The following is a 128,762-nucleotide window of genomic DNA, read 5'->3' on the forward strand; positions in this document are numbered from 1 at the left end:
CCTTGCCCTTGGACTTCTCAAGTGATGCCATAAGCAGTTTGGAGACGCGGGTCTCTCACCGCCAGCGAGCAGAAAGGCAAGTGGGTACCCTGTGTCATCTTGACTGTGATACTTCAAAGCAAACTTATTGTTATCTTTACATGTCCCAAGTGTTCGTTACCTCTCTCCCCTTTTCTCGTATTCCACCATGAGTGGTGGTGCTCGTCTGTGCTAGCAAACAGGGGGTGCTGCGTTGGCAGCTGTTGACGGCGTCCGGGACAGACTGGATAAGAAATTGCAGTCCGTCGGCGGACCATCAGCGGGGACCAATGACCTATGGTCCCGAGCAAATTTACCATCATAACTTAAGGGTGAGCCCCCATCTTTTCCCCCTTACCCCCAAACATTATGCAATTTTAACAGCAATAACCATAAACTTATGAAAGTTTCAACGTTACGTGTGGCTTTCAAGACTTTCCGCAGGAGTCCACTTCATCTTCCATTCCTGGGGAGTGTTTTGTCCGCAGCGTATGTTTCCGCCATGTTGCATCCCTCGTGGGAGACATTGCCACGTGTTTTAAATGTGTCTGTAGCCAGTACAATTCCAGCGCTGTTTCTGTTGGTTAATCATGATCGGGGGTGTTGTTGGGGCGTCTAAACTTTCTCGATCCCTTTACCCTCTTGCGCCTTGGGCCCTGGAGCTCCCACTGCGATCCCGGTCGTCCGTTATCGCTACCTTCCTTGCTCCGCGGGTCCGCACTGAGGAGATCTGCAATACAGTCTTTGATTTCGTCCTCAGAGCGTAAGACTATTTTTCTGCTGTCGTGCTCGAATGTAAGCGAGAAGGGGTATCCCCCATCTGTACCTTGTGCCCTGCTCCTTGAGCCATTTCGTGAGGGGGCTGCAGAGGCATCTCAGAGCTAAAGTCAATGAGGATAGATCTTGGAAGATGGTGATTTGAGCGCCTCCCATGGTGAGCGGGCCTCCAGACCTGGCCTTGTCCAGAATTCTCGCTTTGTCTTGATATCGGTGAAACCTGGCCAGGACAGACCGCGGACCGCCGGTTGGTCCACCGGCTCTATGTATGCGTTCGGTTTTGGGCTCATCGATGTCTTCATCGGCGGTCAGTATTCTAATGATGTCGTGGATGGCGTCTTTGAGGTCTTTTTCAGTCTCACCCTCGCGTTCCGGAATACCGAAAAAGCGGAGGTTGTTTCTCCTTTCTCTATTTTCTAAGTCATCCATCTTAAGCCTCACCTCAACTTCTCTTTTTTCGATGTTTCGGATCCGTACGTCCATCTGAACCTCAAGGGTGTCGATCGAGGCCTGGTTATTTTCCACACTCTCCAAGCGTTCTTCGAATCTGTCCATCCTCTGCGTGATTTTGTCGATCTTACCGCCGAGGTTAGCTCCCATATTTTTTATTTCACTCAACAGTGTGGCGATGTCGCCCTTGGTGGCGGCGGCACCCGCTTCTGATGGGTCCGTGGTCATTGCACCTGTAGATCCGCGAGGTGCGACGTACGGTTCGTAGGCAAATCTGGCCAGTTTATGGCGTAGGTCCATGCGACACAACCCTGGATAGAGGAGGCACACGCCCCTGAGGAGGGGGCTCTACCCTCTATGAGGAGGCTCAGATTGTGGGCTCTGTATTGTCTCCGGTCTCCAGGACTTCGTAGGATGTGGGGCAGCTCCGACCCTAACCGGTGGATATGTGTGGTTCTGGGGTGCGCAGTCGGAGGAAGTCCAACCGACCCCTCTCCTTCCTCCGGCGTTGTATGTTGTGTAGGTCGGGTCGGAGGGCCACGCATGTTACGTGGCACCGCCAGGCATGGGCTCTGGTGCCGCGGAGTTTTGCGTAAAAGTCTCTCACTCGCCCCATGCAGTCGCCCGGTGTCCTCGGAGTCTTTGGGCACGTTATCTCACGTGGGTGAGGGATCACCACCACAGATCAGGTCACAGATGCACACCACGGGTAACGCCTATCGCACAGGCCGCACAGGCCGGACTACGCCAGACTTCGGGCCCTCCGTGGCGCAGTGATGAGGCACTTCTGAGACTGCCGAGTTCTCGGTCAAAGCAGGTCCGATTTTCGTCGGGTTTTTTCTCAGTTTCAGGGGGGTCCGTTCAGATCACCGAATTTTGAGCTTTTGCGGGGGGGGTCCATCAGCGGGGGCTCATTCCGCTTTTCGAGACCACAGGGACGGAGCTCACGCAGGAGAGATACTCATCCACGCGCCCCCTGGTGGCCAGTCCCTAAGCTCTTTTTTATAGAACAAATATGCATACAATATCACCTAACCTGTGTTGCTACTCCTTTATCGACCTAAGAAGGATGAAAGGCTGAGATGGCCTTGTTGTGATTCGAACCTGCAGATCACACACACATCGCAGCAGTGAGCGCTCAACCCACTGAGCTCTTATATCGGCTATAGTAAAATGAGCAATTATTCTGTAGTGGATACCATTAAACTGGTAACTGAGATTTAACAGCAGACCAATTTAGTTAATCTGCAGGTCTGGTGCAAAGCTGGGCGCATGTCAAGCCTGCATGCATCTACTTTCAGGCTTCGGAGGTTGGCAAAATAGGGAAAGCTAAGCCTTTTGATCAGTTCGTAATTTGTAAATGTCTCTTGCCTCTATCTTCCTCTTTCAGGTCGTTCTGTTCGGGAGGCGTGAAGATTCGAGGAAGCTGTTCTCAGTAGCTGCGAGTGTTTAAAGATGAAGACTGCAGGTAAGATGCTGCTGCTAATGACGTTCCTTTTGTCTCATTGCAGGTTCTGCTTCTCTGAGGTTCGAGGGAATAGCTGGACACAGTGAGCGTCAGGTTGCAAGCTGCAAAGTAACACGAAGCATGTTCTGCAGTCAGGGTGTGGTTTATATAGCCCAGGTAAAGTAGTACCAGGGAAAGTAGTTCTAGGCCTGCCACACCCAAAACACTAGACTGCATAGCTTAGTTCTTAGGAACCAAGTTATGTGGATGCCTCCATGTTGGCTGACAATATAATAAAGTAGTTCCCAAGTACATTGTTGTTCATGGTGTATGAGCCTGGCGCCATAGGCGCCAGGACTGGCCCCATGAGAGCTTTTGAAGAGGATGCCAGGCTCTAGAGGCCCGAGTCCTGACTCCACCTGGCCAATGGGTTTGCCAGAGGGGGTTTTGGCGAGGGTTGTGACAGGTTGGCCGAGTTAGCGTACAATAATGCCATGCATTCTTCTACCAAGATGACCCCATTTTATGGCACTTACGTCTACAACCCCCGTTTTCAGCCGGTTCCTCACAGAACTATAGACGCTGTACCTGCCGCTCAAACACACAGGGAACACTTAGTAAATGTATGGCACGACATTCTGACAAACTTAGAAAAAGCAAAACTGGCATACAAAACATCTACTGATAAAAAGAGACGACCAAGCCCCAGTATGAAGCTGATGACAAAGGTATGGTTGGCCACACGCAATCTTTTTTTTTTCTTTTTTTTATTGATACAGCTGAAATTAATCAACTTTTCAATTTACTTTTTCATTACAAAATATGTCAATTCAATCATTTTCGATTATCATTAATAAAAAAGAAAAAAATATCTTCAAAGTTTTCTTTCATCTATATACAAATCCAGCATACAAAGGTTACAGAGCAATTATCATAAAACAGACTAAACAGAGAGACACTAAAACAAGGAAAAAACCAGAACTTAGAATAACCATTTTTTCTTCTATACATAATTAGAACAACAACACTCACTTTGGTTCAAGTTTCAAAGATGTCAGAAAATTGATTGTTGCTATCTGTAACATTCTGTAAGAGGAACCTGCAATGCGCGCCTAACATGTTTGCTCTTCCAGCAGTCCCAAATATCTATACAAATTCTTAAAGTGTGTTACTCTCAACGATGTTAATTCAGGACATTTCACAATCAGATGTTCAACAGTTTCTCCTATTCCACCTCTCTGACAGAATCTGCAGATGTTCTCTTGTTTTGTTATGAGTTTGCATTTATAAAGAAAAGCTCTTGCGGGCCATAAATGAAAATGAAACCGAAGGATTGCATGTCTGTAAAACACCGTTGATATTTGTTCAAGACATTTTTAGGGTATACTCATATGTTTCGGTGAAAATATTTCCGAGGAGATAGTATGATAACGCAAACATATCGCATGATTACCAATCCAATCTAGTCTGTAAAGTTGTCTTTTTGCTTTATCTGGGTTAGCTATTAACAACTCAATAGAAATATCTGCATGTATTAGGATCTGATATATTGCTAACAACCACCTTTGTACAAATCAATGAGAACTGGAGACAATATACTCCGACAGTGTTTTCAATATACTCGGCCTAGGTGTCACTATTATACATTTCCGAAATAGTGCACATGATTTCCAGCAGTAGGTTGCATATAACGAAACAAGACCTAATTCATACCGTATCCAGGAGATGGGAATACAGTTTGGTAGTTGCAATATTTGTTGCCAAAAAAGTTTTTCCCATTTGTCACACGTGTTAGATGATATCGGGTTGTCTGTTTCAAGACCATATAAAATGGTTGGTACTACTTTTGCTTTCCAGTACGTTAGGGCTGGGAGCACAGTAAATTTACCAAAACGATTTAACATAATTTTTGTCTGAGACACCGCAGTCAGAATTTTGTGTTCAATTGATCTATGTTGGGCGTTTGCTGTTTCCAATCCCTCAAAACACATTCCAAGTTACATGTAATCAGGTACAATTTCTAGTGGCATATTATTAATAGACCATCTGTTCAGTCTGCCTCTGCTATTTGTTGGTTTATATACAACTATTTGAGTTTTCGTTGTGTTAATACTCAATTCATTATGACTAATATATTGTTCGAAGGCTGCCAATAACCTTTGTAATCCCACTGGCGTCTTTGCTATGAGCACCAAATCGTCTGCATACTTTGCATGCTTTGATCGAATGCCTCTTCATTTTTGGCGAATCAGAGTTTATTGTCTCAAACACGTATTTCACATCCTGTATAAAATAATTAAAGATTGCAGAAGCCAAAATACAGCCCTGATTAAGGCCCTGGGATGTCAGTATTTCTGCTGACAAAAGGCTGTGAAAATTCAACCAAATACGAATGGAAGGGTTGGTATGAAATTCATGTGTCATATCACATAAAGAAGATGGACATTGATCACGTAGTAATTTTGACATTAGCAGAACTCTCGAGACCGATTCAAACGCGGCTCGCAGGTCTACGAATGCAAAAAATACTTGTTGCTTTCTTTGATGACATTGGTATTTTAACGCAATGATGCATAATAAGTTGATACCTGTACCTAGGCCTTTTACAAATTCTGTTTGTTGGGGAGCTGACATGTTAGCGTCCAAGCATTGAAATATCTCAATACACATTTTGTGAAGATTTTTCCCGGTATATCAAGAAGGGCTATAGGCCTATAGTTCGTCGGTTTGGAGTAGTCGCCTTTCTTGAATACCGGGACGATAACAGAAGACTTCCAAGAGCTTGGTAGCGATCTATGCTTAAGGATTTGTTGAAACATAGAGTGTAAAATCTCAGCCCAGATATGGCCATTATCTTTGAGCATTTTATTGTGGAGCCCATCAGGGCCTGCTGCTCTAGAATTGCTTGCCTGCTTAATATAGTCGCAGATGGTGTCTGGGGAGCACTCTAGTTTCCACTGCTTAATCGTTTGCATGTCATAATGAAAGCTATCAAATGCTGGATCAGAGTATAAGTCTCTAAAATATGTAGACCATTGTTGCTCCGAAACACCATTTGCTTGAGCTTCTTTTTGGTACGATCGACTGCACTCATTCAATAGAATCCATGTGGCAGCAGAGTTTTTTGTTGCTAGGTTCTTAAAGAAAACTTCACTATCATGATTAAATAGTCTGGCTTTGTGAGCTCGAATCCAGTTGGAGTATCTACATTGTGCTGCTCTTAGCATCTCTAGCATCAGAGGTGAAGCCGCTTTCAAGATGTTTTTGCATTCTCTCTGATAAGCAGCTTTCCTTTCTCGTACTGCAGGGTTATATCTATGAATGTGTTTCACTCTTTGGTTATTTTTTATTAAGATGGTATCTTTGAACCACTCCAAAATTCACGTGTATGGGTGTAAAGTATGATCATTTGCATGATCCTGTATACAATTATTAAGCGCCTGCAATTTTGGTATTGACCAAATGAATCTTGTTCTCGCATTGTTAATTGCCAGGGATTGTTGCAGATATGTCTGTTGTTCTTTTCCATTTGCTTGATCCCAAATAAATCGAGTTATTAATAAATTATCGTCACTTGCAGGCAACGTTGTCATATTTAGACAGATTATTTTTGAAAAATGCCTGGTGTCAACGAATATGTGATCAGTTGTGCTGAAACTGTTTTTTCTATGCCTTGTCGGTTGAGCTGGGACATCCCCTTTAACTGCACCATTGACCAAAGTGAAGGATCTCTCTGACATAAATGCAACCATCTTTGACCCTCCTTCGGTTGTTGGCCTTTTTTTTTTGCTGTTATAATCTATGTTAGACTGACCTACTATAAAAGTGGAAATTACATTATTCGCTAGTGCAATCGTTTCTAGCATGCTTGATAATTTCAGATAAAATATGTCGTCTGATATACCATACGGGTTCCGATATATGTTTATCAGTCCAATTGTTCCTGCTGGACTAATCAGTTTCACTAGCTGTAAGAAGCTACTGTGATATAGCCAAGGTTCTAAACTAAGGCCAGATGTTAAACAAACCGCAACAAGTAGACCCGAGGATGGTCTGCCCTTAAGTCCTCTGACTGCAGGGACTAAAGAAACAGCATAGTTATCCCATACAGGTGGCACAAGTAACCAAGTTTCTTGAAATGCTAATACTTCAAAACTGATGGCAAAGTTTTTTTATAGAGGATTCAAGATAAGCATGACCTCTAGTATTCCAACATCCCAAAGTAATAGATTGCGACTCCTGCCCATTACTTAGTTATGTTCTAGAAAAAGTTGAGGAGTTGGATTGTAATCTTACTCTGTGTTCCGGCTTGTCTAGAGTTCTGGTGGATGAATATATAGCATTTGTATTTTGATTATGTATTTGCACCGGCTCTTGTGTTAACAAGAAACCCATCTCAAAGAGTTGCATTTTTGCCTTCCATAACACATTAAAAACCAGGCCTGATGGTATCCAAAGTTTTACTACTGTGAGGTTCTTACCCGCAGTAAATTTCATTAATTCAATATCTCTAGATGTAATCGACTCCAACTCTGTAACATCAGCAAAAATATTCAATACACTTTCTCGATTTAAATCAAACATATTATATTGCCCTCCACAGCATTTCATTATTAGGGAGTGACAATTGAAACTGATTTTAGGCTGACTAGACTGTTTGACAAAATGCTGGTGTGGTTGAATTCGGTTATTCATAGATCTTAAGGGATCAGTAGATGTTAACAGAGCTTGCTTATATAGGTATGGTGTAGGTCCAGCATGTGAATAAGCATGGTCCCTACCTTGTTGTTGAGATGGATATTGCATATTCGCAGCCTCCTGTAGACTTTGAGTATGGTGATTAAGCCCCTGTTGAGATGTATTGCTTGTCACCACATCATTTGTTGGTTGTGTTGACCGGGCTCTCTTCGCTACTGCATCTTGTATCTGCGGCACCGTTTGACCTGGTGCCCCATATATGCCTTGAGACCCCTGTCTCACATTATCTAGCATAGGTGGATAAGGTCCATCACTTGACGTTGTTTATCTGTCTCTGTTGGACGTTTTTGCAGCCTTATTCTTCTCTGCTAGATAGGAGTCAATCGTTTTTTTCATCACTTCCATCGAATTGATGGGTGGCGGAATGCCCACGTTCACCGGAGTCTTCCCGAAGCATTCCTTTGTTTAAGGGGGAGTGTTGCATAGGTGCGCAGCTTACTTTTGGAGTTGCATCACTTAAAAGCCCACTACGGGGCAACTGATGGTTCATAGCGCTTGTTTTTTCTTGTGTCAACTCCAAATCTACCCTCCCTACCATATTCGAATCAAGGCACTCTAGTTTTTTATTCCCTTTAGTAGCTACCGTTAGTGTTTTGAAGAATGCCATCATTTTGTTTTTGGGCATTTTCATTGATGGCATATTCTTTGATTTCTTTATCAAAGTCTGTATTAGTGCTTTTTTTGTCATTTGCTGAGATTTAGAGTTTCTTTTTCTTTCGCGGAAGCAAATTGCAATTCGGCTATTTCAGCTTCCTGGTTGTCATGATTGTCAATGCTCACCCACGACAACTCTGCTGTAGCTGTATGGGCAGCAACAACTGGGGTTTCGACGGGGCGAATGATGTCTGGAATCAAGGGTAAGCCTCCTCTATTAGAGGCACTTATCGATGAAGTTTGTGTCTGTTGTTGTGTATGTTGCATTCAAAGATAAATAGTGCTAATTTGATCAGCCTGAGTTGTACGTTTCTGATCTAATTTCTCTATTAGCTGGAATGAAGTTATTATTGTGGTGTTTATTGCAGATAGAGTTACTATTAGCATAACTGATTGTGGCGTACCTGTTTGTGGAGAGCCACCATTGAACACTGGATTCCTGGGACATTGCCTCAGCGTAGGATGAATATCTATTGAGGATTCTCCTAACCCAGGCTCTCTGGAACATGTGAATCTGCCTCAGACGAATAATTACTACATGTGGTAATCAGCGGTTCGCATTGACTAGCATACAGTGATATGTTGCCTGCTTCAAGGCTGTCAATTACTGAGCTAGTCAGATTCTGATGAGTAGAGCTCACAACACTGTCTGACAGACCTGCACATCTGGGTGCCCCAGTCCTATTCGCATCAGGATGTAATATAGTGGTGTCAACAGTGAGTGTGGCATTGGTGCTATAGCTACCACCGCAGGACTCGTAGCACTGCCTCTTCCTGCACCACGGGGTGTAAAGAAGGAGGCAGTTTTGACCACATCATTTATAGTACGCCCCCTCCATTGAAATGGCTTTTGGATTTTACTGGGAACAATTGGTGTTGTTATTTTGGAAGGAGCAGCTGGGGTTAAAGTAATTGCAGTGCGTGACACGCACAACTTTGTTGGCTCCATTGCCATTATGGGATTAGGAAAGTATGCCATATTTATGGGCATATACACGTTGTTAAAGTGTAGGGCTTCTTATACATGAGCCGCTACCAATTTAGTAGTGGCTCACAGAAACGACACTATCTCCTGAAATTCAAACTCAAGACCCGCCCTTTCTACAAGCCACAAGCAGAAAGTGACGCGACCAGACTATGTTCGCCAGATAAGCACACAGCTAGTAGCTGGCAGATTCAAATAAAATACACAAGCAAAACGAAACAACAAAAACAGGAATCAATCATGTAACCTCCTATTTTGGGCAAAGCGGGCTAAGGGGTACTTCAGCAAATAAAGTGTGGCAAAAAAAGTTAGCACAAACTGCTTGCTACGAGGCAAAAAGAAAAGAAAGCTAGATACATTGTCTTGCTTATTGCGTATACAGGTCTCTTGTCAGGTCAGGTTTATTGTCTTGGGCAAGTTCTAACCTGGGAAACAGAGTCCAAACCACGGCAGCCTGCAAAAGCGTTCCAGCGCTTCCAGCGGGACCCAGCAGGCTAAGCAGTACTTCAGCAAGGTACTTCGCTTGCAAGGTGTGCGTGCAATGGTGCGCAAGCAAGCCCAATTTATGGTGGAAAAGGAAGTTCAGCCCCTCCAGGGGCGTGGCAAACAAAGTTAGCACAAACTGCTTTCTGGTAAACAGAGTCTAAAACACGGCAGCCTGCAAAAGCGTTCCAGCGTTTCCAGTGGGACCCAGCAGGCTAAGCGGTACTTCAGCAAGGTACTTCGCTTGCAAGGTGTGCGTGCAATGGTGCGCGAGCAAGCCCAATTTATGGTGGAAAAGGAAGTTCAGCCCCTCCAGGGGCGTGGCAAACAAAGTTAGCACAAACTGCTTTCTGGTAAACAGAGTCTAAAACACGGCAGCCTGCAAAAGCGTTCCAGCGTTTCCAGTGGGACCCAGCGGGCTAAGTGGTACTTCAGCAAGGTACTTCGCTTGCAAGGTGTGCGTGCAATGGTGCGCAAGCAAGCCCAATTTATGGTGGAAAAGGAAGTTCAGCCCCTCCAGGGGCGTGGCAAACAAAGTTAGCACAAACTGCTTTCTGGTAAACAGAGTCTAAAACACGGCAGCCTGCAAAAGCGTTCCAGCGTTTCCAGTGGGACCCAGCAGGCTAAGCGGTACTTCAGCAATCTTTACACGGCCCAAGAAAATTCCAACCACAGTTTGCAGGGCCTTTTTTAGTTGAAAAAATCATAAACCCAGTAGCAGTCTACTTGACATTACCGCCTCAAATGCGAGTGCACCCTGTTTTTCATGTGTCGTTGCTAAAACCAGCCCCAGCATCCATCCACCAAAAGAGAACCCCGCCCATAGTAGTACATGGAGTTCCTGAGTTTGAGGTATGGAGTATTGTAGTATTTAGTAGATTGGTTAGGATACGGACCCGAGGAGCGCTCATGGGAGCCAGCTACAAATGTGCATGCCTCTCACCTAGTACGTATATTTCATGTCAAACATCCCTCTAAACCAGGACCTGTTGGGAGGGGGAGTACTGTCAGGAACTCAAAAGTGGTTGGGGCTAGTGGGAGGTGCCGAGTTGTTTGGGTGGTCAGCGTAAAGGAAAATATAAACATCCTTATTACAGGATTTTACTCTGTGTTGTATGCAGGCAGAAGGCTTGCAACAATCTATTTGGACTTAAAAGCCCTCAGGAGAGTGGAAAGGAACAAGGAACTTCATTTCCCAGCAGGTTTGCGTGCCTGCAAGCCTCTGGGAGTCCTTGGGACAACACCCGGCCACTGTGCATGCGCGCAGAACGCACAAAGATCCCTGCTTGCACTACGGATCATCAGAGAGACAACGTGTGTCAGGGGGCTCCTGCAGGCTGCCAACAGCGGCGCCCCTCCCCGCCTGCGAACGCTGCAGGCCCCGCTAAAGATAACAGATAAGTGCATTTGTGATTTTACCAACAGCATATGCTACTAGAATTGGGAAACTTTGCATGTGGGGTGAAAAACTAACAAAGTCAACACAGGCAATGTCCGGGCTCAGGCAGTGACACAGAGCATTGAGGCTCACCCTAAAGCTAGACTCTGAACCCTGCAGTAATAGAGCCGGGGCGCCGGCACCATTAACCCTCTAACCCTCTACGTTACATGTCGTAGACAGCTGGGACAGTTTTTGTGAAAACAATGTGAAGCTAGTACATTGTGATGCGATCTTCCGTCATAAGCTCATTAGTGTTTTGATTTCCTTGTAGCAGCGTTCCGCCGTTCATACGGCCCTGCTAGAACGTTGATTTGTTCAAGGCAGAACTCACCCCCATCCGATACAAAGCTAAGTGCATTCATTTGTTTCTGTTGCTAATGTTCATTTATGGTTGTGTCTTTTAACAAGAGGTAACGCATGATGTTTGCAAACCAATGGGTAACTTCTAATGCGCGTTCAAGAGAGTGGTCAGCTGAGTGGTGCTGTCTCGCTATATCGTGCTGTTGTGCTCTGGAGAGACGCTGCGTGCTCCGTGAACTGGACTGTTTTTTTGCCGGTCTGCCCGCCCGCCCCTTTTTGGAGTCAGCCCCTCCTTCCACTCTCAACACTTCCTTTATCACTACTACGTGTGCACGTTCAGCACGCACGTTCAGGGGAGTGGTCAGCTGAGTGGTGCTGTCTCGCTGTATCGTGCTGTTGTGCTCTGGAGAGACGCTGCCTGCTCCGTCAACTGGACTGTTTTTTTGCCGGGTAGGTGAGCTTTGTCAACCCGCTAACTCTGCCTGGAGGACTATTGGGACTCTGCCAATTTTGTGACTTGTGTTTGTTTTTCATTTGTTTCAGTCTGCTCGCCCCTTTTTGGAGTCGGCCCCTCCCTCCACTCTCAACACTTCCTTTATCACTACTACGCGTGCGCGTTCAGCGCACACGTTCAGGGGAGTGGTCAGCTGGGTGGCGCTGTCTCACTGTCTAGCTGTCTAGAGAGCAGCGTGGCCCATCAGTCTGACTTTTAGCTCTTTCCCTGCTATACCCTTACATTACAGGCTAACCTAAATTCAATTAAGCCCTCCTTGGAGCCAAACATGCAATCACGGCTCCCCTCTTTGAAAGCAGGAATGCCGGCTAATTTATTACCAGTCGGCAACAAACCTTCACTAAACGCCGCTTCGGCCATTTCCAGGAAGAAATCGTCGCTGGCGCTATGTTAAACGCCGGTAATGGGTAGAGGGTGTAAAGGGTCGAGAGTCGGCAACAAACCTTCACTAAACGCTGCTTCGGCCATTTCCAGGAAAAAATCGTTGCTGGCACTATGTTCAACGCCGGTAATGGGTAGAGGGTGTAAAGGGTCGAGAGTTTGCTTTAAAGGCCCCTCTCTGCCTGACATCCGTCATTTTTATAAAGACACACCCAAATTCAGTGTGGTAAACTCTCCCAAAATCTTGTCTGCCCCCAAAAGTACATTGTCTGTCTGCACAATCCAGTCCACTTGTATACCACCTGAATCTGTGACTGAAAGACTTTTGCCTGTGAATGATGTTATCAGTAATACGATGGAAAATGAAACGACTGCTAATATTGTCAAATGGTCCCACTTTGACTCTAATACCCACGTCTCAGTGTTGGATAGCATAATGCTGCATAATGTGCCTGCTTCGGCTCCTTTAAATGTTGAGATTAGCGCAGAGTCTTGTGCGCTTTCAGACATTGCAATAATTGATTTGAATTGGCGCAAATCAGGTTTTTCACAACATCTACTTCCTGATGGCTTGCCTCAAAATGTTTCTTATTCTCTGACAATGTTTTCTGACATTGATTTAAATTGTTCTGCCATTGAGGTTTTGTATCTTGCTCCAACACCCCAACGTCCTTCCAGCTCCCCTCTTGTACATTTTAACAGAGATGTTGTGGTCACCGGGAAAAACATGGTCAATACAACTTTAACTACTATGAATATAGCGTTGCAAACCCTATATAAACATTTTGAATCTCTAAACGACAAATTCGTAGAGCAATCTAAACAACTGGACAAAATCATAGCTTGGCAATCTGACGCAAGCTCTTTACTGCAGCAGAAAATGCCTGGGTTGTCCTCATTTGTTCCCACTCAAAAGACCCCAGTTTCAACTGTGACTCTTGGCACGCAAACTATCACAGAGAAACCGGTAGCTCAGAACTCTTCTCCTCCACAGCCTTGTCTAAATTTGGCTGTTCCGTTAATTGAAGGCATCATAATAAATGACTTAGTTTCACCTAGTCCTACAGTGCCTAAAAATTCAACTCTTGAACTTCAACCTGAGGTGAACTTGCCTAGAAGTATTCCTTACACAATTTTCACCAAAAATTCTCAGAGGGATAGCACACAGCGCCCTTCTGAGAATTCATGTAAAAAGCAGAAAAATGTACAAGCGCCCAAGAAGGTCAATTCATCAAAAACAAAAAATCTTCTCAGGCACATCAAAACTCTGAAAAAAAGTACCTTAATTGCATCGACTGCTGTGTCTAAAAAATATCATCAAATTGCCAGTTCCCGTGCCTCTTCAAACAACTGTCTTGGCGTGAACTCTGTATTGCCTTATGCACCTCTCGATGCCCTGATTGAAGAAGCTGAGGGAACTGGTGTCCTTCGCCCTCTCACTTCCCCATTACCAAATGTCGCTCGGATTAATAACAAATCTAAAAATGCCTTATCTGAGCGTTCGATCACTGAACTACACCGTCAAGAAATCCGACGGGCAGTTGATTCATACATGGCTGGTCACTGTGTGACCGACAAGAAATCTAGTGATTCCTCTGAGATCGCACCCAACAGGGTTGTGCCTTCTAATGTTCAACAAAGACAGACCCTGCTGGTCCCCCAACTTGTTCCACCGATTGCTGACAAATTAAGCTTAACATCAGATAAACAAAGTAATGAAGTATCACAACATCACCTGAATCAGGAGTCCTCCCGGGAAAAGAATCGTACACTGCTTGCGGAAATTGCCCCGGAATTGCTTGAGCTGTTACAAGCTGCAATGAACAAGGATTCCAAACAAGCACTTCCAATCAAATCAGTGCCCTCTGTTCCTGGGAAAGGTAAAATACCCACACTTCTTAATCAAAAATGCCCAGCCAACTACTCTCCATATCGGCCTTTTCCAAACATACAATATGCATTAAATCGAAGGTCTATTCTGTCTATTTTTTCTGATGTACCTCAATTAGAGGTGATGACCTAGATCTGGTGGAATTCTGCAATAAATCAAACTTTCATCCAGTTAGAATCTGGATGCAATCCAGAGTCATCCAGAACACCTTGTGGTCTGCTACAAAACAGCTTTTTGATCTAGGGTTCGAGTTAACAGTAGATGCTGCCCTCAATGACCTGGATTTGTTGCATCAAAAAACTTCCAAAAAATCATTTACAAAAGTCTCTCCAATGGTCAGAAAGGACCCAGGTTTCCTCGTTCATTCAACAGTAACTAGTCTTATCCTCTGCTCCAAAAGAGTTCGCCTTGATCAGTTGGAATTCCAGGGGTCATACTCACTTGCTAAACAATAATAACAGCTCCCTAGATAGATTCAATCTAATAATACTACGACGTGGTTGACATCTGCCCCAATTTTGGAGGATCATGATGTTCTCATAGTACCCGCCGAAAAAAGCCACCGTGGTAGGCCCTCTGCTGGCCTGTTCATAGCCATCCAAGCTAATGCTAATACCACTATTACACTATGGGCTTCTCCTAATATGTATATCCAAATGGTCCGTTTACAACTGCATGTCACCTTCTATGCCATTGTAAATGTATATTGGAACCCGGTGGGGATCACAGACGAATGCTTCCTAAAAGATCTAGGTGAGGTGCTTAATCTAATCCTACTGGACGCGTCCGTAACAAAATGTTTGATTGCAGGTGATTTGAATCTTGATTGCATATCTGCTAGCTCTAAAAACAACTCAAATAGATTGAACAAATGGAATCAATTTGTGAAACACCATAATCTGCATCGATTAAATGGAGTCTTCAAGTCTGATATCCCCCCTGGTTCGACCTGGCGGAGAGGTATATCCTCGTCCACTATTGACTATGTGTATACCAATGCTAACTTTTTTCAGATTCTGCAGATTTTGAAATTGTTGATTCACCTGCGAGTGATCACAAACAACTAACTGCCAAATGGCTGTATCAAAGTGTTCTTCCTTTGGAGAGAGAAAAACTCTCTCAAGGTCATCTCGTTGTGAACAATGCGGGCAATAGAAAGCTTTGTATAATTTTCACACATGCCTGAATCAGGAAGCCATCAGAATATGTTCTAATAATGGTACTACCAATGTTATATATTCTGATATGATGCACGCCTTTCAAACACCATCGCATGCCACCTCTTCAAAAACTGGTAACAGTACTCCAAAATTGCATGTGTTTGATCCTGAATTAAAAATCTGCAAACAGTGGTATAGATCGCAAAAGCGAGAAGCGATGAATCTCCCTATTAACACCAGGCATACAACCTTAATAAACATTAGAACCAAGTATAAAAATTGGCTTAAGTTCAGGCGTGCCAAGCTCTTTCAATCAGATGGCATGCTTTTACTTAATGCTGTTCAAAACAAGAATGTAGCCAAAATTTGGATTTAACTCAACCAAGTTAAAGTTGGTTCCCAAGTCATCACCCAAGCTAATGAAGTATCAGAATTTGCTTGGATTGAGCATTTCACAAATTTATATAAGGTTCCTGATAGGGCATTTCATTAGAATCCATCAGTCCCCCCTCTAAATTCCATTTACACTTTGACCTGGATGATATTAGGTATTTCATCAAAAAAGCAAGCCAGTCAAGAGCTTGCGGCCCTGATGGACTGTCCAACAAGATGCTGAAAGAACATCCAGACATGTGGGCCGAAATTTTGTTTAATATCTTTTCCATCATTTACAAAACTCAAATTTTTCCACCGACCTGGACACATTCCATCATAGTCCCCATTCATAAAAAAAGGGACAGGAAAAAGCCCTCTAGCTATAGACCTATCGCGTTATTAGACGCGCCAGGAAACATATTTTCTCGCCTAATTTTGAGGGAGTTGAACAAGTGGTCCGCACAAGTACACTATAATGATCCTTTTCAGTCGGGTTTCGTTGCTGGACTAGGCACCATTCCAAACATTATCACTTTGAACATGCTGAATACCTTCAGACTAAATTCCATCCATATGTTCATGGACGTGCCTTGCGATCTGCAAATGCCCTTCTCGTTCCTATTCCGAGGTTTAAATCTAGCCGAATTGATGGACATTCCTTTTTCATCGCAACAGAATCTTTGTGGGACTCTCTTCCACGTATGCAGCGGGCAATCTCCATTCATTGGTCTTTCTGTCAGGCACTGAAAACACATCTTTTCTACACTGTTTTTCCTCTTTCTTCCAAGTAGCACCAAGATGCCTTTGTGGTGAACGTTGCACTCTATAAGTTCTGCTAACATAACATGCGTGGAAAAGATTTAGATGAAACATGCTGAACAACACCTGACACCGCAGGCACACTTTGGAACTCGCTCCGCCCAACCCTGAGAGCTGAACCCTCGTACAGACTGTTCCAGAAACAGCTAAATACTTACCTGTTTAACTAATGCCATTCATCACCTGGCTATGACTCTTCCACCACCTGGGCATTCCCAATCCCTTGCATCCTACACATATTATAAGTATAACCATTCCTGTATATATGTGTGTTTATCCAGTAACTAGTGCCTAGACGCGTCTGTGTAATTAATGTGTGCTCCGATAAATGAATTAATAAATAAACAAACAAAAAAGTGAGGGGTGCAGAAGTTCTGTTAAAGCGATTCCTCTGAATCCTAAAAATGAGTTGTCCCCACGGTCAGAGGCTTCTGTTAGTAAAGGTTGCTTGGATTGTCCTCAAAATGGCAAAACGCCTATTCCTGAGAGGCGAGAGCCAATTTTCTATTTCGGGAAAAGGGATCTGAAGCCTAATCTCGAGAAGAAGATAATGACCACTGCATTCTTACAAACTGAGGGCTTTAACTTAGAAATGCCCTTACATTTGGAGGAATGGACAGAGAACAGAGCAAGTCAATCCACTTCTATGGCGGGGAAATCTGAAATTCCAACTACATTACCAGCACATACTTGGGGTATGTCATTTGGCCAATCAAAATACTAAAGGCCAGCTGGAATAGTTGGCTACGCTGAGTTTTACCTAGGGTATGGCTTGAGCGCGGTTTATAGTGATATTTTCGAATGGCATATTTTCGAATGCCATTATGTCGACGCAATTTTGCCGAACTTTTCTTTTTTTAAAATGTATTTTATGTTTAAAACGGGGGGCGTTCCCTCCCAAACCCCTGTTTTTTTAACACTTTTTTACTTACCAAACAAACAAAAAAACATAAAATAAAAAAATATATATTCGAAAAAAATTATTCGGCAAAATGTTTTCGACATAATGGTGTTTCGAAAATATGTATTCGAAAATATGACCGGATACCCTTGAGCGCATGTTTCATCTCAGGAGCAAATGATGTTCAATAGAAGTGCAATCTTACAATTGATGAAGAAGATTCCTGAGCTTCATCTTCTTTCCACATACAATATTGATTATGTATATTTCCCCCATGAAAATAGCACAAATGTTTTAGAAATTGGTTTCAAATCTTAAATGGGGGCAAATACCCTATTAGAAGTATCTGAGCAGTTTCAGAGACTGAGTTATGAAATCTCTGATTCAACTCCAGATAAAATAGGGGGGTCTCAAATGGAAATAGAAATATGGGGACGGGTGGGATGACCCTTTGGAGGCTCGTTCAGAACCATGGAACACTGATGTAATGGCAAGAGTAAATGTGGAGGAAGGGTCAAAACCAGTGCCTGTTCAGCAAGGTTCTAATAATGATATGTGGCCCTTGCTCCCTGATATCCTGATCCAAGTCTTTAAGAAATTGTGGGAAATCTGACACTTGAACTAAACAGTATGGGCCTCATTATGAGTCACCCGGTATGGAAATAACGGTGGCGGTAAATCCTGCAGGCGGACGTGGAAACACCGGCACCATCATGAGATGGTGCCGGTGTTTCCACTTCCCATTCCCTATGGGACTCAATGGGAATGGGGATTTACCAAATTCCGCCTCCGGAATTCCCAGGTCATCGGGGTCATAATGCCCCGGGCATACCAGGAATCACAGAGGCGGAATGGTAATACGAGTCCGGCGGTAACCTGCCGGAATTTCAGGCACGGTTACCGACGGACTCGTAATGAGGCCCTATTTGTCGTTGATAAATTGGAACACAAGGGGTTTCAGAAGTTTTACGAATAATGTGTCTAGGGCCCATATATTTGGCAATTTTGGCTTAGGTATGTTGCAGGAGACCTGACTGACTGCTGGATTTTCAATACTATAGCAAATGGCCTCTCATGCCATACGGGGGCTTACTTATTGCCACCCAAAATTCAATAATAAAGAAGTTAGAAGTCATACCATCTACCTACCAAGGTATCCTAGCAACTTGACTATTTTTGCAGGTAGATGAGATTGTAAAATTTCCCACACTAGTTAATCCATACTGGAACCCTTCATGTTCTACGACTTACTTGCGAGTTTGTTAGACATAGGGCCTCATTACAAGTTTGGTGGTAGCCTGCGGGTTTTACCGGCAAGGCTACCGAAAAACGTTCAATTTTTACCGGCACCCGTGAATGGGCAATTACCGGGTCATGCCGAGTTCGGCAAACCCAGTAATTGCCCATTTGCGGGTGCCGGTAATAACACACCCCCATCCCCATTCGCCCCCATAGGGCTGAATGGGAATGGGGAGTGCGATGCACCGGCACTATTAATAACAGTGCTGGTGCATCCACAAGTTGTGGTCACGGGTGTCGCTCTGCCCGCCAGGTCCGACCTGGCGGGCAGAGTGAGACCTGCAAGCACAACTCTGAGTATGGCGGTACGGTAGCAACGGTGCCGGTCCTCTACCGGCACCGCTGTTACCATACCGCCATACTCATATTGAGGCCCATAGTGTTGAACGGTATGCCTGTGCTCTAATACCCATAGGTCTATCCACACTAGAGACTGCAGGAAAAGCTTGTCAATATGTCCATTAGGAGGGGAAAGGTCAAGTCCTGAAGGCCTTCTGAAGAGGAAAGGGGTTCTTGATATTTCTGATGGCAAAGGGAAGAGACATCCAAATACGGGAGGGGGGCTCACAGAGTAAGTGATTCCACTCATTCCCTTCCTGGCAAAGCCGGGATTCTGGAGCATAAGGAACGTTCTGGAACATAGAGAGTGGGAGGGAATGTAGTTCTTCAATTTTAAAATTATAAATGTGTGATCCTTTCCAAAAAAACAAAGCGCCTTGAAGATAATCCACTCTCTTACTAGAAGTAAGTAGAGCTGTCTAATTGCAGGGGATATCTGAACCCTTCTGTAGGACTTGAGGCAAGGATAAGGGTCCTCATCAAAAGATTGGCAGTATCCCTGCGATAATACCGCCCGGATACTGCCAACGCAAATAGCGTTACCGCTACTCGGTCCTGTGCTATTAGCGCCGGACCACGTGTAATGGTTGGGCGGTTAAGCCCCATTCCCCATTGGGTCAATTGGACCCAATGGTGGTTTCATGGTGCTATTATCACTGGAACAATTAGCGCTGCTCTAAAAGCACCCAAAACGGGTGGTAAGGGGATATTTCTACCTCCAGCAAAAAGCTGGCCTTAAAACTGCCACTTGCCGCCCAATTTATAATACGGATAGCCCTTAAATGGGGTGTTAATAGTGTTACCACCACATTTAAGGGCTACTGACCACCTCGTGATGAAACCCAAAGACTTTTCAACTTTAAAGTCTAGATTATTTACACAAGAGGTTGGAGAAGGGATTTCCCTGTGGAGATTGGCCAGAAAGACTGGTTCCATTCATCTTCGGGGGCCACCTATGATCCATATCCGTTTTCTCAGAGTTGGGTTTAAGCCATTATTTGCTCATTGCCTGGAAACTCTGGTGCAGTGTCTCAGCCGAGGCCCTGGATAAGGGTCTATATAGAGTAGGACCACCTGCCCACAGCTCCTTATGAGTTTAGCCAGATGCTGTATGTAAATGTTAAATAAAATGGGTGATCAGAGATAAGCCCTGAGGGGCACCACAGTTAAGCACAGTGGGACTAGAGGTGCAAGGGCTCAACATTACCGACTTCTGTTGGTCAGCGAGAAAGATAATCCAAGTCAGTGCTTTGCCACCAATTCCTGCCTCCTGCAGTCAGCAACCCTGGATACCATGGTTGATGTGTCGAAGGCTGCCAAAAGATCTAACAGCAGCACCACAACAACCCATCGTTAATACACCTGGGATCATCCCAGACTGACAGCAGGCATGTTGCGAGTGAAGGAAGTTGGATGAACCTATACAACTTTAAAGGCTGTAGGTATGATGTGATATGATATGGCATTCGTAACGTGCCTATACACAAGTGTTTCAAGGCGTGATGAGGCAAGGAAGGGGGAACAGAAGGTGGACAGAGACAACGATCTAATTAGGCCAAGTGACATTGTGATTGCGCAAGTGCAGGGGAGGGGGAAGGGAAACGTGCCTGGGGAAAGGGGAGGGGGCAGTGCTGTACATGGGATCAAAACAATTACAAGAAGTGTGGCCAGCAGGTGGCAGGTGCAAGAGTAAGTGCAGACAGCAGGTGTCCAAAAGTGCAGGTAGGGGGACTGTAGGGTTACAGATACAGACCTAAGTCCAAGGGTTGCTGTGAGGAAGTGCAGGTGTGCAACTGGGCGGGCAGGGACCTGGGCCCGAAATAAATGAGAGGGTGGCCAAGTAACCAGTGCAGTATCAGACTGGAAATCAGCAGGGGAGAGGAAGAGAGAAGGCAGAAGGCAGAAGCAAAGAGGGAGGTCTTGAGGTGCTTCCGGAACCAGAGATGGTTCTCCTCAAGTTTCAGAGAGGCAGGGAGGTTGTTCCAGAGGGAGGCCCCAGCCGAAGAAAGAGATCAACCACCAACTCATTGCTTGGAGAAGCGACTGACCCTGAGGGAGTTGGAGGTGGAGGAGCGAAGAGCTCGAGTAGGAAGGTATTTGCGATCTCTACTGAGATCACATGGGTAGAAGTGGGACAATGCAGGGTTTGAAACTGCCAGATGCAGGTCGCTATTTAGTTCCTGCTTTTAGCCTAGAGGAGCCTGGTCAGCTGGACAGCAACAGCTACCAGGAGCTACCTTTGCTCCCCTCAACAAGTGCCCTATGTGACATTACCTCTGTGTGTTTGGGGATGTGTCTAAGGGGACTTCGTGAAAAATCTAGAAGAACATTTAACCATACCGGGTGATATTTAATGGTCAAAGGGTTATAGTTTGCTTCTCAAGTGGAAATTAGATTAGTGGTGTGCAATGTATTAACTCCTCGTTCCCCGTATGTAACTCCTGCTTACTCTGTGATGCCGATACCCAGGAGCTGCTTTTTGCTCCTGCTCAACAAATCCTTGTTTTGATCCCTACAATGTAAGGCAAAAGCAGACCTCGAGAAACTGGGATACATGGTATAAACAGATTAGCTTTGGGGCAATTGGAGGTGCATGCTTGAAATTATACAAAATACTCGAAATAATGTTGTACTGTGCTTTTTGCTCTAAATCTCGTAAAAGTGACATGGGTAAATTACATCAAAAATCATGTCTTTATTTTGAAAAGTGATTGAGAAGTTAAAGAACTCCTTTGCTCCAGGCCCGAACGAACGGCAAACATTATCATGAAGATATGCTATGGAATGGGGCAAGAGCCTTGCAATTATGTTCTGTAAGATATGTTCCTTAATTCTGCCTGGACCTGGACTGTATCCTTGCTGGTCATGAATTTCAAAAATGCAAACCAGGCTGATCCAAAACTCTACAAGCTAATAGCTAGAGGCTAGCAGCAACAGGCTAATAGCTACAGGCTAATAGTCACAGGCTAACAGCTACAGGCCAATAGCTACAGGCTAGCAGCTAAAGGCCAATAGCCTTTCTAGATGCAAGATCTTGCATCTCTCATACTAAAGGAGCCAACTAGCTGGGCTAAGAGTAATAACATCATTTCCAAATATCAAGCAGATTTCCAGTAATGGCTGTGGACTAATATTAATGGAAAGCAAAATAAAGGGGTATACCTGCACTATAGTCCCTGATCCTTCAGGTATTATACAGCAAAAAATATATATTGGATCAGTAGAACGGGTTGACTCTGGCAAGATTTAGAACATATCACATTTTATTTCAATTACTTCATTACAAAAATGTATTTAATTTCATAAGTACTCTTAAAATTCAACAATTCATACCCTCATTCATAACCTAATACACTACCCATTCAGACATTTCAATCTAAAAAACACACCATGTTATACGCTACACTCAGTCTTTTGCAGAGCATCCACTATTTTTCATTAACATATTCAACAGTGACCCAGTCCATAATATCAGGTGTCATTATATAACTGGTGTGATGTTCAACCAGATATCTTGTTTGTAGAAAAAACGTCGACACGTGTTTCGGTCAGAGACCTTCTTCAGGACGTCGGGCAAGGAGGCAATGCTCCGCCCTATTCTTAGCATGTATGGGCCAGAATTCAATCTAAAAACAATAGATAAAGCCAGAATGTCAACCCTATTTCTTTCAAAAGGTGACGAGTTATTGTCACATTGTGTCAAAGTTAATAGAGCCTTCATCGAGAAACTGATAGCACATACTAGTGTGACATTACCGGACCTGGCGGCGCCCATTAACGCAATAGTAATAACATGTAAAAATTGGCTCATAATTAGTGGCCAGTGACTGATGTCTATTAAGCAATATCACAGTCAAATTGTGATTCAATTTCAAAGGTAAAGGAGCATCACACTGGTAAGCAGTGTAAGAGATGTTCAATAGCGCCTCTGATGGGAAATATAGATCTTATTCTTTAAACTTTATTTTTGGTTTTAAGTAACAATAAAAGTACAGAATAGAAATATAATGCATTGAAAACAAGATTTTAAAATCCAAACACATACCGATAAAAAGACAGAAGAAAAGTCGTAAGACATGCGCATCATTATGAGTTTGGTGGTATCTTGGTGGTAAATCAAACATATTTACAATAGCCACCACTTGGTCTGGCGGAATTACCGCTGGATTACAAGTGTTGTTATGGCGGTGTTAGTCCCCATTTATGGAGTTCATATGACTCCATGGGGATTTCGGCAGAGTTACCACTGACGCTAATTCCACCGGTGCAAATTCCGCCAACATTTTGCTGGAGGTGTTACCTCCACCGTACCGACAAACTCATAATGAGGACTCATATGGTCCCATGGCTAATAAAGCGGGTAATCACACTGAGTATCATAATTCATAAGTGGCTATAAAGTAAAACGACATCAAATTCTAGTATTCAAAATACATTTAAATAGATGAATAATTAAACCAACAATAACACCCTAGTTGAGGAACTATTTTCCATGTGTAATACACAATCAATCACACCAATTATTATATGCCATTACTAGAAAACTGCAAAATAATATCTGATTGCAGTATTGTCATGCCTCGGGTACCTGTGCGGCGGCAGCGTCTGGACATAACTCACGTCACCTGGAGGTTACCCTGGCGTCTCTGTCAGTGCCACACGATCCGCGGTCCTAATCGGACCACATTTCCCAGCACGCCTCGCCCATAGCACACCTCGCCCATAGCAGTCACATAAGACACGCACGTAATGTGCTTTTCGCGTCCTCACGCGGATTACCTATTTATAGTATTTCAAGCTACGGCCCAGTGCTCCTTAACTGTGTTACGTGCCAGTTTTCGAGTGTGCTTTATCCTGTTTCCTCTTCTGTGTGACTTCAGCCCCCAAGTAGGTTTCTGGCCTTCTCCTTTACTCAGCAGGTAAGAGTGGCAAATTGAGGGTGGTTGTAACCAAGGTTGGTATATTTGGCTGCTGTTCTGAACTGTTGTTATTGTTCTTTTCCCTAGGTCTGTTGTTGCTGCTCCTGCCTTTTGATTGGCCAGTTGATGGTTGATATTTGGACAATCTCTGGACCCTGCCTGGTGCAATGCACCTCAACTGGAAGGACATATTTACACCCCCCGCATGTGGTTAGACAGTCTCAATGTCACAATAGGATTGCATTCTTAGAATTATGTCATTTGGTGGTATCTTTACATGGTTTAGATTTAGAAAAAGATAATTTTGGTTGGTGGGTTTTATCAGAGTTCTCGCATATTGTCCCCAATTGGTGCTCAAGGTGGATCCTCTGATGACTGCTCAAGGCTGAGGGGTCACTAAAGCTTTTCTTGCATTCTGTGCATTGATAGGGCTTCTACCCTGTATGGATCCTCAGATGCTTGATCAGAGCTGATCTCACAGTGAAGCTCTTCTCACACTCTGTACACTGGTAGGGTTGCAATCCAGTATGGATCTTCTGATGCTGCTGCAGTTCTGGGCTCCGAATGAAGCTTGTCTCACACTCTGTACACTGGTATGGTCTCTCCCCAGTATGGATCCTCAGATGCTTGATTAGATCTGATCTCTGAGTGAAGCTTTTCTCACACTCGGTACACTGGTAGGGTCGCACCCCAGTATGGATCTTCTGATGCTGCTGCAGATTTGATCTCACAGTGAAGCTTTTATCACACTCTGTACACTGGTAGGGGCGCACCCCAGTATGGATCTTCTGATGCTGCTGCAGATTTGATCTCACAGTGAAGCTTTTATCACACTCTGTACACTGGTAGGGTCGCTCCCCTGTATGAATCTTCTGATGCTGGTGCAGATGTGAGCCCTGAGTGAAGCTTTTATCACACTCTGAACATTGGTATGGTCGCTCTCCAGTATGGATCCTCTGATGTCTGCTCAAGGATGAGTGGGCACTGAAGCTTTTCTTGCATTCTGTGCATTGATAGGTCTTCTCCCCAGTATGGATCCGCTGATGCTGCTGCAGATGTGAGCTGTTAATGTAGCTTTTCTCACACTCTGAACACTGGTAGGGTCGCACCCCAGTATGAATATTCTGATGCTGCTGCAGATGTGATCTCACAGTGAAGCTTCTCTCACACTCTGTACACTGGTAGGGTCGCACCCCAGTATGGCTCTTCTGATGCTGCTGCAAATTCGAGCTTTGAGTGAAGCTTTTATCACACTCGGTACACTGGTAGGGTCTTACCCCAGTATGGATCTTCTGATGCTGCTGCAGATTCGAGCATTGAGTGAAGCTTTTATCACACTCTGTACACTGGTTTGGTCGCTCCCCAGTATGGATCATATGATGCAGGTGCAGACTTGATTTCTGAGCGAAGCTTTGCAGACACTCCGAGCACTGGTATGGTCGCCCCCCAGTTTGGATCTTCTGATGCAGGTGCAGATTTAAGCCCTTAGTGAAGCTTTTCTCTGACTCCAAGCACTTGAAAGGTCTTTTCTCTGTGTGGGTTCGCTTATGTCTTCTCAGGTGTGATGCCCAATCAAAGTGCATATCACATTTCGTGCACTCGTAGGACTTCTCCCCAGCATGCATCCTTTCATGGCTGCTTATTCTCTGATGAAAGAAGCAGAGGTACACTTTATTACTTTATGTCATCGTACAGCCGAAAAAACAATAGTGCTCGCACAGAGCTGTTAATCCTCATTTTACCCCCGCTCACAAACTCACTGGAGGATTCTGTGAGAAACCACGCTTGTGAGCCTACACCAATCAGGAGAGAGACATGAAAAAAATGTGCTTGTTGGGAGAATCCTACACAGACTTACCGGTACAATATTGAGTACAAATCTAGCCATATTTTCCCCCCATACATGAACAGATGAGACCTCGGCATGAATTTCACTTTCACTGTTTGATGCAATATTTTTTTTAAAGAAGAGATTCACTGGGGAACAATAGAATTATCAATAAGTAACTATCGACTATGGGACTATATTCCATCTAGAGGTTCTGAGTGAAATCTGATAGACAATGAAAGCTGAGCTCGAGTTCATGATGCCATTAGGTACCGGGAGATGGAATATACCCCATGACTGATAGCTGCCCAATCGTAATGTTATGTCATCTATGCAGAGGTGTATTTAGGATTTCAGCTGATCTAGGCCCAACAAAGTGCTTGCGCCCCTGCTTTACTCTGTCCCATTTAACAAACACTGTGCCCCTTCACAACGCTCCTCCCCCTTAAACCCTGATTACCTTAAAAGAAATAGAAGGATGAAGGAAAGTGAAGTGGAAAAGAACATGTTACCCCCTTTGCTTTTTAGGTGTTTCTATTAAGTGGTATATAGCTGGCATTTCAGCCTGGATGCAGCACTTAGAATAAACCACATTCACGTTATTTCCCTGCTCTTTGCAGGAAGGTGCAATTAGTTCTGGATGTTTGACTTTCAATACTTAAAATCAGTGCTCAGAATGTGCACTCACTGAGTGACTGTCACACTACACAAGTCCCGAGGCTTCTGATAATTGACTCTTGGTGAGTTAGCAGTGGTGTACTCTCTGTGTATGTATAGAATTGAGGTGGCAAGTGCATTTTTATAGCTGGCTAGCAGCATGCAACTTGAAATGTTTCCTTCTGCTTAAAATAATCTCAGTTTTGCAGACTTGACTGACTTTCACATGATACATGAGAACAAAAATCACATTATAAACCAAATGGAAATGTTGAATAAGAAATCAATACATAACCATTTGTATCTCATTTTCTCCATAATAAATAGAAGATATCCCCAAATACCAGAATCTAAACTGATGTATGCCTAAAACTTTTCATGTGGGCCACTATTTTACTTTTAAAGTAGTAAGTAGGGCATGATTCATGCATTTTGGTTACACTACAACTTACTACTGACAAGATACTTCCTCAGCCCACATGAGCCACTCTAAATCTCTCCACTACTACTTACTACTGATAAAATTACTTGCTCATCCCAGTGATCCACTCTAAATCTTTCCACTACTACTTAATACTGATAACATACTTGCTCAGCCCACGTGAGCCACTCTAAATCTCTGCACTACTACTTACTGTTGATAACATACTTGCTCTGCCCACGTGAGCCACTCTAAATCTCTGCACTACTAATTACTACTGATAACATACTTGATCTGCCCACTTGAGCCACTCTAAATCTCTCCACTGCTACTTACTACTGATAACATACTTGCTCAACCCAAGTGAGCCACTCTAAATCTCTCCACTGCTACTTACTACTGAAAACATACTTGCTCAACCCACATGAGCCACTCTAAATCTCTCCACTACTACTTACCGCTGATAGCATACTTGCTCTGCCCACATGAGCCACTCTAAATCTATGCACTGTTACTTACTACTGATAACATACTTGATCTGCCCACATGAGCCACTCTAAATCTCTGCACTACTACTAACTACTGATAACATACTTGCTCTGCCCACATGAGCCACTCTAAATCTCTCCACTGCTACTTAGTACTGAAAACATACTTGCTCAACCCACGTGAGCCACTCTAAATCTCTCCACTTCTACTTACTACTGATAACATACTTGCTCAACCCACGTGGGCCACTCTAAATCTCTCCACTACTACTTACTACTGATAACATACTTGCTCAACCCACGTGAGCCACTCTAAATCACTCCACAAACTCAGCAGATTCATTCTGAACCTTGCTTTAAGACATGAGTAAAAATAATTTAAGGACATGATGCAATTTACACTGAACCCCAAACATGGCCTAATGCAGCACTCCCTGCCCTCCTCCTCACCCAAAGCACCATCTGCCTTGTTGGAGGACATTTAAATTAAGGAGTAGAGATGTTGTGTTTGACAGAAATAAATCTACAAAGCATTAAAAAAAACAGCAGCCTTTTTAAAACATGTTTTCTTTAATCAGGCCATTCAGTATCATCATCAATAATTAGGATAACATGTTTCCGTCTACATTTAACAGTGCTATAGCAAGTGCTTTGACCTTCCTTTCTTTCTGAAACACTACTATCCTGCTTGTTGAAACTGATGTTATCCAAACACTATTAAAGAATATGGTTCTTTTAAGAGTTCACAGACACATGACGGCAGCCGTCCACTTGGGAGTGTTAGTCCCGCCGCTACCCAAGCCGAATGCTTGAATCGGTTGTGTGGGGTCGGACTGGCCTATAGAGAAATCATGGGATGTACAAGACTGGTTGGTGCTGAAGAAAGGCAGTCCACTGTGGCTAAATTGTTGCTTCGCCTCGGGAGTCTTTCTCTCCTGGTTGGCCACTTCTTCAGCAACCATTTCATTGTTTGATCCTGGGCACGTCAAGTGTGATGTTGGCCGCAGTGCCCGAGTTCTAATGTTTGTTACCTAGAATTCAAGAGCATATAGATTCCTATAGGGCCTGCTTACGTGCCCCCTGCAGTATGAGGGTTTGCAGGATTTCTGTCCTGCCAGGCAGCAATCATTTCTGAACTGGAGTGCTGTGCATGACAGAAGGAGTGATGGCCTGTGCATAATAGGTGGTGCTGCTCAACAAGACCCATTATGCACTGCCACTGCCTACTACCTGTGCAGATACTGGTCAATGCAAATCAAACATTTCTGCAGCAAATAGCAAGTACATGACCAGTGGATGTCCTGTGACTTTGCAAACGAAACACTTACAGGTGAGGAAACAATCAATGTATTAGGCTAATCCTCTAGGGATATAAGAGCCTTTCTGTCACTTACAATCACGGTATCACACAAGACAGAGTAAAGACCAAAAGAATATATATACATTTGCCAGCATTTCTTGGAACAAGCAGTACTTTGAATGTGTTACCTATTGTGGCCCTGGCTGGAAGGACACCCTAACCCTGCCCCTAGTGTGCTTGTGGTGGACCGCCTATCTTTTATTTGCAATAAAGAGGAGAAAAAACATCAGGGACACATTGGTCCACACTTTCAAAGAACCCAATTTGGAAAATGAAAATACCATATGGGGCACCCCAGCACTCACTGGACACTCTCCATGTGGGGGATGTATTATGTGTGCACAAACTATAAGAAGTAAAAGCCGGGTCTGCCTCTCAAGGATCTGGACGTAGAGCGCTGGGCATATGCGTTCCAGGACCCTCATTTGGTGGTCCGACAGCTGGCCCCGGCGCCCCTTGGCATCCGCTGCCTTCGCGAGGCGCCGAGCCTTGTTGAGGGTCCTTGACCTGAAGTCCTCCCAGCGCTTCTTGACATGATGTAAGTCGCGGACTGCCATCCCCTCCGCGTTGATGGCAGTCACGATGTCCATCCAGATCCTGGTCCGTCCTTCATTGTCGGCGCGCGAACTTTCAAAGAGGGAATCATACTGCCCCAGGACTTGCTCCACCAGGACACCAACTTCCCTGGCACTGAAGCTGGTGGCCCTCTGCCTCTCTGGCTGGGGGTTGCCAGTGCTGCCAGATGGTGTTGTGCTGGACATGACAACCCCAGAGGCAGGAGTGGGTGGACAACTGGGTCCTGGGGCTGGGCTGTGGAGCGATAGCATCCCAGTCGGGAAACTTCGGTTCCAGCAGGGGTGGTCACAGCAACTGCACCCCTGGCTGACGTGCAGGCAGCAAATGGCAGGGCACGTGGGCAGCAGGCAGTCAGGCAGCAGCAGATGGCAGGTGGGAGCGTGCTCGGGGTTCTGGGGGGCAGTAATTCGGCCTTCTGGGCAGGAGCGTGGTCTTCCGTGTGTTTTCGCGTGGCCAGCTTGATACAGAGTGATTTGGCATGTGAAAAAATTGCACATCAGCGTGTAATTCGAGGAAAGGGCCTTAGCGCGTAAGCGCGTCAGCACACATATGCGATTTCATTGGACGAAAGGGCCTTAGCGTGTAAGCGCGTAAGTTACATTACGCGCGCGGGCGTTTCCCTCGTAGCACGTGATGACAGAGCACACGTGGAAAAACTGCACGTCCGAGTGTCATTGCGTGTAATTGGAGGAAAGGGCCCGCGTACACGCGTATGTGACGTGTACGTGTGGGCCGGTTTAAAAGCTACGTGTAGCTACAGCTGATGATTGCTACAAGCGGTGGAATGACCTGAAACGCAGAGCAAAGAAGAAGCTGGCCTCAAATCATGCCGTTACTCTGGTAACTAGCGGTGGGTTTCCACAAGAGGACAACAAACTCACTGAACATGAGTCTGTTGCTGGGACCTTCGTCACAGAGGAACAGATCCAAGGTGTGGGAGAACTACCTGATTACAAAGCATTGTCCGGTGCGTGCCCATGCGTGTGTGTGTAATGCATGTGTATGTTGTTTGGGTGACGGGTTCTGATTGAGTGCCAGGTGAGGGTGTGTACTCAAGAGTGTTATGGGTCACCCATTTCCTTCCTCACATACAATCACGTGCCTTGTATTTGGCTATGACTGTATCCCTTCTGCCCACAGTTGCCTATTAGGGCCACATTAGTGCACTTTACCTTGTACTGTCATCTTGCAACTACATTGGTCAGATTTTGTAAGTGTGCCTTCAGGCTGATTGTTTCCACTCTCCCCTTTTTGCTAGACATTTGTCTGCCCTATTGCGAAATATGTGATATGCTTCGGTCATTGTTTACTGCCCACACTGGGGCACTATTTTTACCGGGTTATGTTGATGATTAGAGCATTCAGGCTGATGGAGTATTGGCCTGCAGAAATGTTTTTATAAGGGCCTGTTTGCATGTGGAACATGACAGATGTTTCCTGTGATGTCAAAGTGACAAAGAATTGATCAGCCCACAATGACTGTATTATTGGACACTGGATGTGTTTCAGTGTGTGGCACATGCATATTTTGCAACACTATTCTGCATTAATCTTCTCATCATGTCGATGTCACATGGATGTGTGACAGTACTCATTCACTGACATATTGCTGTAGTTTTGTACTTTACCGTGCCTATGCTACATGACATGTGTGTGCTGGCATGTGTCATGTATGTGTATTGGACATGCCACTCACAGCCTGATGTGTGATGCCAGTGCTACCCAACATGCTGCAAATGTGTTGCTTTTCCATCTTGCTCTCCCCAGTGTCTGCCTTTTTGACTCCACTTCCAACTCTTTGACAGTGCATGCATGGCAGGGTTATAGTCATGTGGGACATGTGTAAATCATGTACTGGATCTATGGCTTGTCACAGCCTATGTGTGTGCTATGGTGCTCATGCCTGTTCCCATTTGTTGTCTTTCATGTTTTTGCAGGTGATAACGCACTTGATGCTGTTGAGGTGGAGGAGATGGTGCAGACCCAGGAGGAATCTCAGGCACGACCAGGCACCAGTGGGGGACGTGGTGTGGTGGTGGGTGAGAACCCAATGTTACTGCAGACCATACTCTCCAGTAGTGCCTCTGGGTGCACCTCCCCAGACCTCTATTCGGGTGCTGAATCGGATGATGAGACTTATGTGCCGTCGCAGGTAAGTTTTTCTGGCAGGGATTCTGTTCTGTCCAACCCACCTGCACCAGGGGTAGAACCCTCTATGGGGATGTCAGTGTTGGTAGATCCGCCTTTGGCGGTTACGGATGCAGGGTCACACTCCACAGCATCTGATCCTGTTCCTGGGCCAGCAGATCAGAGGGGGAATGCAGTCCTGTAGCCTCAGGCAGTGCCAGCACAGCAAGGTGCAGCTCGCCTTGCCCCAAACAGGTGTGGTGCCCGTCAACGCGGTGGCCGTGCGCCACTAGGCAATACTGTATGGGAAAACTCCATGTACGGTATGGCAACCCAACAGGCAGCATCAGTAGAAATGATGGCTCAGGCAATGGAGAGGGTGGCCACTTCCATTATCCCCCTGAAAGGCAGATGGAGTCACAACAGCAGGCAACAGACTCCATTTGCCAATCACACAGGGAAGACATGTTGGCGTCCAACAGGGACCGACGGGCAGCACTGGAGACTCTGCGCGAATCCATCTCTATAGAGTCCCAGGCCCACAGGGAAGCCCTGAGGGTAGAACTACATAACCTCAGGCAGACTCTGGTTGACCTTGAGGCTTCCAGTAATTCTAGGGCAGAACAGCAGCTGGAGCAGCTCACACGTTCGCTCTCAGCTGAGATGCAGGCAACACGTGAGGAGATCCGGGCATCACGCGAGGCCATGCGTGCAGAAATGCAGGCAACCCGTGAGGTGCTGCATGGGGATCTCTGCACTTTAATCCTCCAGAATCAGACCTTCCAGACCCGCATGCTTGCTGCCATGGAGGACCATACCAGGGATTTGCGTGGGCTGCCTCCCATAGTGCCACCACATCCTGATGCAGCAGCAGAGGTTGAAGAGAGCGACAGCAGTTCTCCCACAATGGCATAGCCGTGCAGGCCATGAGCCCAAGGAGGTATTTTTTTTTCCACAACATCCACACGTGGGTGTTGGTGTGCACCCTGCCCTCGAACCTCCTGGGTGGCCTCCCCCACCCCCACTGGCCCCCACATGGCCATTTCTGATTTTTTGTTTTTTTTTACAGTGTGTTGCCTTGCGTGGCTCCCGTGGGCATCCACTGTATTCCGGCTGGGCACATGCAGGCTTGTCCTGATTTTGGGTTCGATGCTTGGGTTCGTGAGACACACACCCCTCCTGCTTCCCGTTTCCATGGGCTTGAAAAGGGTGTGACCAAGTGACAGTGAATTACACAGTGACGTTGGGCTCCCATGAGCTGTGTGGGCAGTCTGTAGTCAATACTGTGTAGACATTCATAGTGGATATTGTTGTTGTTTTGTACGCTGCATGGTGTATTGATATGTGCTTGTGCTTCCATGTCTTCCTCCAAATTTGCAGGTTCTTTCCTCATGTCTTCACAAGGCGGTCTACTTTGGAGATGGAGTTCATGTTGTATGCAGTACACTGACAAATTTGCAAGGCAGCAACACTGTACAGTAAGAAGAAGGGGTCGATGTGGTGGCATATTCAGGTTGTAAGACTACGACTACTTTAACTTAGTACTGTCATGTTTTTGCTATTTTTGAGGTAGAGCTGCTGCATTGTATTGTTGGTAAGTATTTGGTCATGTGTGTTGTTAGTTCTACATTACTGGGAGCATATTGTGTGTGGGCAGTTTCCATTAGGGACAGTGTACTTTGTGACACTTGTGTCAGGTTTTGTGCATTGGTTTGTTTGCTTTCACATTGCATTACATGCCATGGTGTGTTGGGTGGCAGAGCTGGGGAGGGGTTGGGTGACATGGTGCTGTTCTCATGTTGTATTTTGCAAGGGGGTAATGATTTTAGCAGCATAGATGTATGTCTTTTGATGACACAGCATTGGTGGGGTTTGTGTAGGTAGGGACGCACACAATGTAACACTTCCAGGTCACCAATCTCAGGCTGGTATGGCTGTGACAGTTGACTGTCCCTTATGTCATCATCATTGATTGTCAGCTGGTATGTGCCAGGGCTGTGTGCACTCCACAGGGGTGTGAATTTATGTGAAGTAATTAGCCACCAGCTGCGTACGGGATGCCTCACCCCGTGCCCTTTCCCCTCCATTGCGCAACGGGTGTGCATGTGGTTGGGGATGTGGGGGCACCACCATGTCCACCGGCAGGCCCCGGCGTGTTGCAACGTTGTGCAGGACACATGCTGCCACTATGATCCTGCACACTACTGGGGGAGCGTATAACAGCTGCCCACCAGAGCGGTCAAGGGAGCGAAAGCGTGACTTGAGCACTCCGAATGTGTGCTCCACTATGCCCCGGGTTGCAATATGGGCTGTGTTGTATCTTACCTCAGGTGGCGTGGTGGGGTTCCGAATTGGCGTCATCATGTGGGTGCTCAGAGGGTAGGCACTGTCCCCTGGGGAGGTGGTGATGGGTATCATTAGTGGGGTTGTGACATTACTCAGTATCTGACATGCATGCATGTGCTGTGGCATTTATACTCACCAAGCAGCCATGTATCGCCATGCCGCCCAGCTTCTAGGTACCGGTTTAGGGTTGACATTCTGTAAATGAAACTGTCGTGGGTGGACCCTGGATAGTTGGCATATACTGAGGTGATGATTCCCTTGGCATCACATACTACCTGCACGTTGATGGAATGCCAGTGCTTGCGGTTTCTATAGATGTGCTCTGATGCCCTGAGGGGACGTAGAGCCACATGGGTGCAATCAATGGCACCTAGGACTTTGGGGAATTGTGCCACCCCGTAGAAATCCTGGACGGCAGCCTGCCTTTCTGCAGGTGTTCTGGGCAGGTATATGTGCTTGCGGACTGATGGGCATGCAGTCATGATGGCCAAGACCTGGTGTAGACAGCGTGACTGCGTGGCCTGTGACACCCCCCCCACTATAGCACTTGTTCGCTGAAATGATCCAGTGGCCAAGAAGTGCAGTACATTGAGGACCTTCTCCAGGGGGCTGAGTGCTTGGGAGCACAGGGTGGGTGATGTGAGGTCATCCTCCCACTCACTGACCAGGTCGAGTATTATGTGAGGTGGAAACCTGTACCTCCCATACACCTGGTCATCAGGCATCCCAAAAAGGCTGGTTCTGGGTGTAAAAATTCTGGGCCTGACTATCCTCCTCCTCCTCCTGCGGTATCCCACGACCACTGCTGCTAGGAACGGTATATTCATCCTGGCGTCTGTGCTTGTTTGTTGTTTGCGTGCACTTTTATGCTGCGCGGGTCCACGTACACCTGCTTCCTGCTGGCATACGTGTTTCCGGATTAGCGCGTCTTTTTTGGCACACGCGTTAGCCCTGTTCGATTCCATGAATACGTGTTTTGGACGTGCGTGTGGACGTTGCGCGCATTTGCCTCCTGTACTTCCCCCGTGACGCCCACATTTTCACGCGTTGTTCCCCATTCCGCGTGTCACGCCCCCTGTTCCGCCTACTTTTGTTGTGTGTGCCGCGCTATGTGCAATTTCGCTGTGGGCGTAGCGCACGCTGTTTGTAGACTTGTGCGCCAGCGTGCGCCACACAGAATTTTGGCGCACATCCTGGGATTTACACGCGCACGGACTGCCATGAATCGCTGTGCGCGGCTTTCGCTGCGATTTTCGCACTTGCGCTGCGATTCGCACGCTTTTGCACGCTTGCGCCGAAAATTTCAGCGCACATTAATTCCATGAATCGGCCTGACAGTCTTCAGTAGCTTTGCTACAATTTGCATTAGAGATTCTTCTGAAAATGTGTGGCCAAATATTAGAGAATACAATAAATTTGGCTTTCCTGAAGGCTCTTGAGAATAATAGCAATGAAGAGGTCGAAAATAATCTGTCAGAGGCTATATTATTGGCTACTGAACCAACAGGGTACCCAGAACAAAACCACAACGAGACAAAAAACTCAGGTGTATTCTTCTCTCGTAAACAACAGAGATTAGCCAAGAAGGCGGCAATGAGGAAACAGCCACAGAAAGCTGCATCATCGCCTTCTGAGGCGTCGCCATCGACCAGAAAAACAAGAAACAAAAGGAAGAAAGTGGCCCAGGCCAAAAAGCTAAATTCTGTAAAGGCTGGGCAGCTCACTAGCTGATTGATCCCCGAGAAGGATAAGGAGTTAACAGACGAAGAAGAAGACCTGCCAGAGTTTATCACTTCACAACTTGAGCAGGAAGCAGATAAGGTCTCCTCCACTCCGGACAGCAAAAGGCAAACTCTCTTGCATAGGGAGAACGTAAAACAAGCATTTGTGGAGGAGGTGCAAAAGCCAGTACCAATTAAGAACCATATTTGTATAATAAAGAATCTTTATCAGAATAACGACCATGACTGGCTCACGAGAACTGAATTCCTGATCCGACTCCACTCAATACCACAGTTGAGGTTTTTGAGTTCAGAAGTTTTTTAATATACAGAGCCACTCAATGGTCAAAATACCAACGTATCAGCTAAACACCGCACATTGCTTGCTACCACCCAGATGTTGCGTTTTTACAAAGAGAACCTACTAGAGGCTGACATGGAGACTGATGTGGATCCAGAGAAAGAAGATCATGACTGCCCAAGGAAGCCGGTGGTTGAACCAATGCCTAAGTCTAAAATGCCTAAATGACCTACTGTGAAGGATGTTCCGCTGGCAGACATTCACAACATACTGAAATGGCTAGCTGAGTCCTTGACTGTGGTTCTTCAAAAGGAATGAGGCTGCTCTATCTTAACTTGGAACTGCAGGGGTTTTAGTCATGTACTCTCCCCTGCTGGCTCACTGCCCTTCATAACCAAACAAACTTGTATTTGCCTCCAGGAGGTTTGGCTTACAGCCCCAGTAGTGTTGAACGGTTATACAGTGTATCAATCCTTAGCGAAAAAAGGTTTGCAGGCAGACCATATGGGGGATTAATTGTCTGGGTACGTCATAACTTCAAGTCACGTCATATCGATGCTAGTATGGATGATTCTGTGATTGCGGTTGAGCTGGAAATTCCAATAGATGGTGCATTTCAGAAAATGCTGTTGTTAAGCCTTTATAGCCCCCCTGGAGCGTTGAAGAGTGAAACTATTCAAGAAACGCTCCATGAAATCATGGTAAACTGGTCGTTGAACCAGGAAAACAAATTGGTGGCGATCATGGGGGATTTCAATTGCGATATGACAGGGCGAGTAACCCCCAGTTAAGGACAAAGTGTGTAATGTCACACGCTATCAATGATCCTGAGGGGCTGTACTGGCTTAGCTTTTTCAAAATGTGCGACATGGAAATGATAAATGGAAGAACTAGTAGCAATTACCCAGGTAAGGGAACCTGGAAGAATGATGGTTCCAGTAGTACACTGGATTATATTTTAGTTACCCCCGAACTTGCAGTACGGGTAAAGGATATGGAGGTGACCAGGCAAGTCTGGAGCGATCATGCATCACTTGGGCTAATATTGGCCGCGGATATAACAAGTAATTGCTGAAACCTCTGGGCAATGTTAGGGTTAACCATACCGGTACCCGTATTATATGGTCTGAAAAGAATATCCTAAAAGCTGTCTGACTGAAAAGCACTGACTACCAAATGTGATATGGATATTCCCATATTTCAGGGGATGTCCATTGATAATATCGAAAACTGGACCTGCTCTTTTGCTAATGACCATGCCACTTCTGGAATTGGAATTGCAGTGAGTGACCTCCCCATAGGAAAGCAATATGACAGAGAGATTAGAGACTCAAAAAGATTGCTTAGAGCAGAGATACATAGGGCTAAAAAAACATGCCCCACGATTAGCCCATATATCTCTACCTGTAAATTGCTCAGGGGGATATTTAGAGCTTGGCTAAAACAATAGAAATATCAGAAGAAGCTTAGTCAATGGCAAGAAACGATACATATTTCATGTAAAAGGAATTGCCAAAACATCTGGTCTCTGTTGGGGGAAGTGATGGGTGAGAGGACAACTCCCTTGATTAATCCAATTGGTGCACATACATGTGAGAGGTTCCTTATGGATCGCAATATACCTAACCATGAAATGGGCAACTTGATAGAGACTGGTGTTCCACCTTTACCACCTTTTCAAGTTACAACCGATTTGCTCCTTATTAAGATAAAAAAATTCAAATCATCACGTGCCCCAGGACTGAATGGTCTCGCTAACATTGTATTAAAATCCAAACCGGAATTCTGGGCTCTACTAGGGAGGATTCTCTTTGAAAAAGTTCTCCTTCAAAGAAAAATACCTAATTTGTGGCAGCGGGCAACGTTAATACCAGTACATAAGAAGGACCCTGGCAATTATAGATTATTATCTATGTTAGACTGTACCGGCAAACTTTGTGCCAGCTTGTTATTAGATCAATTTCAGGCGTGGGCTGAGAATAAGGGAGTGTTCAATCGTTTCCCAAGTGGATTTCAGAAGGGTTACTCCACCACACATAATCTGGTCATTCTGGACAACTTGCGTACTAACGGTAGGAAGGCGGGCAATCCTCCCTTATACACGCTATATGTTGACTTTAAGGCAGCACTTGATCTAGTCTGCCGTGAAAAGCTCTGGCTGAAACTTGAGGATTTAGGGAGCCCAGAAGGCCTGTTATATTATCTGAGGCTCCTCCACCAAAAAAATACTGTCGCCCTAAAACTTGGTTCACAGGCGAATATGACTGCTCAAATTGAGCCGAACAGAGTCAAACAAGGCTGCGTGATGATGCCGACTTATAATCTTGTTGTTCACGATCTTGCTATATTGATTGGTCAGGTACATAATTGTCCTCCAATAATTGGCAAAGGTCTTTGTCCCGTTTTAGCATATGCGGATGATTTGGTCATTCTTGACCTCACATTCAGTGTTCTACGTAGATCAGCAGAAGCCTTATGGCATTATGCAAAAAGAAATGGACTAATAATCATCCTGGAGAAAACACAATTGATGGTGTTTTCAAATAAAAAAAATAGCATGCACCAGGCTAATGATACAGGAATCAGCTATTCTTTACACTCCAAGTTATAAATACCTAGGCATTGAAATTGAACCTAAGGAAAATTATGTACAGTGTAAACATGCCAGAACGATTAGAGCCGCCCAAATGACGTCCTTGGTCTACCGTTTCATTATCAGCCATGGAGGATTTATGGTCTGGGCTGCCCGCTTATTATACCAACAAGTCCTAGCCCTGATGATCACTTATGGCCTAGAAGCCTTACAGACGATTGACCTTAAATGATTGCAGGTAGTCGAAGGAAGTATTGGAAAAAGATCTTGGGCCTTCCTACCTGCATACCAGTGGCAATCATTAGGCTTGAACTGGGCCTACAGTCATTAACAGCTATAGTGCTTAAGAAAAGGGCAGACTTGTACCTGAACATGATGGACCCTAAGGATAATCAACTCTTGTTATCCTCGAGACAGGACACCCGGGAGGGATCAGGGTGCATAAAGTTAAAAAATAACATGATTAACTACCTCAACGAGATCGGCTGGAGTTCACGAGGTGGGGGTTTCTCTTTTGCAGCAAAAAATGACCTATCAAAAAAAGATGATCTATGGAATTGGTTGGAAAATTATGCCCTTCTTGAAGGACTGAAGAGTTATCAGTGTGTGTCATATATGTTGTACACTTTTAAAAAACTGCAGCTGTATTTAAACGTATGTCCAGCAGTTAGGTTAAGACACTTCATATTATTAGTTAGACTAAACCGCTTGCCGCTACTAGCAATTACTGGAATAATAAATCAGCTGCCGCTTACTGAACACTTCTGCCGCATATATAAGAATGAAGAATATACCAAGACTGGGAAACATGTATTGAGAAAGTGCTCCAATATGCTAAAAACATACAAGAACCAGTATGGCAGATGCGTACATGAAGTAGAAAATATAGCGGTGGCAGCCTTGTGGTGGCACAATATCAATACTACTAACGTCAATGTCTTTATTGCAATTTACAATGTATGGTTAGTTGTTTAAAGCCTGCTATGGATCGGAATTTGAAGAACTCTAGCTACAGATTTGATATTCGCTGGGGTTAAGTTGGCTAACATTGATCGCTTTTTGACTGTGATGATGTTTTAGATTATTTGTTAATTTTAAGAAATTGTTGATATTATGATTAGAATGTTATTTTCCTTTGAAGGTTTTAATGTGGATAATTCAAATGTAATGGAGAGTATGTGATAAGTAGTATTATTTTATTTCATTTTATATGTTGTTTTTTCTTCTTTTCTGTATTATATGTGTAAAGTTTATTTATAAACTATATCATATTAATAAAAAAGTTACTAATGCTATTCCTTCCAAATACTCCCAACACACAGGGGCCTGCTCCCTGCTTCCACCCACACAGATCAAGGGGTACCAGAAGAGCAGCACCACAGGAAGATGCTGTAATATTATTCCTTCCAAATACACCTAACACACAGGAGCCTGTTCCCTGCTTCCACCCACACAGATCAGGGGTAGTAGGGGAGTCAGGAGCGCCAGCAAAGCATTACCACAGGAAGAGGCTGTAATATTATTCCTTCCAAAAACTCCCAACACAAAGGAGCCTGCTCCCTGCTTCCACCCACACAGACCAGGGGTACCAGCAGAGCAGCACCACAGGAAGATGCTGTAATATTATTCCTTCCAAAAACTCCCAACACAAAGGAGCCTGCTCCCTGCTTCCACCCACACAGGCCAGGGGTACCAGCAGTGCAGCACCACAGGAAGATGCTGTAATATTATTCCACCCAAATACTCCCAACACACAGGAGCCTGCTCCTTGCTTCCACCCACACAGACCAGGGGTACCAGCAGAGCAGCACCACAGGAAGATGCTGTAATATTATTCCTTCCAAATACTCCCAGCACACAGGAGCCTGCTCCCTGCTTCCAGCATCACAGACCAGGGGTACCAGCAGAGCAGCACCACAGGAAGATGCTGTAATATTATTCCTTCCAAATACTCCCAACACACAGGAACCTGCTCCCTGCTTCCACCCACACAGATCAAGGGGTACCAGCAGAGCAGCACCACAGGAAGATGCTGTAATATTATTCCTTCCAAATATACCTAACACACAGGAGCCTGCTCCCTGCTTCCACCCACACAGATCGGGAGTACTAGGGGAGTCAGGAGCACCAGCAAAGCAGTACCACAGGAAGAGGCTGTAATAGTATTCCTTCCTAATACTCTACAACACACAGGAGCCTGTTCCCTGCTTCCACCCACACAGATCACGGGTACCAGCAGAGCAGCACCACAGGAATATGCTGTAATATTATTCCTTCCAACTTGAGCAACACACAGGAGCCTGCTCCCTGCTTCCACCCACACAGATCACGAGTACCAGCAGAGCAGCACCACAGGAATATGCTGTAATATTATTCCTTCCAAATTGAGCAACACACAGGAGCCTGCTCCCTGCTTTCACCCACAAGGATCAGGGGTACCAGCAGAGCAGCACCACAGGAAGATGCTGTAATATTATTCCTTTCAAATACTCCCAACACACAGGGGTCTGCTCCCTGCTTCCACCCACACAGACCAGGGTACCAGCAGAGCAGCACCACAGGAAGATGCTGTAATATTATTCCTTCCAAATATTCTACAACACACAGGAGCCTGTTCCCTGCTTCCACCCACACAGATCACGGGTACCAGCAGAGCAGCACCACAGGAATATGCTGTAATATTATTCCTTCCAAATTGAGCAACACACAGGAGCCTGCTCCCTGCTTCCACCCACACAGATCACGGGTACCAGCAGAGCAGCACCACAGGAATATGCTGTAATATTATTCCTTCCAAATTGAGCAACACACAGGAGCCTGCTCCCTGCTTTCACCCACAAGGATCAGGGGTACCAGCAGAGCAGCACCACAGGAAGATGCTGTAATATTATTCCTTTCAAATACTCCCAACACACAGCGGCCTGCTCCCTGCTTCCACCCACACAGACCAGGGTACCAGCAGAGCAGCACCACAGGAAGATGCTGTAATATGATTCTTCCCAAATACTCCCAACACACAGGAGCCTGCTCCCTGCTTCTGCCCACACAGATCAGGGGTACCAGCAGAGCAGCACCACAGGAAGATGCTGTAATATTATTCCTTCCAAATACTCCCAACACACAGGAGCCTGCTCGCTGCTTCCACCCACACAGACCAGGGGTACCAGCAGAGCAGCACCACAGGAAGATGCTGTGATATTATTCCTTCCAAATATTCCCATCCCACAGGAGCCTGCTCCCTGCTTCCACCCACACAGACCAGGGCTACCAGCAGAGCAACACCCCAGGAAGATGCTGTAATATTATTCCTTCCAAAGACACCGAACACACAGGAGCCTGCTCCCTGCTTCCACCCACACAGACCAGGGGTACCAGCAGAGCAGCACCACAGGACGATGCTGTGATATCATTCCTTCCAAATACTCGCAACACACAGGAAGCTGCTCCCTGGTTCCACCCACACAGACCAGGGGTACCAGCAGAGCAGCACCACAGGAAGATGCTGTAATATTATTCCTTCCAAATACTCCCAACACACAGGAGCCTGCTCCCTACTTCCACCCACACAGATCAAGGGCACCAGTAGAGCAGCACCACAGGAAGATGCTGTAATATTATTCATTCCAAATACTCCCAACACACAGGAGTCTGCTCCCTGCTTCCACCCACACAGACCAGGGGTACCAGCAGAGCAGTACCACAGGAAGATGCTGTAATATTATTCCTTTCAAATATGAAGACAAACATGTATGTAAAAATACATCTTTTATCTTCTGTGAGTTACGAGGTACAATGAAGAAACAATTACAAAACATTATCATTTCTAAGGTTCAAATAAATATGTTCTTGTCTGTAAAAAAATAATCCTTATGAAATGGGAATTCCTATTTTACTCCCAACTTTACAAAAATGACTAAACTACTCCAATTTCAGAATCTTTCCTGTGGCCCTGATCATAGCTTGTCTCCATGTTTGGGTGTGTTTGTCTACAGCCATCTTGATTTCATCTCTTTGCCTGGGATTACTAATAAGACCCACCTCACAGGAGTATGCTGTTTGCGCAGGTCAGAGTTCATCTAAATGTCTCTGATATAATAGGTGGATATGTAGTGAGTTCCAAGGATCTTCTCAGAATGATTTCTGTATCTTTTATTTTTATTGGTTTTTTTTTCTTGTCTGTTCCATTTGCTCTTCCTTGGTCTTGGGAACACATGCTATATAGTTCCTTATCAAAGACCACTGTGTTAAACATGTATTGGTCTTAGTTGTCTTGGTTGTAGTGTGTAGCTGATGGAGAACTATTTGGTGAATAATAATAATGTTAACATGTTCTAGTTATATATAATGCATGAGATTATATACTCTAAGATTCAAACATCAGAGTGAGCCTCCAAGTATTACTGTACTCTTATTATACAAGACTGGCTGATGTATGTTTTATATTTCGATCCTTCATCGGACTAAATATAGTACTTTATTTTTTTTTATTTTTTATTTAGTTGATTTAATCAAATTAATGATTTTTACAAAACATAGTAGAAAGCAAAACGAAGTGAAGAGAAGAAAAAGTGAAGTCTAGAACAGAAGACTATCATGAAGACTTTCTCAAAAACTATCTAAAAAAGGGAAGAGAAACTGAAGAAGAGTGAAATTATGATTTTGGCAGTAGTTTAAGATTTTTCAAAGAGATAAAATGAACTTAAGAGTCTGTGTAGTAGCAATAGTCCAGGTGTTTCTTTCTCCGCTCATCAGTCGTGTCCACCACGTTTCTGCTTCCCTGGTGTATGATGTAGAAAGGAGGGGTAACAGAAATTTCTCACCTACGGCTCTAGTTCCTGGGCAATTTAGCAGTAGATGGCGTATAGTTTCTACATGTGACTCGTTTTTACAAAAGCGGCAAGTTTTTGAATCGCTTTGTCCTCTGATTTTTAAGATCTCATTTGTCGGCAATAAATTCAGACGTGCTTTCAAGAACAAGTTTCTGGCAGCTTTATTCGGGAACTTGCTCAAGTAATTAGCAACAATGTTTCATTTGCTCTGATACGGAGGCAAGTGGCTGACTGATTTTGCTTTCATTGCATTATTCAAAGTTTGAATCCAGTCGAGCTCACTAATTTTCCTTTTTATTTTTGACGAATTGCCGATGAGATCATGCTCTGAAGAGTTGATTTCCAAGAGCTTCGCGTTGCGCGCCATTTCCCAGGATTTTAGCGCAGAGGTGGAAGATGTCAAAATTTCCGTGCGAATGATAGCTAGCACATGTGGACAGTCCGGAAGCAGCAACTTCCTATACAACATCATGGATTTAATTTCCATGGTCCCTTCCAGTGATAACAGACCAAGCTCTCTTCTGATCAGGGGAGCCGATGTTGACTTTGGAAGCCCTAGAACCGTGCGCCAGAAGTAACCCTCCAACTTCAACCACAGGTTTACAGGTGTGTGAGGAAGAGCTTCTGCTGCATAGGTGAGAGATGGTACCACCTTCATCTTATAAAATTTAATCAAGGGTAACATGGAAAAACCACCAAACTTATTGTCCATTGCCCGGCCTTGTGCCGCTAGATTTTTTACTTTGGTCATTAGGCAACTTTGGTGGGTTGCATTTATACTAGAGCAGTCCAAAGCGACTCCCAAGTATTTGATATTAGAGATTTTTTCGAGTGTTGCCCCATCCAGATACCAGGCTAGTTTTTCTTGAGGTCGCTTGTGTTTTTCAATGGTCAAGATCTTAGTTTTGGATGCGTTGGTGGTTAAGTCGTTCACTTGGATATACGCAGCCAGATTGTCCAATTGACGCTAGAGACCGATAAGGGTCATATCCATTCAAATTAAATCGTCCGCATAGAGTAGTCTGGATGTTTTCAACTTCCCCATGATCGGTGGGAAGGAGCGAATAGTTAGTTCCGAAGCTTTGAAATCGCCCAAATAGGCGATGAAAAGTGACGGGGCAAGAGGGCATCCCTGTTTCACTCCTCGATCAACTGGGATTTCTGATGATAACAAGCCGGCTTGAGTTAGTCTCACTCGAACCCTTGTATCTTGATGTAATGCTTGAATCGGTTGGAGGAGTTCAGCAGGGCATTTCCAGAGGCTCAATTTTCTCCACAGGCTCCCTCGGTTTACTTGATCGAAAGCTTGCGCCAGATCTATGAACGCAAGGAAAACTCACGGGCCTCCTCCCTGGACCTTACTTTTGAGTGCGCTAAGGAACATGATGTTTGTAGTCGTACCGCTGTTTTTTGTGAATCCCGTTTGAAACGGGTCAGCGCATTCGGTAATATAGTACTTTAAAAGTTCCAAAGATATGTTGGATATATTTTGAGAGAGACGAGGAAGTTACCTCTATTTGGCAGCAGCGAGTATTGGACGACCGCTGAATGATTTTGGTGAGTTGGGAGAAAAGTTATTCCCCAAGTGATGGTGATAGAGAAGAGGAAAGGGGTGCAAGGGAAATATATAATGCCCCAAACTATCTTCTATAATGCATGCAACACGCACATCCATCAATTGGCAAATGTGGAGCCAAGAGGAGGCTTGCCTGTAGTGTTAGATGAGTTATATTATGTTACCTCAATTTAGCTTATTATAAAGTAATAAATGAGTCTACATCAGTCTGCGACTCCCATCTTCTATGCACTGCACTCACCTCACCTTAGAGACATCCATTCCCCTGTATCCGCCCTCCTCCTAGTCTGCACCGCTGACCCGTTTGTAACACATGAACCAGCACTTGTGTGATATCTACTTGTGGTTTAATTAATGCATCAGGATGCACCCAGTTTAACATCAGTGGTAGCAGAGGGGAGAGAACACGCCTTCAGCACATCATCTGCCCAAGACATAATTATCATAGTGGTGTGTATAAACTCTGAATGCACAATTAATGCTTCACATTTTAAAATCAGATGTTTTAAAACATGATTCGACATGGATTTCGGGCTGCTTACCCGAACGAGAATGCAGCCACGTGACGTCCCATGATGCTTTTGAAACACACCCATCAGGAAGCACCGCCAATCATCACTGTGTCCCCTGCCCCGGACCGAGGTAAGAAGCGGTTATCGCCCCACATATGATGCTAGTACTTAACCCACTGAGCTATCGAACACTGCCTATACTTGTTGACTCTTGCACATGTCCCATAGTGACCGTTTTGCTGCCAACAACGCTCAATCACAGCAGGCCCTCAGGATTTACATGCACGCCAGACACCTCCAAAACCAGTCACCAGACCGGATTTAAGGTCGCCATCCTCTTTCCAGCAACCCCTTAAAATTGAAATGGAATTGCTCTCTATGGGCAGAGCTTAGGGGAATCACGTTTCAGTACCTTGTTCTTGCTGCATCAAGGGAAGTTCCCTGGCACCTGTGTGGCTTGAGAGACCCTCTCTGCTGGCTGCTCAGAGAAGCTTGCTTGAGGGACCCTCACTGCTCTGGAGGTGAGGTGCATGATTTTAAGGGGTCACCGAAGATGCGCAAAGGACCCATTACACTCACTGTGAAATGGCTGCTGGAGAGCTCCGTCTACCCACTGCCAAAGTAATGGTGCTGCCCCTGTGCTCTGCCAGGCAGTGTGGGCCATCAGTGTCTGGCCAGCAAATGGACTGATGCTTAATGCTCAGACTAGAGTGCCGATGTTTGCCAACTTAGGTCGCGTTCTACATGATAAGATTTCAAGCACAAGCTGGCAATAGTGTCCATCAAACATGGACCAAAATAACAACAAACAAAATAACTGCACATACTCTGCTTCTGACTTACCCTTAGCATTGGATTAAATCCCTACAGAGACATTCAGGCAAAGCATGTCCCATGTCCCACATAAACATTGACCTATGATAGATACTGATGCCTGCAACGCTTCCCACACATTCGATCAACAGATTGCGGTGTCGTCTATAAGCATGGGTGGGAGAGTAGGTTTCAATATTAGTATTGTGTTTTTCTGTGAACATGCAAAATAAAATGCATTCCATCCACCTGTGTTGCAAAGGCACAGGACATCCAATGGCCCCGTACATGCTATTTGGAGGGCTGGGGACATGAGGGGCAGGAATCATGACAAAATGTCACTCGTGGTGGACGAGGAAAGACTACAAAGCCATTTTCAGGAACGGCATCTTTACCCTCAGCCGCTCCTGCAGCCGCCTTCAAATCACTCTGAGGCCTTATCATACAAAACATCAGTGGGAGGCAGAAAGAATGGTGAGGCATTAATTCAGATGCTTGGGCACTGGAAACAGTAGCTCAAGGTTACTTCCTTCCCTTCCTAAAAAGGCCTCACATTCATCCACCGGGAGCCAACTTGACCAAAATTCCAGACCCACTCCTTTTGCAGGAAATTTTAACCCTGCTAGAGAAAGGTGCAATAGAACATGTACCTGTGGAGGAGAGGAACAAGGGTTGGTACTCCCCTTATTTTCTCATCCCAAAGAAGGACGGAGGATAGAGCCATCTTGGACTTAAGAAACTTGAACAAGTTCATTAGGAAGGACACGTTCAAGATGGTAACCCTTTCTCAGATCCTTCAGGCTCTCCAACTCCAAGACTGGTTGGTATCATTGGACCTTCAGGATGCTTACTTTCATGTGCCAATCCATCCCAAGCGCAGAAAATACTTGAGGTTCGCAATTGGCGGTTCTCACTATCAGTTTTGAGTTCTGCCATTTGGGCTGACCTCCGCCCCACGGGATTTCACCAAGCTGGTGGCGGTAGTGGCAGCGAGTCTCAGGAGAGGGGGGATTCCCGTCTACCCCTACCTGGACGACTGGTTGATCAGAGCACGTTCTCCCGAACAAGCTCAAGAACATCTGTCGATCACCTGTCACTTCCTTCACAATCTGGGCTTCTCCCTCAATTTCAAGAAGTCCCACATGATACCATCCCAAAAACTCCAGTTTACCGGAGCAGTCTTGGACAGTTCCTCAGGCAAAGCCTCGCCTCCCAAGATAAGAGCTCTCCACATTCTGCAGATGGTAAAATTCCAGAAAGCCCAGCATCTGCTGGCCTTCGATTTTCTGAGGTTGCTCAGCCTCATGGCATCCTGCATTTTTCTGGTGCCAGAGGCCAGATTGAGAATGTGATCCCTTCAATGGGCCCTCCGGACTCAGTGGTCCCAGTTCTCGGGGATTATGTCGGATCTTCTGCAAGTCCTGAGCGCAGTTGCTCAGGATCTACTATGGTGGGCTTGCAACGACAACATCCTCAAAGGGGAATCATTTTGGCAACCATGGCCGGAGATAACAGTAGTAACGGACGCCTCACTCACGGGGTGGGGAGCTCATACCAACGGTCGTTGGTCTCCAGCAGAGTCCAACTACACATCAACCTGTTGGAGCTGAGGGCAATCCGACTAGCGCTGAAGGCCTTCATGCCCTCTGTACACGGAAAGAATGTCCTGATAATGACGGACGACACGGTGGCCATGTACTACCTCAACAAAAGAGGAGGCGTAGGATCACTACCACTGTGCAGAGAAGCAATGGAGCTCTGGTTCTGGGCAAACGGGAAGGAATCTCTCTATCAGTAGTTCACGTAGCCGGAGAGCAGAACACGGCAGCAGACGCTCTGAGCAGGCAGAGCACAGTCTCCCTGCGAGTGGGAGTTAGCTCAGGAAGTCCTTCTGAAGATCTTCGCCGTTTGGGGAACCCCTCAAGTGAAGTTTGCGACCGAGGTAAACCGGAAGTGCGAACAGTATTGCTCAAGGGAATTTCCACCAAGAAGAGCTCTAGGAGACGCGTTCATGGTGGACTGGGATTTCCCCCTACTGTACGCGTTTCCTCCAGTCTCCGGATTGGGCCAGGAGGACGTGGTACCCGGACCTTCAGGACATGTCCATCTGCCCTCCAATACGTCTTCCTCTTGCGAGAGAAGATCCTCTCTTTGCGGAAGGTCGGGTTCTCCATCCAGAGGTCAAGACACTCAACCTTCAAGCATGGTTTCTGAGATTTTGAGATACCGGGATTGGGACCTTCCGGACAATGTAATGGAAATTTTGCTTTCGGCCAGCAACAAAATCCTTGTCTCGGTGCCTTTGGAACAAATTCAGTAACTGGTGAAAAGATAAGGATGTGAACCCTTTTCAATGTGGCACCCCAATGGTGCTTTCCTTCCTATTGCATCTAGCCAATCTGGGGCTCCAGATTGGAACAATTAAAGGATATATTGCTGCGCTGTCCATTTTCAAGCGCTCCTCGGAAGAGGTTTCTTAATTCAAAATTCCATTAATAATTCAGTTCCTGAAAGGACTTACCAATGTATATCCACCAGTACCGTTTCATGTCCCAACTTGGGATTTAAACCTAGTTCTTACATTTCTAACTTGTATACCTTTTGAGCCTCTACACTCATGTCCATTGAGGCTTCTAACACTAAAAACTGTCCTTCTTGTAGCATTAACATCAGCACGCAGGGTTAGTGAACTACAGGCTCTCTCATGTAAACCTCCGTATACCACATTTCACAAGGACAAGGTAGTTTGTAAGGTTAAACCATCTTTTCTTACCGAAAGTAGTTTCTGACTTCCATTTGTTCCAAAAAATCATTTTAGTGGTATGTGTATTTTGTCTTTTCTCAAAGTCATAATTGAGTTTTGTTTTTGTAAAGGTTACTGTGTAATCAAAACAAATTTAACATTCTATCCTCCTCCTCATTTGGGTAAAGAAGAGGAGAGACTGCATAGACTGGACCCCAAAAGGGCCCTCAGTTTTTACATTTCAAGAATGTCAAAATTACGTCAAGATAACCAACTCTTTGTGGGTTATACAGGTCGTAAATTGGGGTTCGCGGTGGCAAAACAAACTATATCCCGCTGGATCATTCGAGCCATATTGGAATGCTACAGATTAGCAGGAAAAGACCCACCGGATGGGCTACGGGCCCATTCCACTAGGGGAATGGCTACTTCTGCGGCTTTGAATAGGGGAGTCCCTGCAATAGATATTTGCTCGGCTGCAACATGGGCATCAATGCATACCTTCATCAAGCATTACTGCTTAGAGGCCTCCTCCTCCAATGTGGGTTTATTTGCCAGGGTGGTACTTCATTCCGTCCATGAAAACAATAACTAGTACTCCCACCTCCAAATTGACCACTGCTATGGGAGTCTATCACAAGATGAGGAATACGTGGGAGGACACAATCCATTCGAAGAAAAAGTTACTTACCAACTGTAACGTTCTTCCGACTGGATGTTCCTCCCACGTATTCCTCATCGACCCTCCCAACCTACCCTGCAGTACAGTTTATGTTTCTTACACTTTCCTCTCACGATGGGCCTATCAGTCACAGGTCACGCCTGGGTGTTCCACGAATATTTCCTCGAAACAACAGAACTGAAGCCAACGGGCGCGGCTCGAGCTATTTATACCAACAGTGATGTTGACGCGGTACGGAGCCCGTCGAGGGACAATCGACGCCACGACCTCGAGCACAGCGCCCTCTGCCGACAAATAAATTCCAAAGCAGCGAAGCTGGCGATAACGAATATCACAAGATGAGGAATACATGGGAGTGGGAGGAACATCCAGTCGAACGAACATTACAGTTGGTAAGTTACTTGTTCTTCTCTTCCCCAGAGGTGTGGTACCGTGGTCCAGCTGTGCAGGACAAATTCAAGGAGCACCACTTCGGATCATTTTGGGTACATATAAATGCACTTTTGGCAGGTAAAGAAAGGGGGTAAAAGGGGATAAAAAGGTTTTTTTGTTCGATTTAAGGGGTTTTGTAAGGGTAGAATTGTAGTGCATGTGTGGAGATTAGACATGGTTAAGGGGATTGAAAGGGTGAATGTTTTGAAGGAGTGAGCGAAATGTTTTATGTTGTAACTCCTTTCTATATATTTTTACCTAGTTTGTTATTTTAGAGGTGTGAGGTGGTATCCCCACCAGCATGACCGTTGTGAGGTTTGTCCTGATAGCCTACAGTTTGGTTGTCTGGTTGGCTATAGCCCTCACCTAGGCGTGAGTTGGCATCTTATGGTAGGTCCACCCGTAGATACCATTATGAAGTATACCCTTGGCACCCTTCATTTTGTATTGACTGAGCAGACAGAGCCCTCCCCACTCTTTCATTGGTTAGTCGAAGTAGTGAAGGGAATCTTCCTGTGGTCAGGGAAAGACGGTATTGTAGTCGAGAATACTGTACTAGTGATGAAGAGAGCGAGAGCAACAGTGTAGTAGTAGAAAACAATGCGCTCCTTCTATGCTCAAGTGAAGGAGATATCTCTGAGATATTGGCCAGTGTGTGTTTTTTTAATAAAGATGTTGTCTTTCATGTAAAAGTGAGAAGTGTAACTAAAGTGAATAGCTAAGCGAGGTGATTGTGGTGAAAGTGAGCAACGTGAGTGATTGTGGGGAAGATTAAGAAAACGGGAAGGGGAAAAAGGGGTACCTTGGGTTGAAATTTTGTGCCTCAGGTTTGGCATCAGTGTTTTAAGTTATATAATTTGAAGTAATATTGTTGAAGGTTGGATTGGGTTTGGAGTATGGAGACTCCATTGAATCATTTATGTCAGGTACTTCCTGGCTATAAGGTAAAGATTTTAAAGTACAATAGAGAATGGCTGTGGGAAACTAAGGCTAAAATGCTAAATTCTTGGCCTAATGAGGGGACCTATGACAAGGGAATATTGGAAAGCCGGTATACTTTCTTTGTCACTAGGCACAAGTGTTAGAAGTTAGAGAATTGATTAAATATCTTAGAGCTATCGAGGATGTATGAGAAAGGCGGAAAGGCCCATAATGTCTCAGAAGAAGGGCAGAGAAAGGAGGGTGCAGGAAATCCTTCCGCTATTCACAGCTCTAATAGGGGATGGTCAGGCAAACTTTGGAGGCGAGTGGGGTATCCAGGAGTTCACTTGGATACAAAGAGCCATGTTGGAGCAGCATTCAATAATTACAGGGCACAGGTATGGAGGGCCCTGCGAATCATGTATCCCAATATGTTGATATATATTGTATTTTGTCCAAGACAAGAAGTTAGATGACAATCCTGCCGCACACATTCAGGTAATTTAGGAGATGTGGATGGCAGAGACCGGAGAAGCGTGGGTTATTTTTTACCATGCTAATAAAGGGACTTCCTAAAGAAGTCCTGCACAATTTAGACAAATACTAGGGATGGAGGCCAAGAGTTGGGCGGAAATTCTGGCACATATTGTGCATTTTTGTAAAATGAGACAGGAGGAGGAAAAGGAGGATATAGAGCAGGCACAAAAGGCAGAGGCCAAGTTTGTTCAGAAAATGCTAGCAAAGATTTGGTTGGAATAAGCAGTGACTACCAATTTCAAGGAGGGACAACGGGGACATTCAGGACAACACGCATATAGTGAATCAGGTATGACACAAAGTTGGATGGACGGGTATGCTCCCAGTCAAAGGCAAATGAGAGGCCCGTGGGTAGGGGGGGATTTTTACGAGGAGGTGGGTCATTTGGTGGGTTCGGAGGAATGGGGCCTGTTTAACGGGCCACAGCTAAATAACTATGGAGGGTTGCATGGGGTTCAGTTTAGGTCGTGTGGAAGGATGGGACACGTGGTACAAGATTGCCGGAGCAGGTCACAGTATTATAACATAGGAGCTCAGTAGATGCAATCCCCGACCATGCCATATGCCTCAGGCTCTGTGCAATCGCAGCAGGCACAGGTTGAACAGAACCCAGCTACTGGGGCTGCACAGACCTATGTGATTCAGCTGAGAATGCATTGGTACAGACATGGGAGAAATATCCTTTGCCCCAAGGAAAGGTCACTCACTACACTGGAGCAAGTGTCTTTGGAGGGACTCCTTTCCAGCTCCCCAGTACGAATTTGTACCAGGATTAGGACAGCCCCCTGGGATATCTGCTGTGTCCAGTCCTGTCCATTACCACCACTCCAGAAGAGAAATGTCAGATAGGTGTACAGGAAGGTGACCGAACATTTTCATTCATGGTCGATATAGGAGCTACAAAATCTTGAATCAAGGAAGGTGATTTCCCCTTGTCAGGCAAAACAATGGACACACAGCGATTCTCTGGGGCTATCCTGTCGGTACCTTATACTGAAGATCTACATATTATGGTAGGTACACAAAATGTATCGGCTCCTCTGTTGCACAGATACCCTGCAAATCTCTTGGGCAGAGATGTTAATGTTAAAGGAGATTTGTACAGCGCACTATCACCACTGAAGTGGTCCCCTGGCGCTCTGGCGGCTCTGAAAAGGGGAGGAAAGGGGGTGGCTTAGTGGGAATAAGCTGGAAAAGTGCAAGAGAGCAGTGATGTGCTGTTGGCCGCCTCAGCCCGGTCGGTCCGTTGGCTGGGCTTGGGGTGTTTTACGGTCCATAGTCGTCGTGTGCTGTTGGGCAAGTCTATGTGTGGTTTGTTTTGTTGTTGCATTGTTGGGAAGTTTGTGCAGATTGCTGTGTTTTAGGCTTGTGGTTGTGTTTGGTTAGAGTTTGAGAGATGTATGCAGAGGGATAGAATTGTTAGTTGGTTGGTTAGTTGGCATTGCTGTCCATTGCAATTATGGGATTCCATCTAGGTGTGGCACATGCCAACAATCACATTTCTATCCAGATGCGACGCAAGCTAAAGTTAAGAATCCTGAGTGTGGCACATGCTAACAATCACATTTCTATCTAGGTGCGACGCAATCTAGGGTTCAGAATTCTAAGTGTGGTGCATGTTAAGATTCACATTTCTATTCAGATGCGGCGCAAGCTAAAGTTAAGAATCCTGAGTGTGGCACATGCTAACAATCACATTTCTATCTAGATGCGACGCAAGCTAGGGTTCAGAATTCTAAGTGTGGTGCATGTTAAGATTCACATTTCTATCCAGATGCGGCGCAAGCTAAAGTTAAGAATCCTGAGTGTGGCACATGCAAACAATCACATTTCTATCTAGATTCGACGCAAGCTAGGGTTCAGAATTCTGAGTGAGGTACATGCTAACAGTCACATTTCTATCTAGATGTGACGCAAGCTAAAGTTAAGAATCCTGAGTGAGGTACATGTTAACAGTCACACTTCCATCTAGATGCGGCGCAAGCTAGGGTTCAGAATTCTAAGTGTGGCACATGCTAACAATCACATTTCTATCTAGATGCGACGCAAGCTAGGGTTCAGAATTCTGAGTGTGGCATATGCTAACATTCACATTTCTATCTGGATGCGATGCAGACTAAAGTTAAGAATTCCATCTAAGTGTGGCGCATGCTAACATTGTTAACCCTGTCTAAAGATGACGCAGGCTAATCTTAACATTTCTGTATAGGTGTGGCACTAGTTAACATTGGCTAGTGTGTTAGTGCGTAATGCAATGCAACATTTATAGTCAGGCCAAGAATGGAATTAGGCTTGTGGTCACAAATCTCTCTATGAATGCATGGCGTAATTCTATGGCAGTCTACCTTATGGAGAGGTGAGGTAGAGCGGCGAGGGCTTTCTGGAGTAGAGTAATTGCTCTACACCCCACCCATGCCACACTTACAGTTATGTTGCTGTCTGTTGGCTGCTGGCTTCCTTTGCTTCCCCTGCGGACACCTGTAGACACGCCTTGGAACTGCTACTGTAGGAGCCGCCCTTTGCCTCGGGGCCTTTAGCCGAGGGGGCTGCCGGGCAGAGGGCTGCCCTGGGAAGGTCTGTTATGACCAGGTGGACGCACCAATCAGAGGAGGTGGACAGGTTGGAGGGGTAGGGTGGAACTGGGAAAAGGCCAGACATAAACAAAGGACTACACCCCACAGACTGCACCCTTTGGATGCAGCCCAGAAACAGAAACAACAGGCTCAGAAGCCAAAAGAAACACTAGACAGGCACCAGATTAGCACACAATGCTCACCAGAAAATAGAGATACATAAATGATTAAATAAAAAAATTATTTTTTAAAAATATATATATTAGAAAAAACACTCACACCACTCCAAAAGAGTGCATAAAGCCCGCCAAAAACGGATTACAATCATTTTGAAACTACTCACTCAGAATCAACCAGCCCCTAAAGGTACTTCCACACTGGTTTCTCCTGCCATATCCTTCCTCATGGCAGTCCTCAAAGCAAATGGAAAATGACTGCTAGAGCCATGCCACAAACACACCTGACTTTTCTAACCAATTGCAAGAGGGGAGGGTGGGACTGGGAAAAGGCCAGACATAAACAAAGGACTACACCCCACAGACTGCACCCTTTGGATGCAGCCCAGAAACAGAAACAACAGGCTCAGAAGCATGCAGTCTTTGCGATCTTGTCAAAATACAAGTCAACTTTGATGACCCAAAGAGTCTTGGGATATGAGATTATTCTATTGAATGCATCTATACATCCCGTATAGTGTCACCTCGTGAATTCTGCAACATTTGTAGCTGAGCCAGTGAAACCTGATGATATTGTCCACAATTGTGTGACAATTGTGTGACTTATGAGGGAGAAGAGGAAGAGAAGACAAATGTTAAGGAGAATGCCTTGGAGGGAGGTGAGGTACTTTTTGTTGATGGGTCCTCGAAAAACAATCAGGACATTGGTGAGAGGCATACGGTTGCAGCCGTTGTGGGTCGTTGTGGGTCTTGTGGATGGGGAATACCAGATCACGATGAAGAAACGGTTGCCTTCACATTACTCCATGCAAGCAGTGGAACTAGTGCCACTTACAGAGGTGCTAGAAATGAGTAAGAGGAAGGCAGTCACTTTTTATTATGACACTGCCTATGTAAACTCCACTATTATGCATTCAGGCTTCAGAGGTAGGGATTGTTAAATGCACTGTGCACACTAACCGTAATCCAATAGTGCTTGGAAATGATGCTGCAGACCGGGCGGTGAAAGTAGCTGAAGGAACAAGTTATTTACCTGTAACTGTTGTTCTCCAGCATGGGTCTGGCATGGATTCACATGCTCAATAATATTCCCCGTCGTCAGGCTGGGAATCCTCGGTAAAGAAATCAGTTTCAGTTTTGTTTCTGAACTGTCTTTCTACTAATAACCAATCACTGGTCTCTGGGTCAAGCTGCCCCAAGCCAATGACTGCCCTCTACCTAAGCCCCTCCTCTGGCAGCCATCTTCAGATGTGGTAGCACGTAAAGTGGCAGTAGGACCAAGAGAAGAGCCGCAGAGCGGTTGGAGGGAGGGTTTGCATGTGAATCCATGCCAGACCCATGCTAGAGAACAACAGTTACAGGTAAGTAACTTGTTCCATCTCCAGCATGGGGTCTGGCATGGATTCACATGCTCATGAATACAAGAATACATAGCAGTACACATATGCACAACCACGGGAGGTGGCAAGGCTCAACATTAAGCATTTCAACAACTCAAAATTAAGCATCTCTTACCTCCTCACCAGGCTCACCTTCAAGCGAACAGGTTGCACAGCACTGCTTGGCCGACTCTGGACTCCTCGCTGGAATCCCGGTCTATGCAGTATAATTTCGTGACCTCCACGTAGCAGCCTGCAGATGGGCACAGGAACGCCGTAGTAGCAGCGATCGCTCTGGTTGAATGGGCTCTCGGATGGCCGGGCAACGGTCGGTTTGCCAACCGGTGACAGTGCATGATGCAGCCGGATAGCCATCTGGCAATGGAAGCCTTGGAGAGGGCCTTCCCTTGGTTCACAGCGCCAAAGTTCACAAACAGCTGTGAAGTCTTCCGAAAACTCTTTGTGCGGTCCACATAGAACTACAGCGCTCTAGCCACATCCAGCGAGTGCAAAGTCCTCTCAGCCAGTGACAAAGGCGACGAGAAGAAAACAGGTAACACCAATGGCTCATTGAGATGGAAGTCCGACAGCACCTTGTGCATGAAGGAGGGGTGCGTCCTCAGCACTACCCTCATCTTGTGGAAAGATATGAATGCTTGCAGGAGAGGGCCTGGATCTCTCCCACTCGTCGTGCGGAGGTGATGGCCACAAGAAACGCTGCCTTCCATGATAGGAACTTCAGTGGCGCCGAATGCAGAGGCTCGAATGGAGGGCCCATGAGCCTGGTCAGCACCACATTGAGCTCCCACGCCGGGGCGGAGCCTTCACCGGTGGGAACGAGCGGAGTAGTCCTTTCAGGAACTCCTTCACCAGGCGGTGAGACCACAGCGACGACCGCCCCGGAGTTCTGGTGTAGCGGGAGATAGCCGCAAGATGAATTTTGATGGAGGCATGTGCCAGGCCTGCCTTGGTCAGCGACAGCAAGTACGGCAGCACTTGAGGGGCCGTAATCCGTAGATGGTTGATCTTCTGTGCACGGCACCAGACAGAGAACCTCTTCCATTTATGTCCATAGCACTTAAGAGTTGAGGAAGCCCTGGCCTTGGCAAGTACCTCCTTGCAGTCTGCCGGGATATCTTAGCCTCCGAACTCTAGTGCTGCAGGAGCCAGGCCTGCAGGTTCAGCGATCCTGGGTTGTGATGCAGGATTGTGCCTCCTTCCCTGGCGAGAAGATCCGCGTCCATCGGTAGTTTGACTGGTGGGGACGCTGACATGTCCAGAAGGTCCGGGAACCATATCTGCCTCGGCCACGCTGGTGCGACGAGGATTATCCTGCCCCGGGACCGTCTGAGTTGACTGAGTCGCAGAAGCAACGGCAACGGAGGGAACGCATAGAGGAACAGGCTGTCCCAGGGGAAGGAGAATGCATCAGCCATGCTCCCCGGCTGGGGAAACCTGCGGCACTTGATGTTCGTCGCCGTTGCGAACAGATCGATCTGGGGATTGCCCCATCATCGGAATAGGAGATCTACTTGATCTTTCCAAAGCTCCCACTCGTGGCAAGAGCGCAGCTCCCTGCTGAGTGAGTCGGCGACGGTGTTCTTTACTCTTGCCAGATGAAAGGGTACCAGGAACATCCCCTGGGTGATGGCCCAGTGCCACAGGTCCTTCGCTTCCTTGGATAGGGCTGGGGATCTGGTGCCCCCCTGCTTCCGGATGTAGAACATTGGGGTGGTGTTGTCGGTGAAGACCCGTACCACTTTGCCCTTGAGGGACGGAAGGAAAGACTTGAGAGCCCAGAACACGTCTCGGAGCTCCAGGACATTGATGTGCAGGGACCTCTCCTCCGGGAGCCAAAGGCTTATTGTGTGGAGATCTCCGGTGTGCGCTCCCCAACCCTCCAGAGAGGCATCCGTCATCACCGTTGCCTGATGCGCTGGGGTCTGGAAGTCCATGTCCGCTGCGAGATGCTCGTTGGTGCCCCACCACCGGATCGCTTGCCAGAAAGTCCCGTTGAGGGGGATCTTCGAAGCTTCCCGCCACTTGCATGTGGACGGTCCTCGCTGTGTGGTCGATGCCAAGTTCTCTTGACTTTGCTCGGATGAGCCAATCGTCCAGATAGGGGTAGACGTGGATCCCCTGAAGGCGCAGCCTCGCCGCCACCAGTGCCAGGCACTTGGTGAAGATGCTTGGCGCCGACTTCAAACTGAAGGGTGTAGGGGAGGATTGGTCCAAAAGACCCCCCTTGCCTACATCCCTTCCCCAGGTGAGGGCCATGGCTCATCGGGCGTCCCCTCATACCACCAGGGCCCAGGCGGTGGGGGGCTCACCTGCTGAAGACATTGCCCACACGTATTGAATTTAGCTAGGCCTCAGAAACCATTTTGTCTAATAAAGATGGTGTGAGCTCAGCGCACTGTAGCGCGGCCCCCACCCTCAGAGAGTTTCAATTATCCCTGTGGCCGCAGCTCCCTGGCAGATCCGCTGTGAGCCCGTTCCCACGAACAAGACGGACATGAGCTAGCGTAAGATACTAACACTGTAACATTTCACCTTCCGCAGTGTATCACTGCTCCCAGCATGACCCGGCCAGCGAGGCCTGGGTGATGGAGAGAACTGTAAAATGGTCATCGGATGAAAGCAGAAAAGTCCCCAAATACTAATGCCAAAACTACTTGTAATACGCGCATTCTCTTCACAAAACTTCTTCTATTAAAGAAACCTGTAAAAATGTGTAATTATGGTAGAACGCATGTTTACATGACACTAGCAATGAAGGACCCACATCCCTGCGGTTGTATGCAAATTCGTTATATGTATCATTGAAAAGCTTACACTCCACGGTCCCGCGCCATAACCGAATTACTGCTGCTAGAGTACAAGGGAAGACAGGTGTAACCATACAGAGGGCTCATGTGAAGGACACGCGAGAATGCACCCGTCATGTGTGTATGTCAAAGCCCTTATGTGCCACTACCGCCACGCACGGTGGTGAGTCACTTTCTTTGTGCTCCACCAACCACACTACTACCTCACTTACTGCAAATTTATATGCATATAACTAAATGTTGTAGTTGTTAAAACATAAGTGTACAAATAATGTGCTCAGACTGGCTATATTTGAGAAACATTTAGCAAAGTTAAAATGTATGTCTACGTATGATTCAAATGAGTATTGTATAGTATTTTGAATGATTATGATGTTTTCACCTAAAATTGGCAACACACGAGGAAGATACCTTTGTGAATATGTGCAAGGCCATTCCCCCTCCCACCCTGCGAAGACTGCCAAACAAGAAAGCAGAGGCCCGCGCCGCGCTGCTCCACCTCCCCCAACTAGGCTGGAGCCGCTTCAAAGATTTGTAGTCCCCTCTGCAGCACCCAAGGCCACGGCCCGCCACCTGCATTATTTACAGCACAGCAGTAAACCTCCGCCTGAATACACAAATCCAAAGGCGCCCCCTCTTAAACCCCACAACCCACCGGATCACCTTAGACTTATGTCCCCTGTACAATTAGGACACCCAATACTGTGGCAACATACAGCAGCACATTCATAACGACTTCTAACAAGACAGAAAGAAATGTACCGCCTGTCCCAATGCCCTGAGACTTAGCCCCTCGACCTATGGTACCGGTCAACAGGACACTGGTAACCATGCACTGATGAATCACCATCAAACCCCTCTCAAGGTGCATTCCTCCTGTGTTGCATTAACCTGTAGAATAACCTATTGAAAGATTTACTAAAGAAGATAATATTGCAATAACTGCATGAATGCGGTGTGCATGGCCTAGGGCAAATAAGTCAGGAAAAGACATTCATCTCTGACACTGGCCACAATGGCACGACAACACCGCCCGGATGAACTCACCTGACCTGCCAGGCCCAGCCCAACCCACGAGGCTGACCAGTGACGTCCTCCAGCCAAGGCCAACCACATCGCAGCAGCGCCTATAGCTAGTCATCGCCACCCAATCCCATTGAACTTGTGCCCCTTATAGTATGTAGGTTCTGATGACGTGTTTTGTAACTATATACGCCTGTCTTTGCTATTGTCAGACAGAGCGCTCTCGGAGTTTGCAGAGTTCTTTGCATGCCCTATTCTGATTGATAAACTCCCATTTACGCTCACCCGCACTCTGTCTTGGCCTTATTCCAATTCTGGGAGAGTCCTTCATTGTATCTCATTGCGGGGAGGATCGTGCTGGTTGGGGACGCTTGCCTTCAGTGGTGACCCCGAAAGCGTGATTACTATTATTTTTTCCCAACCTATCACTACCGTCCCCTTTTGGCATGAAAATCTCCGGTCGAAAAGGGATACGCACAGTGCGCCGGCTCCGGGAGGCTGCCCGCCAACGGCGACCGGTACGCTCAGAAGTGCGCACTCAACAGAGAGAGGGTACGGGATCCCGGTTGAAAAATCCCCTTTGAGTACCGCTCGCCGGAGCCGGGGCTGACTGTTGAGCTGACGGCAGCACTGCCGGGACGGACCCAGTTTCGGAGACTATCGGTTCAAGACGGGCCCATGAGTATTGAGTGCGAGCGATCATAAAGGGAGTAGAGGAGGAAATTTAGGACAGGGAACGAGGCGGGGTAAAAAGGGGGCACGTAGGTCTACTAAGGACCATCTTAAAACTTTCTTTGCTTTTTCTTTGCATATGGCCATTAGGATTAAGAGGTGAATAAGAGATAAAAGTGACGGGAACCTAGCTCCGAGAGGGGGTGGAAGGCGGCTCCGCATAGTGCTATCTTGACTAGTACTGGGAATATATGAAGAAGTGGATAATAAGATAAAAGTGTCTGGCAAAGGGAGACACGGAGAATATATTAGTGACTGCTATTCTTCCTATTTTTTTCTTTAGGGTTGGGGGAAAAATAAAAGTGAGATTAATACAAAACCATAGAGATAAAGTAAGAGACAGAGAGTTCTACTGTAAGAGTGAAGATCAAACCTATATATATATATATATATATCAGAATAAGACGGACAGGGACAGCCGGCCAGGGAGGAAAGGGAGGGCAAATTGAACTGTGGATAGAGTGTTACAGAGAGGTGCGTGCACATTGTATGCGTCAGGAGATAATTTGGTGTGATGGGTGTGTAAAAATGGTCATAAATGTATAGCCATTGAGTGGTCATGGTAAGTGTGGCCAGACAAAGTGTTGCAAAGACAAGAGTAATAAGGGGAAGTGAGTGTGTGCCTTTTTGATTTCTGGGTTAACGTTGTCGAGATCACTGATGGTTTGCTCTTGTATGTGCCCCCCAAAGAGAACAGAATAGAGACTGCGCACAACCATTTTTATGGTGCGCAGGCAGGGGGAGGAACACAAAGGCACCCGCTATTGTATAAGACATAGAATACGAGGACTCACATGGTGATACGCTTACATTGTAATTTTGAGATACATAGAGACACACAAGTACCAGGAGGGCACAAAGTATGGGGGCAGAAACACCCTTATCACATATTTGTAAGAACCTACCGGGGTACGCGGAGCGAATTAAGAAATATCATGACAAATGGATCACAGAGTTGAAGGGAGAGGGGTTGCCCCAGATATGGCCCGAGGGGGGGTCATTTGACAAAAGTGTCCTAGATATGGTAGCCACATGCATTTGTTTGAAATACAAGGGGAAGCAACTGCATAATAGGAGAGAAATATTAGATCTCTGGAGGTTGTTTGAAGAGATACCACCGCCTAAAGCACCAGAATTAAATCCCGACCTACCATCTACTACTGACAATCCACTAATGATACAGAGAGATGCTAAAGAATTGCCAAATGTAGAGCCACCAATAGAGGTAATAAGTTTGTACCCGATACTAAACAAGCCTGTGCCCGCAGAGGGGTACAGTGACCCCACTTATGTGCCTCCCCCGACAACTACTACACCCCAAAGGCCAACGGCACCCCCGCCATATGAGAGTACTAGGGAGCGAGCCCAGGTAAGTACACCAAGGGTGGACATAGAAAAGCTAACAGACGATCTGGAGTCAAGACTCTCAGTAGCCAAAGATGAGCTCTCGAGGATAAAAGGCATATGTGAGCGAACAGCACTTAATGCAGCGAGATCAGAGCACACGTCTAGAGCGCCGAGCGAGAGTAGAACACTTGAAGACGGGTGGAAAAAAGGTGAGATACTGTTCAGAATTCAAGAAGAACCAATACGAATAATTGAACTAGGGACAAGAGAGGGATGTACTGACAATGAAGAAAGGCCTATAGGGGACAGGGAAGAACTACTATGTGATATAAGGGACGATTTGGAGGAAAGCGACAGGTTGAGCATGGCACTGGGAGGGGGAAGAGAAGGGTTGGATGGTGCATGTTCAATGAGAACACTGGATGATGAGTGGACGGGGCGATTGAGAAACAAGGTGGGGAAAATGGCATCATTGGGAACATCAGGAGTGAAGACGGGTGCAGACGCCACAATGAAAGGAAAGTTGCAGCTCCCGCTAATACATAGGGGAGGGGGAGGCCAAATTATATACCCTGGGCTCAGATGGACAAGACTAACTTACTAAAGTTATTGCCCCCGTTATCGGGAGGGGCGAGCAAGTGGATATACGCCTTTGAGAAACACACTGCCGGGGTACCCCTAGCAATAGGGGATGTGAAGAGTTTGCTTGTATCAGCAGTAGGGGATCAAGCTGATAGAGTATGGGCAAAGGCTGGTTTCCCAGGAGTAACATTAGACTGCGACCGCCAAGATGAGGCCTCCTTTAACACAGTGCGTGCGAGGGTGTGGGATGCCTTGCGGGAAACGTTTCCAGACACACCAGACTTACAGTCAGTAATGCAGTGTACAATGAATGACGGGGAAGATGCTATGGATTACATTTTTCGGGTCCAAGAGATGTGGAGAGCAGAAACGGGTACGCCCTGGTATCAATCTACATCTTTATTTTACTTCATTATAAAGAGGGGGTTGCCAAAGGAGGTGCAAAAGGCACTCGACAAGATAGCAGGTATTGAAGCGAAAGGATGGCCTGAGATTCAGAGCATAATAGTGCACCACTGTAAGCGAATAAAAGAGAGGGAGAAGGAGGTGGCGCAGAAAAGATTGGCAGATGAAGCAAAACTAGTGCAGACAAAGTTGGTGAAGGTCGCAGCAGCAGTAGCCGCGCTCCCACACAGCAGGGAGGGAGATGAGGAGGAGGAGGGGCTGGTAGCAATACAAGGAAGGATGGCAACTAATTGGGCAGGAGCAGGACAGCGGCAGTGGAACGAGCAGGAGCAAGGCGGAGGTCCGCAGTGGCAAGAGTGGGCCCCTCGAGGGGGACGAGGTGGGTACAGGGGCCGGAGAGGAGGTGGACCGGGGTACGGGGGAATGGGAGGAAATGGATGGCAGGGTCCTAGAGGAGCACAAGGGAGTTGTTGGAACTGCGGAAGATGGGGACATTACTCTAGGGAGTGCAGAAGCAGCCCCAACAATGGGTTCCAAGAGGCAGAACATTATGGCCATCCCCATCCGGGGAGCCCATATGGTCTCCCAATGGGACAACAACAACAAAGAAACCCAGGCCAGGGGCACAATGAGCAACAACAGGGGCATCAGTATAGAACACAGAACCACCCACAAAACAATGACAATATGCAGTACACGCCAGGCAACCCTTTTGCGACAACAGCAAATGGGGCCCCCGCACCAGCCCCCTATAGTGGCGTGTCAGTGGTTTCAGGGAGCGTCTTCAATCAGGGGGGGGCAATGAGACACCCCGCATAGGACAGCCCACAGAGAACACTTGCGTGTCCAGTTCTATCTACAACCTACGATGCAGCAGAGGAACCATTGGTAGGGGCGCAGATAGGAGACAAGCAGTTCATATTCATGGTGGATTAGGGAGCAGAGAAATCATGTATTAGGGAGGGCCGGTTCCCGTTATCTAACCGGAAGTTAGAGACGCAGGGGTTCTCTGGGGCTGTTATTGAAGTTCCTTACACAGAAGCATTGGATGTAACAGTGGGGGGCAAAACTGTAAAGACACCCTTACTGTATTATGAACACTCACCAATAAATTTATTAGGGAGGGATCTCCTGAGTAAGCTCAACATGACCATATCTTTCACTGAGAGAGGTATAGTGTGTTCAACACCCGGAATATGCCCATTACGTGTAATGTTGGTAGTACAGGCTCGCACAACCACACAAGAAATACGAGGTTTGCCAGAAAACGAGGAAATGTTTATTGAGGGGCTAAAGACATTGGCCATCATAATTCCAGAGCTGAGAAGAATGGATTGGAGGATTCCAGCGGAGTTCCTCTTCCGCCCAATAGTGTGCCCTGACGCAGCACCAGGTTCAGTGGTATCATTAGACTTGCACGCTGTACAGATATCTGCGAAAAGGATTTCTGTGATTGGAATAGATATGGAAGGATGTGAGTGGCGTACAGTACTGTGTACAAATGCCAATATCGCCCTAAGAGACTTAACAGATGAGGATCTCTTCTCAGATGCAGAGGGGGATGGTGAAATAGTAATGGAAATAGCGATGCCCTGTGACATATTGATTCAAGCCAGGGAAATCCCCGTTCAGCTGATGGCAGTGGTATGAGCACCGCCGTCATTCTTCGATGATGATATGAGGCTCGTACCAAATAATTTGTGGACAACAGGCCCCCATGATGTAGGGTTGTTGCATGGAGTACAACCTGTGATAATAAAATTAAAGCAAGGAGCAATTCTACCCCGAGTGAAACAGTACCCACTGTCCCGTGAAGCTGAAGAAGGGATAAAAGAGACAATAAATGCACTACTAGCACAAGGGATCATAGTGCCTTCAAACTCACCATGCACCACATGCATTTACCCAATCAAAAAAGCGAAGGGAGGGTCTTGGAGAATGATACAGGATTCACGCCCCCTAAATGATGTAATTCAGAAAGAGTTCCCTTTGGTCCCGAACCCTGCATCAATACTATGCAGCATCCCAAAAACGGCATCACATTTCACGGTGGTCGACTTGAAAAACGCATTTTTCTCCATCCCCCTGGCTGAAGAGAGTAGATACCTGACAGCATTCACACTAGGGGGAAAGAGATATGAGCATTGCAGATTACCGCAGGGATACTGTGAGAGCCCGAGCATATTCAACCGCATATTACATGAAGACTTGGGAAACCTATCAGTTGAGAGTACAATCATTCAGTACGTAGACGATTTACTCGTCTGCGCACAGGACGAAGAAACATGCAGAAAAGATTCAATAACACTCCTGACTCTATTGGCCAATAAGGGGTACAGAGTAGACAAGGGAAAGCTACAGTACTGTTTGACAGAGGTTCTATACCTAGGACAGCTAATATCAAAAGATGGAAAAAGAATAATCCCTGACAGGGTAGAAGCAATAAGATCAGTAGGAGAACCCACAACAGTGAAAGACATGCAGAAATTCCTGGGAATGTGCAACTATTGCCGAGCATGGATATTAGATTATGCAGCATACACCAGACCCTTACTACAGGCGCTCAAAGAGGCACAACAGGAGAACAAAAAAATAGAATGGTCAGAAGAAATGAGCGCCTCCTTTAAATCATTAAAAGAGTTGATTTCAAGCGCTCCAGTGCTCGCAAATCCTGATTATGGACGCGAGTTTTACCTGTTCTCGCACTGCAAGGGAACACTCATGACAGCTGTACTGACACAGAAGACGTCCCTAGGACACAAACCTTTGGCCTACTATAGTGGCACTTTAGATGCGGTGATGCAAGGGCATTTCGCGTGCGTGCGAGCAATCACTAGCTGCAGCCGCGTTCACGATTGAGAAAAGTGCCACAATAGTAATGGGATGCCCTGTGACATTGTTTGTGGAACATTCATCATTTGCATTTATTACAGAAGCGTGCACACTAGAGGACATGCAGGAACACGATTGTGCAACTTACATAGGAGAAAGAGGGGAGGACACAGTGGTGTGTGAGAATGCTCTGAGCGAGGGGGAAGTGTACTTCGTAGACGGGTCAGCATCAATTGACATGGACACGGGAGAGAAACATGTGGGTATGGCAGTGGTGAGATTAGAAGACGGTGAGTATGAGACACTAGTGCAATACCGCCTCCCATCACATTACTCCACACAAGCAGCAGAACTGATTGCACTCATAGAAGCACTACATGCATCTAAAGGTTGTGCAGTGACAATATACACAGACTCGGTTTACATGACGACAACAGTACTTGGGGGTCTAGCAAGATGGGGGCGGAGGGGGTTTCGACAAGCAGATGGAACTTCAGTGCAGCATGCAGAATTGCTGAAGGAGTTGATTGAGGCCCTACAAGATCCCACAGCGGTAGCAATAGTGAAGTGCCAAGCACATACATCCAACACAGATGTTGTGTCTTTGGGAAACGCGGCAGCGGACGCTGCCCCCAAGGAAGCTTCCTACTTTCAGAAATATGAAGGAGGTGAGTACATGCTGCAGCACAAGATAAACGAAGAGCTCCCAGAAGGCTACAATATGATGCCTATATCACAAATACTAGAATTACAGGAAGGAGCTAGTGCAGATGAAAAATTGATGTGGGCAAAACGAGGGTGCAGCAAATCGGCGACAGACTTACTGTGGCGACAAAATAACTCAGGAAAAGTGGTAATGCCAGTAAAGTTATTGGAAATTGCGTTTCAACAACTACACTTCCCAGCACACAATACAAACAACACATTGCAGCAGAGATACAGGAAGAATGGTTCGTGCCCTGTCTCCAGGAGCACATATCTCGATTAACACTGGAATGCACAACATGTCAGATATACAATTCAGGAATGACATTACGCACGCTCCGGGGAACAATTCCAAAACCAATTGGGCCATTCAGAGAGCTACATATCGACTACGCGGACATGGGAGAAAGGTGTAATGGGGCACGTTACATGGTCGTGGTTGTATGCCCATTCTCAAGGTGGGTAGAAGCAGGCCCATGTGCACGACCTGATGCTAAAAGCGCTGCAAAGTTCCTAGTGAGGGAAGTGTTCCCACGCTGGGGAATTTGTGACGTGATTCGCTCGGACAACGGCACTCACTTTGTAAACGAGCTCTTCAAGGAAGTAACTACATTGTTGGGAATAAAGCATAAATTGTGCTCGATTTATCATCCTCAAAGTAATGGCGTAGTGGAAAAGATGAACGGACTGTTAAAAGGGAGGTTATCAAAACTATGCTTTTCATTAAAAAAGAACTGGATTTACTGTTTGCCCCTTGCGCTATTTGAGCTGAGAAATTAGCCAAGCAAGGACCACCATTTGTCCCCGCACGAGATCGTGACTGGGAGACGAATGCACACAGCACACTCCCCACTGCGCGAACACTCAGATGCACACAGAAGCGCAGCGATATTGGGAGACAAGTTCACAGACTATTTGAAGAAATTGACAAGGGCAGCGCACGCAATATCAAAGCAGCTCTCTCCACCCTTCACTCGAGAGGAAGGAAACACAACAGAGTGTGTTATGGAGCCTGAACAACAGCTACAGCTGATGCCGGGTGAATTCATTTATGTCAGGAGTTTTGTGCGTCGGTGGAATGCACCACGGTTCCATGGCCCATACGAAGTAGTGTTTTGCACGCCCACGGCAGTTAAAGTGAAGGGCCTGAAGTACTGGGTGCATTTGACAGACGTACGAAAAGCATACAATAATGTGCAGGAAGAGGTGGATGAGGAGGCACAGACAACAGCAAACAATTCTAATTAGCAGAATAGCTGAATGTGAACTTGTGTGTGCGACAGTAATACAGATGAATGAAAAAATGGCTTACAAGTATACTTGTATTTTTTTTCTATTACAAAAAAAAAAAACATGTTTTCCACTTGTGAACGTCTATGTAATTAATGATATGATAAAATTATGAAGTGTTTACACCCTTGTCTGTGCATCCCCATCCCTACAACCCTACCCGCTTCCATTCCCTTTCAATATATATTGGCACTGGTAGTGCCAACAAAATGTTTACATTCATGCACTTAATGCACTGTTATATCCCAAACAGGAGCTACCATGGCATTTAACGGGCAGCCTGCAACGGATAGATTTATTAGATTTAGAGAATTGCTAACTGAGAGATGCAGATATTCGTATGAGTGTGGATTATCAGTGTGCATTACATTGTTTTTTACAATAATGTTTGGCCTGGTAACATATTGGTTCATAGCGTTCATCTCTATCGAGATGAACGAGGGGGGAGGGAATAACAGCACTACTGGGACCAATACAACTGCAAGTGTAAATACTAAGGAAGGTGATTTTTTGGTATGGGATGGAAATAAACTTGTATGGGGTTATTATACCACACCATCCAATGCTGTCATCTCAAAAAATGAAGGGCTACAGGGTGAAATGCAAAATAACACAGTGTCTCCGCCGAAAATATCTAATTACAATGCCCGTAGTTTAAACAACCGAAACCCCTCTGCCATATCCTGGTTGTATAACACCCCCACCAGCCAACCTGCCCCCATAGCCATAGACACATTGGGCCTCATTACGACCCTGGCGGTAAGTACCGAACATTACCGCCATGGCGTAATCAACGTTTACGCCGTGGGTCGATGGCGTAAAGTGCGGCATATTCCGACCCATCGGGCACGTGCATTACGCCATGGCGTTAATGTAAAGTATGGCATGGCGTAAATGGGCCAAAAACGGCCCTTACCACCATTGCACGCCGCGCAAGGAGCACTACCGCCACACACACCATAGCGGCGACCGCAATTAGCGGTCACCGTAAATAGGCGGAACCGGAAATAGCGTCATCGCGGCGGAACGGGAAACTGCACGACGGCCATCTTTAAAAACACAATCCATTCCCATCCTCCACAACCATACCTGATCCAACCCTGACACCTATCCACACCCATCACCCACCCAATTAGCCAAGTAAAAATGCCCAAAGTAGTTAAAAAAGCATGTGACCGGCAGCGCCAAGACCGTTTCTCAAAGGAGGAACTAACCATGCTCACAGAGACCCTGCAAGAAAATGCTGCAGCTGTATTCTCCGCGCAGATGACAAGGCCGGCAATAGCGAAAAAGAAGGCCATATGGGCCATAGTGGCACAGCATCTGAGTGCAGTGGGGGCAGTACCCCGCATTGCCCAGCAGTGCAGAAAGCGCTGGGACGACTTGAGGCTCCGTGTCCGAAGCATCCTCTCAGCTAACCGGAACCTAGGCACGTCAACTGGGAGTGGATCCGAATCACCCATAAAGCTGCAAGCATGGGAGGAAATATGTGCATCCACCATCGGGATGGAGAGCATCCAAGGTGTCGGAGGGATGGAGAGAGGAGTGCCGACCTCAGGAGATGCAGGTAGGTGGCCAGAGCAAGCCATGCTAAACTCAACAAAGTCCTATCATGTGAAGTACCATGTAGCCCCATAGTGCATATGCAACACATCGGCAGGTGAATGTCCACAGACACATCCAGACTCCACCCTGTACACATGCAGCATGCACACCCTAACTGCTGGCACACACATACCACCATGCTACCTCCACACAAAAGGCACAAAACCTGTATGCCCCTGCCTGAAATGTGCTGCATGTACCCACTGTATAGATGTCATCCCTCACAATGCACGGCCAATGTCCGCGGACCCATTAATAACACTATCCTTCCTTTGCTCCACCACAGGATCTGAGACAGACCTCCAGGAAGAGGACAACCATGCATCCAGATCAACCAAGAGGGCCAGGCCACAGGCATCCACCTCAGCCGTCCTAAAGGAAACACACCAGCAGCCACAAACCCTGCCTGGGGAAGAGGACAGGCAAGTGCCAGCCCCCACAACAGCAAACACAGACCCAGCAGCAGCACCGCACATGTCACTAGTCGTGCCAACTGAAGGGACAGGCTCTGCTGCAAGCAGCACCCTGGGTGAAATCGCTGCCATAGCGGCAACCTCCGACAGTGAGGCAGGCAGCATCGAGGTTATCGATGAGGAAAGGCCCACTGCCCAGCCACATTCCCCCTGCACATCCCTAAGCCCCCTGCAGGTGGATGCCACAAAGGGCAGTCGGAGGCCGGGGATTGGCCAGCCACCCCATCCCCCCAGCCTGAGGTGAGCAGCCCAATGGACATGCAAATGCCACTGGGCATGGGCCAGCGGAACCAGCAGACACTTGAAGATATAGTTACCCGCCGGCAGCAGCTATCCGCCCTCCTCAACGAACATGTTGCACAGTGTGGGGTGCCAAGGGATGGCATGGAGAGGTTGGCAGACCAAGTCACAGCTGCCATAGAGTCCTCCACAAAGGACATATGCACGGAACTCGCGGCTGTGCACAATGTCCTCACAGAACTTGTTCAGACCATCAGGGACATGCGTCCAGATGTGCAGGCCGGACCGTCCTCATCAACCAGCTTGGCACAGAGCAGCCCCATCCGCAGATCAGGGCGCAATCTACGCACGGGCAGGGGTGCCCTGGGGGCCAGGGGAGGGGATTCACATTAGTGGCTTGACAGTCGAGCAGGACTACTGCACACCCTGCTGCACAGACACTACCGCACCTTCGTAGGGATTCCAGGGTCGAGGGGGGAGGGGGTGTGTTGGGGTGTTCAGGGGGAGGGGGGAGGGGGTGTGTTGGGGTGTGCAGGGGGGAGGAGGGAGGGGGTGTGTCACGACATTTCATAGTTTGAATACACTTTTTTCTTTCCCAAAATGAAATGTGTGGACATTTTCATTGCATATGTGTGCTTTATTGGTGTACAGTCCACAGTGTGCATGTCCCAGAGACACACAGTGCCCCAAGTGCAGTCTCCATGTGATTCACACCAGCCGTGTGTGCTAGAAGCAGTGGTCGATGATACTTTGGCGCATTGCACGCCCCTCCTGTGCGTCGCCTCCTCCATGGGGTGCCGCCCCATCTGCACCCTCCTCATCCTCATCGTCAGGTGGTTGCAGTTCTGCGTCAGGGGGCAGGGGCACATTCCGTCTGACGCACATATTGTGTAGCATGACACATGCCATGACGATCTTTGCCACCTTCTCATGGTGGTACAGGAGTGCCCCACCAGACCTGCTGAGGCTTCGGAACCGTGCCTTCAATAGGCCGAATGTCTGCTCTATTACCACACGAGTACGTGTATGTGCACGGTTGAAGTCCCCCTCGTGCTGGTTCTGCGGGTTCCGGACTGGTGTAAGGAGCCACCTCTTCAGGGGATAGCCTGCATCACCTGTATGTAGGCGAGAATGTATGTGTCAGTCATGTCGTCTGATCAAGAACATGATGTGCCACCATGGCTTGCATCCAACTGTTACTTCGGCTCACTTCTACATGCACTAATTGATTCACACAATGCAACCAGTATATGCTCATGGCTCCCATGGCCTGTTTTGCATGCCATCACCCAATGTATGCAGAGGGGTTGAGTGCATTGTGAGTGCCCATCCTCTGTCTCCGTTCTCTGTGTTGCTCACAGCCAGGTGGAGTATGCATCATCCCCCCCCTTTCAGCCAGGTGGAGTATGCATCATTCCCCCCCCCCTTTCAGCCAGGTGGAGTATGCATCACCCCCCCCCTTTCAGCCAGGTGAAGTATGCATCATCCCCCCCCCTTTCAGCCAGGTGGAGTATGCATCATTCCCCCCCCCCTTTCAGCCAGGTGGAGTATGCATCATTCCCCCCCCCTTTCAGCCAGGTGGAGTATGCATCATTCCCCCCCCCTTTCAGCCAGGTGGAGTATGCATCATTCCCCCCCCTTTCAGCCAGGTGGAGTATGCATCATTCCCCCCCCCCCTTTCAGCCAGGTGGAGTATGCATCACCCCCCCCCTTTCAGCCAGGTGGAGTATGCATCATTCCCCCCCCCTTTCAGCTAGGTGGAGTATGCATCATCCCCCCCCCCTTTCAGCCAGGTGGAGTATGCATCATTCCCCCCCGCAGTCGATGGCACCAATGCAACCGGGTATGCCGGCTAGTGCATGGAAACCCACTTTGGTGTTTGCAATGTCCTGGGCAGTCCGTGGTAATGAGATGTGGTCGTCTGTGTGCTTGAGGAGGGCATCGAGCACTTGGATGAGTGTTCGTGAGAATAATGGTTGTGAAATGCCATGCAAGTGCCCCACTGTGTGCTGGTAGGTGCCTGTGGCCAGGAAGTGGAGTACAGACACTACCTTCAGTAGGGGGGGGATGGCGGTTGGAGTTTCTATCATGCTGACGATGTCGTTGTGTATCATGTCTACGATGGCGGTGATGGTGTCCCGGTCCAAACGGTACAGGGTGTGGATCTGCTCAGCAGTGAGGTTGAATGGATAGGCTCTGATGCGTGGGATTGGGGGCTGCCTGCGTGGTGGCACTGGCTGTGCTGGTGGGGCTTGCTGGGCCTGCCTTGCCCTCCTTCTCCTCCTGCGTCTCCTCTGTGCTGCCTGTTGTTGTTGTTGTTGTAGTAGCACTTGCATTGCTATCAGGTCCTCCAGCCCCAACATTGCTAGTCGTATTGGTATCATTGTCGAGTGTGACTGGGTGTGGGAAGGGGTGGGGTGTGCTCTTTTTGTACTTCCTGAGTCTGTATTGCCTTCACCTGTGCTGTTTCTGTGCACCTGTGGCAGCTGCATTCACTTTACATGGCCCTTTACGGTTGGTTCGCGATGGCGTAATTAGCACCATGGCGGTAAGGTACTTAACGGGTCGGCATTTGCGTACCTTTCCGCCATGGCGCTAAGTACGGTGTGGCCGGTCGCGTGCGCGCAACCTTAGCGCAGTTAGCGGTAGCGTTAACTACGATGCCGCTAATGGCATCGTAGTTAACGGTCACGGGTCATGATCGGACCTGGCGGAAAACGATGGCGGTAACCATTTACCGCCATCGTTTTTCACTTAGCGCCAGGGTCGTAATGAGGCCCAATGTCAGATAACAGAATGGAAGAAAATGAAAGAATGAAAGCAACACATGAAATATTATATGATGATTGGGTAAAGGGGGCGGGAAGGAGAAAGGGGGGCCCACTTTGTCTATCGCCCATGAAGCCGGGAAGTACATTAGGAAAAGAAATAACAGACGAAAAAGGGAAGCAGAGAGGAGGAAGTATGATGAGTATTATGGGTTAGGGCTAGATAAACTGGAAGACCCACGACACCCCCACCAAACAAATAAATGGTATGCGGATATGAGTGTAACAGCTAAACAAACAACAAACGAGAGCTGCTATGTCTGCTCCCTCATTCCCCATGCTTCAGGCACGCCCAAAGTATTGTTACCCAAAGAGTTGCCTATTGTGGATGCCCAATGTCTCCTTCATCTCACACTATGCAGAATTAAGAACACCTTCCAGGCACATGAAGTTACTTTTAGAATGCTGCAGAACGAGAAAACTTGCTATCCAAAGACAGTAGGAGTGATATGTCTACAAGAACCATTTTTTATAATACAAGGGACACTTTTTTTCAGACAACAAGTAGAAGGACGAAGAAGTAATGTATAAAGCTGAAGCGCTGAGGGGTGTGGCACCAGAGAAATTGCAATGGATAGAAGAAACGTGCACACCAGTATGGAAGGAACACATTTCAAAACTAACTTGGGTAACAGCCATTGAAAAACCCTTCAAACTGCAGAACGAAATAGACTATGAGCTATGTTTTAAAGGAGAGGGAAAAACCTCCATGGGGACAAACAAGAACTGTAACAAGGCCCTTACCATCCCAGATCTGAGAAAAGGGACAGCGGCCCTGATGGACACGTATTGGGTATGCGGCAACCAGGCATACCTGCACCTCCCTCAATCATGGAGTGGCAGCTGCTCAATGGCCACTCTGCACTCAGCCCTAATGGTAATTCCAGAAAGCCACATTGACGGGAGCAAAAGGACGCGAGAAAACATCCAGCAGAGCGCAGTCCAACCCACTGCAAAGTCGCAAATGTATGTCCTGTCATCCAGGAGTAAGGAAGAGGTGCTGACCCGAAACAGACAAGCATCAAACTACATATCAAAAGCATCGTCAGAGTTGCTGGCACAGATCCCAGACAGATACCGATTATTCAGCTCGGCAGAAACATTCTTTGCCTCACTCATCCCAAGCATCCAGGCCAGAGCAAACGCAAAATGGCTCCAGATAACACGTTGGGAGCTGATCCAGCTGGCAAATGACACTGAAGAAGGGTTCAACGTAATAAAAGTGGAACTAAGAGCTTTACGGCTGATGACCATGCAAAACAGGTATGTCTTGGACCTGTTGACGGCGATGGATGGAGGTGTTTGCCGAAAAATCGGAAGTGCCTGCTGCACTTTCGTACCTTCTGAAGGCGCAGAAAATGGCTCCCTGTCCCATGTGATCGAAGCAGTACACAACCTAGGAGAAAGGATGAAAATGGAAGGTGGAGCAGAAGAAAGCACATGGTTCGACAATATCTTCTCCTGGGTTCCCTCATGGCTGGGAATGACTGTGAAATTTTTGATGCCAGCTGTGGTGTTCCTCCTCTTTATTTTTTGCCTGTGCCAGGTGGGTCTTCGATGTTGTGCTAACGCAGTACCTAATGGTGCAATGATGATGGTGACAATGGGCAACACCCGTGGTACAATACAAACTATGCAGGAAGTACAGGTACAAACAGGAACTGATGACACACCCAGGTACCAGCTTGTGCCCAGGTATCTTGACAAGGATATCGTAGACAAATTGTGGCATACCACCATCAGAGAGCCCCGTATACTAGAATGGTACCAGGAGGTGTGGGTAGACTTGGAAGGAGAGAGCGGATGTTTATACCTGACCTGTACCCCAGATGAATATGCCAGGAGGGGTGAGAGCTTAAGGGGGGTGTGCAGAGCATGGATGCCCATAAAAGGCACACCAGCATGGGATGACGCAATAATTGTTGAAGAGGAGTGTAGGAGATTGGAAGATTTAAAGAATTTGTTACTTAAGTAACGAAAGGGGGAAATGTAGGGGAGGATTGGTCCAAAAGACCCCCCTTGTCTACATCCCTTCCCCAGGTGAGGGCCATGGCTCATCGGGCATCCCCTCATACCACCAGGGCCCAGGCGGTGGGGGGCTCACCTGCTGAAGACATTGCCCACACATATTGAATTTAGCTAGGCCTCAGAAACCATTTTGTCTAATAAAGATGGTGTGAGCTCAGCGCACTGTAGCGCGGCCCCCACCCTCGGAGAGTTTCAATTATCCCTGTGGCCGCAGCTCCCTGGCAGATCCGCTGTGAGCCCGTTCCCACGAACAAGACGGACATGAGCTAGCATAAGATACTAACACTGTAACATTTCACCTTCCGCAGTGTATCACTGCTCCCAGCATGACCCGGCCAGCGAGGCCTGGGTGATGGAGAGAACTGTAAAATGGTCATCGGATGAAAGCAGAAAAGTCCCCAAATACTAATGCCAAAACTACTTGTAATACGCGCATTCTCTTCACAAAACTTCTTCTATTAAAGAAACCTGTAAAAATGTGTAGTTATGGTAGAACGCATGTTTACATGACACTAGCAATGAAGGACCCACACCCCTGCGGTTGTATGCAAATAATAAAAAGCGTTCCCGGGGACTATTCGTTATATGTATCATTGAAAAGCTTACACTCCACGGTCCCGTGCCATAACCGAATTAATGCTGCTAGAGTACAAGGGAAGACAAGTGTAACCATACAGAGGGCTCATGTGAAGGACACGCGAGAATGCACCCGTCATGTGTGTATGTCAAAGCCCTTACGTGCCACTACTGGCATGCACGGTGGCGAGTCACTTTCTTTGTGCTCCACCAACCACACTACTACCTCACTTACTGCAAATGTATATGCATATAACTAAATGTTGTAGTTGTTAAAACGTAAGTGTACAAATAATGTGCTCAGACTGGCTATATTTGAGAAACATTTAGCAAAGTTAAAATGTATGTCTACGTATGATTCAAATGAGTATTGTATAGTATTTTGAATGATTATGATGTTTTCACCTAAAATTGGCAACACACGAGGAAAATACCTTTGTGAATATGTGCAACACTGGTAACCATGCACTGATGAATCACCATCAAACCCCTCTCAAGGTGCATTCCTCCTGTGTTGCATTAACCTGTAGAATAACCTATTGAAAGATTTACTAAAGAAGATAATATTGCAATAACTGAATGACTGCGGTGTGCATGGCCTAGGGCAAATAAGTCAGGAAAAGACATTCATCTCTGACACTGGCCACAATGGCACGACAACACCGCCCGGATGAACTCAGCTGACCTGCCAGGCCCAGCCCAACCCACGAGGCTGACCAGTGACGTCCTCCAGCCAAGGCCAACCACATCGCAGCAGCGCCTATAGCTAGTCATCGCCACCCAATCCAATTGAACTTGTGCCCCTTATAGTATGTAGGTTCTGATGACGTGTTTTGTAAATATATACGCCTGTCTTTGCTATTGTCAGACAGAGCGCTCTCGGAGTTTGCAGAGTTCTTTGCATGCCCTATTCTGATTGATAAACTCCCATTTACGCTCACCCGCACTCTGTCTTGGCCTTATTCCCATTCTGGGAGAGTCCTTCATTGTCTCTCATTGCGGGGAGGATCGTGCTGGTTGGGGACGCTTGCCTTCAAGGGCAGTGCCTTAAACTGGTAGTGCCGCCCTTGGACCACGAAGCGCAGCAACTTTTCATGTCCTTTGTGTATGGGGCTGTGGAAGTAGGCATCCTCCAAGTCCAGAGACGACAGGAAGTCGCCTTCCTCCAGTTGTTCCAGCATGTGCTGAAGGTTGACCATCCAGAACTTCTGGAATTTTATATATTTATTGAGGCGGCGGATGTCTAGGATGGGCTTCCAGCTGCCGGTTTTCTTTCGGACGAGGAAGTACCGCGAGTATACTCCGGAGCCCCAGAGCATCTTTGGGACGAGTTCTATCGCGCCCTTTTTCAGCATTGCTCGTACCTCCAGAAGCAGTTGCGGAAGGTGGTTTTCTTTCCTGGCCAATGGTGGAAAGTAGGGACACTTCCTTTGGAACTCCAGAGTGTGCCCGTGGGCCAGGGCATCCAGCACCCAACGGTCGGTGGGGATGGACTCCCACACGCCAACGAAGTTCGTCAGCCGGCCTGTTCGGGTGGGGGCCGACGTCACGGCCAGTTCAGTCCTGTTTCGCCGAGGCATTGCCACCTTGGGCTCCTTGGCGACGACGATGATGTCCACCGGCCATGCTGCGGCCTCTGCAGGCTTCCTGCGACGAAGATCGGGCCGCCTGATGGTACGATGAAGAGCTGCTGCCGAATCCTTTGGAGGCACCTTGAGATTTGCCTCCTGAGGTCTGAAAGGACGGCCGTCGCTGATGGTGAGTGCCCAAGGTTCGCCTTGATGGCCTTGATGGCCTGCAGTGACTCGTCCACTGCCTTGCCGAACAGGTTGTTTCCGTCGAAGGGCATGTCCAGTACCCTGGTTTACATGTCCTGACGGAAGTCGGTGGCCCTCAGCCAACCACGCCGGCGAAGGCAAACGCTGATGCCCATCTGGCAAAAACTGGTGTCGGCGATATCCGTGGCCACCGTGATGGCGTGGTCCGAAGCCACCTCGCCTTCTTTGTTAGGGAGAATTCTCATTCAATGGCTAATTTCCCTTGCCTAGTGAGTCCCCCAGCAGCTTTGCTGGATTTCTGGAGTTTATTTTTTTCACTTGGTAAGAGTGTGAGCTTTTCCCCCACTCTTACCCATGTTTTGCCATGTGTATTTCATCTGTTTTTGTGATTGTGGGCTCTGGAGTACACCACTTCAGTAGCCCCCTTATTTTGTGTGTTACACAGCACCTTCAGTGCAGTGACACAGGGTTGTCTTTTAGACTTCGCACCGACTCCATTTCTGGGGCTGACTACTGTCCCCCAGAAAAGGGTAAAGTTGCCATTAACTTTACATAGTCATCTAACCACAGACCCAGTACACCCCATTTTACATAGAGTACTGGAATGGGTTAATTCTTAGCCCTTTTTATCTGTACCTCCTAGAGCCTTGTTTTGCTCTTTTAACATTTAGACTTGGCTGATGGCAGTGGTATCTACCCTAACTTTTCTACTGCGTTTATACTATATAAACGTGGTACAGTTTTAGGCTATTATATTAGCCTCGAACATAAACCCGCTTGACCAAATACTCTTTCTTTTGGCTCTGGTCGGGTTTATTTGCCATTTCTTTTTGTTAAACTCCTTCTTGTGTTTTACTTTGCGTGGCAAACCAGGTTTGCCTTCTTTGTTCACTGTCTTTTGGCGGGCTTCTGCCAATAAGCCCTCCTCTAGGCGCCTGGGTGTCTAGGTGGGCTGAATGTGAGGGAGGGGTGTAGTCACCCCCCTGCACAGGGTATCCTAGGAAACCCATGTCACACTTTGCCATGATTGGCTGAGGTGGTTGTCCGGGCTAGACAAACCCCCTGCTGCGTGATTGACAGCCAGGCTGTGTGAATGGGGGATTTTCGCATAAAAGGCAGGACTCTTGGGCTGGAAGGCAGAGTTGCCACTGGAACTACAAGGAACCGAAGAGAAGCGGAAAAGAAGACGGCTGCTGCAATTACCCCGTCCCAGTGAAGCCCTGCTGCAGTCCTGAGCTATCTACCCTTCGACGACCAGAGAAGATCCAGTCCGGCGTCTTCTTCCCTTGAGCTTGGTGGGGTCAACCAGCTCATCTTCCACAGCCAGAGGATCCTCTTCTTAGTCAAAATCGCTGCACACTGCTGTAGTGGTCCGGATAGCCATCTGAAGAGCCTCTCCTGTTTTAAACGAGCGCACCTTATATTCACCGTCGCTGCTGCTGGCTTCATCCCTGCAGACCCCTCCAGACGTCCACCTTCTTGTCACCACGACCGAAGCACCAGGAACCGTGGTTCTGCAGGAAACTACCAGGAACAACTGCCATGGCACCAGCTTCTTCCTTGACTAAGGTACTGTGTTCTGCTTAGAGGAACTAGGGTGAATCCCTTTTCTCCTCATCCAAGGCTTGCCCTTGTCTTCCCTCCTTCTTATAACTTTTGCTTCCTCTGTTGACAATATCCAAGTACTCCTGGTAACGTTGAATCTTGAACTGTCCGACTGTGTGATCCTCGACAACAGGAACCTGGTTCCACTTGACACTGTGTCCGGCCTATTGACTCTTGTATTTCTGTCAATGAAGTGTTCTCTGATTCTGTCTGCCCTGACAAAAGTATTGCCTATGATTTTTGCCCCCAACTCTCTCTGGTTAACTCAGGTGCTAAGTGTGTTTTTGCCCCGGTAACATTTCTTGCCGCGGATACGCGTATCTTTAGTAAGACCGAACTGTCATTACTGTCAAAAAGTGATCGCATATGTATTCCCGGTAACGTCTTTTGTTTCACAACACCTGTCTGTTAAAACATAGGGTACTTACCTTGAGTTATACTGTACCAAGTGAATTGGTTGTGTGTAGTGTATTTTACGTGTGGTTTTGAATTTATAGAAGTGTTGTGTTTAATAACAGATGGTTGAAAAATAAATGTTCTTATATTTTTTACCTGAAACCTTGAGTCAGTGTTTGCTTGAGTCACAGTAATTGTGGTCCCTTTGTGTAATCTCTGCTACTGCTCATATACTCTTGAGATAAGCCTGGCTGCTCCGCTACTGCTACCGCTTTAACATAGTAGTACAGGCTTGTAACAAAGGTGAACTTGTATTGGCACTTGTAGTCTTAATTGTGAGTAGTGGTCCCTAAGGGCACTGCACAGGATTCTGCCTAACACTCTTGCAGGATGTCAAGGGCTTCCGCCCTCTTGTCGTCTGGGAGAAAGTCCAGTAGAGGAGCAATCTTGAACCACAGCTCCCTATCATAGCGGGCCATGATAGCGAGGGCGTTGGCCGCCTTGATGGTCGTCGATGCCTATGAGATGACCGACGTCCCATGCCATCTAGCTTCTTCCCCTCGCCGTCCGGCAGGGAAGTGGAAGATGATGGCGTTGCCACTGACGCTTTCTTCTTAGCTGCCGCGAGACCACTGAATCCGGGGTCCTATGTGCCTCAGGGCACAACCGAGCGAGTCTGGGACCCGGTACTTCTTCTCGTACCTGTCTCTCTTTGCAGGGGCCATGGACGGATTCTTCAGAAGGGACAGCCATTCATCCCAGATGTCGTCCAACAGCGGGACTGAGAGTACGGTCTTCCTCTTGGCCTCCCGTCGTTGGTAGAGAAATCCCTCTTTCTTCTGCTCCTCGGGGCACAGCTGGAAAAGCTCTGAGGCCCTGGTGATCATGGCGTGAAAGCAGCCAATTTTGTCGGGAGGAGGCGATGGGAGATCAGTTCCGTCATCGCCACTGTCGTCCCTCCCTGTCACCACCGTCTCCGTTGCAGTCTCATCCCTCGGCGGAGGGGATGGAGGTGAAGGATGGAAGGGCGGGGGAGGATGGACTCGCCTCCGCTTGACTGCAGGGCTCCCCAGCGGCCCAGGCGCCGCTGGATCGTCCGCCAGAGGTAAGGGCAACCTTGTCCTTATCTCTGTGCACAGAGTCTGCAACGACAGCAAGATGTCTTCCGACCTGTCCGGCGGCGGTTGCATCGGTTGCAACAGGAGCGTCGGCAGAGGCGTGGTGTCCTCCAGCTCCTCATCGGCCTGCCGTTCTTCATCGGTTCCACCGTCGCTCTCCACGTCAGCCTCGTCGGGATCCTTACCATAGGTCTTGCGCTCCTCGAACCTCTTGTCCAGGACTGACTTGATGACAGACAGCTCGTCCTTGCAGGAGGTATCTGAGTCTGTTAGGACTACCTCGCGCCCCCTACTTCTTGGCCTGGGGCTTCACGGGGGTCTTTTCGATTGGTTGAAAAGACGATTCCCTCCGGGATGGCAGGGAACCTCTCTGCCTGGAAGCCGTCTCCACTGGGGTCGCCTCTGCGGGCTGTGCCATGGATGCCACGACTCCCTCAATCAAGGCCTTAGCTGGGTGAATCTGGGCCTTCACGACCTTAGGCACGTCTGAGGCCTTCACCGTGGGGGGAGTGTCGCCGCCTCGCTCCCCATTGGCTTTCTCCATCGGGATCGACCAGGGCTTCTCCCGAAGCTTACCCGGGTTCTCCAACTTCCTTTTCATCGAGCCAGAGCATTGGCTCGTGGTTGACGGCTTCTGTGAAGCTGCGCCCGGCCTGGCAGCCGAGGAGCCCAAATCAACGTCGCTCCCGGTGTCCGTGGACTCGCAGTGCTTTGCCTTCTGTTGGGCCCCCGTCGCCGGAGCGCCCTCAAAGGTCTTAGAAGACCGCTCGGACTTCTTCTTCTCACCTGCTGCTGGGCTCTTCGCCTCCAGCCAATTAGCGAGTCATGTACAACGGTCCTTCATGGTCCAGGCGGACATGTTCTTGCAGAACGCGCAGACCTCCTCCACGTGTGACTTGTCGGAGTGCAGGCAGTAGAGGCACCGAGAGTGCTCATCCTCCTTGAAAACGTTCTGCAGTCCACATCCTCGGCAGTTCCTAAACAGCTTGGATACAACAGGCGTCGAGTCTCCTTTGTCTTGGACCATGTCCACGCGGGGTATGCCTCAAAGATCTTCTGGAATCCTCCAAGAAGTGAAATTTGATGAAAATTCACCCTTGAGGGATGTAGAAAATTCTGAAATGGGTCCCCGTTAATCGGAAGAAGAAGCGGTGGTGCTTGAGGCTCGAATTGACCGAAAAGATAAGGTTAAACCCTTTGAAAAAATGTAACACGCAGTAAAAGCCAGAGAGCTAAGCACGAGGACTCCCAACACTTGAACGTGCGGTAAATATCTGAAGATGGCTGCCAGAGGAGGGGCTTAGGTAGAGGGCAGTCATTGGCTGGGGGCAGTATGACCCAGAGACCAGTGATTGGTTATTAGTAGAAAGACAGTTCAAAAACAAAAGTGAAACTGATTTTTTCTTTACCGAGGATTCCCAGCCTGTCGACGGGGAATATTCATGAGCAAGTGAATCCATGCCAGACCCCAAGCTGGAGAATATTTGCCATTCCCAGATCCCCATAAAATGGAAACCGCGTCCTGTAGGTACAGCTTCCAGCTCCGTACACTCCAATCCCTTTGCTTCAAATTATAGACATGCAGGAAAAAGCACCTACGGAGGAACATGCGCTCTAGACGAAGAGAGGGTGTGCCCTCTCGCCCACAGATTTGCTGTGGAGACAGCAGCTTACGTGGAAGGTGTTTAAATGCCTGTAGTACTGCTTCTTGTGGCTCTGGAGTAATTACATTATCCAAACGGGCACCCACTTCTTAGGTGGTGGCCTATTTTGGCTTAAGGTGATTAGAGGCCCATCTGCACATTTCTCATATGCAGTGACGAAACCCGCCTGATTGTGTTTCATGAACTAGGTCACATGACTTTAAGACACAATGCTTCTCCTTCATCCAAATCCGCACCAAAAAACTACAACCAATATTAGTGTACATAAAACTATACATGCACCCAACTAACCACCTATTATTAACTAACCAGTTAACATAACATCTCGACCCACCCATGAACTGGCCAATAACAGAACACTAATCCATACATTACATAGTCTTCAAGTCTCTGTGTATTTCCTTGTCTCCCTCATTGGATATTGAGCACCTTCACTAGTCGGGGGGATTCCACAAGGTGTTTGTATGGGCATCCTAACTAAATGGCAGTCTCTGCCCTTAGGTCTATCTCATGACTTGAATCACTATCTTCAGGTCAGTATCCTTCTCAGGATTCAGAGTCTGAAGCGCCTTCTGTTTGTAGATCAGCCCTTTTCTGAACAGCGCATCCTGGATGCTCAATCCTCTTAGAAAACAGGCAATTTGAGTAACCACTTGAGAGATGCGCTTGGCCAATAATATTAGCACTGAACCATTTACTTCAGTTACTCTTCATGGTATCGGCTCAAAAGGTAAACCCAGATTCCCTATAGGTTTCTCATTTTTGATAAGAACAAAAACCTCCTTCCTGGATGTCTCCTGGAGCTGCTTTCCATGGTGTTTACTGTCTGGCGCGTGGCAAGTGGCAAGCCACTTGCTTGTTTTCTATGGAGAGAAATTATCTTGTAGGATGAGAAGAAATTACACTCTTTATAGACCGTCCCATGAAAGCCTCAGTGTGAGCATCTCCACTGGAGACATGCAGTGAGGCGCTGTACACCCTCAGAAAAGGGTAAAATGCAGTTTAAAGGCCTTCACCTTGACCCTGGTGTGGGACAGGCATTATATCAAGAGAGACACAGACTCAAATATGTTAGTTTCAAAACCTGTATTCACTAAAGTTCCTAAGTTGGTGTAATGCCTAACTGGCCATAACACTAAAAGGACGGTTCCCTTAATTGATGTTTCTAATGGCAGTCGAAGTCTGAAAGTCCCCAAAAATATCTGTCTGTGTCTAAACCCATGATTGCCCTCAGTCTTTGAACATATAACAAATTCCACAGAAAGCTATCCCTCTTTTAAACACTGTGGGCATGCACCCCAGGGGTCAGTACAGTGATAGTCTACACATTTTATTCAAAAACAATACATTGTTAAAAACAAAGATTGTTCCAAAAAAAGACATTCAAAATTGACAGATGCATGATTTTAACATAATGTCCAATACAAAAGAAACACACCACTGCTGAAACAAATTGTGGTGTCGTCGATTTCTATTATTCTGGAGAGACTCTCACGCGGGCTACTAACAAAACCAGAAAGTTCTTCGATAGAATGGAGGGTAAAATCTTGAAAAGTGAATTAGGTCTCCCACGGTCAATACCAGTAAGTGTTATTCGTTTAGAATTGGGTCGGTGTTCATGCTGGGCACAAATGATGAAGCGGATGCTATCCCTCTTCTTGAAACTATCTAGAGCAGAGAAACCCTATGTTGACTACTATCTGTACAACATGATGCTAGACGAACAGAACCCATTCATACGTACATTTAAAAACGAATGTGAGTTGTTTATGGATCAGCTTGGCATCAGTGGAATTATTGCTGAAAGCTCATTAAAGGGAAAGATAAAGAGCTAGGATGAGATCGCTGATATGCAGGACCTGTCTACGCTAGATTTGTACAGAGGAAGAGAGATAGAATATATCACAAGCTGTGAAGGAAGATTGTATATAAAAGAATTTCCTTCAGCTAAATACAGAAATTGGTACCTTAAATTCAGACTTAATTGTCTTCCAACATTGGAAGTATTAGGTCCCAAAATAAGGATCACTAAAGAACTAAAAAACTGTAGACTGTGTGGCGAGGAGTTGGAAACTCTAAAACATTTGGTACTGTTCTGTCCTGACATGATGCATGAGATGATTGCCCATTTTTGTATCTTGATAAATTCCCTGTCCTCAGTAATCGCTTCAGAATTTTGGTACAGACTAATGTCAACTGACCTCTTATCACAGATGTTGGCTCTTGTTAAGTTTCTGATGATAACTTTTGTGAAGATTGAAGAGGTAATGTCTGAAGCTCGGCTAGAGGCTGAAAACGATACCTAAGAACTCTATGATGTTGATAACTCCATCGGAGCACTACGCTATCTCATAGATTGATCCTTCTCTCCTTTATTCATTTTTTCTGCGCACTTTGTTAGTGAGAATTCTCAAAATGTGCTAATTTCCCTTACCTTTTGAGACCCCCAGCAACTTTGCTGGATTGCTAGGATTTGATTTTTTACCTGGGAAGAGTGTGAGCCTTTTTCCCACACTTCCATGTATTTTGAGGTGGGTTTTACTTTTGTGTTCTTTGGTTATGGAGTTTTAAAACAACTATATAGGCATCATCTTTTTCTGTGTGTCACACAGCACCTTCAGTGCAGTGGCACAAGGGTGTCTTTCAGACTCCCCAAGGTTTAAATACCTTCTCTGGGACTGACTACCATCTCCCAGAGCATGTAAAGTTAAATTGACTTTACTAGTCTCTTTAAATTTACAGAAACAGCACACACTATCTTCCTATAGAGTGCTGGAGGGGTTGCATAGCTTCCCCTGAGTCAAAATACTCATGTAACAGTGGTTTAGATCAAACTACCATGATTTGTCCAGACCGCTAACAACGGTTGCTAAAAATCAGGTCAGCCATGTTTTCCGATATGGTGGCCAAGACCTATCTGTAAAAACAGATTCTGGTCATCTTTTATCGCCATTTCTTTTAGGAAAAGTCCTTCTTGTGTTTGTCTCTGCGCGCCAAACCAGGTTTGGTCCCTTTGTTCGTTGGCCTTTGGCGGGTTTCAGTGCTGAAGCCCTCCTCTGGTGCCTGAGTGTCTGGGGTGGACAGGATGTGAGCGAGGTGCCCGAAACTGCCTGTGCTTAGTCTCCTAGGAGACCTGAATGCACTCTGGCGTGATTGGCCGGCTGGCTGTCCGGCAAGGACAGCCACCCTGCTGTGTGAGTGACAGCCAGGCTTGAATGAATGGGGGAAAACTGTTTAAAAGCAGGTCTCTGAGACTGGGAAAGCAGAGTCGACCACTTGAACGAAAGAACCGAAGACGACTGAAGGAAGAGGACTACTGCAACTCCTGGACGACCGGTGAAGCCCTGATGCAGGTCCGAATTGCCTGAAACTCCATCGACAGAGAAGCCCTTCAAGGTTAACTTCTTCCCTTGAGTTTGGTGGGAACAACCAACTCGCAAGCCACCTGGACACCGTCCCCATCTGGTTGAATTTTCATCAGAGTGCTGTTGAAAACCAGATAGCCAGAGGGAAGGAAACCAGATTGTGGACTTTAAGGCACTCACACCTTAAAACAACATTTTGCCAAGCTTGTGGCCTCATCCCTGGGCAATGCAGGAACCTCCCAAAGTCCTCCTTCTTGTCCCCACGACTGAAGCTCAGGAACAGCAAGATCTGCTTGAACTGCCAGGAAAAATTGCCTCAGCTACAGCTCTTCTTCACTTTAAAGGTACTGTGCAAACGCGGTCCGGAAATCTTTTCGGCCACAGAGAAAGTGCGTGAAACTTTCCCAACTTCAAAGGCTTGTCCTTCCCTAAACATTCGTCAAACTTTCGCCTAGCCAAATTCTTCTAAAAACCGTGGCAAAGACTTAACCGTTTACTACCAGAACTATGCTATCCTATACAAAGACTCTGAAACAATGGGCCTCATTACACGGTAGGCGGAGAACCATGGTGCTATTAGCGCCATGGTTCATGCCGGTAAAATACCGGCACCGCCTTGGCGGAAAGGGGAATTACCGCCCCATTCCAAGGTTGGAGGGGTGGTAATTCCCCCTTCCACCATTGCCCTTACCCATTCCCATTTTTGCCCCATAGGGCTCTATGGGAATCGGGAAGGCGCTAATTACGGCACCGCAATTTTGCGGTGCCGTAATTAGCTCCAAGGTCCCTTTGCGGGTTGGATTTTAACACCTGCAAAAAGCAGGCGTTAAATTCCCCAACCCGCAAAGGGACCTCGTAGTACGGCGGTAAGGGTTAACGGTCACCGTTGCCATTAACGGTGACCGTTAACCCTTACCGCCGTCCGTGTAATGAGGCCCAATGACTTTGGCCCAGGCCTATGAACTGAATTGCTGGTTGTAGTTTACTGAAACCCTTTGCCCTGCCTATGAAAGTATTTGTGCTGTTGATTCTTATAACCTTGTCGTTTTACCCGTTTGAAAAGTATCTGAAGTGCCGTTTTGTTCCCACTCCAGGGGAGCTAAACTTGTTCATTTATTTACCAGTTGTGTATTTGTGTTTTATTAGTGTGTGATATTCAGCTGCTCTTGCTAGTGTAATGTTTTCAAACTGACTAGGTAAATAAATGTATATTCTTTTACCAAGAAACCTTGAGTAAGTGTTTGTTTGAACCACTGTATTTGTTGGTCCTTTGTGCAATTTGTTCTACTGCTCACTTCAACTCTTGAGATAAGTCTGGCTGCTCAGTCATCGCTACAACTTTACTGTGTGGTACAGGCTTGTACCAAAGGTGAAATTGTACTTACATTTGTAGTCTTAATTGCATGTAGTGTTCCCAAAGGGTACTGCATGTGATTCTGCCTAACACTGGTGTACAGCGGTGAGGATAAAGTATACTTGTTACATTTAGAGTGCTACTTTTACCTTTGTTCAAATCATCCTCACAAGGCTAAGCAACTCTAGAGAAGCAATTGTTTTATCATGACTGATATGGAAAGCTACAGACAGGAGACCCTAGTTACTTTAACAGTTGATCAATTGAGAGATAGGTGTAAAGCTAGGAATTTCACTGTAAAAGGCAAAAAGATGGAATTAATAGAAACGTTGTTAGAATACCAAAATCTGAGGAGTGGGTCTGAAACTTCCACCCCTACAGCAAATGTGGAAAATGTTGATGAGGATGATAATGTTTCTGAGCCCAGCTCAAATGTTAGGGATGAGTTAGATGAGGCAGAAGAATCCCCCCACCCACCCCATTAAAGCTCCTATCATCTACTTGGGTGGTTGCAACCTCCCAAACATCTCCAATGCCCATCGATTTGAGTGTGACTCACTCCTACCTGACCACATCCTGGCAGTCCTTCACCAATAACCCATCCACAGTCATGGCATCTCTCTGGACCTGGTCTTCATCTCATCATCTCTCTACGCTACTCCCTGCTACATTGATATCTCCCTCCTGGGGCCACCGCCTCCTTCTCTGTCCCTCCTCCACTCTTCCTATTGCTCCTTTACTAAATACAAATTAAAACGTGACTCTAAGGATGTCTAGCTAGCCAAGGCCAGGATTTAACTCAGCCCATGACACACTCCACTGAGAAAACGTTCAAGGATTTTAACTCTGCACACAACTCCCCCTTAGAGCTTACTATCCTCGTCTTGCTTTGCTCCCTCTAGTGCCTTGGACTCTTTAATTTCCTGCAATATGGGTTTCTGCAACAGACACTCCATGGGACCAGCACCCACTTACATCTCCATCCCTGGGACCACCTCCCACTTACATGTCCAACCATGGGCCAGGTCCCATTTACATCTCCATCCACGGGACCAGCTCCCACTCTTTCCAGTCATTTGGTCGAAAATAAAAGATTGAATGACCATTTGGTCGAAAAACAATTGGTCGAAAAAAAAAAAGTAGAATTTTTTTATTTATTTATTTAAATATTTTTTTCGTTTTGGTTGGTAAAAAAAAACTAATAACGAAAAAGGTGGTTTGGGGGGGAACCCCCCCATAAAAAAAAAAATGTAAAAAAATTTCGACAATTTGTTCGACCAAATGGCATTCGATCATTTGGTTTTCGACCAAATGACTGGGAACCGCTCCCACTAACATCTCCATCCACGGGACAAGCTCCCACTTACATCTCCAGCCATGGGACAGCTCCCACTTGCATCTCCATTCATGGGACCTGCTCCCGCTTACATCTCACTCCAAGGGACCAGCTCCCACTTACATCTCACTCCATGGGACCAGCTCCCACTTACATCTCCATCCATGGGACCAGCTCCCACTTACATCTCCATCCATGGGGCCAGTTCCCACTTACATCTCCATCCATGGAGCCAGCTCCCACTAACATCTCCATCCATGGAGCCAGCTCCCACTTACATCTCAAACCATGGGGCCAGCTCCCACTTACTTCTCCATCCATGGGACCAGCTCCCACTTACACCTCCATCCATGTGACCAGCTCCCACATCTCTATCCATGGACCAGCTCCCACTTACTTCGAATGGATTGTGTCCTCCCATGTATTCCTCATTTTATGATAAATCGTTATCCTGCCAGCTTTGCTGCTTTGGAAAAAAGAATTTCGGCAGAGGGCACTGTGCACTAGGTTGTGGCGTTGATGTGCCTCAACGAGCTTTGTACCGCGTCGACTTCACCATCAGTATAAATAGTTTGTGCCGCGCCCGTTGGCTTCAGTTCTGTTTTTCTGATTGCTTCGCTCTCGAGAACGGCGCGCTTCGAAATGTTCTTCTGAAAATGTCATCTTCTTCAACACCCTCAACTCCCAAAACGGGGTTTAAAAAATGGATCGACTGCGGATCGAAGATGTCGACCACAGATCCTCACTGCGTTTGTCTTTGGTGCCTCGGTTCAAGTCATCGAACCGGCGACTGTGGCTCCTGTCAGTTAATGACGGAGAAAGCCCTTTGTGAGAGGAAAGGTAAACTGGAGGTGGGGCGGGAAGCTTCTAAAGCCTCGAAGGCTTTGTCTAAAAGACATAAATAATCGAGCGATTTGAAAGAATCGGATCATCATAGACACTCTAAGAGCTCTCGATCTCGTAGTAGATCGAGGTGCTCTTCATCTTCCTCTTCTCAGGGAGTGAAAAGGATACATAGATCTCCTTCGTCATCTTCCGATTCATCGACCAAATTGGTACGATGCCCGACTGAGTCGGATTCCCCTAGAAAATGGGAAGAATTTCGAAGGAAGATGATGGAGGTCTTTGAGAATGCGGCCTTGACCCCCTCAAAAAAACCTCAGAAGAGCCGGACCCCTGTCGCTCCATCGGACGACATAGGGAAGTCAGGAACTACTGTGGTAAAACCTGTTAGTATGGACGAAACTCAAAAAACTCTAGTCGATGCCAAGTCGTCGAAGACTCATCGAAAGTCAAGTATTTCTCTGACACCACATAAAAAACAGAAGTTGTCGAAAACATCCACGACTTCGTCGAGGCCATCGGCGCCGGCAGCTTCGACATCGAAGCCAAAAGCGTCTTCGACGCCTGTGTCGAAGACTTCATCGGTGTTCTCGAAGATTCCTTCGATACCATCGAAGGTTACGTTGATTCCTTCGACTTATCCTCATGAACAAGACAGGAGATTTACTCCTTTACCAGAATCCGACTTTTGTAAGTCTATGGGCCTCATTACGAGTAGCCCGGTAAAAGCGGGTTCATTACCGGCATGCCGGAATGAGCGGGTCCGTGCTCGTATGAACCCGCTAATAGCGGGTGATTACGAGTGCGCGAGCACGCGCGTTCCCCCATGCCGGTAATGGCAATACCGCCATGCCGCTAGAGGCCCTCCAACCCCCTATACCGGCATCGCGGGACCCGCCCATAGCGGCACCGTTTTATACAAACCCCTAAATACCGGCACGGTAATACCACCATGGTAATACTGTGTTTGCAAAAAACTGACCCGGAAATTACGTCATCGCGCAGGAACGGGAAATGGGCCGGCGGCCATCTTTAAAAACACAATCCATTGCCATCCTCCCCAAGCACCAGTCCATTTGTGTTGTGCTGTGGCAGAAAATACTCAGGATGTCCAAGGCAACCAGGAAGATGACCCCCCGGAAGCGCAAACAGCGTTTTTCTGATGCTGAGCTTAATATGCTCGCAGACACCCTGGCCCAGCATGCGGACATCATCAGTTCTACCGACATGAAGCATGCGGCCCAGATCAAAAAGAAGGAAGTCTGGCAGGAGGTCGCCCAGAGGGTGTTGGCAGTGGGAACCACCCCAAGGACTGTGCGCGACTGTCGCAAGCGGTGGGACGACCTCCGCCTCAGGGTGAGGAACATCCTGGCAGATAACAGGAGGGCCACCATGGCGACAGGTGGGGGGCCACACTCACCAGCGAAGCTGATGCCATGGGAGGAGACAGCCAGTACCTTCATAGATCCCGAGTCCATAGAGGGATTCGGAGAGCTGGAGATGGGCGCCGCATCATCCCCAGAAGAAGGTGAGTGACCCATCACATACCTGTTGGGTAAACCATGATGTGGCACAAGTGACGTGGAAGTGAGACTAGGCAAGGTAATGCATGTCCCAGGCCCACATCAACATATCCAGTCAAGAATGTGTGCCACACCCTGCCACACACAAATGCATGCTGAGTGCCAATCCCAATCCCAACACACGTGCAACATAACTCGACCGTGCCCATGTAACTCACCACACAGACACCATACCAATGCTATGCCACCAGCCATGCATTGATTGCCCACATGCCCCCTCAGAACACCAAATGCTACACCCCTGTAATAATTGGATCCATGAATGTATGAACATATCACAGCGCTATAGATTATCGCTGCCAAGTGACACCATCACTGATGACCTGCATCTCTTCTATCACCCAGGCACCGATGAGGAAGATGGCAGGCAGGACAGGGGTGCACGTGCATCGACATCACGGCAAGGGACCAGGGCCACCACCACCACCACCCCCCCCAACCCCAGAAACTACCCATACAAACAGGCAGTGTGCCACACCAGACAGAAACCCAGCAGGAAACACCTGCCGCCAGAGTCCAGCAGCAGCCACCCACAACAGTGGGAAGCGTTTCCGTTCCCGCTCCGCCAACCACTGTAGACATTGCGGATGCTGATGTGGAGAACGAGGGTGACACAGTCGTGTCCACCACACCCACCCCAAGCCCCATTACCAACACCCCCCCCCCACTGAGGCCGAGAGCAGCGACGATCCCTCCCTCCACGACTCGGACCTCGGAGAGTCCGACATATGCCTTTTCGAGGAGGACAGTTCCCTGGACGTGCCTTTTGTGCCTAATATTGCATTTAGCATCTCAGTGTACTCAGCCTTTTGTGCCTAATATTGCATTTAGCATCTCAGTGTACTCAGCCTCTTGTGCCTAATATTGCATTTAGCATCTGAGTGTATTCAGCCTTTTGTGCCTAATATTGCATTTAGCATCTCAGTGTACTCAGCCTCTTGTGCCTAATATTGCATTTGGCATCTCAGTGTACTCAGCCTCTTGTGCCTAATATTGCATTTAGCATCTGAGTGTTTTCAGCCTTTTGTGCCTAATATTGCATTTTGCATCTCAGTGTACTCAGCCTCTTGTGCCTAATATTGCATTTAGCATCTGAGTGTATTCAGCCTTTTGAGCCTAATACTGCATTTAGCATCTCAGTGTATTCAGCCTTTTGAGCCTAATACTGCATTTAGCATCTCAGTGTACTCAGCCTTTTGTGCCTAATATTGCATTTAGCATCTGAGTGTATTCAGCCTCTTGTGCCTAATATTGCATTTAGCATCTCAGTGTACTCAGCCTCTTGTGCCTAATATTGCATTTAGCATCTCAGTGTACTCAGCCTCTTGTGCCTAATATTGCATTTAGCATCTGAGTGTACTCAGCCTCTTGTGCCTAATATTGCATTTAGCATCTGAGTGTACTCAGCCTTTTGAGCCTAATACTGAATTTAGCATCACAGTGTACTCAGCCTTTTGTGCCTAATATTGCATTTAGCATCTGAGTGTATTCAGCCTTTTGTGTCTAATATTGCATTTAGCATCTCAGTGTACTCAGCCTTTTGTGCCTTTAGCTTCTCAGTGTACTCAGCCTTTTGTGCCTAATATTGCATTTAGCATCTCAGTGTACTCAGCCTTTTGTGCCTAATATTGCATTTAGCATCTGAGTGTATTCAGCCTCTTGTGCCTAATATTGCATTTAGCATCTCAGTGTATTCAGCCTCTTGTGCCTAATATTGCATTTAGCATCTCAGTGTACTCAGCCTCTTGTGCCTAATATTGCATTTAGCATCTCAGTGTACTCAGCCTCTTGTGCCTAATATTGCATTTAGCATCTGAGTGTACTCAGCCTCTTGTGCCTAATATTGCATTTAGCATCTGAGTGTACTCAGCCTTTTGAGCCTAATACTGCATTTAGCATCTCAGTGTACTCAGCCTTTTGTGCCTAATATTGCATTTAGCATCTGAGTGTATTCAGCCTTTTGTGCCTAATATTGCATTTTGCATCTCAGTGTATTCAGCCTTTTGTGCCTAATAATGCATTTAGCATCTCAGTGTACTCAGCCTTTTGTGCCTTTAGCTTCTCAGTGTACTCAGCCTTTTGTGCCTAATATTGCATTTAGCATCTCAGTGTACTCAGCCTTTTGTGCCTAATATTGCATTTAGCATCTCAGTGTACTCAGCCTTTTGTGCCTAATATTGCATTTAGCATCTCAGTGTACTCAGCCTTTTGTGCCTAATATTGCATTTAGCATCTGAGTGTATTCAGCCTTTTGAGCCTAATACTGCATTTAGCATCTCAGTGTATTCAGCCTTTTGTGCCTAATATTGCATTTTGCATCTCAGTGTATTCAGCCTTTTGTGCCTAATATTGCATTTAGCATCTGAGTGTATTCAGCCTCTTGTGCCTAATATTGCATTTAGCATCTCAGTGTATTCAGCCTTTTGTGCCTAATATTGCATTTAGCACGTGACACTGTGTTTTCCCTTCTATGCCTTTGATACTGCAGTTAGCCCACGGTAATAGAAGTGTAAAATGTTGCTAACCCTAGACTCATCCTGCTTACCGCACTGGTCTCACCACATACAGCTCATTTACTGGCTATCCTTGTATTTTGGTTCTTCTGCCTTGGTGTCTTTTCTACTCATGACTCTGCCCCTAAGCACCACCAGTGCTCAGAGACACTCCTGGCCCACACCCGACACCATCCACCCTCTCTCACATTATTCACCAGCCTTACTCACCATGGTTGCACCCAACCCGTATTTGAACGACCCAGCCCTCTGGATCCAACACTTTCCCACTAAACCCACACTGAATCGCCCTTGCACCACCCTCACCAGAAACGCGAGACTTGGCTCTAGACGCTGTCGTGCACTCACCACTCAGTCTACGTGCACAGCCACTCGAGCCTCTCCACCGACGCTGCCCATCGCTACACATGACCGCAACTTGAGATTAGGTATGAGACTACACTTGTCACCTACTCATACCCATCCCCACATTAGCAGCTTCACCTATCCACGCCATGCTCCCATCCTACCATCTCGGAGCCCGACTGCACCCGCCTGCACTCACCGGAGTCAACCATGCACCTCACTCGCCAGAAACCAGAGACTAGCTACCAGACTCCTTCTGGGGACGCGCCACCAGGGCCCGTACCCCAACTCCATACCCCCTCCACGACCAGCCTTTGACCGCACTCGAACACACTTCCCTAACCCAGCACCAGACACGAACTCGAACCCATCACCACCTCTGTCCTCAGGCCATATCAAGGCAAGCAACAAGAAACTCACTGGTGCTCTGATCAATGCCCGATCCCTCTCAGCTCACGCCCTTGATATTGCTGATATGATTACTTTGGGTAATCTAGACTTCCTGGCTATTACCGAAACCTGGTTGCATACTGCATCCGGGCCTGCTCTCTCCCTTGCAGTTCCAGACAATTATTCCATCATTAGACAAGACAGGGACTCCAATCAATCCAAGGGTGGAGGACTAGCTGTCATCTTCAAAAGTTCACTTGAACTCAGGATGATGCCTACCATTCAGATTCCATCTGCCGAAATCCTATCTTTTAAGATACCCTTCTCCCCTAACCAAACTATCACAGCGCATCTCATATATAGGCCCCCTGGCCCTATGACTTCACTTATTGATGATTTATCTGCCATTCTTGCCTCTAGCACCAAGCCCAACTCGCAAATCCTTCTATTTGGCGACTTCAATTCAGGCTACCAAGACGCAAATGATCACAAAGCGTCTGACTTCCTAAACACTTTAACTGACTTCGGTCTCACCCAACACATCAAAGAGCCCACCCATATCAAAGGTCGCACACTCAATTGGGTTGCGGACCTAAACTGCAAGCTTAATCTGATCTCTGTGAGCCCTTGCCTATGGTCAGACCACTACAAAATAACCTTCGCTATCAATTCTAGCCCTCAAATTTGCAAACCTAATCTAGCCTCGACAATTCAAACCCACAATAAGAAGGATATCTCGACCGAGAAACTCCTTCCCATTATCCTTCCTCTACTAAATACCTCTCTATCCACCAGTTCCGACCCTACAGTATTAGTGGATATTTACAACCAAGCCATGCTCAAAGCCCTCAAATTGCGTAAACAGAAACCTCGTTCTCATCTGAACTCCTGGTTCACGCCGCATCTCAGAGACTTACGCAAAGAAAAAAGAAAAGCTGAGTCCCTTTGGAAAAACATACCTTCCACTGTTAACAAAAACAACCTAACCTTGGTTACCGCCTCATACAAAGCCGCTATTCTTGCAGCCAAAAAAGATGTCTACAACAAACGCATCACGCAGGCCCAATCAAACACGAAGGAACTCCCTGTAGCCCCCTTGGTGACTTGCTCCCCTGACGCTGTCTGGTGCTCGAATATTCAAAAGGCACTACTAGATAAAATTGCCTTTTTGCAAGTGAAAATTAATGCTAAAAAGAACACCCTATCTGATCTTCCCCTGAACTCACCTCCGCCTAACCTCCCAGTCCCTACATGCCCTCCCAAACCTTTTAGCTTCTCTCCGCTATCCATTGAGGAAGTGGAAAATATCATCAAAAAGCTTAAACCTTCAAATTGTCAAGGCGACTCATGTCCTGCACCTATTATCAAGGAAGCTGCCCATGACCTTGCACCATTCATCACTACTTTTATAAATGCCTCCTTCAGTTCGGGTATTGTCCCAGAGAACCTCAAGGATGCTTGGGTTATCCCACTAATCAAAAAAACTTCCCTTGACCCAAGCAACCCTGCCAATTACAGGCCTATTACTACGGTACCTTACCTACTAAAAATTCTAGACTGCGCCGCTTACTTGCAAATACAGGACTATCTTGAATCAAACCAACTACTTGGTCTTCGTCAATCTGGCTTCCGCCCTAGACATGGCATAGAGACTGCCTTGATTGATTTAAAAATGCAAATTGATGACTCCTCCTCTTGCTCGATCTGTCAGCAGCATTCGACTTGTTCGACCATAAGATCCTTTGCCACCATCTCAAAATTGCTGCGCACTCTTCCGACTCAGCATCGTCATGGATCAGTTCCTTTTTAGCAAACAGAACCATGAGGGTTTTTTCTCCTCTTGCCTCAGCAGAACCTGCACCTGTCCCCTGTGGAGTCCCCCAAGGATCCTGCGTCTCTCCCACACTATACAACGTGTTTACTAAGCCCCTCTTTGACATACTTGATTATCTGGGTGTCTCATATACCAACTATGCTGATGACACCCAGATACTCATCCCTATCTCTGGTGACTTTGCTCTCGACGCAAAGGCACTTAATGATGTCTACCTAATCATCCAGGCGTGGATGGCTCATCCTGGCCTCTGCCTCAATGATGAGAAAACGGAGCTACTCATCCTTGGAACGCACTCCAAACTGGCCAAACTTGACCCAGCATACAAATCATTCACCATAGACGGTAACATCATCAAAGTGTCAAACGTAGCTAAAACTCTAGGCATTTATCTTGACGCAACCTTGTCACTAATCAGACAAACCAATGCCGTAGCGTCCGCTTCGGCCTATACGTGCAAACTCATCACAGCCTGCAGACCCTTCCTGAACACCGAGAACTGCATCATTTTAGCTAGAACACTAATCTTGTCGAAAATAGACTACTGCAACGCCCTTTACTTAGGAACTAGCAAAACCTGGACAAGCTACAAGTCACACAAAACAATGCCATCAGGGCAGCCCTCAACATCCCGAGAAGATCTCATATTTCTGACATTAGACGCAACCTTCACTGGCTCCCGGTCGTGCAGCGAATATCACTTAAAACATTAGCATTAACTTACAAGGCCCAGAACAACTTGGCACCAGCTTATCTGACCGGCCGGTTCTCACAGCATGTTGCGCACAGACCACTGAGATCAGCCTATATCAACACTCTCTCTATTCCTAGATTTAAGTTACAATCTGCGGGGGGATCAAGCTTCCCAGTCCTTGCAGCTAAACTTTGGAACACCACCCCTGTCACACTCAGATCAGAACCCACGTTCCACGCCTTCAAAACAAGAACCAAAGCTTGGCTTCACAAGTCTGATGAGCCTACTTCATTCCCACTATAGGTGCTCTCCGTAGTACACCAGCATCTCTTTCCACGATCCAACTCTTGCTCTCTCTTACTCTCTCTCCCCCTGCAGACCCTACTTTAGCTTCAAGTACCTTTTATACATTCCTGGAGTAACTATGTGTAACCGGCTCCGCTATCTCACTACCTGTATCTTTATAAGTTATATTGTATATTGTTTCCTATATTGTTTCGTGTAAGACTGTTCCACTAAGGGATCAAGTTATGCTTGCCTGTAACCACATTCTTGTAACTACGCGCCCATATGCCTCAGGGCAAGGCGGCGCGCTACAAATAAATAAATACAAATACGCAAGTGCCATCCACCACCCTGGCTACCACCACCCTGGCTGTCACCACCCTGGCTGTCACCACCCTGGCTGCCACCACCCCGGCCACCAGCATTCACGTTGCCAACGACTCCTTTGAGGCTCGCCTGTCGAGGGTTGAGGCACGACAGGAATCGATGCTTGACCTACTGCGGCAACAAATTGCTGATGGTAATGACTCCATGAGGGCCATCGCTACAGCCATCGCTGCTAACACTGCAGCCGTTGAGGCGTCCACAACTGCCATGAGGGAGTGTCTGGGGGCACTTATGCAAGCCCTGATGTCAAACCTGCCTCAAATGCAGCGCCCACACCTTGGAGCAGGCATGGGACCGGCCACTGACACGTCCACAGCCACAACCCCTTTGACCTCAGCCCACTCAAGCCCCGTGCGGATGACCCGGAGGAGTGCACCGCGCTTGGACATGGCACCCCAGGATCCCAAAAAACAGAAGAAGTAGAGTGGGCAGACAATGTCGTTGGGCAAATGGACGTTGGTCAAGGGAACAGTGTTTGGTATACATTTGGAGACATTTGGGGTTTGTAGGGAGGGTGAGGGAGTTCACTGGGGTATTTTTGGGGTTTGTAGGGTGGGTGAGGGAGTTCACTGAGGGTTGTGAGGGGAATGTTTACATTATCACGTGTCTGAAAAATACACCCGTTGTGTGCAAGAAAATCAATGGCTGGACATACTTCATTTTGTGCATGTACATTTAATGTGTGATGGTCTACAGTGGCGAACTTAAAAAAAAAAACAAGTGTGCATGTCCACATGCAGCCAGTGTGTCACTTGTACATGACTTTCATGGTCCCTGCGTTTCAGAAGTATTCGTCTATTAGTGCTTGGCGTATAGCATGGCCATCCCGTGCATCACGTACTGGGAGGGGGCTCCTTCGCCTCCATCTCCATCCCCTTCATCCTCACCCGGCCCATGCATGTCAATGTCAGGTGGCAGTGGTACATTCCTCCGGACGCACATGTTGTGCAGAATGACACAGGCCATGGTGATCTTTGCCACCTTCTCAGGCCTATATAGGAGTGCCCCACCAGACCTGCTTAGGCAGCGGAACCGCGCCTTCAACAGGCCAAAGGTCTGCTCAATCACAACACGGGTTCGGGTGTGCACACGATTGTACTCCTCTTCATGGCTGTTCTGCGTTTTTTTCCGCACAGGGGTAAGTAGCCACAGCCTCAAGGGATACCCTCCATCACCTGCAAGCAGATACAAATAGGTGTGTGTCACTCTGAACTGCCACCTTCAGGGAGCACAGTCATGGCGGCAGCTATCTAGTGTGGGCATGCATATGTCCCTGTACGTATACAAAATAGTCACCTAGATGCAATGTATACTGTAATTAGGTGTGGTTCAATAGATGATGCAGGGTGTAATCATGCATGCTGAGGCAGATGTGCTGTGGTAGTGCGTTTAGCCTCCAATTCATGCTGTATATTCTTCACTATGCATGGTCACACTAGCCGCATTGCCACAGTTGCCATCCTGTTCAGTCATGCATTGCTTGCCATCACCATGGTGGCCTGGTTGTGCCTCTTACTTGTTGTCATCCATATGCATTATTTGTGATATGTGGCCCAGTGATGTCTCATGTTCCGTTTGGCTAGTTCAGGTGAGGAGTGTTTAACTCTGCATGCATTGTCCACTCACTGGCTATTGCCACCCAGGTGCAGTATTCCCTCCCCCTTTCCCACCCAGGTGCAGTATTCCCCCCCTTTCCCACCCAGGTGCAGTATCCCCCCTTTCCCACCCAGGTGCAGTATGCCCCCCCTTCTGCATCCCCACACATCAGTACCCCACAGCAGAGCCATGGGACAGTTGTGCAACTCACTAAGCAGCCAGGTACATGGTCCAGCATGTCGCTCCATGTGACTGGGTAGCGTGGAGTTATGCAGTGTTGATCCAGGAAATCGGGCGCAGCAATGGGTGATGATCTTGCTGGAGTCACATACCATTTGCACATTGATGGAGTGGTATAGCTTGCGATTGCGGTACACCGCCTCTATGGCACGGGGGACAACCAATTCCACATGGGTGCAGTCGAGGGAACCAACACAATTGGGCATGCCTGCCAGTGCATAGTAGCCTACTTTGGTTTCGGCTATCTCCTGGGCAGTATGTGGTAGGGATAAGTAGGTGCTTGCGTGCTTCAGGAGGGCATCCAGCACTTGGTTCAGCATGCGTGAAAATAGTGGTTGTGAAATGACATGCAGCTGGCCCACTGTGTGTTGGTAGGTGCCTGTGGCCAGGAAGTGTAGCGCAGACACCACCTTTAGTAGCGGGGGGATGGCAGTGCGTATTTCTATGAGGCTGGCAATGTCGTTATATATCATGTCCACTATGGTGGTGATGGTGTCACGGTCCAACCGGTACAGCTTGTGGATCTGCTCAGGGGTTAGGTTAAATGGGCTTGGTCTAGTGCGAAGGATTGGTGGCTGCCTACGAGGCACTGGTGGCTGCGCTGGTGGTAATTGCTGGGCCTGTCTCCCCCTCCTTCTCCTCCTGCGTCTCCTCTGTGCTGCCTGTTGTTGCTGCTGTAGTTGTTGTTGCTGCTGTAGTTGTTGTTGTTGCTGCTGTGGTTGTTGTTGTTGCTGTAGTTGTAGCAGTATGGGCATGTCCTCCAGCGCCATGATTGCAATAGCTAGTGGTAGCATTTTGGTGTTGGAAGGGGTGTGGTGTGTGGGTGTGCTCATTTTATACAGGCCCAGCCTCCATTGTCTCCACCTGTGGGGATTGTGTGCACCTGTGGCAGTTGCCTTGTATCCTGATTGCTGTTTGTGGGTGGTCCGCGATGCCTGTATGGCCGGCATCATGCAGCCCGTGATTACCGGCTTCGCAATGCCGGTATTTGCATGTCTGCGTGCGTTGGAATTTCCCCCTATTTACGGCATGCCGGTATTTGTTCCCTGAAGGGGCGCATGTACGTGCCTATGCCGCTATTAGCGGCGCCGATATTTAGGGTGCCGCTAATACCGGGTCTGCGGGTCGGAATACAACGGAGCGTTAATACGATGCCGGTATTACCATACCCGCATCGTTTTTGCCTTACCGCCAACCTCGTAATGAGGCCCTATGTCTTCAATTTTTGAAGAAGAAGAAGAGAGGTCCCAGAAGAACGTATCCATCCCGAATCGAAAATGAGAGACCTGTGTGACACCCTTCACTCTGCTAGTGGCATTGATACGTCATTTGAGCTAGAGTTTGCAAAACCTGACCCTGCAGAACATGCAGATTCGGGGTACAGGAGTTTAATTAATAGAGTGGTGGAATACATGGGTTGGGGTAGAGCCTCACCCACTTTTTAACAGGACGATATGAAGGACATAATTGTTCGGGGCCCCCAGAAGGATCCAGTTCTCCCCTTCCATAGGGCACTTCAGAGAACAGTGGAAATGAATTGGGAAGTTCCTGATAATATTGCTGCTGTAAACAGTAATTTTCCTAAAAAATATAGACTTCTAGTTCTGATCCTGAATATTTAAACAGACATCCCACTCCAGAAAGTTTGGTTATTGAAGCTGCAACTACTTCAAGACAGACTGCCTATCCTACTATCCCCCCGGATAGAGAGTATAAGAAAGTGCATGCTTGGGCCCGTAAAGTTTTTACTTTGGGTAGTATGGCTCTTAAGTCAACCAATGTCACCTGTACCCTGGCCAGGTTCACCCATACCCTGTGGGACTGCATTTCGGCGGCGGCTGATCATATTCCGGAAGGCGAGGAAAGGAAAAGCTTCCTGAATATTGTCAAAGACGGAAAGGAGGCAATGGGGGAATGTCTCCAGTCTGGACTTGATACTGCTGTTAGTATCAGCAGATCCATGGCTGCAAGCACAGTGCTACGCAGATTTGTGTGGTTGAGGAAGTCGGGGTTCGCACCAGATGTGCAGGCCAGACTTCTCAACATGCCTTTTGATGGCTTGAGACTGTTTGGTAGTAAGGCTGAAGAAAGCCTAGAAAACTACAGACCTCAAAAGCGGCAGCTAAATCTCTTAGCGCCTCCATGCGACAGCCTCAGAAACCCTATTCAGGCTCATCTTCCTGGAGGGGTCATTCTTTTCGGTACTACTCCTCTTTTGGTAGAGGAAGAGGACAGGCTTTTCAAAGAGGCCAGAGAAATGTCACTCATGGTGGACGAGGGAAGACTGCAAAGCCAACCTCAGGAACGGCATTTTTGCCCTCAGCTGCTCCTGCAGCCGCCTCCAAATCACTCTGAGACCTTGTCACACAAAACCCCAGTGGGAGGCAGGATTTCTCAGCATCTGAAGGAATGGCGGGGCATTACCTCAGATGCTTGGGCACTGGAAACAGTAGCTCAAGGTTACTGTCTCCCCTTCCTAAAAAGACCTCAGAACCATCCACCGGGAACCGACTCTGTCAAAATTCCAGATCTGCTCCTGTTGCAGGAAATTTTAACCCTACTAGAGAAAGGTGCTATAGAACAAGTACCTGTAGCGGAGAGGAAAGGGTTGGTACTCCCCATGCTTTCTCATCCCAAAGAAGGACGGAGGATTGAGACCCATCTTGGACTTAAGAAACTTGAACAAGTTCCTCAGGAAGGACAAGTTCAAGATGGTGACCCTTTCTCAGATCCTTCAGGCTCTCCAACTCCAAGACTGGTTGGTATCATTGGACCTTCAGGATGCTTACTTTCATGTGCCAATCCATCTCAAGCACAGAAAGTACCTGAGGTTTGCGATTGGCAATTCTCACTATCAGTTTCGAGTTCTGCCATTCAGGTTGACCTCTGCCTGAGGATTTACACCAAATTGATGGCGGTGGTGGCAGCGAGTCTCAGTAGAGGCGGATTCACGTCTACCTCTACCTGGACGATTGGGTGATCAGAGCACATTCTGCCGAACAAGCTCAGGAACATCTTTAGATCACCTGTCACTTCCTTCACAAACTGGGCTTCTCCCTCAATTTCAAGAAGTCCCACATGATACCATCCCAAAAGCTCTGGTTTATCAGAGCAGTCTTGGATACTTCCTCGGGCAAAGCCTCGCCTCCCGAGGTGAGAGCTCTCCACATTCTGCAGATGGTAACAAAGTTCCAAAATGCCCAGTATCTGCCGGCCTTCGATTTTCTGAGGTTGCTCGGCCTCATGGCATCCTGCATTTTCCTAGTGCCAGAGGCCAGATTGAGAATGAGATCCCTTCAATGGGCACTCAGAACTCAGTGGTCGCAGTTCTCAGGGAATATGTTGGATCTTCTGCAAGTCCCGAGCGCGGATCTACTACGGTGGGCTTGCAAAGACAACATCCTCAAAGGAGAATCTTTTTGGCAACCATGGCCAGAGATAACAGCAGTAACGGACACCTCACTTACGGGGTGGGGAGCCCACACCAAAGATCTGACAATCAGCGGTCGTTGGTCTCCATCGGAGTCCAAACTACACATCAACCTATTGGAGAGGAGGGCAATCAGACTAGCGCTGAAGGCCTTCCTGCCCTCTGTACAGGGAAAGAATGTCCTGATAATGACGGACAACACGGTGGCCATGTACTACCTCAACAAGAGAGCAGGCGTAGGGTCACTACCACTGTGCAGAGAGGCAATGCAGCTCTGTTTCTAGGCAATACGAGAAGGAATCTCTCTATTGGCAGTTCACCTAGCCGGAGAGCAGAACACGGCGGCAGACGCTCTGAGCAGGCAGAGCACGGTTTCTCATGAGTGGGAGCTAGCTGAGGAAGTCCTTCTGGAGATCTTCACCCTTTGGGGAACCCCTGAAGTGGAACTGTTTGCAACCACGGTAAAACGGAAGTGCGAACAGTACTGCTCAAGGGAATTTCCTCCGAGAGGAGCTCTAGGAGACGCGTTAGTGGTGGAGTGGAAGTTTCCACTTCTGTACGCCTTTCCTCCAGTCCCCGTGATTCCTCAAGTAATCAGGAGGTTGAGAAAGTTCAGGAAAACCATGATCCTAATTGCCCTGGATTGGGCCAGGAGGGCGTGGTACACGGACCTTCTGGACATATCCATCTGCCCTCCAATACGTCTTCCGCAAAGAGAGGATCTTCTCTCGCAAGAGGCAGGTCAGGTTCTCCATCGAGAGGTCAAGACACTCAACCTTCACGCATGGTTTCTGAGAGGTTGAGATACAAGGATTGGGATCTTCCGGATGACGTAATGGAAATATTGCTTTCGGCCAGAAGGCCAGCAACAAAATCCTTGTACTGTGTTGTTAGAACAAGTTCAGTAACTGGTGCAGAGATAAGGATGTGGACCCTTTTCAATGTGGCACTCCAATAGTACTTTCTTTCCTATTACATCTAGCCAATCTAGGGCTCCAGATCGTAACAATTAAAGGATATCTGGCTGCGCTATCCATTTTTAAGCGCTCCTCGGAAGAGGTTTCTTACTTCAAAATTCCATTGATAATTCAATTCCTGAAAGGGCTTACTAATGTATACCCTCCAATTCCTTTTCATGTCCCAACTTGGGATTTAAATCTAGTACTTAAGTTTCTAACTTGTATACCTTTTAAGCCTCTGCACTCTTGTCCCTTGAGACTTCTAACATTAAAAACTGTCCTTCTTGTGGCCTTAACATCAGCCCGCAGGGTTAGTGGACTACAGGCTCTCTCATGTAAACCTCCATATACTACTTTTCACAAGGATAAGGTAGTTCTTAAAGTTAAACCTTCGTTTTTACCAAAAGTAGTTTCTGACTTCCATTTGTCACAAAAAATCATATTACCAACATTCTATCCTCCTCCTCATTTGGGCAAAGAAGAGGAGAGACTGCATAGACTGGACCCCAAAAGGGCTCCCAGTTTTTACATTTCAAGAATGTCATAATTACGTCAAGATGATCAACTCTTTGTAGGTTATACATGTCATAAATTGGGATTATCGTGACAAAACAAACCATATCCCGCTAGATCATCCTGGCTATAATTGAATGCTTGTTCAGCTGCAACATGGAAATCGATGCATTCATCAAGCATTATTGCTTAGATGCTTCCTCCTCCAATGAGGTTTTATTTGCCAAGGCGGTACTTCATTCAGTCCATGAAAACAGTAACTAGTACTCCCGCCTCCAAATTGCCACTGCTATGGGAGTCTATCATAAAATGAGGAATACGTGGGAGGACACAATCCATTCGAAGAACAAGTTACTTACCAACTGTAACGTTCTTTCGACTGGATGTTCCTCCCACGTATTCCTCATCACCCCTCCGAATCCTACCCCGCAGTACAGTTTGCGTTTCTTACACTTTCCTCTCAAAAAGAGTCTTTCAGTCATGATGCACGCCTGGGTGTTCCGCCAATATTTCCTCGAAAAAACAGAACTGAAGCCAACAGGCTCGGCACGAGCTATTTATACTGATGGTGACGTTGACACGGTACGTAACCCGTCGAGGGACATTGACGCCACGACCTCGTGCACAGCGCCCTCTGCCGGAAATTAAAAAATTCCAAAGAAGCAAAGCTGGCAGGATAACGATTTATCATAAGATGAGGAATACGTGGAAGGAACATCCAGTCGAAAGAACGTTACAGTTGGTAAGTAACTTGTTCATCTCCATCCATGGGACTGGCTCCCACTTACATTTCCATCAATGGGACCAGCTCTCACTTACATCTCCATCCATGGGACCAACTGCCACTTACATCACCACCCATGGGACAAGCTACCACTTTGATTTCCATACACAGGACCAGCTCCCACTTGCATCATCCATGGGACCAGCTCCCACTTACATCGCCATCCATGGGACCAGCTCCCACTTACATCTCCATCCATGGAGCCAGCACCCACTTACATCTCCATCCATGGAGCCAGCGCCCACTCACATCTCCATCCATGGAGCCAGCGCCCACTCACATCTCCATCCATGGAGCCAGCGCCCACTCACATCTCCATCTATGGGACCAGCTCCCACTTATATATCCATCCATGGGACCAGCTCCCACTTACATCTCCATCCATGCATGCAATGCATCGGTTTGTGTGTTGTTGGTGAGTAGGAGACCTGGTAGAAGTCAAAAGAAGAGATTGGTTTGTGGAGGGAGGAGGTTTGCAGTGTGAAGAGAAGTTAGCAAATAACAGGTTCCTGTGTCACACCCACTGAGAGAGGGATGGTGTGGAACGACCAGCCCATTAGGTCTGAAGAGATCCACTGGTGGGCAGTGAGCGCATGAACATGTTAGAGAAGGTGTGTGTAGGAGGGTATGATGGCTGATACTGTCAAAGACAGCACAGAGATCAGCAGCTGAGAATCAAGGCGATTTCTGAGCGGTGAGCAGTTGTGAGAAATATGGAGATGTAAGTGGCAGCTGGCTCCATGGATGGAGATGTAAGTGACAGCTGGCTCCATGGATGGAGATGTCAGTGGCAGCTGGCTCCATGAATGGAGATGTAAGTGGGAGCTGGCTCCATGGATGGAGATGTAAGTGGGAACTGGATCCATGAATGGAGAAGTAAGTGGGAGCTGGTCCCATGGAGTGAGATGTAAGTGGGAGCTGGTCCCATGGAGTGAGATGTAAGTGGGAGCTGGCTCCATGGATGGAGGAGCTAGTCCCATGGATGGAGATTTAAGTGGGAGCTGGCCCCATAGGTGGCGATGTAAGTGGCAGCTGGCCCCATGGATGGAGATGTCAGTGGGAGCTGGTCCCATAGATGGAAATGTAAGTGGCAGCTGGCTCCATGGATGGAGATGTAAGTGACAGCTGGCTCCATGGATGGAGATGTAAGTGACAGCTGGCTCCATGGATGGAGATGTCAGTGGCAGCTGGCTCCATGAATGGAGATGTAAGTGGGAGCTGGCTCCATGGATGGAGATGTAAGTGACAGCTGGCTCCATGGATGGAGATGTAAGTGGCAGCTGGCTCCATGGATGGAGATGTAAGTGACAGCTGGCTCCATGGATGGAGATGTCAGTGGCAGCTGGCTCCATGAATGGAGATGTAAGTGGGAGCTGGTCCCATGGAGTGAGATGTAAGTGGGAGCTGGTCCCATGGAGTGAGATGTAAGTGGGAGCTGGCTCCATGGATGGAGGAGCTGGTCCCATGGATGGAGATTTAAGTGGGAGCTGGCCCCATAGGTGGCGATGTATGTGGCAGCTGGCCCCATGGATGGAGATGTAAGTGGAAGTTGGCTCCATTGATGGAGATCTAAGTGGGAGCTGGTCCCAGCTCCCACTTACATCTCCATCCATGGAACCAGCTACCACTTACATCTGCATCCATGGAACCAGCTACCACTTACATCTGCATCCATGGGACCAGCTACCACTTACATCTGCATCCATGGGACCAGCTACCACTTACATCTGCATCCATGGGACCAGCTCCCACTTAGATCTCCATCCATGGGACCAGCTCCCACTTACATCGCCATCCATGGGACCAATTCCCACTTACATCTCCACCCATGGGAAGAGCTCCCACTTACATCTCCACTCATGGGACGAGCTCCCACTTACATCTCAATCCATGGAGCCAGCTCCCACTCGCATCTCCATCCATGGGACTGGCTCCCACTTACATCTCCATCCATGGGACCAGCCTCCACTTACATCTACATCCATGGGACGAGCTCCCACTTACATCTCCATCCATGGGACCAGCTCCCACTTACATCTCCATCCATGGGACCAGCTCCCGCTTACATCTACATCCATGGGACCAGCTACCACTTACATCTCCATCCATGGGACCAGCTCCCACTTACATCTCCATCCATGGGACGAGCTCCCACATACATCTCCATCCAAGGAGCCAGTTCCCACCTACATCTCCATCCATGGAGCCAGCGCCCACTTACATCTCACTCAATGGGATCAGCTCCCGCTTACATCTCCATCCATGGGACCAGCTCCCGCTTACATCTACATCCATGGGACCAGCTCCCACTTACATCTCCATCCATGGGACCAGCTCCCACTTACATCTCCATCCATGGGACAGCTCCCACTTACATCTCCATCCATGGGACGAGCTCCCACTTACATCTCCATCCATGGGACCAGCTCCCACTTACATCTCCATCCATGGGACCAGCTCCCACTTACATCTACATCCATGGGACGAGCTCCCACTTACATCTCCATCCATGGGACCAGCTCCCACTTACATCTCCATCCATGGGACCAGCTCCCGCTTACATCTACATCCATGGGACGAGCTCCCACTTACATCTCCATCCATGGGACCAGCTCCCACTTACATCTCCATCCATGGGATCAGCTCCCGCTTACATCTCCATCCATGGGACCAGCTCCCGCTTACATCTACATCCATGGGACCAGCTCCCACTTACATCTCCATCCATGGAGCCAGCTCCCACTTACATCTCACTCCATGAGACCAGCTCTCACTTACGGCGGTCGGTCAAAATGTCGAAAATAAAATGTAGAATGACAATAATGTAGAAAAAAAATGTAGAAAAAAAATGTAGAAAAAAAAATGTAGAATTCCCTTTTTTAAATTATATATTTATTTTGGGCTCCGGGAATAAAAAAAAAGGGTAAAACAAAAAAAAAAAGAAAAAAAGGGGGGGTTGGGGGGAACCCCCCATTTCTAATAGAAACATCATAAAATAAAATTCGACATTTTTTTTTCGACATTTTGACTTTCTACATTTTGTCTTTCTACATTTTCACTATAAACCCTCACTTACATCTCCATCCATGGAGCCAGCTCCCACTTACATCTCCATCCATGGGACCAGCTCCCACTTACATCTCCATCCATGGGACCAGCTCCCACTTACATCGCCATCCATGGAACCCGCTCCCATTTACATCTCCATCCATGGAACCAGCTCCCACTTACATCTCCATATTTCTCACAACTGCTCACCACTCAGAAATGTCTGTGATTCTCACCCCCTGATCTCTGTGCTGTCTTTGACACTATCAGCCATCGTACCCTCCTACACACACTGTCTCTAACATGGTCATGCGCTCACTGCCCATCAGTGGATCTCTTCAGACCTAATGGACTGGTCCTTCCACATCATCCTCTCTCAGTGGGTGTGTGACACAGGAACCTGGTATTTGCTCACTTCTCTTCACCCTGCACACCTCCTCCCTCCACAAACCAATCTCTTCTTTTCACTTCTCAAACCAGGTCTACTACTCACCAACAACACCCAGACCTTCTTCCCTTTTGCATCGTTCACCTCTGAGCGATGCATTCCTATATATCAAACTGTCTCACTGCCACCTGTCACTGGATGGCACTCCAGTACCGAATGCTCAAGTGATATGAAACCAAAAGTTGTCTCACAGCTTGCAGCCCCCCGACAACCATAATATATTTTCTCTCCAAACTCCTCACCCGTGGCCCCAAGGCTCACATCCTTGGGGTCCTCTTTGAGAATGAGCCAAAGCTTCAATAATGCATTACCTCTACAGTGGCGACCGCCAGGAGCATCCCACTGAACAGATGCCAAATCCCCCCCCACCTCACCTAGCACTCAAATAAAACCTTAATTCCCACTCTTGTTCTAAGGCCATTTGATGACTAACTTAGCCTTCCTCTGGGTGTTCCTCACTACTATGTTGCCTTTCAACAGGATACAAAATGTTTGGACTTGCACTATTAAAAGTGTGCATGTTCCTTTCCCACTGCTTCCCACTGCGTTCATGCAGGATGGCTCTGCTACCCACCGCGTTCATGCAGAATGGCTCCGCTACCCACCGCGTTCATGCAGCATGGCTCTCTCTCACTCTGCATTGTTAGGTGCATGTTTGCTAGATCCACCCCTGTTACTGCTGAGAGGACGACAACCAGAGAACAAACGCTGTCTTGGAGGATTGGGGGTGATTTTGTATGGTTAATGGTAATAGGAGAACAGCAGCACCCCCATAGAAGGGAAACGGCCTAGTATTTGGAGGCATACTTGGTCATCGTGGTTGCCCTGCAGGAAAGCCAGCATTACACGGAAGGTGCATTGTCCGTATGGGATGCAGATAAGCTCCGTCTGCAGAGGAAGTGCTGGGCTTCTAACAGACCATGTAAGTCGCCAGAGCACCAGGCTGCAGGCTCTGCAAATGTGCTTCTATGTTCCATTCTTTGTTCATTATTAGTGTTTGTGCAGACTGTAATAAATGTGCTGGTTTATCTGCACTGGCAACCAGTCGCCCGCACGCAAAATGAAGCCTTGCCTTGGTGCTCACAGAAGGAGCAGATCATTGGTTTAAATCAGTTCACATCCCATTCCCGGAAGTAGGGACATTTTGAAAGACAAAATGGTGTGTATTTTTTGTAAAACGTGATACTAAGAAATAATGAAATTATTTCATTGCACTGCCGTTAGTAAATTTAAAAAAGACATAGTATTTTGCTCAATTCCACTAAATATTGCAGCCATAACACAAATGTTACGCTTACTTTACGGGGCATTATTAAAACCTAGAATAACCATAACTATTATTTCTTTATATTAGATGCATGACATATATTATGATGATTTTTCTTAATTATAAAGCTAGCTACTTGATGTATTTTAATAATATATAGATGATATATTTCTAAATCATTCACGAATATATATGCTTTGATGGATTGCAAAGAATCATGTACAAGGTTAACCAACATTGCCAAATGGATCTAAATTAAACCTCTGACCTGGAAACACTAATCAGGGAAACTGTTGTAACTGTGGTCCATCAGGCAGTACATGCGTGTCCCGTCCTCAAAACAGTGGTAGACCCTTCCTATGGAGTTATTTCATCATCTTTAAAGATTGCTGAGTCTGCAGCTACCTCTAACGGTTCATAGTCAAAAAACCGAACTTCAAAATCTCGAAAAAAAAAATATCGAAATAATAATCTCGAAAAAATAAATATTGAAAAAAAAATGTAATACGTTTTTATTTCGAAATGGGGGGGGCTCCCCCCCAACCCCCCTTTTTTCATTTTTTTTAAAATGTTACCCTTTTTTTATACTTACCTGAACCCACAAAAACATATAAATAAATTTTTTAAAACAATCGAGATTTTTTTTTCTCGAGATTTTAATTTCGATATTTTTGTATTTCGAGATTTTGTTTCGGTTTTTTGACCGACCACCACCTCTAACATTATACCTTACTCTTCACTCTCAAAGAATATTCGCATCAGAAAGTCCCAAATGCCGAAGATTGCTGACCGGACCCTAATGGACGCGAGGGAAATTAGCAACGTTGAGAAACCGAGGGGCCCCGAGGCAAGGGGGGGTCTCAGAAATGAAGTCCCGGCTTGGCTTCATCAAAGAGTGGGTGAAAGTTGTATCAAAACATAGGACATGAGAGTCCTCCGTAGGGTACACATTAATAACTAGCTGTCAACAATGTAATAACTGCGTTGCTGTGGCTCAGTCTGGTGAAATGGAAAAGAAAGAAAAGAGAAAGCGCACGTTTGTAATATATTTAATTTCACAATGCTTGGGTAGTTTTTAATGGCTCTGGCGGTTCTCCAAGTTGAGGCAGTTTAATTTTCCCGGCGGCGCAACACATTCCTTTCGTTTCTCCATTAAATTTCAGAGCCTTGCAATAAGGACACACTTCAGTCATGGTGCTGATGAGAACATGCCGGCTCAAACTATAATCATCAGCTGGGTTGTACTGGAATGCAAGGAGATTGTGATTGCTGAGACGGAGTCGTGTTTGATGCTGATCTTGTGTTTCTCGTTGACGTCTTCCAGCCACTCTCAGCCTGTCACGTTCAAAGCAGATCTGAAGCTGCAGAACGCGATCGCTGTGCTCGCAACCGTGCATCCTAAAGTCTGGCTGCATGTCGCTCTGCTGCTTCCTCGCCACGTATTTGAGCCAGCGTGTGTTGCTTTTACGTCCAACAGATGGCGCTGGCTTGCAGTAAAATGTTTAGTATAGCGTGTGTTGCTTTTACGTCCAACAGATGGCGCTGTTTTTCAGAAAAAGCATATTTTTACCTGTCACAGGTGTGACATCTATGTATAGTAGGTGTATAAAAACATGCACCTATTTTAAGATTTGAACAAATGAACATTTACATTTTTATTTATATAGAAGATTGGTGTTATATGTGCAATACAAATTGCATTGTTATAGGTTGAGGTCAAAGTAACGTATCATTGAATTAGAGCCGATGTTAACACCGGCGTAACATGTCACCCCATACCAAGCGGAGAACTATTTTGAACTGATACATTTGTAGGAATCAGGGACCTTATTCTGGGTTTTAACATGTGGTTGTTCGGTGCATTTTATGTTATGTGTTATTCTATGTTTTGGCAGCACCTGAGCCCTATGGGCGTGTTGTGCTTATAGAAGAAATAAATACAAATACATAAGGCACAATGGACTTGGTGCACATGTAATTTTTCACAAGGCTCACCTAGACATTAAGGTGTTTGTAGCCCTGAGCCATAGACTCTCATTCAGACAGCCTCAGAGTTTGGCTTTGATGATAGCTGGCTGTGGCATCTGCTACTCTGCTGGGGCAGCCATCCTTCTCCTCATGGTTCTTCTCCCATGTGAAGAGGGCCTTGCTGTGTTTGGGAGACTCGCAGAATTTTAGAAAAGGATAGGCCGGGTCTCAGGGTATTGATGTCTGTGCATTCGGGGATCTGTACATGCACAGAAATCCTCAGAGAATGATACACTTAAGATGATAGAGAAAACACAAATAGTGAATACATCACAATGCTCCTGGACAATAGAGGCTTAGATTTTGGTTTTATTGGTAATGTTAAACCTACTTGTGTAGACCCCTAGGCAAGTACCAGGTACAAGACGGCCCCTGGAGCGACATATGTGAGGGTCACAGCCAGCAGAGAATCGAGGCATGTGCAGTGCTCAGCACAACGCCCCACCCATCTCCTTGGTGCTGCCCTGCAGAATGCCCGAGGGCGTGGTTCCCAGACACTGCACTTATTGTCATCATTAAAGCCATTATTAAAGGCAATAGCAGAGGCTGGGAGACAGCGTTCTTTTCCTGGAGACTCATTTGAGTTACAGGAGACTATAGAGACATCATCTCTCCCTATTAATCCCCAACTTAACCTTCCTTTACTGGGGATTTTAAGTAATGTACACGGTGTACTGGCACTCTATAATGTCCCTTGCCCAGGTTGTCCACTTGTATTTTCCTCTTCTACCACCTTCATCATTTCCTGCTCACTATTCACTGCCATTGTAAAGTCCCCTGTTAGGCCATTGTTCCACTCAACAATGCATAATGTATGCACATTGTTTCTGATAGAAGCACTCCGCTTTCTCTTCAATATATAGAATGAACACCTGGAAAAAAGCCCCATTTCATAAAGAGCCCCTTTAGTCAGTCCTGTTTGTCTAGGCAACATCATGCTGCATGCTGGGAATTCTAACACTTAAAAGACAATATTGAACGGGACACTGAAACTACAACTCCCAGAATCCAACGCATTGGTGGGTAAAATGCCTGGGATGGCTGAAGATCAGCCCCATGACATGGGTCCAGTGTGCAGCAATGACTCCTGTCCCCAAAGAAACAACCCAGAAAGCACCTCACCTCATCTGGCTCCTGCCCAGCCATTGCTCTCCTGTGACCTTGGATGAATTCCTCTCCAGTGATCTTGGGTGAATTCCTCTCCAGTGATCTTGGGTGGATTCCTCTCCAGTGATCTTGGTTAGATTCCTCCCTAGAGATCCTGAATGGATTATTCTACAGTGACCTCGTGCAGGATTCAGAGCAAACCCACTAAGGAAGGGAGGAAGGTCCTGGAAAACAGGGTGATGTGGAGGGTCCCAGGACTGCACTGAGGCTTCGCAGAACAGGAGACACAAATCACCAAGAACAAGAGACACTAATCACAAGACCAGGAAACACTACTCTCCTGAGCATGCGCACAGACTATCACTCCTGAAGTTCTGCCAAACCCATGTTAGTTGGCTCCTAGAGCACTCCACCCTCCTGTGGCTCCCCAGGAACCACTTTGAGAAAGAGTGAGAGTAATCTCATTGGCCAGATATCAGTTAAATTCTGCTTTTAAAATCCGGCTATTGGACAGCTCCTCCTGGGCACAGGTGTCTAGTGTCTGTTATGTTCCGCCCTGCGTCCCGCTACGCGGTGACGCAGGGCGCGTCAATAAAAGCCCCGCCCCCGCGAGTGGGAGGCAGTTCCGGGGCAGACCGAGCAAGCGTGTGGGTGTGTGTTTCTTTCCCAGCTCCCGCTGGAGCTACGCCACGGGCCGCGCAGCCTACTTCATCTACGCCAGCCCGCGCGCATGCAGGCCGCGGGCTGGATCTTAACAATGGCGACGAGGCGGAAGTGATACGAACACGTGCCTGGCATCCTCAAGGCACCCATATGGCCCGCAGCCATCGCGGCCGAATTTTTGGACACCCGGTGGAGGGGGGAACGAACATGTGACCCCCCCACCCCAAAAAAAAAAAAAAACATTTTTTTTTAATCTCTCCATTTCCACCTGCTGCACTCCGGTAGCCCCATGTGCTTTGATGAACACTGGGGAGCCCTCCGGCACCTGGCCTCCCCATGCCTGATCACAGCAGCAGCAGCTGATATCAAGACCACGTGGGAACTACGGTTCTGGAACATTCCATCGCATAGTGCCTAGCCACCGCAGCTAGCCCAAGGAAGGCATCTTTCACAGCGCTGGAGGCCATCCCAGAAACACCTGTCTACATGGTTGCCGGATCATCCACCCCTGGGCCCACCACGCCGTCCAGGATGGCGGCAAACCTGTCGATGTCGTCACCACTACCTCGCACACAAGGAGGCTCGTCGACATTGATCCAGCCATTCGACCCATTCGCGGACCCCTCGTCGAGTGGACCCAGGTGGCAGCTGTGGATCCAAAAATTTGAGATGGCCAGGGAGTGCAAAGACATCACAACGGCCAGGAAAATGAAGGCACACCTGCTACTCAGCGTGGGTGACGAGGTACTGCGCATTTTCAATTCATTGAACATTGATGATGGCCAAGATGTATACCAAAGCGCCAAAGACGCCCTCACAGCTCATTTCCTTCCTCAACTAAACCCAGACTACGAGACATTTATTTTCTGCACCACCATACAGGCAGCGGATGAGACCCTTGATGCTTACCACACTCGGTTGAGAAAATTAGCCATGTCTTGTGAGTTCACAAATGTTGAGAAGGAGATCAGGAGGCAAATAATTAACGGCATTCAATCAGAAAAACTAAGACGACTGATACTAAGCGAGAAAGGAATCCCCTTACAGCGCATCCTCGAACTTGGACGACAAAGAGAACTGGCCCATACCAGAGAGGCCAACATGGAGGCCACGTTACATAAACTGCAACCGGCTTTCAACACAGCCATGGTAGCCCAGGTCGTTAACAGACAACCCTCGAGGGATGACAACAGTGGGGGCCATGCGCAAAACAGGTGGCAACCGCGAATTCCTGGCCCCACAGAGTGTGGCTGGTGTGGCGGACCACGTCATGGCCGCCTCAACTGTCCCGCCCAAGGCACGACATGTGGAGCATTTGGCAGAAAAGATCATTATGCAAAGGTATGCAGATCAACGGGCGCCTCCACGCAACCCACACAAAATCTTCCAGACAAGAATGCGACCAGAAAGAAAAAGCAAGCCAGAGCAAGGAGGGAAGCAGTTGCAAATTCGTCCACAGAAGAAGAAGGAGACGACGTTCCAGCAATGCAGCAAGAACCTGGCAGAGACAACGACAGGAAAGGGAGGAAGGTATACCTGGTGTCTGCACTAAGCCAAAGCCATGAACCACAGAGGAAATCACTTCGGAGACGCAGATGTATGGTCACTCTCCAAAACCAGCGCATCCTCATGACCATCGACACAGGTGCCTCAGTGAATGTCATGCCGACAAGCATATTCCAGACCCTGAGCCCTCAACCAGAGCTGAAAACCACAGACACGCTGTTATATGCATATGGCAGCCGGAAGCCCCTACCAGTCGTCGGCAGGTTCCGCACCACACTGGAACACGGTGAGCACAGTTTACCGTCAAAAATATACGTGGTGAAGGCTGGAATCGAGAGCCTCCTGAGTGGGGACGCAGCGGAAGACCTCGGAGTAGTCAAGTTCATCTGCCACGTGGACGCAGCCGACGAGGTTGAAAAGTTACTGAGTCAATACCCCAAGCTGCAAGATGGCATAGGGTGTTTGAAGGGCAAAACCATCAAACTGCACATAGACGAAACGGTACAGCCCAAAGCCGTGAGGCATAGAAGAACGCCATTCCACATAAGAGAGCAAGTGGAGCAGGAACTCAAGGTTTTGCAAGAAGCGGGTATCATAGAGGAGGTCACAGGGCCAACACCATGGGTCTCCCCATTGGTAGTAACGCGCAAACCCAAACAGCCTGGTAAAGTCCGGATATGTATAGACATGCGCCTCCCCAACACTGCCATTAAAAGGGAACGTCATATCACCCCAACGATTGACGAAATCGTGGCCGACCTCACGGGGTCGTGTATATTCTCTAAAGTAGATCTCAAGGCAGGTTATCACCAGCTCAAACTCCACAGAGACTCTCGCTACATTACTACCTTCTCGACGGATCTCGGATTGAGGAGATACAAACGTCTGAGCTTCGGGATATCGTCAGTGGCTGAGGTATTCCAGCAAACCATCCAAGAGGTCGTTAGAGACATCCCCGGCGTTATAAATGTAAGTGATGACATCTTGATTCATGCTCCTGACAAGAAAGAACACATCAAGAGGCTCCAAACTCTATTGGGCAGGCTACATGAAGCTGGGCTCACCATACACAGGGAGAAGTGTGAATTCCTCAAATCCGAAATCACTTTCTTTGGCTACAGATTCGACAGCACAGGAATCTCCCCTGACCCCCAGAAGGTTGAGGACATTCAGGCGGCAAGCCCACCGATGAATCCCACGGAAGTACGCAGCTTCTTGGGCATGGCAACATACTGCGGGAGATTCATTCGAGACTTAGCCACCCTATCTGAACCGTTACGGGAGCTCACGAAAGCCAACACCAAGTGGGACTGGCGGCAGGAGTGCCAGGACTCGTTTGAAAGCATCAAAGAGTCCCTGTCCATCGACACCAAAATGGCATACTATAACACTGAACTGCCCACAGAACTGTTCGTGGATGCAAGCCCTGTGGGGCTCGGAGCCATCCTAATGCAAGTCACGAAGGAGGGGCAGAAAAGACCAATTGCATATGCCTCGAGAGCCCTCACGGACACTGAACAGAGGTATTCCCACATCGAAAAGGAAGCCATAGCCGTGTTGTGGGGGTGCAGGCATTTCCATATCTATCTGTATGGGCGTCGGTTCACGACAATCACCGACCACAAACCCCTACTACCCATTTTCTTGGGAACGTCGGCACACCCTCCGGCACCGATCACCAAATGGCTACTACACCTGCAGCAGTACGACTTCGATCTTGTCTACCAACCAGGCTGCGGTAACCCTGCGGATTTCCTATCAAGATATCCACGAGCGGCAACGCAACAAGAGATCCAAGTGGCCGAAGAAACTGAGGAACACATATGTCAGGTGGTACGAGCGATGAGGCCAAAGGCTGTGAGCATTGAAGACATCGAGGCTGAAACCCACAGGGATCCATGTTGCAATTTAGTCAAAGATGCCATCCTATCAGGAGACTGGAAGACGTTCATGACACACACACACAACAGGACCGTCGAAGCAAAAGGTTTCCTATCCGGCATGTTCACCGTCCAGCATGACTTGTCGATCACGGAAAGTGGAGTGATATTAAGAGGAAACCGCATCGTGATCCCTCTCCTCATGCAAAACAGGATAGTGGCACTAGCGCACGAAGTTCACCAAGGACTGGGAAGGACGAAAGCCTGCATAAGACATAGGGTATGGTTTCCCCAGATCGAGGAGCGGGTCGAGACTCTCATCAGCACATACTTACCCTGCCAGATAACGGGGGCCCCGCCAGAACCAGAGCCAATTCTGTCGGCACATCGCGGCCAATCTCGCTGGGAAGCCATCAGCATTGATTTTTGCAAGCTCCGAGAAGGCCTTCACCTCCTGGTGGCCATTGATGACCACTCCCGATATCCCAAAGTTGAAATAATTGAATCCACTGCAGCGGAAGTGGTCATTCCGGCCATAGAGAAGATGTTCGCAACTCACGGGTTGCCCATCTCCATCAAAAGTGACAATGGGCCACCGTTCACTGGAGAAGATTTCAAAACCTGTCTACAGGAACTCAACATTAAATACCACCACATCATGCCAAGATGGCCCCAGGCAAATGGAGACGTAGAACGTTTCATGAGAACGATAAACAAGGTACTAAGGGTGTCCAAGGCGAACGCCAGCCCATGGAAAGTTGACCTCTTCCGTTTCCTTCGAAACTACCGGGTCACTCCCCACAGCACAACAGGAGTACCGCCGGCCGACATCATGTTTGGCACCATCATCCAATCCTCGATCCCGCGTCATCCCAGCAGGGCCCCGGATGTGGTAAACGAAGAGCGCACGGAAAGGACGAGAAGGAATGCCAATGCCAACATGAGTGACAAGAGGAGAGCAAGGCTGTCCGATCATCGAGTAGGGGACCAAGTCATCATGCTACGCAACCCCACGAAATCTAAACTCGATACCAGATACGAGGAGGTCCCATGGACCGTCAGTGACCGGAGCGGAACCATGGTGACCGTGACACGAGGAAACCGGCGAGTGAGGAGGAACTCATTGTGGTTCAAGACGGTGCCACGAAACCTGTGGACTGACAGTGAATGCTATCGGGAAGACGAGGCTGATCACCCCAGTGAAGAAAGCCCCGAGTCCATCCCATATGAAGCAGGGGCGGAGGATGGAACCGGGGAACAGCTGGAGGCCCTCGGCCCCGAGAGTCCGAGCAGAGATCGTGACACGGAGCATGAGGCGGAGAGGTGCAGTCCTCGAGGAGGACGATACGGTCTAAGAACTACCATGAGACCGCCCGCCAAGCTAAGTGACTATGTATGGTAGCGAGTTGTGTAGAAACTTTAGTAGAGTGTGTTAGTTCCAGGTTGATGGCATTTAGTACTGCATTTTGTTCGTTTTATAATAAAGGAGGAATGTTATGTTCCGCCCTGCGTCCCGCTACGCGGTGACGCAGGGCGCGTCAATAAAAGCCCCGCCCCCGCAAGTGGGAGGCAGTTCCGGGGCAGACCGAGCAAGCGTGTGGGTGTGTGTTTCTTTCCCAGCTCCCGCTGGAGCTACGCCACGGGCCGCGTGGCCTACTTCATCTACGCCAGCCCGCGCGCATGCAGGCCGCGGGCTGGATCTTAACAGTGTCTACCATCTCTCCTTAAATACCATCATTAATGCGCTTTAACATCAGGGAACAGTCCTGGAATCGCCCCCCCCCGCCCCCCACAATTCATGGGATCTGCCAATCCCAAGTATTCTTATTAGACTGATGCCTGGTTCACGTAAGATTGCAATGTTTGCGTAATTCTACTGAGAAGTGGCCTTGAATTACTTGTGCACATCTTTCATCCTCTTTGTTCCGAGGAACACAAGTGAACGCAAGTTGTCTCAAGTGCGCATGAAACACATCCAACACCTCTTCTTCTTTCTGCTTGGCAACTCGCAAGAGAAAACATTCATAGTCCACATTAACCATTCGACTGAATTAGCTATTCAGCCCCACTTTCGCAGCTTGATATGAGTTGTCGCGGGGTTCAATGTCTTGAAGATCCTGTGCACAGCGGGACCTGCTGAATATGAAGGGTGGATCGCATAGCGCTATCAATCATCTCTTCCATGGCATAAAAATACATGACTAGATGCTCCACCCATACAGGCCACTTGGCCCTTGGCTGGATGGTGCACCCAGAATGTCAAACTCCATCAATGGTGCCAAAGAGCCCTGTTATCTGGGAGCCACAGCTTGGCCAGCAGCACCTCCTTCATCATCATCCATCTCGACACACTATGTTCTTGTAATGCTGCACAATCGCCACTCTCTTCATAGACACACAACATCCAGAGGGCGTTAACCAATTAAGTGCGATGACTCTAAGACTAGTGAGTTTGTGGATGTTGATTAGCGAGGCTCTCCTTTAGGAATTGCTTCGCTATCCTGAGTTTTTCTTTCCTTTTTCCTTTCATATAATCCCCTGAAAAACACACAAGCACTCCCTTGAGGAGCGGCAACCTCAGGGCATTCACAGAGATCTGCCCTACCTGAGCACACTACAAGGAGTCTTATTGTACAAAGCTTCCAGTATGCAGGGCTGTAATGGCATGCCTCCAGATCTGAATCAGACACCGCTGGGCTGTGGGCTCATTGTGTGTGTGTCACGCCACTTTGTCGGGGTGCGCATAGCAGGGTTCTTCAGTGTCAGTACCGCAGCAGGTGACAGATGTCTTCCCCCTCATTGCCAATGTGGCAATAAGCCACGAGGTGGCGGGTCAATACCGCCCCAGGTAATGCCCGCGGGGCGAGTTATAGGCACGAGCGAAGCGAGGGCCTTAACAGTGCCCTGCGGGCATTACCTGGGGCGGTATTGGCCCGCCACCTCGTGGCTTATTGCCATTAGTACCCCGGACCGTTAGACCGGGGTACTAATTGCTTTTTTTCCGTTCCGAAACACGTTTCGGAACAGAAAAAAAAAAAAAACGGCTAAAAAAATGGCCGCCGCCATAGAAAAAAAAAAAAGTACCGCGGTCTCCGGCGGGGGACGATGGAAGCTTCCAGCTGTGTGGAGGCTTGGAGCGGGGATGGCCCCGCTCCAAGCCTCCACACGTCTGGAGCCTTCCATCGTCCCCCGCCGGAGATCGCAGGATAGAAGGTAAGTCGGGTGGGGCGGGAGGTGGGAGGAGGGATGGAAAAAATAAATTCTTACCTGAGTCCCCGGCGGGGGCAAAGGAAGCCTCCAGCCATGGGGATGCTTGGAGCGGGGATTGCCCCGTTTCGAGCCTCCTCATTGGCTGAGGGGCTGCCACGCCCCCCGCCGGGAACAGAGTAGCCGCCACGCACGGCGTGGACGGGAATACCGTGTGGTATGGCTCGCAAATGAGCCAATCACCACACAGTATTCTCGTCCATCCGCGCTTCCCGGGTACTAATGTTGCATAAGTATGGGGGTCTGTGGTTCACAGCCCCCGGCACCCGTCGCTTCATAATAATACAAGAGGTAAAAAAAAGACACTGGAAACGTGTGTTTCGGTATCGGCATCAACTTGTACTCTAACTGGCACACGTCACGTGACGCTCCTTTTATATCGTGAACACCATGACATACAAGGACATTATTTTGAAGCCATATACGGTATAACAATCATTTATGGGACCTCTTACAGGCCAGTCGTTGGGCAGATCACATTGGGTATTGTTTGCTTTCTCTTCTTAGATACTATGGAGCTCATTTTCCAAAAGGTGTTCCATGTAATTGTCTGGTGGCCCCTCGAGCTGTTGACCTTTCCTCATCTCCCTAATACTTTGACTTAAGCTTACATAGATAGTTGCAATTCTATGTCACACGCATCAGCAGGAGCAGCACTGAATTGGATTTGTATCATGGGAAGATATAGATTTATTATTTTTAGAACATTTTACGAAGTCACAAGTGTAGTGTCCTGGCAAGGACACAGTTAATGCAGCCTCAGAGCTCTGTCGCAGGGGCCTATCAACATGCCCGATGTTGGCACATGTGCAGTGGGCAGCCCGGGAAGCAGTACTTCGCAGCAGGAAAGGAATAAAGGAGGTTTACCATATTGAAAGCTCCTGACATCATTGCAGACCTGGGCCTGCATGTATATAGATGTGTGCCTGCACTTCTCACTGTATATTGTCCTCTGTTGAGAATTAAAGCTGAAAGAATCCTCAAAAACCAGACAATGGCGACAAAGCTGGGATTCCGCTTTTGAAGGTAAGAATATATAGAGGCCCTTGTAGCGACGCACACTGCAGATAAGGTTGTGAATTGACACCATAATCCTCTGACCGCCAAAATGTCAGAAGCCGAAGACCCAGGTAGCGCAGTAGCTTTTTGCCGGCCTGGACCATTTGACATGGGTGACCAGCAAGCTTTGGGGCACCACTGGGAGAGATGGTTCCGGATATTTGAAAATTACCTGCAGGCCCACGACAAAACCACGCCTGAAAGGTTTGCTATGCTGCTGCTGGTGAATCTAGTGGGAGATGAAGTGGAAGATCTCATTCCCACCTTCCCGCCGGAAGACGTCACAACATACAAAGACCTGAAGGAAGCGCTGAACAACTACTTCGACCCACAGATGGTGGGTGAATCAATGGATGCCTTCGCCATCCACCTACGAAAATTAGTGGCACACTGCAAATTCCACAAGTTCACGAATGAGGAAGCCATCAGACTGCGGATCATAGGAGGATGCGTGTCTTCATCATTCAGAAAAAAACTACTACATGAACCGCATCCTCTGGCAACTATACTACAAATGGCTAGGACGTAGTCTCGAGCAGATACCTAATAATCCCAAATTGAAACCACTGAGACTCCAGGACGAGAATAAGCATATCAGGTCACGCCAGCAGCTCTGGCTCAAGTCAGGCCTACAAGCAACATCGCGCCCAGAAGGTCCCCTTCATCCAGAAAATGCTACCGGTGGTGCCTTCAATTCCCTCGTCAGGAAGGTGTGAAATGCCATGCCTTTGGGCAAGCCTGTGCCAAGTGTGGTAGAGAGAATCACTTGGCGGTTGTCTGAAATGTTCCACCTGGACGGTCACAGGGGTACAACTCCATGCCCTATAGACGAGAGTCTGGCACACGTGGCAATGCCTCAAGGAGAGATGCAGGCACAAGGAGAGACCTTTTGAGACATGTCAGGCAAGTGACAGAAAGATCTCTGTCGCCCTCACCCTCTAGCGAGGGCACTGTAGGAATGTAGGTTCTGCCTTTTCAACATCCAGGCTCTGCATTTCAACATTCACATTTTAGCGAAGGTTTGAATTTTAACTAAGGTCAAGGGTGTGAGACTAATATATGGACTAAAATGTTTGAGTCTCAGACTAAATCTAAATTGATGCCAATGCACAGAGCACATGCTAGAAAATGCTCACTTTGCTCCACAATGCTATGTTAATGGGCTGAATTGCACTAAAACAATGAAACTAACATGAAACTAATGAACTAATTAGCCCAACCCCATTTAACATGTAACAGAACATAATAACATTTAGTGCAAATTGGTCCATTATATATACTTTTTTAATTTCATTTATTTATTTATTTGCATTTGTAAAGCGCACAACTGCCCTCAGGCATCGCAGCGCTGTTAGGAAGACTTAGCTTAGTTACATAAGTGCTAGAGGGACATAAGAACATACAAGTTGCACAACCCAGAAATCCGGGTGGCTTACTTAGTTACATAAGAGCATGAGATGCAATATAATTGGCACAAGCATTTTACTTTTCTCCCATGTTGCAGGGACGCAGCATAACAGTGCAGAGTCAGAATCGGTGGCACAAGCATGTTGCCTATCCCCATGTTGCAGGGACGCAGCATAACAGTGCAGAGTTAAAATCAGTGGCACAACATGTTACATGGCCCCATGATACAGGAGGCAGCATATAGATGAAGAGGTCAGATAAACTGGCTTAGTTAGAGGGAGAGAAGCAGGGGGTGGGACAACAGGCGAAGTATGGGCACAGCAACAGGGTGGATATGGGGAATAAGGGGGGGAATACAACTTACAGCGGGCAACCATGAAGAGGGTGGGGGAGTACAGCACACAACAGGCGACCGTGAGGAGCCTGGGGGTGTACAGCACACAACGGGGGACCATGAGGAGGGTGGGGGAGTACAACACACAACGGGTGAGAATGAGGAGGGTGGGGGGAGTACTGCACACAATGGGTGAGTATGAGGAGGGTGGGGGAGTACAGCACACAACAGGTGACCATGAGGATGGTGGGGGAGTACAGCACACAATGGGTGACCATGAGGAGGGTGGGGGAGTAAAGCACACAACGGGTGAGTATGAGGAGGGTGGGGGGAGTACAGCACAAAACGGGTGAGCATGAGGAGTGTGGGGGAGTACAGCACACAAAGGGTGAGCATGAGGAGGGTGGGGGGAGTACAGCACACAACGGGTGACCATGAAGAGGATGGGGGAGTACAGCACACAGCAGGCAACCGTGAGCAGGGTGGGGGGAGTACAGTACCAATGGGCGACCATGAGCAGGGTGGGGGGAGTACAGCACACAACGGGTGACCATGAGGAGGGCGGGGGAGTACAGCACACAACAGGCAACCGTGAGGAGCGTGGGGGAGTACAGCACAAAACGGGGGACCATGAGGAGGGTGGGGGAGTACAACACACAACGGGTGAGAATGAGGATGGTGGGGGGAGTACAGCACACAATGGGTGACCATGAGGAGGGTGGGGGAGTACAGCACACAACGGGTGAGCATGAGGAGGGTGGGGGGAGTACAGCACACAACGTGGTGACCATGAGGAGGATGGATGGGGGAGTACAACACACAACGGGCGACCATGAGCAGGGTGGGGGGAGTACAGCACACAACGGTGACCATGAGGAGGGTGGGGGTGTACATCGCACAACGGGTGAGCATGAGGAGGGTTGGGGGAGTATAGCACACAACAGGCGAGCATGAGGAGGTAGGGGGAGTACAGCACACAACGGGTGACCATGAGCAGGGTGGGGGGAGTACAGCACACACGGATGACCATGAGGATGGTGGGGGAAGTACAGCACACAACAGGTGAGCAAGAGGAGCGTGGGGGGAGTACAGCACACATTGGGCAACCATGAGGAGGGTGGGAGGAGTACAGCACACAACGGTTGAGCGTGAGGAGGATGGGTGGGGGAGTACAGCACACAACGGGCAACCATGAGCAGGGTGGGGGGAGTACAGCACACAACGGGTGACCATGAGGAGGGTGGGGGAGTACAGCACACAACGGGTGAGCGTGAGGAGGGTGGGGGGAGTACAGCACACAACAGGCAAACATGAGAAGGGAGGGTGAGTACAGCACACAACGGGTGACCATGAGGATGGGTGGGGGAGTACAGCACACAACGGGCGATCATAAGCAGGGTGGGGGAGTACAGCACACAATGGATGACCATGAGGATAGTGGGGGGAGTACAGCACACAACAGGTGAGCAAGAGGAGTGTGGGGGGAGTACAGCACACAATGGGCAACCATTAGGAGGTTGGGAGGAGTACAGCACACAACGGGTGACCATGAGGTGGGTGGGAGAGCACAGCACACAATGGGCGACCATGAGAAGGGTGGTGGGAGTAAAGCACACAACGGGCAACCATGAAGATGGTGGGGAGAGTACAGCACACAACGGGTGAGCATGAGGAGGGTGGGGGGACTACAGCACACAACGGGCGACCATGAGAAGGGTGGGGGGAGTACAGCACACAACTGGCGACCATGAGGAGGGTGGGGGGAGTACAGCACACAACGGGCGAGCATGAGGAGGGTGGGGGGAGTACAGCACACAACAGCGACCATGAGGAGGGTGGGGCGAGTGAGAGGTAAGGCACAGCAGCACATTAAAGAATTATACATGGTTACAGTGTATAATCTAACCAGGTAAACGAATTACTTAGCATAACGAACATGGTAGATACTTATGGAAAATGTTATATTTTCATGCTAGGGATTAGAGAGAAGATGAGAGAGGTCCGAATATATTTAAAGAAGATGGGCAATAGCAATTGATACCTTAGAGTCTGGTGTATAATGCCAGTTACTTGTGTTAAAGCGATGTGACCGCCGCCCACCATAGGACACCTTCATGTTCCTTCATGTCACCAGTGGCAAGTGTGGAGCGTCCGGGGAGGAAGAGGTGGGTACAGGGGGCGAAGAGGGGTGGTCCAGGGTATGGAGGAAATGGCGGGTATGGGGGATAGGGACCTAGGGGAGGACAAGGAAATTGTTGGAACTGTGGGAGGTGGGGACACTTCTCACGAGAATGTAGAAGCAGGCCAACTAATAATTATCAAGATGACCAGCATTATGGTCACTCCCACCCGGGGAGCCCATATGGGCTACCAATAATAATAATAATAATAATAATAATAATAATAATAATAATTTGGCATTTATATAGTGCTACGAACCCTCAGGTATCTGAGCGCTGCTTATTATTACCCACGGTGTGTGGTGCTCATTTATCGACCTCGGAAGGATGAAAGGCTGAGTTTGGCCCCGCCGGGATTCGAACCTGCGTTAGCAGACTCTGCACCGATGTCAAAGCGAGCGCTCTACACTTGAGGGGGCAAGGACAACATGATCAAAGGTGCCCATAGGAACACAGGGAGCAACCACATAATGTCCAACAGCACCCACAATGCCACGAACACATGCCATACACATAGGGAAACCCCTTCGCCACAACACCAAATGGTGCACCTGCACCCTATGGAGGAGTGGCTGTGGTATCAGGAAATGTTTTCAGCCAAGGGGGGACCATGGGACACCCAGCATAGGACATCCCACAGAAAACACTTGCGTGTCCAGTACTATCGATGACCCTCGATGCATCAGAGGAACCATTGATAGGGGCGGAGATAGGGAACAAACAATTCATTTTTATGGTGGATTCGGGAGACGAAAAATCATGCCTATGTGAAGGCAGGTTTCCGCTATCTAATCGTAAATTGGAGACGCAGGGGTTCTCTGGGGCGGTGGTCGAAGTTCCTTACACAGAAGTATTGAATGTAACAGTGGGGGGTAAAACAGTAAGAGCACCCCTGTTAGGGAGAATTCTCATTCTATGGCTAATTTCCCTTACCTATAGAGTCCCCCTGCAGCTTTGCTGGATTTGAAGGGTTTGTTTCTTTTTACCTGCTAAAAGTGAGACTCTTTTTCCCACTCTTATATTTGCTATGTGTGTTCTAGGCTATTTTTGTGTTTAATGCTTATGGGATTTTCTCAACCCCAGAGGAACCATCTTTATGCACATGTGTTACTGTGTCACCCTCAGTGCAGTGACACAGGGGTGTCGTAGCGACCCCCAAACATAGACTCCATACCCTGGGACTGACTACTGTCTCCCAGGGCATGTAAAGTCCCCATTGACTTTACTAGTCAAATCCTATGAACTAAACCAGTACAACCCATCTTACTATGGAAGTACTGGAAGGGGTTAATAGTTTTCCCCCTATGTTCATTTTCAAAAGTGTACCTCTCTCAAAAGTTTCTGGCTGGTGGCAGTGGTTACTACCATAAATATTCGACCGCAAATATTTCTCTATGGGATTTTCCCATTGTTAGAGGCAACCACTTTTTCTGACAGCCTCTAACATACCGTCGGTGCATTTTAATAGTAACTTTGCTCCGGTAGGTTTTATTTGCCAGAACTTTAATATAACTTCTTTCTCGTGTCTTTCTCTACGATCCCAACCCAGGTTGGGGATCCTTTGTTTGTTTGTTTGGCGGGCTTCTGCCCAGAAGCCCTCCTTCCGGCGCCACTGAGTCTGGGGTGGGTCCATTGTGTGGGAGGGGGAGTAGGACCCCTGGACAGGGTTGCCTCAGCAACCCATGTCGCATTCTATCCTGATAGGCTGGAGGGTCTCCCGCCAAGATGACCACTCCACTGTGTGAGTGACAGCTAGGCTGTATGAATGGGGCTCTTTTTGCATAAAAGCAGGGTTCTGAGGACGTTGCCACTGGAACTAAGAAGCCGAAGAGGAGAGAAGCCAAAGACATCTGCAATGACTGAACCACCGGTGAAGCCCTGCTGCAGCGTCTCACCACCTTTCTCCACACAACGAGAGGAGATCTTCATCTGAAAGAGCCTTCTTCCCTTGAGCTGGTGGGGCCAACCAGTTTGCCAATCGCCTTCCCGAACCTGCCGTGGTCGAATCGCCAGTGCCCTGCACACGGAGACCGGATAGCCAGGCAGCTATCGACCCGGACCGCGATTAAAAGGAGCGTACCTTTTAAACTTCGTTTGGCTTCACCGCGGCTGGTTTCATCCCTGGGTAGTGCAGTACCTCGACGAGAGTCTCTCTTGTCCTGCTAGATCACCTGAACTGCAGGAACTACCAGGAAGAACAGCCACCACCACAGGGGTCACTTCTTCATTTTCAAGGTACATTGTTCTGCGCAGGCCGCCCTTTCTTCGCGGTAGTGCTAAAGGTGTTTTAAATCCTTTACCTACCTGTTGGGTTGGACGCCCCCCTCTCTTAACATAGTCTTTCGCATTCTGCATCCACCTTTTCAACATCGTTAACCAAAGACTTGCCTGCAGCTACAAGAACATGTTTGCTCCTGGGCCTTTGCCCTGTACCACTAACTCTGGCACAGGCCGACTGACTCTGGTCACATTTGTTAGACCTGCCTTCTTGAGATTGATTCTCCGTTCGAACTGTGTGGTGCAACCCTTTCTAATAACCACTCTTTCCTTCCCTCTGTTTAATCTTGTGAAATGCCATTTTGCTCAGTTTTCATTTAAGTACAGCTTATATTGATGCATGTCTTGCTCTAACTGGGTCATAAGTTAATGGGAAGTGTTACTAGGGTGTATAAGAACCTATTTCTGAATAACTTGTGCTTTCCCTCCCTTGTGAGGAATTGTTTGAGGTTCCCTTGTGTATAGTTGTCACTGTGCCGTTTTGCTCAGTTTTCACTCTGGCTCACTTGGTCTACAATTCATATAGGGAGTGTGTATATTTTTCCTTGACTTAATTTAACTTGCTTGATACTTGTGATACATGTGTTTTCTTAGAAGTGTATGAAATAAATATATATATACTTTTTAACTACAAAGCTTTGGTCAGTGTTTCCTTGTTCCATAGCCTAATGGGCCTAATGTCGACCTTAGTGCCGCTTTTGACCTCCTGACCACAACCTACTCCAGGTTGCTCTGAAAAAGTTCACCAATTGTTCGGATGAAGCCACCAGCTGGATAATGTCTTTCTTAAAAAATAGAATATCCAGGGTGCACTGGGGGGACAAGTTCTCACTGGAAAAAGAAATCCTCTGTGGAGTCCCCCAAGGGGCAAGCTTGTCACCACTGCTGTTTAACATCTACTTGAGGTACTTATGCCTAGTTCTTGACCATATCAACACCTACTTCACTAACTACGCTGATGATACGCAGCTGGTATTTGAACTAAGTGGCGATTATCAAAAGGACAGTGAGCAACTCAACATGATTTATAGTTATGTAGAGCAATGGATGGACTCCAACTGGATGTGCCTTAATGGGAAAAAAACAGAGCTCATGATTTTTGGCTCATTACACGCCCGAGCTAAGCTACCCACATCCTACGCATCCTTTCAGATCAAAGACACACCCATTCCGGTATTAGGCAAGGTCAAAACCCTCGGTATGCTGCTTGAAGCATCCTTAGGGGCAGAGGCCCAAGCACTATACGTTAAGAAAAACTGTGCCTACCACCTCCGTCTAATAAATGCCATCAGACCCTTCATATCAGAAGATAATTGCGCGACCATAGCTAGAGCCACCATCTTGTCACGACTCGACTATGGAAATGCCCTACTTCTGGGGGCCTCCAAACGGTGCCTACAAAGCTACCAAGTTATACAGAACAACGCAGTAAGAACCGTCAAACTTAAATCTAGGACAGAGCATATCAGCAACTCCAGAAGGGAGCTACACTGGCTTATAATTGAAGATAGGGTGCACTTTAAGACCCTAACTATCGTCCATAAATGCATTCACGGAAAAGCACCAACATACCTAAAAACGAGGATCAGTTCATACGTCCCAAACAGAACTCTGAGATCATCCCTACTCGGCAAAATTGCTATAGCCCCACATAAACTTAAAAGTGGCCTAGGCAGAGCCTTTCCAACCCTTGCTGCCAACCTTTGGAACAATCTCCCGGACCACCTAAGATTAGAGCCTAACTACATCCGTTTCCGCAAATCTCTAAAAACCCACATCTTCAAATAATACTCCACATGTTCAAACCTCAGCCGGAGTAATCCTTGTATTTCCTTCCCGTCTTTATATGTCCGTCTCACTGTCAGTCTGTCTATCGTGTTCCTATCTCTGCGCCCCGAGGCTCGCGAGCTACCGGCGCGCTACAAATATTAAATAAAAATAAATAAAAATAAAATAAACCCTGAATACTGCTCATCTCCCTCTGAGATAAATCTGACTGCTCAGCCACAGCTACCAACTAAATCTTTGTGGTACAGACTGATACCAAAGGGGATTTATTGCTCTCACCTGTAGTCCTAATCTGGTGTAGTGCTCCCTAAGGGAACTGCACTGGATTCTGTCTAACAACCCCTATTGTATTATGAACAATCCCCGATTAATTTGCTGGGAAGGGATCTCCTCAGCAAGCTTAACATGACTATTTCCTTTGCCAAGAGGGAAATAGTTTGCTCGACACCCGGGATTTGCCCTATGCAAGTGATGCTGGTAGTGCACACACAGGCA

General features: G+C 47.4%; 1 protein-coding gene across 1 annotated transcript; it reads right to left on the reverse strand.

Moving 5' to 3' along the window:
- Positions 1-22,237: 22,237 nt before the first annotated feature.
- On the reverse strand, positions 22,238-112,156 carry LOC138489369 (zinc finger protein 420-like). Its single transcript, XM_069617085.1, has 2 exons — positions 111,922-112,156; positions 22,238-25,557 (listed from the first exon to the last, which is right to left on the reverse strand). Exons 1-2 carry the CDS (start codon positions 111,943-111,945, stop codon positions 24,346-24,348), a joined length of 1,236 nt encoding a protein of 411 aa, XP_069473186.1. The 5' UTR covers positions 111,946-112,156; the 3' UTR covers positions 22,238-24,345.
- Positions 112,157-128,762: the final 16,606 nt, after the last annotated feature.

This window comes from Ambystoma mexicanum, chromosome 9 (genome assembly GCF_040938575.1).
Source record: "Ambystoma mexicanum isolate Mex_15411 chromosome 9, UKY_AmexF1_1, whole genome shotgun sequence".
In the NCBI taxonomy this organism is placed as follows: Eukaryota; Metazoa; Chordata; class Amphibia; order Caudata; family Ambystomatidae; genus Ambystoma; species Ambystoma mexicanum.

Bases quoted from the DNA above. Each gene is read 5' to 3' on its own strand.
- LOC138489369 (XM_069617085.1), bottom strand. From the start codon at position 111,945: ATGGCTGGGCAGGAGCCAGATGAG. The intron at 25,558-111,921 runs GTGAGGTGCTTT...TTCTTTCATCAG, and splicing joins CTGGGCAGGAGCCAGATGAG to AGAATAAGCAGCCATGAAAG.